Below are 144,179 nucleotides of genomic sequence, written 5' to 3'. Positions count from 1 at the left end.
TGCATTGTTCCAGTTAGTGCAGCTATGCTAGACTACATTGTTCCAGTTAGTGGAGCAATACTAGCCTACATTGTTCCAGTTAGTGTAGAAATGCTAGCCTGCTTTGTTCCAGTTAGTGTAGCAACGCTAGCCTGCATTGTTCCAGTTAGTGTAGCAATGCTGGCCTACATTGTTCCAGTTAGTGTAGCAATGCGAGCCTACATTGTTCCAGTTAGTGCAACAATGCTGGCCTACATTGTTCCAGTTAGTGCAGCAATGCTGGCCTACATTGTTCCAGTTAGTGCATCAATACGAGCCTGCATTGTTCCAGTTAGTGCAGCAATGCGAGCCTACATTGTTCCAGTTAGTGCATCAATACTAGCCTACATTGTATCAGTTAGTGTAGCAATGCGAGCCTACATTGTTCCAGTTAGTGCATCAATACTAGCCTACATTGTTGTAGTTAGTGTAGCAAATCTAGCGTACATTGTTCCAGTTAGTGCAGCAATACGAGCCTACATTGTTCCAGTTGGTGCAGCTATGCTAGCCTGCATTGTTCCAGTTAGTGCAGGTTTGCAATCCAGCATTGCTCCAGTTAGTGTAGCAATAATAGCCTGCATTGTTCCAGTTAGTGTAGCAAGACTAGCCTGCATTGTTCCAGTTAGTGTAGCAATACTAGGCTGCATTGATCAAGTTAGTGTAGCAATGCTAGCCTACATTCTTCCAGTTACTGCAGCTATGCTAGCCAGCATTGTTCCAGTTAGTGCAGCAATGCTAGCCTACATTCTTCCAGTTACTGCAGCTATGCTAGCCAGCATTGTTCCACTTAGTGTAGCAATACTGGGCTGCATTGATCCAGTTAGTGTCGCAATGCGAGCCAGCATTGTTCCAGTTAGTGTAGCAATACTAGCCTACATTGTTCCAGTTAGTGCAGCTATGCGAGCCTACATTGTTCCAGTTATTGTCGCAATAATAGTCTGCAGTGTTCCAGTTAGTGCAGCTATGCTAGCCTGCATTGTTCCAGTTAGTGTAGCAATACTAGCCAGCATTGTTCCAGTTAGTGTAGCAATACTAGCCTGCATTGTTCCAGTTAGTGTAGCAATAATAGCCTACATTGTTCCAATTAGTGTAGCAAAACTCGCCTGCATTGTTCCAGTTAGTGTTGCAATACTAGCCTACATTGTTCCAGTTAGTGTAGAAATGCTAGCCTGCTTTGTTCCAGTTAGTGTAGCAACGCTAGCCTGCATTGTTCCAGTTAGTGTAGCAATGCTGGCCTACATTGTTCCAGTTAGTGTAGCAATGCGAGCCTACATTGTTCCAGTTAGTGCAACAATGCTGGCCTACATTGTTCCAGTTAGTGCAGCAATGCTGGCCTACATTGTTCCAGTTAGTGCATCAATACGAGCCTGCATTGTTCCAGTTAGTGCAGCAATGCGAGCCTACATTGTTCCAGTTAGTGCATCAATACTAGCCTACATTGTATCAGTTAGTGTAGCAATGCGAGCCTACATTGTTCCAGTTAGTGCATCAATACTAGCCTACATTGTTGTAGTTAGTGTAGCAAATCTAGCGTACATTGTTCCAGTTAGTGCAGCAATACGAGCCTACATTGTTCCAGTTGGTGCAGCTCTGCTAGCCTGCATTGTTCCAGTTAGTGCAGGTTTGCAATCCAGCATTGCTCCAGTTAGTGTAGCAATAATAGCCTGCATTGTTCCAGTTAGTGTAGCAAGACGAGCCTGCATTGTTCCAGTTAGTGTAGCAATACTAGGCTGCATTGATCAAGTTAGTGTAGCAATGCTAGCCTACATTCTTCCAGTTACTGCAGCTATGCTAGCCAGCATTGTTCCAGTTAGTGCAGCAATGCTAGCCTACATTCTTCCAGTTACTGCAGCTATGCTAGCCAGCATTGTTCCAGTTAGTGTAGCAATACTGTGCTGCATTGATCCAGTTAGTGTCGCAATGCGAGCCAGCATTGTTCCAGTTAGTGTAGCAATACTAGCCTACATTGTTCCAGTTAGTGCAGCTATGCGAGCCTACATTGTTCCAGTTAGTGTCGCAATAATAGTCTGCAGTGTTCCAGTTAGTGCAGCTATGCTAGCCTGCATTGTTCCAGTTAGTGTAGCAATACTAGCCAGCATTGTTCCAGTTAGTGTATCAATACTAGCCTGCATTGTTCCAGTTAGTGTAGCAATAATAGCCTACATTGTTCCAATTAGTGTAGCAAAACTCGCCTGCATTGTTCCAGTTAGTGTTGCAATACTAGCCTGCATTGTTCCAGTTAGTGTAGCAATAATAGCCTGCGTTTTTCCAGTTAGTGCAACTATGCTGGCCAACATTGTTCCATTTAGTGTTGCAATACTAGCCTGCATTTTTCCAGTTAGTGTAGCAATACTAGCCTACATTGTTCCAGTTAGCGTAGCAATACTAGACCGCATTGTTCCAGTTAGTGCAGCTATACTTGCCTACATTGTTCCAGTTATTGTAGCAATACTAGCCTGCATTGTTCCAGTTAGTGTAGCAATGATAGCCTGCATTGTTCCTGTTAGCGTAGCAATACTAGCCGGCATTGTTCCAGTTAGTGCAGCTATACTAGCCTGCATTGTTGCAGTTAGTGTAGCAATGCTAGCCTACATTGTTCCAGTTAGTGTAGCAATACGAGCCTGCATTGTTCCTGTTAGTGTAGCAATACTAGCCAGCATTGTTCCAGTTAGTGTAGCAATACTAGCCTACATTGTTCCAGTTAGTGTAGCAATACTAGCCTACATTGTTTCAATTAGTGTAGCAATACTAGCCTGCATTGTTCCAGTTAGTGCAGCTATGCTTGCCTTCATTGTTGCAGTTAGTGTAGCAGTAATAGCCTGCATTGTTCCAGTTCGTGCTGCAATACTAGCCTACATTGTTCCAGTTAGTGTCGCAATACTAACCTGCATTGTTCCAGTTAGTGTAGCAATGCTAGCCTACATTGTTTCAGTTAGTGTAGCAATGCTAGCCTGCATTGTTCCAGTTAGTGCAGCTATGCTTGCCTTCATTGTTGCAGTTAGTGTAGCAGTAATAGCCTGCATTGTTCCAGTTCGTGCTGCAATACTAGCCTACATTGTTCCAGTTAGTGTCGCAATACTAACCTGCATTGTTCCAGTTAGTGTAGCAATGCTAGCCTACATTGTTTCAGTTAGTGTAGCAATGCTAGCCTGCATTGTTCCAGTTAGTGCAGCTATGCTTGCCTTCATTGTTGCAGTTAGTGTAGCAGTAATAGCCTGCATTGTTCCAGTTCGTGCTGCAATACTAGCCTGCATTGTTCCAGTTAGTGTCGCAAAACTAGCCTGCATTGTTCCAGTTAGTGCAGCAATACCAGCCTGCATTGTTCCAGTTAGTGTAGCAATACTAGCTTGCATTGTTCCAGTTAGTGCAGCTATGCTAGCCTACATTGTTCCAGTTAGTGCAGCAATACTAGCCTACATTGTTCCAGTTAGTGTCGCAATACTAGCCTCCATTGTTCCTGTTAGTGTAGCAGTGCTAGCCTTCATTTTTCCAGTTAGTGTAGCGATACTAGCTTGCATTGTTCCAGTTAGTGTAGCTATACTAGCCTGCATTGTTCCTGTTAGTGTAGCAATAATAGCCTGCATTGTTCCAGTTAGTGCAGCTATGCTGGCATACATTGTTCCAGTTAGTGCAGCTATGCTAGCCTACATTGTTCCACTTAGTGTAGCAATACTAGCCTACAATGTTCCAGTTAGTGTAGCAATACTAGCCAGCATTGTTCCAGTTAGTGTAGCAATACTAGACTACATTGTTCCAGTTAGTGTAGCAATACTAACCTGCATTGTTCCAGTTCGTGTAGCAATGCTAGCCTACATTGTTTCAGTTAGTGTAGCAATACTAGCCTGCATTGTTCCAGTTAGTGTAGCAATACTAACCTGCATTGTTCCAGTTAGTGCAGCTATGCTAGACTACATTGTTCCAGTTAGTGTAGCAATACTAGCCTGCATTGTTCCAGTTAGTGTAGCAATGCTGGCCTACATTGTTCCATTTAGTGTAGCAATACTAGCCTGCATTGTTCCAGTTAGTGTAGCAATACTAACCTGCATTGTTCCAGTTAGTGCAGCTATGCTAGACTACATTGTTCCAGTTAGTGTAGCAATACTAGCCTGCATTGTTCCAGTTAGTGTAGCAATGCTAGCCTGCATTGTTCCTGTTAGTGTAGCAATACTAGCCAGCATTGTTCCAGTTAGTGTAGCAATACTAGCCTGCATTGTTCCAGTTAGTGTAGCAATAATAGCCTACATTGTTCCAATTAGTGTAGCAAAACTCGCCTGCATTGTTCCAGTTAGTGTTGCAATACTAGCCTGCATTGTTCCAGTTCGTGTAGCAATAATAGCCTGCGTTGTTCCAGTTAGTGCAACTATGCTGGCCTACATTGTTCCATTTAGTGTTGCAATACTAGCCTACATTTTTCCAGTTAGTGTAGCAATACTAGCCTACATTGTTCCAGTTAGTGTAGCAATACTAGACCGCATTGTTCCAGTTAGTGCAGCTATACTTGCCTACATTGTTTCAGTTATTGTAGCAATACTAGCCTGCATTGTTCCAGTTAGTGTAGCAATGCGAGCCTACATTGTTCCTGTTAGTGTCGCAATACTAGCCTGCATTGTTCCAGTTACTGCAGCTATGCAAGCCTACATTGTTCCTGTTAGTGTCGCAATACTAGCCTGCATTGTTCCAGTTAGTGTAGCAATACCAGCCTGCATTGTTCCAGTTCGTGCAGCGATGCTAGCCCACATTGTTCCAGTTGGTGTTGCAATACTAGCCTGTATTCTTCCAGTTAGTGTCGCAATACTGGCCTGTATTCTTCCTGTTAGTGTCGCAATACTAGCCTGCATTGTTCCTATTTGTGTAGCAATACTAGCCTGCATTGTTCCAGTTAGTGCAGCTATGCTTGCCTACATTGTTCCAGTTAGTGTAGCAATACTAGCCTGCATTGTTCCAGTTCGTGCAGCAATACTAGCCTGCATTGGTCCAGTTAGTGCAGCTATGCTAGCCTTCATTGTTCCAGTTAGTGCAGCTATGCTAGCCTACATTGTTCCAGTTAGTGTAGCAATACGAGCCTGCATTGTTCCAGTTAGTGTAGCAATGCCAGCCTGCATTGTTCCAGTTAGTGTAGCAATACCAGAATGCATTGTTCCAGTTCGTGCAGCTATGTTAGCCTACATTGTTCCAGTTGCTTTTGCAATACTAGCCTGTATTCTTCCACTTAGTGTCGCAATACTGGCCTGCATTGTTCCAGTTAGTGTAGCAATACTAGCCTGCATTGTTCCTTATTGTGTAGCAATACTAGCCTGCATTGTTCCAGTTAGTGCAGCTATGCTAGCCTACATTGTTCCAGTTAGTGTAGCAATACTAGTCTGCACTGTACCAGTTAGTGTAGCAATGCCAGCCTGCATTGTTCCATTTTGTGCAGCAATACTAGCCTACATTGTTCCAGTTAGTGTGGCACAACTAGCCTGCATTGTTCCAGTTAGTGTAGCAATACTAGCCTGCATTGTTCCAGTTAGTGCAGCTATGCTAGCCTACATTGTTCCAGTTAGTGTAGCAATACTAGCCTGCATTGTTCCAGTTCGTGCAGCAATACTAGCCTGCATTGGTCCAGTTAGTGCAGCTATGCTAGCCTTCATTGTTCCAGTTAGTGCAGCTATGCTAGCCGACATTGTTCCAGTTAGTGTAGCAATACGAGCCTGCATTGTTCCAGTTAGTGTAGCAATGCCAGCCTGCATTGTTCCAGTTAGTGTAGCAATACAAGAATGCATTGTTCCAGTTCGTGCAGCTATGCTAGCCTACATTGTTCCAGGTGCTTTTGCAATACTAGCCTGTATTCTTCCAGTTAGTGTCGCAATACTGGCCTGCATTGTTCCAGTTAGTGTAGCAATACTAGCCTGCATTGTTCCTTATTGTGTAGCAATACTAGCCTGCATTTTTCCAGTTAGTGCAGCTATGCTTGCCTTCATTGTTGCAGTTAGTGTAGCAGTAATAGCCTGCATTGTTCCAGTTCGTGCTGCAATACTAGCCTACATTGTTCCAGTTAGTGTCGCAATACTAACCTGCATTGTTCCAGTTAGTGTAGCAATGCTAGCCTACATTGTTTCAGTTAGTGTAGCAATGCTAGCCTGCATTGTTCCAGTTAGTGCAGCTATGCTTGCCTTCATTGTTGCAGTTAGTGTAGCAGTAATAGCCTGCATTGTTCCAGTTCGTGCTGCAATACTAGCCTACATTGTTCCAGTTAGTGTCGCAATACTAACCTGCATTGTTCCAGTTAGTGTAGCAATGCTAGCCTACATTGTTTCAGTTAGTGTAGCAATGCTAGCCTGCATTGTTCCAGTTAGTGCAGCTATGCTTGCCTTCATTGTTGCAGTTAGTGTAGCAGTAATAGCCTGCATTGTTCCAGTTCGTGCTGCAATACTAGCCTGCATTGTTCCAGTTAGTGTCGCAAAACTAGCCTGCATTGTTCCAGTTAGTGCAGCAATACCAGCCTGCATTGTTCCAGTTAGTGTAGCAATACTAGCTTGCATTGTTCCAGTTAGTGCAGCTATGCTAGCCTACATTGTTCCAGTTAGTGCAGCAATACTAGCCTACATTGTTCCAGTTAGTGTCGCAATACTAGCCTCCATTGTTCCTGTTAGTGTAGCAGTGCTAGCCTTCATTTTTCCAGTTAGTGTAGCGATACTAGCTTGCATTGTTCCAGTTAGTGTAGCTATACTAGCCTGCATTGTTCCTGTTAGTGTAGCAATAATAGCCTGCATTGTTCCAGTTAGTGCAGCTATGCTGGCATACATTGTTCCAGTTAGTGCAGCTATGCTAGCCTACATTGTTCCACTTAGTGTAGCAATACTAGCCTACAATGTTCCAGTTAGTGTAGCAATACGAGCCTGCATTGTTCCAGTTCGTGTAGCAATGCTAGCCTACATTGTTTCAGTTAGTGTAGCAATACTAGCCTGCATTGTTCCAGTTAGTGTAGCAATACTAACCTGCATTGTTCCAGTTAGTGCAGCTATGCTAGACTACATTGTTCCAGTTAGTGTAGCAATACTAGCCTGCATTGTTCCAGTTAGTGTAGCAATGCTGGCCTACATTGTTCCATTTAGTGTAGCAATACTAGCCTGCATTGTTCCAGTTAGTGTAGCAATACTAACCTGCATTGTTCCAGTTAGTGCAGCTATGCTAGACTACATTGTTCCAGTTAGTGTAGCAATACTAGCCTGCATTGTTCCAGTTAGTGTAGCAATGCTAGCCTGCATTGTTCCTGTTAGTGTAGCAATACTAGCCAGCATTGTTCCAGTTAGTGTAGCAATACTAGCCTGCATTGTTCCAGTTAGTGTAGCAATAATAGCCTACATTGTTCCAATTAGTGTAGCAAAACTCGCCTGCATTGTTCCAGTTAGTGTTGCAATACTAGCCTGCATTGTTCCAGTTCGTGTAGCAATAATAGCCTGCGTTGTTCCAGTTAGTGCAACTATGCTGGCCTACATTGTTCCATTTAGTGTTGCAATACTAGCCTACATTTTTCCAGTTAGTGTAGCAATACTAGCCTACATTGTTCCAGTTAGTGTAGCAATACTAGACCGCATTGTTCCAGTTAGTGCAGCTATACTTGCCTACATTGTTTCAGTTATTGTAGCAATACTAGCCTGCATTGTTCCAGTTAGTGTAGCAATGCGAGCCTACATTGTTCCTGTTAGTGTCGCAATACTAGCCTGCATTGTTCCAGTTACTGCAGCTATGCAAGCCTACATTGTTCCTGTTAGTGTCGCAATACTAGCCTGCATTGTTCCAGTTAGTGTAGCAATACCAGCCTGCATTGTTCCAGTTCGTGCAGCGATGCTAGCCCACATTGTTCCAGTTGGTGTTGCAATACTAGCCTGTATTCTTCCAGTTAGTGTCGCAATACTGGCCTGTATTCTTCCTGTTAGTGTCGCAATACTAGCCTGCATTGTTCCTATTTGTGTAGCAATACTAGCCTGCATTGTTCCAGTTAGTGCAGCTATGCTTGCCTACATTGTTCCAGTTAGTGTAGCAATACTAGCCTGCATTGTTCCAGTTCGTGCAGCAATACTAGCCTGCATTGGTCCAGTTAGTGCAGCTATGCTAGCCTTCATTGTTCCAGTTAGTGCAGCTATGCTAGCCTACATTGTTCCAGTTAGTGTAGCAATACGAGCCTGCATTGTTCCAGTTAGTGTAGCAATGCCAGCCTGCATTGTTCCAGTTAGTGTAGCAATACCAGAATGCATTGTTCCAGTTCGTGCAGCTATGTTAGCCTACATTGTTCCAGTTGCTTTTGCAATACTAGCCTGTATTCTTCCACTTAGTGTCGCAATACTGGCCTGCATTGTTCCAGTTAGTGTAGCAATACTAGCCTGCATTGTTCCTTATTGTGTAGCAATACTAGCCTGCATTGTTCCAGTTAGTGCAGCTATGCTAGCCTACATTGTTCCAGTTAGTGTAGCAATACTAGTCTGCACTGTACCAGTTAGTGTAGCAATGCCAGCCTGCATTGTTCCATTTTGTGCAGCAATACTAGCCTACATTGTTCCAGTTAGTGTGGCACAACTAGCCTGCATTGTTCCAGTTAGTGTAGCAATACTAGCCTGCATTGTTCCAGTTAGTGCAGCTATGCTAGCCTACATTGTTCCAGTTAGTGTAGCAATACTAGCCTGCATTGTTCCAGTTCGTGCAGCAATACTAGCCTGCATTGGTCCAGTTAGTGCAGCTATGCTAGCCTTCATTGTTCCAGTTAGTGCAGCTATGCTAGCCGACATTGTTCCAGTTAGTGTAGCAATACGAGCCTGCATTGTTCCAGTTAGTGTAGCAATGCCAGCCTGCATTGTTCCAGTTAGTGTAGCAATACAAGAATGCATTGTTCCAGTTCGTGCAGCTATGCTAGCCTACATTGTTCCAGGTGCTTTTGCAATACTAGCCTGTATTCTTCCAGTTAGTGTCGCAATACTGGCCTGCATTGTTCCAGTTAGTGTAGCAATACTAGCCTGCATTGTTCCTTATTGTGTAGCAATACTAGCCTGCATTTTTCCAGTTAGTGCAGCTATGCTAGCCTACATTGTTCCAGTTAGTGTAGCAATGCTAGTCTGCACTGTTCCAGTTAGTGTAGCAATGCCAGCCTGCATTGTTCCATTTCGTGCAGCAATACTAGCCTACGTTGTTCCAGTTAGTGTAGCAATACTAGCCTGCATTGTTCCAGTTAGTGTAGCACAACTAGCCTGCATTGTTCCAGTTAGTGTAGCAATACTAGCCTGCATTGTTCCAGTTAGTGTAGCAATACTAGCCTGCATTGTTCCAGTTAGTGCAGCAGTACAAGTCTACATTGTTCCAGTTAGTGTAGCAATACTAGCCTACATTGTTCCAGTTAGTGCAGCAATACAAGCCTGCATTGTTCCAGTTAGTGCAGCAATACTAGCCTGCAGTGTTCCAGTTAGTGTAGCAATACTAGCCTACATTGTTCCAGTTAGTGCAGCAATACTAGCCTGCATTGTTCCAGTTAGTGCAGCAATACTAGCCTGCAGTGTTCCAGTTAGTGTATCAATACTAGCCTGCATTGTTCCAGTTAGTGCAGCAATACAAGCCGACATTGTTCCAGTTAGTGTAGCAATACTAGCCTGCATTGTTCCAGTTAGTGCAGCAATACAAGCCTACATTGTTCCAGTTAGTGTAGCAATGCTAGCCTACATTGCTCCAGTTAGTGTAGCAATACTAGCCTGCATTGTTCCAGTTAGTGCAGCAATACAAGCCTACATTGTTCCAGTTAGTGCAGCAATGCTCGCCTACATTGTTCCAGTTAGTGCAGCAATACTAGCCTGCATTGTTCCAGTTAGTGCAGCAATACAAGCCTACATTGTTCCAGTTAGTGCAGCAATGCTAGCCTGCATTGTTCCAGTTAGTGCAGCAATACTAGCCTGCATTGTTCCAGTTAGTGCAGCAATACAAGCCTACATTGTTCCAGTTAGTGCAGCAATACAAGCCTACATTGTTCCAGTTAGTGCAGCAATGCTAGCCTACATTGTTCCAGTTAGTGCAGCAATACTAGCCCACATTGTTCCAGTTAGTGCAGCAATACTAGCCTGCATTGTTCCAGTTAGTGTAGCAATACTAGCCTGCATTGTTCCAGTTAGTGCAGCTATGCTAGCCTACATTGTTCCAGTTAGTGCAGCTATGCTAGCCTACATTGTTCCTTAGTGTAGCAATACTAGCCTGCATTGTTCCAGTTAGTGTCGCAATACTAGCCTACATTGTTCCAGTTAGTGCAGCAATACTAGCCTGCATTGTTCCAGTTAGTGTAGCAATACCAGAATGCATTGTTCCAGTTCGTGCAGCTATGCTAGCCTACATTGTTCCTGTTGCTTTTGCAATACTAGCCTGTATTCTTCCAGTTAGTGTCGCAATACTCGCCTGCATTGTTCCAGTTAGTGTAGCAATACTAGCCTGCATTGTTCCTTATTGTGTAGCAATACTAGCCTGCATTGTTCCAGTTAGTGCAGCTATGCTAGCCGACATTGTTCCAGTTAGTGTAGCAATACTAGTCTGCACTGTTCCAGTTAGTGTAGCAATGCCAGCCTGCATTGTTCCATTTCGTGCAGCAATACTAGCCTACATTGTTCCAGTTGGTGTGGCACAACTAGCCTGCATTGTTCCAGTTAGAGTAGCAATACTAGCCTGCATTGTTCCAGTTAGTGTAGCAATACTAGCCTGCATTGTTCCAGTTAGTGTAGCAATACTAGCCTGCATTGTTCCAGTTAGTGTAGCACAACTAGCCTGCATTGTTCCAGTTAGAGTAGCAATACTAGCCTGCATTGTTCCAGTTAGTGTAGCAATACTAGCCTGCATTGTTCCAGTTAGTGCAGCAGTACAAGTCTACATTGTTCCAGTTAGTGTAGCACAACTAGCGTACATTGTTCCTGTTAGTGCAGCAATACGAGCCTGCATTGTTCCAGTTAGTGCAGCAATACTAGCCTGCATTGTTCCAGTTTGTGCAGCAATACTAGCCTGCATTGTTCCAGTTAGTGCAGCAACACTAGCCTGCATTGTTCCAGTTAGTGCAGCAATACAAGCCCACATTGTTCCAGTTAGTGTAGCAATGCTAGCCTGCATTGTTCCAGTTAGTGCAGCAATACAAGCCTACATTGTTCCAGTTAGTGTAGCAATGCTAGCCTACATTGTTCCAGTTAGTGTAGCAATACTAGCCTGCATTGTTCCAGTTAGTGCAGCAATACTAGCTTGCATTGTTCCAGTTAGTGTAGCAATACTAGCCCACATTGTTCCAGTTAGTGCAGCAATACTAGCCTGCATTGTTCCAGTTAGTGCAGCAATACTAGCCGACATTGTTCCAGTTAGTGCAGCAATACTAGCCTGCATTGTTCCAGTTCGTGTAGCAATACTAGCTTGCATTGTTCCAGTTAGTGTAGCAATACTAGCCCACATTGTTCCAGTTAGTGCAGCAATACTAGCCTGCATTGTTCCAGTTAGTGTAGCAATACTAGCCTGCATTGTTCCAGTTAGTGCAGCAATACTAGCTTGCATTGTTCCAGTTAGTGTAGCAATACTAGCCCACATTGTTCCAGTTAGTGCAGCAATACTAGCCTGCATTGTTCCAGTTAGTGCAGCAATACTAGCCGACATTGTTCCAGTTAGTGTAGCAATACTAGCCTGCATTATTCCTTAGTGTAGCAATACTAGCCTGCATTGTTCCAGTTAGTGTCGCAATACTAGCCGACATTGTTCCAGTTAGTGTCGCAATACTAGCCGACATTGTTCCAGTTAGTGCAGCAATACTAGCCTGCATTGTTCCAGTTCGTGTAGCAATACCAGAATGCATTGTTCCAGTTCGTGCAGCTATACTAGCCTGCATTGTTCCAGTTAGTGTAGCACAACTAGCCTGCATTGTTCCAGTTAGAGTAGCAATACAAGCCCACATTGTTCCAGTTAGTGTAGCAATGCTAGCCTGCATTGTTCCAGTTAGTGCAGCAATACAAGCCTACATTGTTCCAGTTAGTGTAGCAATGCTAGCCTACATTGTTCCAGTTAGTGTAGCAATACTAGCCTGCATTGTTCCAGTTAGTGCAGCAATACTAGCTTGCATTGTTCCAGTTAGTGTAGCAATACTAGCCCACATTGTTCCAGTTAGTGCAGCAATACTAGCCTGCATTGTTCCAGTTAGTGCAGCAATACAAGCCTGCATTGTTCCTTAGTGTAGCAATACTAGCCTGCATTGTTCCAGTTAGTGTCGCAATACTAGCCGACATTGTTCCAGTTAGTGCAGCAATACTAGCCTGCATTGTTCCAGTTCGTGTAGCAATACCAGAATGCATTGTTCCAGTTCGTGCAGCTATGCTAGCCTACACTGTTCCTGTTGCTTTTGCAATACTAGCCTGTATTCTTCCAGTTAGTGTCGCAATACTCGCCTGCATTGTTCCAGTTAGTGTAGCAATACTAGCCTGCATTGTTCCTTATTGTGTAGCAATACTAGCCTGCATTGTTCCAGTTAGTGCAGCTATGCTAGCCTCCATTGTTCCAGTTAGTGTAGCAATACTAGTCTGCACTGTTCCAGTTCGTGTAGCAATGCCAGCCTGCATTGTTCCATTTCGTGCAGCAATACTAGCCTACATTGTTCCAGTTGGTGTGGCACAACTAGCCTGCATTGTTCCAGTTAGTGTAGCAATACTAGCCTGCATTGTTCCAGTTAGTGTAGCAATACTAGCCTGCATTGTTCCAGTTAGTGCAGCAGTACAAGTCTACATTGTTCCAGTTAGTGTAGCAATACTAGCCTACATTGTTCCAGTTAGTGCAGCAATACTAGCCTGCATTGTTCCAGTTAGTGCAGCAATACTAGCCTGCATTGTTCCAGTTAGTGTAGCACAACTAGCGTACATTGTTCCAGTTAGTGCAGCAATACGAGCCTGCATTGTTCCAGTTAGTGTAGCAATGCTAGCCTGCATTGTTCCAGTTAGTGCAGCAATACAAGCCCACATTGTTCCAGTTAGTGCAGCAATACTAGCCTGCATTGTTCCAGTTAGTGCAGCAATACAAGCCTACATTGTTCCAGTTAGTGTAGCAATACTAGCCCACATTGTTCCAGTTAGTGCAGCAATACTAGCCTGCATTGTTCCAGTTAGTGTAGCAATACTAGCCTGCATTGTTCCAGTTAGTGCAGCAATACAAGCCTACATTGTTCCAGTTAGTGTAGCAATACGAGCCTGCATTGTTCCAGTTAGTGTAGCAATACTAGCCTGCATTGTTCCAGTTAGTGCAGCAATACAAGCCTACATTGTTCCAGTTAGTGTAGCAATACTAGCCCACATTGTTCCAGTTAGTGCAGCAATACTAGCCTGCATTGTTCCAGTTAGTGCAGCAATACAAGCCTGCATTGTTCCAGTTAGTGTAGCAATGCTAGCCTACATTGTTCCAGTTAGTGTAGCAATACAAGCCTGCATTGTTCCAGTTAGTGCAGCAATACAAGCCTACATTGTTCCAGTTAGTGTAGCAATGCCAGCCTGCATTGTTCCAGTTAGTGCAGCAATACTAGCCTGCATTGTTCCAGTTAGTGCAGCAATATAAGCCTACATTGTTCCAGTTAGTGTAGCAATACCAGCCTGCATTGTTCCAGTTAGTGCAGCAATACCAGCCTGCATTGTTCCAGTTAGTGTAGCAATACCAGCCTGCATTGTTCCAGTTAGTGCAGCAATACTAGCCTGCATTGTTCCAGTTAGTGCAGCAATACTAGCCTGCATTGTTCCAGTTAGTGCAGCAATACTAGCCTGCATTGTTCCAGTTAGTGCAGCAATATAAGCCTACATTGTTCCAGTTAGTGTAGCAATACCAGCCTGCATTGTTCCAGTTAGTGCAGCAATACTAGCCTGCATTGTTCCAGTTAGTGCAGCAATACTAGCCTGCATTGTTCCAGTTAGTGCAGCAATACTAGCCTGCATTGTTCCAGTTAGTGCAGCAATACTAGCCCACATTGTTCCAGTTAGTGCAGCAATACTAGCCTGCATTGTTCCAGTTAGTGCAGCAATACAAGCCTGCATTGTTCCAGTTCGTGTAGCAATGCTAGCCTACATTGTTCCAGTTAGTGTAGCAATACAAGCCTGCATTGTTCCAGTTAGTGCAGCAATACAAGCCTACATTGTTCCAGTTAGTGTAGCAATGCCAGCCTGCATTGTTCCAGTTAGTGCAGCAATACTAGCCTGCATTGTTCCAGTTAGTGCAGCAATATAAGCCTACATTGTTCCAGTTAGTGTAGCAATACCAGCCTGCATTGTTCCAGTTAGTGCAGCAATACTAGCCTGCATTGTTCCAGTTAGTGCAGCAATACTAGCCTGCATTGTTCCAGTTAGTGCAGCAATATAAGCCTACATTGTTCCAGTTAGTGTAGCAATACCAGCCTGCATTGTTCCAGTTAGTGCAGCAATACTAGCCTGCATTGTTCCAGTTAGTGCAGCAATACTAGCCTGCATTGTTCCAGTTAGTGCAGCAATATAAGCCTACATTGTTCCAGTTAGTGTAGCAATACAAGCCTGCATTGTTCCAGTTAGTGCAGCAATACAAGCCTACATTGTTCCAGTTAGTGTAGCAATGCCAGCCTGCATTGTTCCAGTTAGTGCAGCAATACTAGCCTGCATTGTTCCAGTTAGTGCAGCAATATAAGCCTACATTGTTCCAGTTAGTGTAGCAATACCAGCCTGCATTGTTCCAGTTAGTGCAGCAATACTAGCCTGCATTGTTCCAGTTAGTGCAGCAATACTAGCCTGCATTGTTCCAGTTAGTGCAGCAATACTAGCCTACATTGTTCCAGTTAGTGTAGCAATACCAGCCTGCATTGTTCCAGTTAGTGCAGCAATACTAGCCTGCATTGTTCCAGTTAGTGCAGCAATACTAGCCAGCATTGTTTTAGTTAGTGTCGCAATACTAGCCGACATTGTTCCTTAGTGTAGCAATACTAGCCTGCATTGTTCCAGTTAGTGTCGCAATACTAGCCTGCATTGTTCCAGTTAGTGTAGCAATACCAGCCTGCATTGTTCCAGTTCGTGCAGCTATGCTAGCCTGCATTGTTCCAGTTGGTGTTGCAATACTAGCCTGTATTCTTCCAGTTAGTGTCGCAATACTAGCCTGCATTGTTCCAGTTAGTGTAGCAATACTAGCCTGCATTGTTCCTATTTGTGTAGCAATGCTTGCCTGCATTGTTCCAGTTAGTGCAGCTGCTAGCCTACATTGTTCCAGTTAGTGTAGCAATACTAGACTGCATTGTTCAAGTTAGTGTAGCAATACTAGTCTGCATTGTTCCAGTTAGTGCAGCTATGCTAGCCTACATTGTTCCTTAGTGTAGCAATACTAGCCTGCATTGTTCCAGTTAGTGTCCCAATACTAGCCTGCATTGTTCCTATTTGTGTAGCAATGCTTGCCTGCATTGTTCCAGTTAGTGCAGCTGCTAGCCTACATTGTTCCAGTTAGTGTAGCAATACTAGACTGCATTGTTCAAGTTAGTGTAGCAATACTAGTCTGCATTGTTCCAGTTAGTGCAGCTATGCTAGCCTACATTGTTCCTTAGTGTAGCAATACTAGCCTGCATTGTTCCAGTTAGTGTCCCAATACTAGCCTGCATTGTTCCGGTTAGTGTAGCAATACTAGCCTGCATTGTTCCAGTTAGTGTCCCAATACTAGCCTGCATTGTTCCGGTTAGTGTAGCAATACCAGCCCACATTGTTCCAGTTGGTGTTGCAATACTAGCCTGTATTCTTCCAGTTAGTGTCGCAGTACTCGCCTGCATTGTTCCAGTTAGTGTAGCAATACTAGCCTGCATTGTTCCTATTTGTGTAGCAATGCTAGCCTACATTGTTCCAGTTAGTGTAGCAATACTAGCCTGTATTCTTCCAGTTAGTGTCGCAATACTGGCCTGTATTGTTCCAGTTAGTGTAGCAATACTAGCCTAAATTGTTCCAGTTAGTGCAGCAATACGAAACTACATTGTTCCAGTTAGCGTAGCAATACTAGCCTGCATTGTTCCAGTTAGAGCAGCTATGCTAGCCTTCATTGTTCCAGTTAGTGCAGCTATGCTAGCCTACATTGTTCCAGTTAGTGTAGCAATACTAGCCTACATTGTTCCAGTTAATGCAGCAATACGAGCCTACATTGTTCCAGTTCGTGCAGCTATGCTAGCCTACATTGTTCCAGTTAGTGTAGCAATACTAGCCTACATTGTTCCAGTTAGTGCAGCAATACGAGCCTACATTGTTCCAGTTCGTGCAGCTATGCTAGCCTACATTGTTCCAGTTAGTGTAGCAATACTAGCCTGCATTGTTCCAGTTAATGCAGCAATACGAGCCTACATTGTTCCAGTTCGTGCAGCTATGCTAGCCTTCATTGTTCCAGTTAGTGCAGCTATGCTAGCCTACATTGTTCCAGTTAGTGTAGCAATACTAGCCTGCATTGTTCCAATTAGAGGAGCAATACTAGCCTGCACGTTCCAATTAGTGGAGCAATGCGAGCCTACATTGTTCCAGTTAGTGCAGCAATGCTAGGATGCATTGCCAGGTTACAGGTAGTGCAGAAATGCTAGCCTGCATTGTTCCAGTTAGTGCAGCAATATGCTTGCCAGCATTGTTCCAGTTAGTGCAGCAATACTAGCCTGCATTGTTCCAGTTAGTGCAGCAATGCTAGCCAGCATTGTTCCAGTTACTGCGGCAGTGCTTGCCTGCATTGTTCCAGTTAGTGCAGCAATGCTCGTCTGCATTGTTCCAGTTAGTGCAGCAATGCTAGCCTGCATTGTTCCAGTTAGTGCAGCAATGCTAGCCAGCATCGGTCCAGTTAGTGCAGCAATGCTAGCCTGCATTACCAGGTTACAGTTGATGATGCAATGCTAGCCTGCATTGTTCCATTTAGTGCAGCAATGCTATACTCAATGTTTTGTTCCAGTTAGTTCAGCAATGCTAGCCTGCATTGTACCAGGTAGTGCAGCAATGTTAGCCAGCATTGTTCCAGTTAGTGAAGCAATGCTATCCAGCATTGTTCCAGTTAGTGCGGCAATGCTAGCCAGCATTGTTCCTGTTAATGCAGCATTGCTATACTGCAATGTTTTGTTCCAGTTAGTGCAGCAATATGCTTGCCTGCCTTATTCCAGTTATTGTAGCAATGTTGGCCTGCTTTGTTCCAGTTAGTGCAGCAATGCTACACACAATGTTTTGTTCCAGTAAGTGCAGCAATGCTAGGATGCATTGCCAGGTTACAGGTAGTGCAGAAATGCTAGCCTGCATTGTTCCAGTTAGCGCAGCAATGCTACACACAATGTTTTGTTCCAGGTAGTGCAGCAAAGCTAGCCTGCATTGTTCTAATTAATGTAGCCATGCTTGCCTGCATTTTTTCAGTTCGTGCAGCAATGCTAGCCAGCATTGTTCCAGTTAGTGCAGCAACGCTAGCCTGCATTGTTCCAGTTAGTGGAGCAATGCTAGCCAGCATTGTTCCATTTAGTGCAACAATGCTAGCCTGCATTTCCAGGTTACAGTTAGTGCAGCAATGCTAGCCTGCATTGTTCCAATTAGTGCAACAATGCTAGCCTGCATTTCCAGGTTACAGTAGTGCAGCAATGCTAGCCAGCATTTTTCCATTTAGTGCAACAATGCTAGCCTGCATTACCAGGTTACAGTTAGTGCAGCAATGCTAGCCTATATTGTTCCAATTAGTGCAGCGTTGCTATACTGCAATGTTTTGTTCCAGGTAGTGCAGCAATACTGGCCTGTATTGTTTTTTTCCAGTTCGTACAGAAATGCTGTCCTGCATTCTTCCAGTTTGTGCAGCAATGCTAGCCTGCATTGTTCCAGTTAGTGCAGCAATGCCAGCCTGCATTGTTCCAGTTAGTGCAGCAATGCTAGCCTGCATTGTTCCAGTTAGTACAGCAATGCTAGCCTGCATTGCCAGGTTCCAGTTTGTGCAGCAATACTAGCCTGCATTGTTCCAGTTAGTGCAGCAATGCCAGCCTGCATTGTTCCAGTTAGTGCAGCAATGCTAGCCTGCATTGCCAGGTTCCAGTTTGTGCAGCAATGCTATCCTGCATTGCTCCAGTTAGTGCAGCAATGCTAGCCTGCATTGTTCCAGTTAGTGCAGCAATGCGAGCCTGCATTGTTCCCATTAGTGCAGCAATGCTAGCCTGCATTTCCAGGTTACAGTTAGTGCAGCAATGCTAGCCTATATTGTTCCAATTAGTGCAGCGTTGCTATACTGCAATGTTTTGTTCCAGGTAGTGCAGCAATACTAGCCTGTATTGTTTTTTTCCAGTTCGTAAAGAAATGCTGTCCTGCATTCTTCCAGTTTGTGCAGCAATGCTAGCCTGCATTGTTCCAGTTAGTGCAGCAATGCCAGCCTGCATTGTTCCACTTAGTGCAGCAATGCTAGCCTGCATTGTTCCAGTTAGTACAGCAATGCTAGCCTGCATTGCCAGGTTCCAGTTTGTGCAGCAATGCTAGCCTGCATTGTTCCAGTTAGTGCAGCAATGCCAGCCTGCATTGTTCCAGTTAGTGCAGCAATGCTAGCCTGCATTGCCAGGTTCCAGTTTGTGCAGCAATGCTAGCCTGCATTGTTCCAGTTAGTGCAGCAATGCCAGCCTGCATTGTTCCAGTTAGTGCAGCAATGCGAGCCTGCATTGTTCCCATTAGTGCAGCAATGCTAGCCTGCATTGTTTCCAACCCTGAATTGGAATTATCCTAAACTCAGATGTCCTTGCACATTAATCACTGGAGGAATCAATGCCGGTTACCTTAGCACGTCAGTCACATATCAATTGCTCCAAAATTGGAATAGATTGTCAAGCTGCCGATTGGAGAATAGTGCCTTATGCCGGCTCGCGTCTGCAATTGTATCCCGACCCAAGCCCGTGAGAACCACAACCAACCCGAGCCCGACCTGGCCCAAGTACTTTGATTTTTAACAGTGCCCGACCCGACCATTGGAATGAAGTTGATTTCTATTAATGAGGTTGTGCTCCACCTTGGATGAAATAGCTCACTGCAGACTAGTGCAGAGTCCGTATGCACGTTTTCCGCCTTGATGTCCTGGCTGTCACTATGTCCCACCTGGCCCTACCTGAGCCCAAATGCTGGATCCGGAAGACCGACCCGACCCGAACCCGACACATGTCGTCGGGCCCAGTCGGGTTCGGCTCGGGTATCTATGCTCTAAATAGTGCCCTAAGAAAGTTTTGATTTTTAAAAATTTGCTCTTGGGTCATGGGCAATGCTTACAATACCCGATTTATTGTCCATAGCTGGGATGGAGGTCCCTTTCTGCCTTCCAAAACTATCTGGAATGTGAAAAAAACACAAAACATTCACAGAATTGTTACAGTGCAGAAGGAGTTCATTCGACCCATCGTGTCCACACTGGCTCTCTAAAAGAGCAACTCCCTCAGTTCCATTCTCCTGCCTTCTCCCTATAACCCTGCACATTCTTCCCTTTCATATAATTGTCTAATTCCCTTTTGAATGTTTCAGTTGCTGGTGTTTATTGGTGTCAGCTGTGGCTCAGTGGGTCACACTGGCAACTCTGACCAGAAGATAGTGAGTTCAAGTTTTCCTCCAGAGACTCAAGCACAAAGTTCAGGCTGATACTGTGAGTGTGGTACTGAGGGAGTGCTGCACTGTCAGACGGTCAGTACTGAGGGAGTGCTGCACTGTCAAAGGGTCAGTACTGAGGGAGTGCTGCACTGTCAAAGGGTCAGTACTGAGGGAGTGCTGCACTGTCAAAGGGGCAATACTGAGGGAGTGCTGCACTGTCAGAGGGGCAGTACTGAGGGAGTGCTGCACTGTCGGAGGGGCAATACTGAGGGTGCACTGCAATCAGAGAGGCTATATCAGAGGATTGTTGTGCCATCAGTGAGGCAGTGCTGCACCATCAGAGGGGCAGTACTGAGGAGCAGAGCACTGTTGAAGGGGCAATACTGAGGGTGCACTGCACGGACAGAGGGGCGGTACCAAGGGTTTGCTGTGCGTCTAGGGGCTGTACTGAGGGAGCACTGCACTACGAAAGGCAGGACTGAAGGTTTTTTTTAATGTAACTGCACTCCAGCCCAATAACAGAGTTTTAACTCTTTTATGGAGAGGTCAAATACAACAACAACCTGCTTTTATGTAGAGCTTTTAACATTGTAAAATGTCCCAAGGGACATCACAGGTGCACAAATCAAACAAATTTGATAACGAGCCACATAAGGAGATATTAGGACAGGTGAACAAAAGCTTGGTCAAAGAGGTAGGTTTCAAGGAGCATCTTAAAAGATGGAGAAATGGAGAGGCGGAGAGGTTTAAGGGGGGGAATATCAGAGCTCAGGACCCAGGCAGCTGAAGGCACGGCAGTCAATGGTGGAGTGATTAAAATTGGGGATATGTAAGAGGCCAGAATTGGAGGAACTCAGAATCATACACCAGGAAGGAGGCCATTCAGCCCATCGCGCCTGTGCTGGCTCTTTGAAAGAGCTATCCAATTAGTCCCAATCTCCTGCTCTTTCCCTACAGCCCTGTGACTTGTTATAAAAAGATCTTTATGATAGATTAAGACGATTGAACTTAAAATACCAACAGATAACCACTGTTAAGGTGGAGCTCTGTTTAAGGTGGCCATTCCTTTTAAGCTCACACAGTCACAAAAAGTAACTCAGCCTATCATCATTCAGAGTTCAATTGTAAGTTAGTGAGGGAATTTTGCTGAATGGAGAGTTAAAATTTGAAATATTATATATTGTCTTTGTTGTTATTAAGTTTTAGATAAATCACTCAGTTGAGGTAGATCAGCCATTATCTTGTTGAATGGCAGAGCAAGCTCAAAGGGCAAAATGGCCTGGTCCAGCTCTATTTCTTATATTTCCATGTTCTTTCTCCTCTGGGTCTGCAACTGTTTATGGTTTTTAAATATACATCCTTTTGCAGACTGACCTGCAGCTTTTATCCCAAATATTCTTTAGGTGGAGGATATACAGGGAGGGCAGTCTTTGCTCGAGTCGCTCTGAACAGGCTCCAGAAGCTGGCCGAGCGCGTCTACCCTGAGGCACAGTGTGGCTTTCGTGCAGAGAGATCGACTATTGACATGCTGTTCTCCCTTCGTCAGATACAGGAGAAATGCCGTGAACAACAGATGCCCCTCTACATTGCTTTCATTGATCTCACCAAAGCCTTTGACCTCGTCAGCAGACGTGGTCTCTTCAGACTACTAGAAAAGATCGGATGTCCACCAAAGCTACTAAGTATCATCACCTCATTCCATGACAATATGAAAGGCACAATTCAACATGGTGGCTCCTCATCAGAGCCCTTTCCTATCCTGAGTGGTGTGAAACAGGGCTGTGTTCTCGCACCCACACTTTTTGGGATTTTCTTCTCCCTGCTGCTTTCACATGCGTTCAAATCCTCTGAAGAAGGAATTTTCCTCCACACAAGATCAGGGGGCAGGTTGTTCAACCTTGCCCGTCTAAGAGCGAAGTCCAAAGTACGGAAAGTCCTCATCAGAGAACTCCTCTTTGCTGACGATGCTGCTTTAACATCTCACACTGAAGAATGCCTGCAGAGTCTCACCGACAGGTTTGCGTCTGCCTGCAATGAATTTGGCCTAACCATCAGCCTCAAGAAAACGAACATCATGGGGCAGGATGTCAGAAATGCTCCATCCATCAATATTGGCGACCACGCTCTGGAAGTGGTTCAAGAGTTCACCTACCTAGGCTCAACTATCACCAGTAACCTGTCTCTAGATGCAGAAATCAACAAGCGCATGGGTAAGGCTTCCACTGCTATGTCCAGACTGGCCAAGAGAGTGTGGGAAAATGGCGCACTGACACGGAACACAAAAGTCCGAGTGTATCAGGCCTGTGTCCTCAGTACCTTGCTCTACGGCAGCGAGGCCTGGACAACGTATGCCAGCCAAGAGCGACGTCTCAATTCATTCCATCTTCGCTGCCTTCGGAGAATACTTGGCATCAGGTGGCAGGACTATATCTCCAACACAGAAGTCCTTGAAGCGGCCAACACCCCCAGCTTATACACACTACTGAGTCAGCGGCGCTTGAGATGGCTTGGCCATGTGAGCCGCATGGAAGATGGCAGGATCCCCAAAGACACATTGTACAGCGAGCTCGCCACTGGTATCAGACCCACCGGCCGTCCATGTCTCCGTTATAAAGACGTCTGCAAACGCGACATGAAATCGTGTGACATTGATCACAAGTCGTGGGAGTCAGTTGCCAGCATTCGCCAGAGCTGGCGGGCAGCCATAAAGACAGGGCTAAATTGTGGCGAGTCGAAGAGACTTAGTAGTTGGCAGGAAAAAAGACAGAGGCGCAAGGGGAGAGCCAACTGTGCAACAGCCCCAACAAACAAATTTCTCTGCAGCACCTGTGGAAGAGCCTGTCACTCCAGAATTGGCCTTTATAGCCACTCCAGGCGCTGCTTCACAAACCACTGACCACCTCCAGGCGCGTATCCATTGTCTCTCGAGATAAGGAGGCCCAAAAGAAGGAGGATATACAGGGAGGGCAGTGTTGAAATCAAATGGGTTGAGGGGATGAAGCACTATGAAATTATGAATGGTTTAATGTAGAATTCACACACAGAGGGAACTGAATAGGACCACCTGTGGCTCAGTGGCATTCTTGCCAGTGGGTTGGAAGGTTGTGGGTTCAAGTCCTGCTTAAGAGACTTGGGCCTACAATCCAGGCTGGTAGCCCCAGTTCAGTACTAGGGAGTGCTGCACTGTCAGAGGGTCAGTACTGAGGGAGCGCAGCACTGTCGGAGGGTCAGTACTGAGGGAGCGCTGCACTGTCGGAGGGTCAGTACTGAGGGAGTGCTGAACCGTCGGAGGGTCAGTACTGAGGGAGTGCTGCACTGTCAGAGGGTCAGTACTGAGGGAGTGCTGCACTGTCAGAGGGTCAGTACTGAGGGAGCGCTGCACTGTCAGAGGATCAGTACTGAGGGAGCGCTTCACTCTCGGAGGGTCAGTATTGAGGGAGCGCTGCATTGTCAGAGGGTCAGTACTGAGGGAGTGCTGCACTGTCAGAGGGTCAGTACTGAGGGAGCGCTGCACTGTCAGAGGGTCAGTACTGAGGGAGCGCTGCACTGTCGGAGGGTCAGTATTGAGGGAGTGCTGCACTGTCGGAGGGTCAGTACTGAGGGAGTGCTGCACTGTCGGAGGGTCAGTACTGAGGGAGCGCTGCACTGTCGGAGGGTCAGTACTGAGGGAACGCTTCACTCTCGGAGGGTCAGTACTGAGGGAGTGCTGCACTGTCGGAGGGTCACTATATTTTTTAATATAGTGGGTACTGTTTTTTTTAAGGGAATCAAGGTCCTTAGTGTAAATAATCTAATTTTGGGGAAATTTAAGGGAGTAAATTAAGGGTAAGTCATGACAGGGCAGCTCGGCAACATGGAGTGCTCCTCCTCTGCAATGTGGGAAGTCAGGGACACTTCCAGTGTCCAGGGTGAACACGTGTGCAGGAAGTGTCTCCAGCTGCAGCTACTCGATATCCATGTTTCGGATCTGGAGCGGTGGCCGGTGACACTGTGGAGCATCCGCGAGGCTGAGATCATCGTGGATAGCACGTACAGGGAGGTGGTCAGACCACTGGTAAAGACTGCTCAGGCAGAAAGGGAATGGGTGACCACCAGGCAGAGTAGAAGAACTAGGCAGTTAGTGCAGGAGTCCCCTGGGTCCATCTCCCTCTCTAACAGATTTTCCACTTTGGATACTGTTGGGGGAGATAGCTTCTCAGGCAAATGCAGCAAGAGCCAAGTCTGTGGCACCACGGGTGGCTCAGCTGCACAGGAGGGGAGGAAAAGGAGTGGGAGCGCTATAGTGATAGGGGATTCTATCGTAAGGGGCACAGATAGGCGTTTCTGTAAATGTGACTCCAGGATGGTATGTTGCCTCCCTGGTGCTAGGGTCAAGGATGTCACAGAGCGGCTGCAGGACATTCTGAAGGAGGAGGGTGAACAGTCGGAGGTCGTGGTACACATTGGTACCAACGACATAGGTAGAAAGGGGGATGTGTTTCTGCAACAAGAATTTAGGGAGCTATGTAGCAGATTAAAAAGCAGGAACTCAAAGGTTGTAATCTCTAGATTGCTCCCGGTGCCACGTGAGAGTGAGTATAGGAATAGGAGGATAGAGCAGATGAATGGAGGAAATGAGGAGATGGTGCGGGAGGGAGGGCTTTAGTTTCCTGGATCACTGGAACTGTTTCTGGCAAAGGTGGGACCTGTACAAGTTGAACGTGTTGCACCTGAACCGGAACGGTACCAACATCCTTGCTGGGAGGTTTGCTGGTGCTGTTGGGGGGGTGTTTAAACTAATTTGGCAGGGGGATGGGATACAGAGTGGAGGTAGAGTAAGGAGTGATGCACAGTCAAATATAGAAGAGATACAGAGTTATTCTGGAAAGCACAAGTGAAAAATGCAAGGCTGGATTGCATTTATTTTAATGCAAGGAGCCTTACTAGTAAGGCAGATGAATTGAGGGCATTGATTAGCACATGGGATTTATGATTTAATTGCTATTACAGAGACATGGTTGAGGGAGGGGCAGGACTAGCAACTCAATATTCCAGGGTACAGAATCTTCAGGCATGACAGGGGAGGGGATAAAAGAGGAGGTGGCATTGCACTGTTGATCAAGGAGTCAATTACTGCAGTAAGGAGGGATGATATCTTAGAAGGTTCCTCAAATGAGGCCATATGGGTAGAACCTATAAACAAAAAGGGGGCAATCACTTGGCTGGGAGTGTACTACAGGTCTCCAAACAGTCAGGAAGAGATAGAGGAGCAGATATGTAGGCAAATCTCAGAGAGGTGTAAAAATAATAGGGTAATAATAGTAGGGGATTTCAACTTCCCTAACATCAACTGGGATCGTCTTAGTGGAAAAGGCTTAAAGGGGGCGGAATTCTTAAAATGCATCCAGGAGAGCTTTTTGAGCCAGTACGTAGAAAGTCCTGCAAGAGAAGGGGCAGTACTGGACCTAATCCTAGGGAATGAAGCTGGACAAGTGGTAGAAGTGTCAGTGGGGGAGCATTTTGGGGATAGTGACCATAACTCTGTAAGATTTAATCCACTTATGGAAAAGGACAAAGATGGACCGGAAATAAAGATACTGAATTGGGGGAGGACCGATTTCCATATGATAAAACAGGATCTGGACAAAGTCGACTGGGAGCAACTACTTGTAGGAAAGTCTACATCAGACCAGTGGGAGTCATTCAAAGAAGAAATAGTGAGAATTCAGAGCCAACATGTACCCGTTGAGGTGAAGGGTCGGACCAACAAGTCCAGGGAACGCTGGATGTCAAGGGATATAGAGGATTGGATCAGGAAAAAAAAAGGAGGCTTATGGCAGATTCGGAGCACTGAAAACAGCAGAGGCACTAGAGGAGTATAGAAAGTGTAGGGGGTACTTAAAAAAGTAATTAGGAGAGCGAAGAGGGGACATGAAAAAACACTGGCGGGCAAGATAAAGGAAAATCCCAAGGCGTTTTATAGATATATTGAGGGAAAGAGGATAACCAGGGAAAGAGTAGGGCCCATTTGGGACCAAAGTGGCAATCTGTGTGTGGAAATCCTCAGGCCCAGATGAGATGTATCCCAGGCTGCTATGTGAGGCAAGGGAGGAGATTGCAGGGGCTCTGACACAAATTTTCAAATCCTCTCTGGCCACAGAAGAGATACCAGAGGACTGGAGGACAGCGAATGTGGTACCTTTATTCAAGAACGGTGGCAAGGATACACCAGGTAATTATAGGCCAGTGAGTCTAACATTAGTGGTTGGGAAACTATTGGAAAAAATTCTGAGGGACTGGATTGATCTCCATTTGGAGATGCGGGGATTAATCAGGGATAGTCAGCATGACTTTGTCAGGGGGAGAACGTGTCCAACAAACTTGATTGAATTTTTTGAGGAGGTGACTAGATGTGTAGATGAGGGTAAAGCAGTAGATGTAGTATACATGGACTTCAGTAAGGCTTTTGACAAGGTCCCGTATGGGAGATTGGTTAAGAAGGTAAGAGCCCATGGGATCCAGGGCAACTTGGCAAATTGGATCCAAAATTGGCTTCGTGGCAGGAGGCAGAGGATGATGGTTGAGGGTTGTTTCTGCGAGTGGAAGCCTGTGACCAGTGGTGTACCACAGGGATCGGTGCTGGGACCCTTGCTGCTTGTAGTTTAATGGTTTAGATGTGAATATAGGAGGTATGATCAGTAAGTTCGCAGATGACACGAAAATTGGTGGTGTCATAAATAGTGAGGAGGAAAGCCTTAGATTACAGGATGATATAGATGGGCTGGTAAGATGGGCGGAGCAGTGGCAAATGGAATTTAATCCTGAGAAGAGTGGGGTGATGCATTTTGGGAGGACTAACAAGGCAAGGGAATATACAATGGATGGTAGGACCCTAGGAAATACAGAGGGTCAGAGGGACGGTGTACTTGTCCATAGATCACTGAAGGCAGCAGCATAGGTAGATAAGGTGGTTAGGAAGGCATATGGGATACTTGCCTTTATTAGCTGAAGCACAGAATATAAGAGCAGGGAGGTTATGATGGAGCTGTATAAAACGCTAGTTAGGCCACAGCTGGAGTACTGTGTACAGTTCTGGTCACCACACTATAGGAAGGATGTGATTACACTGGAGAGGGTGCAGAGGAGATTCACCAGAATGTTGCCTGGGCTGGAGCATTTCAGCTATGAAGAGAGACTGGATAGGCTCGGGTTGTTTTCCTTCAAGCAGAGAAGGCTGAGGGGGGATATGATTGAGGTATACAAAATTATGAGGGGCATTGATAGATTAGATAGGAAGAAACTTTTTCCCTTAGCGGAGGGTTCAATAACCAGGGGGCATAGATTTAAGCTCAGGGGCAGGAGGTTTAGGGGGGATTTGAGGAAGACGTTTTTCACCCAGAGGGTGTTTGCAATCTGGAACACACTGCCTGAAGGGGTGGTAGAGGCAGGAACCCTCACAACATTTAAGATGTATTTAGATGAGCACTTGAAACGCCATAGCATACAAGGCTACGGGCCAAGTGCTGTAAAATGGGATTAGAATAGGTAGGTGCATGATGGTCGGCACAGACATGATGGGCCGAAGGGCCTGTTTCTGTGCTGTATAACTCTATGACTCCAAGTCAGGCAGCATCAAGTCTGCTGGAAGGTCACACAGACCTGAAACATTAACTCTATTTCTCTCTCCACAGCTGCTGCCTGACCTGCTGAATGTCTCCAGCATTTCCTGTTTTTGTTTCAGATTTCTAGCATCCACAGCATTTCGCTGTTGTTTAAAAATATGATGGTTTATTGGGGCAATTCCAAATGGGCATCAGACAGAAAGTTTGTTGTCAAGTTAAAGAATAGGCATCAGAAAGCAGTTGGTTTCAATGAGTAACTTGGCAAGGCACAACGTCCCATGTCTTTCCTATCTAGCAACTGCAACTTTGCAGAAAGAAGTCTCCAAGGCACTGACTCCACTGGGCTGTCAGCAATAAGCCATTTCTTGCCAAGTAAATATCCATAATTGTCACTAACTTTTATAAATCACCGGTTAGGCCCCAGCTGCGGAATTGTATCCAATTCTGGGCACCACACTTTAGGAAAGATAGAAACATAGAAAATAGGAGCAGGAGTAGGCCATTCGACCCTTCGAGCCTGCTCCGCCATTCAACACGGTCATGGCTGATTGCCCAAACTCCGTACCCTGTTCCCGCTTTCTCCCCGTATCCCTTGATTCCTTTAGCCCTAAGAACTATATCTAACTCTTTCTTGAATATATTTAATGCTTTGGCCTCAACTGCTTTCTGTGGTAGAGAATTTCACAGGTTCACCACTCTCTGGTTGAAGAAATCCCTCCTCATCTCAGTCCTAAATGGCTTACCCTTATCCTTAGATTGTGACCCCCTGGTCCTGGACTCCCCCACCATCGGGAACATCCTTCCTGCATCTAGACTGTCCAGTCCTGTAAGAATGTTGTAGGTTTCTATAAGATCTCTCTCATTATTTTGTCAAGGCTTTAGAGGGGATGCAGAGGAGATTTACCTTAGAACAGAGAAGGTTAAGTTTTGGTACATGTGTTGAAAATGGTGAGAGGTTTTGATAGAGTAGATAGGGCGAAACTGTTTCCACTGGCAGGAGGGTCGATAAACAAAAGGCATGGATTTAAGATAATTTGCAAAAAAAAAAAATCCACAGGGGTGACAAGGAGAATTTTTTTTTTTTTAACTCAGTGAGTTGTTGTGATCTGGAATGCGCTGCCTGAAGGGGCAGTGGAAGAAGATTCAATAATAACTTTCAAAAGGGAATTGGATAAATACTTGAAAAGGAAACATTTGCAGGAATATGGGGAAGGAACAGGTGTGTGGGATTCATTGGGTAGCTCTTTCAAAGAACCAGCAACGGCACGATGGGGCCAAATGGCCTCCTTCTGTGCTGTAAGATTCTATATTCTTTGATATTCAAAATATTTCTGACTGCAAATTGAGAAAGGGCAGCTTTTATTTGTTCTTTGGATAAAGCTGTATACAACCTCTGTAATGCTTTCCATATTTACATTCTACAAAGATATTATATGAACACATCTTCCCAAAATAGTTAGTAATATTTGTGATTACTGCATTTAAGTTTTAAGTGCTGATTTTTTCTTTTTTTAAATAATCTCTTATACATTTATAAACACCAGCACAAACTAGTTTGTCTGAATGGCTAATTTCAGTGCTGTATATTTTATATAATTTCAGATGTGAGAATCTGATCTAATTTTCTGTTCCACTTGATCTTCGGAGCTATTGGTTTAAATGACAGAAATCAGAATTTTAATTATCTCTGCTGCTCTAAATTTGTGTCTTGTGGTAATTTTTTTTTTTTAAATAGGGAACTATTAATCCCGAACAGTTAATGGCAAACCAATCGGTGTGCACATGGAGCTGTACATGTGACTGTCTTAAACCCACGACCTTTACCATCTAGAAGGATGTGGGCAGCAGATGCATGGGAACACCACCACCTGCAAGTTCCCCTCCGAGTTACACACCATCCTGACTTGGAACTATATCGCCGTTCCTTCACTGTCGCTGGCTCAAAATCCTGGAACTCCCTTCCTAACAGCACTGTGGGTATACCTACCCCACATGGACCGCAGTGGTTCAAGAAGGCAGCTCACTACCACCTTCTCAAGGGCAACTAGTGATGGCCAATAAATTCCAGCCTTACTAGTGATGTCCATATCCCAAGAATGAATTTTTTAAAAACTCAGTTGTTTATATCATGTCCAATGCAAATTGGGCAGTGGGTCTTTTAGCCTTTTAATTTAAAAAAAAAAGTGGTTAAATGGTTTGAATTTTCATTCCTCACATTTGTCCTGTGGCCATTTAATACCACTTATACATTCAGGGTCAAACAGCGAACATTTTCACTACCCAGTGAAGATTCTATTACACCTAAAGCCATCATTTTCTCTTCCCCACCCCCAATATTAATATAAATTGTATATTCCTTTACATAATTTGCTCGGGGTGACATATTTCACCACAATGCCTGAAGGAATAGCTTGGCTGACATGTGTTTTTTATGAAGTATCAGACATTGATGTGGAAAGAAAATAATTTATTAGTGTTACATTACCTCTCTGGTCTTATTAAAGAAATCCACAATATTAACCACACTCCCACAGCTTAAATGTTATAACTTAACCATGACTGAAAATTGTAATCACAACTGCATCTGAAATGGATTTGGGAAGGTGATTTGCATCCCTCCTCCACACCATCATTTGTCTTTTCCTGCTTTTTGAATCAATCTGCAAATGATGGGTGCCAGTCTACCCGCTTCATAACTTCTCTGGAAACCAGTGCCAGGAGCCCCAGCTGAAATTTGCCATCTAATTTCCCCCATCTCTTTGAAAGAAAGACTTGCATTTATGTAGCACCTTTAACAACCACAGGGTTCCCCAAAGCCCTTTGCAATATATCACAGTGGTTAATAAAACAGTAGTCACTGTTGCAATGTAGGAAACGCAGCAGCCAATTTATGTGCACAGCAAGCTCCCACAAACAGCAAAGTGATGATGACCAAATAATCTGTTTTAATAATGTCAGCAAAGAGATAAATATTGGCCAGGATATCAGGTAGAGCTCTAAAATAAAAGCAAAATACTGCAGATGCTGAAAAACTGAAATAAAAACAGAAAGCACTGGAAATACTCAGCAGGTCTGGCGACATCTGCAGAGAGAGAAGCAGAGTTAACGTTTCAGGTCGGTGAGCCTTCATCAGAATTCTGATCAGTCAGCAACCTGAAATTGCAACACTATTTTTCTCTCCCAACAGATACTGCCAGACCTGCTGAGTATTTCCAGCTTTTTCTGCCTTTGTTTCAGATTTCCAGCATCTGCAGTATTTTGCTCTTGTAATTGCAGGTTTTTAGTTAGAGGTTTGGGGGAATATTTCTACTGATCAAGGTGATATGCTAGGTCAGTTGAAAGTTTCAAAACTGAGATTGAGATTTTTGTTAGGTAAGGATATTAAGTGTTACAGAGCCAGGTGCGTAGATGAAGTTAAGATGCAGATCAGCTATGAACTAATTATATGGCGGAACAGGCTCAAGGAGTTGAATGACTTCCTCTTGTTCCTATATAAGGGTTATCAAGGAATATTGAACAAAGGCATGTAAATAGAGCTAAGGTATAAATCAAAATAAAAGCAAAATACTGCGGATGCTGGAAATCTGAAACAAAAACAAGAAATGCTGGAATCACTCAGCAGGTCTGGCAGCATCTGTGGAAAGAGAAGCAGAGTTAACGTTTCGGGTCAGTGACCCTTCTTCGGAAGGTATAAATCATGTAGATTGGCAGAACAGGCCTGAGAAGCTGGACGGCCTCCTCCTATTTCAATGTTGACATTTGTTAGTGTTTAGTTTCCTGACACAGAGCACAAGCGTCAAGTACTCACAGGGAAGGTGCAACATAGGCTGGCTATGAAACGCCCTCTCTACCTTTCTTAACACATTTAATCCCCATTCTGTGAAGATTTCTTACTGATGTACTGTAACATTTCCACCTCTCATAGGTGCGCAGCAGCCTTTTCTGTTGAAATTGCCAATTTAACGTCAATTTTTCGAGCGTGTTGCTGATTTGTGTGTCAAAGCAACTGGGCGGCAAATCACCAGTTCACTAGTAGCATTAGGCTGATCAGAAGGAAGAAACTCATTTTCTGGATTAAAAGAAAAGAACCAGAGGGGAGATGATTTTTTTTTAAAACGCAGTGAGATAGGGGCGTGGAACGCCCTGCCTGCAACAGTAGTAGACTCGCCAACTTTAAGGGCATTTAAGTGGTCATTGGATAGACATATGGATGAAAATGGAATAGTGTAGGTCAGATGGTTTCACAGGTCGGCGCAACATCGAGGGCCAAAGGGCCTGTACTGCGCTGTAGTGTTCTTTCTTTCTTTTGGGCCTCCTTATCTCGAGAGACAATGGATACGCGCCTGGAGGTGGTCAGTGGTTTGTGAAGCAGCGCCTGGAGTGGCTATAAAGGCCAATTCTGGAGTGACAGGTTCTTCCACAGGTGCTGCAGAGAAATTTGTTTGTCGGGGCTGTTGCACAGTTGGCTCTCCCCTTGCGCCTCTGTCTTTTTTCCTGCCAACTACTAAGTCTCTTCGACTCGCCACAATTTAGCCCTGTCTTTATGGCTGCCCGCCAGCTCTGGCGAATGCTGGCAACTGACTCCCACGACTTGTGATCAATGTCACACGATTTCATGTCGCATTTGCAGACGTCTTTATAGTGGAGACATGGACGGCCGGTGGGTCTGATACCAGTGGCGAGCTCGCTGTACAATGTGTCTTTGGGGATCCTGCCATCTTCCATGCGGCTCACATGGCCAAGCCATCTCAAGCGCCGCTGACTCAGTAGTGTGTATAAGCTGGGGGTGTTGGCCACTTCAAGGACTTCTGTGTTGGAGATATAGTCCTGCCACCTGATGCCAAGTATTTTCCGAAGGCAGCGAAGATGGAATGAATTGAGACGTCGCTCTTGGCTGGCATACGTTGTCCAGGCCTCGCTGCCGTAGAGCAAGGTACTGAGGACACAGGCCTGATACACTCGGACTTTTGTGTTCCGTGTCAGTGCGCCATTTTCCCACACTCTCTTGGCCAGTCTGGACATAGCAGTGGAAGCCTTTCCCATGCGCTTGTTGATTTCTGCATCTAGAGACAGGTTACTGGTGATACAGTGTTCTAATGTTCTAAAAAGATGTTGTGATCAGGAACACACTGCATGAAAGGGTGGCAGAAGCAGATTTAGTAACAACTTTCAAAAGGGAATTGGATAAATACTGGAAAAGAATAAAATTCAAAGCGTGTAGTGCTTTGGGGAGTAAAATTAATTGAATAGATCTTTCAAAGAGCCAGCATAGGCACATCTTTCTGTGCTGTAAGATTTAATGAAATGTGATGCATTGAAATCCCACTGTGCATTATTAGCAAAGCAGTTTCATACACACAACTTCATTATTAATGTCACAGTACAATTTCAACTTCAATAAATACTGATTAACATGGGGGAGAAGGAAAGGAAAATCTGTATGATGGTTTGGAGCTTAGAAGGAACAAGGGTGAGAAAAGTTCGGCAGAGCATTCATTAGCCAGTACAGTACTGAGGGAGCGCTGCAGTAGGAGAGGGAAAGTGTGTGTGTGTGTGTATATATACACGACTTGGATCTTGGAAAACAGAGTAGAATTTCAAAATTTGCTGATAATACCAAACTTGGAGGAGTTGCAAACATTGAGAATGATATGAACCGCCTGCAACAGGACATAGATAGGCTAGCAGAATGGACAGATGGGTGACAGATGGAATTTAATACAGACAAGTGTGGCAGAAGGGTTAGGGTGAGGCAATACAGACTTAATGGCACAGTGCTAGAGTGTCGAGGAACAGAGGGACCTGGGGGTGCATGTGCATTGATCTTAGAATGTGGTAATACGGGGGTGGTTAGCTAAGCATATGAGATCCTGGGCTTCATAAATACAGGCATAGAGTACAAAAGCAGGTATGTTATGCTGAACGTTTATAAAGCTCTGGTTAGGCCCCAACTGGAGTATTGTGTCCAGTTCTGGTCACCACACTTTAGGAAAGATGTGAGGGTCCTTGAGAGGGTGCAAAGGAGATTTATCAGAATGGTTCCCATGATGGAGGATTTTAGTTACAAGGTTAGGTTGGAAAAGCTGGGGTTGTTCTCCCTGGAGCAGAGGAGATTTGATAGAGGTGCACAATATTATGGCAGATTTAGATAAGTTAGACATGGAAAAACTGTTCCCATTAACTGATGGTATAGGACTAGGGGACACAGATTGAAGGTTTTGGGTAAGAGATACAGGGGGAATGTGAGGAAGAACTTTTTCTGCAGTGAATGGTAATGGCCTGGAACTCGCTGCCCACGAGGGTGGTGGAAGCGGAGACACTCAATGATTTCAAAAGGAAATTGAATAGGCACTTGAAGGAAATAAACTTGCAGGGCTACTGGAGATTGAGCGGGGGAGTGGGACTGACTGGATTGCTTCACGGAGAGCTGGCATGGACTTGATGGGCTGAATGGCCTCCTATGCTGTAAATGACACTAAGTATTGAGGCAGCACTGCACTGTCAGAGGGGCAGTGCTGAGAACACCGTACTGTTGGGTCTGTACCAAAGGAGTGCTGTACTGTCGGAGGGGCAGTACTGAGGATGTGCTACATTGTCGGAGGGGCAATACTGAAAGAGCGCCACACTGTCATCCTTTGGATGAGATGTTAAAACGAAGCCCTGGCTGCTATCTGAGGTTGAAACGAAACATTCTATGGCACTATATCAAAGAGGAGCAGTGAAGTTCTCCACAGTGTCCTGGACAATATTTATTCCTTAAGCAAAATTGTTAAAGCAGTTGATCAGATTATCACACTGTTCCTTGTGGGAGCTTGCTGTGTGCAAATTGGCTGCTGCATTTCCAAGAGTGACTACATTTCAAAAGTACTTCCATTAGTTGTAAAGGACTATGCAGCGTCCTGAGGTCATGCAAGGTGCTAAAGAAGAGCAAATTCTTGCTAAGCACTTGTTGACTCTGAATATCTTGGCTATAACTGAATCTGAAGTAGATGCATTTATATAACAAACATTCCAGAGTCTTTTACTGGAGGAGGGGGAGGGGGAAGTACTAAACATCTACTCTGATCAGTGGGAATCATCTGCTGACGACACACTTCGTGCCTCAGCTGAACCAGTGAGCAGTCTGTTACAGAAACACACCATCTACTGGCTTAATGGGGAAGGGTCTGTAAACGCCCAACATCCATGAGAAACCCAAGAAATCTTACTCAACTGTTACACAGCGGATTTTAGGAAGTGTAACAACATCAGACTGCAAAACTCACATTTTTTCATAAACAGGATATGTTTAAACATTTTTAAAAATTGCACACAATTACCATTCAAAGAACAAAGAACAATACAGCACAGGAACAGGCCATTCAGCCCTCCAAGCCTGCGCTGATCTTGATGCCTGCCGAAACTAACACCTTCTGCACTTCCGGGGACCATATCCCTCTATTCGCTTCCGATTCATATTTTTGTCAAGATGTCTCTTAAACGTCTCTATCGTATCTGCTTCCACCACCTCCCCTGGCAGCAAGTTCCAGGCACTCACCACCCTCTGTGTAAAAAACTTGCCTCGCACATCCCCTCTAAACTTTGCCCCTCGCACCTTAAACCTATGTCCCCTAGTAACTGACTCTTCCACCCTGGGAAAAAGCTTCTGACTATCCACTCTGTCCATGCCGCTCATAACTTTGTAAACCTCTATCATGTCGCCCCTCAACCGCCGTCGTTCCAGTCAAAACAATCCGAGTTTATCCAACCTCTCCTCATAGCTAATGCCCTCCAGACCAGGTAACATCCTGGTAAACCTCCTCTGTACCCTCTCCAAAGCCTCCACGTCCTTCTGGTAGTGTGGCGACCAGAATTACATGCAATATTCTAAGTGTGGCCTAACTAAGGTTCTGTACAGCTGCAACATGACTTGCCAATTTTTATACTCTATGCCCCGACCGATGAAGGCAAGCATGCTGTATGCCTTCTTGACTACCTTATCTACCTGCGTTGCCACTTTAAGTGACCTGTACGCCCAGATCTCTCTACCTGTCAATACTCCTAAGGGTTCTGCCATTTACTGTGTACCTTCCACCTGCATTAGACCTTCCAAAATGCATTACCTCACATTTGTCCGGATTAAACTCCATCTGCCATTTCTCCGCCCAAGTCTCCAACCGATCTATATCCTGCTGTATCCTCTGACAATCCTCATCATTATCCGCAACTCCACCAACCTTTGTGTCGTCCGCAAACTTACTAATCAGACCAGCTACATTTTCCTCCAAATCATTTATATATAACTACAAAGAGCAAAGGTCCCAGCACTGATCCCTGCGGAACACCACTAGTCACATCCCTCCATTCAGAAAAACACCCATTCACTGTTACCCTCTGTCTTCTGTGACTGAGCCAGTTCTGTATCCATCTTGCCAACTCACCTCTGATCCCGTGTGACTTCACCTTTTGCACCAGTCTGCCATGCGGGACCTTGTCAAAGGCTTTATTAAAGTCCATATAGACAACATCCACCGCCCTTCCCTCATCAATCATCTTCGTCACTTCCTCAAAAAACTCAATCAAATTAGTAAGACACGACCTCCCCTTCACAAAACCATGCTGTCTCTCGCTAATAAGTTCGTTTGTTTCCAAATGGGAGCAAATCCTGTCCCGAATAATCCTCTCTAATAGTTTCCCTACCACTGACGTAAGGCTCACCGGCCTATAATTTCCTGGATTATCTTTACTACCCTTCTTAAACAAAGGAACAACATTGGCTATTCTCCAGTCCTCTAGGACCTCACCTGTAGCCAATGAGGATGCAAAGATTTCTGTCAAAGCCCCAGCAATTTCTTCCCTTGCCTCCCTCAGTATTCTAGGGTAGATCCCATCAGGCCCTGGGGACTTATCTACCTTAATGCTTTGCAAGACACCCAACACCTCCTCCTTTTTGATAATGAGATGACTGAGACTATCTGCACTCCCTTCCCTAGGCTCCCTTCCCTTGGCTTCACTAAGTTTAAAGTGGTTCAGTGGTTATCAGTTGAAAAACAATTGGAAATAAAAAGAAATGAATATCAGTATAAGTGACCTCAAGTGATCCCACAACCAACAGATCAGATCTAAGCTCTGCAGTCTTGCCACATCCAGTCATGAATGGTGGTGGACAATCAAACAACTCACAGGAGGACGAGGCTGCACAAATATCCCCATCCTCAACGATGGGAGAACCCAGCACATCAATGCAAAAGACAAGGCTGGAGCATTTCAGCCAGAAGTGCGGAGTGGATGATTAATCTCGGCCTCTTCCTGAGATCCCCAGCATCACAGATGCCAGTCTTCAGCCAGTCCGATTCACTCCATGTGATATCAAGAAATGGCTGAAAGCACTGGATACTGCAAAGGCTTTGGGCCCTGACAACATTCTAGCAATAGTACTGAAGACTTGTGCTTCAGAACTAGCAACGCACTTAGCCAAACTGTTCTAGTACATCTTTGACACTGGCATCAACCCAGCAATGTGGAAAATTGCCCAGTACGTCCTGTACACAAAAAGCAGGACAAATCCAACCCAGCCAATTAGCACCCCATCAGTCTACTCTCGATTATCAGCAAAGTGATGGAGGGGGTCATCAACAGTGCTATCAAACAGCACTTGCTCAGCAATAACCTGGAAACTGTCACTCAGTTTGGGTTCCACCAGGGCCACTCAGCTCCTGACTTTATTATAGCCTTTGTCCAAACATGGACAAAAGAGCTAAAATCCAGAGGTGAGGTGAGGTGAGAGTGACTGCCCTTGACATCAAGGCATTTGACACAGTATGGCATCAAGGTGCCATAACCAAACTGGAGTCAATGGGAAATAGGGGGAAAACTGGTTGGAGTTGAGGCCAAAACATTGTATGTTTTCAAGGAGTTAGATATAGCTCTTGGGTCTAAAGGGATCAAAGGGTATGGGGAGAAAGCGGGAACAAGTTACTAAGTTGGATGATCAGCCATGATCATAATGTATAGCAGAGCAGGCTCAAAGGGCCGAATGGCCTATTCCTGCTCCTATTTTCTATGTTTCTATGAGTTATACCTAACACAAAGGAAGATGGTTGTGGTTGTGAGAGGCCAATCATCTCAGTCCCAGGACATCACTGCAGGAGCTCCTCACGGTTGCGACCTTGGCTGAACTATCTTCAGTTGCTTCATCAATGATCTTCCCTCCATCGTAAGGTCAGAAGTGGGGATGTTCGATGATGATTGTACAATGTTCAGCATTGTTCGTGACTCCTCAGATACTGAAGCAGCCCGTATTCAGATGCAGGAAGACCTGGACACCATCCAGGATTGGGCTGATAAGTAGCAAGTAACATTCTCACAACACAAGTGCCAAGCAATGACCATCTCAAACAAGAGAGAATTTAACCATCTCCCCTTTTGATTAGATTAGATATACAGCACTGAAACAGGCCCTTTGGCCCACCGAGTCTGTGCCGAACATCAACCACCCATTTATACTAATCCTACACTAATCCCATATTCCTAGCAAACATCCCCACCTGTCCCTATATTTCCCTACCACCTACCTATACTAGTGACAATTTATAACGGCCAATTTACCTATCAACCTGCAAGTCTTTTGGCTTGTGGGAGGAAACCGGAGCACCCGGAGAAAACCCAAGCAGACACAGGGAGAACTTGCAAACTCCACACAGGCAGTACCCGGAATCGAACCCGGGTCCCTGGAGCTATGAGGCTGCGGTGCTAACCACTGCGCCACTGTGCCGCCTTGATTTCAATGGCATTACCATAGCTGAATCACACACTAAACAACATCCTGGGGCTTACCATTGACCAGAAACTGAACTGGGCTAGCCACAAAAATACTGTGGCTATAACAGCAGGATAGATGCTGGGAATTCTGCAGTGAGTAACTCACATCCTGACTCCCCAATGCCTGTCCACCATCTACAAGGCTCAAGTCAGGAGTGTGATGGAATACTCTCCACTTGTCTGGATGGGTACAGCTCCAACACTCAAGAAGCTCGACACCATTCAGCACAAAGCCACCTGCTTGTTTGGCATCCCATCCACCACCTTCAACATTCACTCCCTTCACCACTGGCACAGTGGCAGTAGTGTGTACCATCTATAAGATGCACTGCAGCAACTCAACAAAGGTCTTTTGACAGCACCTTTCAAACTCGCAACCTCTAGCACCTAGGAGGAGAAAGACAGCAGATACATGGGAACACCACCATCTACAAGTTCCCCTCCAAGCCACACACCAGCCTGACTTGGAACTATAATTGTCGTTCCTTCACTATCACTGAGTCAAAATCCTGGAACTCCCTTCCTAACAGCACTGTAGGTGTACCTATAGCTCAAGGACTGCAGCAGTTCAAGAAGGTGGCTCACCACCACCTTCTCAAGGGAAATTAGGGATTGGTAATAAATGCAGGCCTAGCCAGTGACACCCACATCCTATGAACGAATAAAAGAAAGTTGCAGGATTGTCCTAAAAGCTGAACTGGTTCAATAATGCCCTTTGGAGAAGGAAAGCTGCCACCTTTACCCAGTCTGCGCCTATATGTGACTCCAGACCCATACCAACGTGGTCAAATGCTAAATATTCTCTGAAATGGCCGAGCAAGTCAGGCATTTGTATCAAACCAACTACTAGCTGATGGTGAATGCTGCCCCCCCATCACCTTCAGGGCAGCTAAGGATGGACAAAAAATGCCAGCCTTGCCAACTGACGCCCACTTCCCACTGAATCATCGAATCATACATTATGAAAGGAGACTATACGGCCCATCATGTCTATGCCAGCTCTTTGAAAGAGCTATCCACTTCCTTGCTCTTTCCCCGTAGCCCTACAAAATTTTTCTTTTCAAGCATTTATCCAATTCCCTTTTGAAAGCTACTATTGAATCTGCTTCACCACCCTTGCAGGCAGTGCGTCCCAGATCACAACTTGTTCTGTAAAAAAAAAAAATTCTGTCTCCTACTGATTCTTTTGCCAATTCTCTTGAATCTTAGTCCTCTGGTTACCAACCTTCCTGCCACTGTAAACAGTTTCTCCTTATTTACTCTATTAAACCCCTCCATGATTGTGAACACCTAGATCAAATCTCCTCTTAACCTTCTCTGCTCGGAGGAGAAAAATCCCATCTTCTGCAGTCTCTCCAGATACCCGAAGACCATCATTCTTGGTGCCATGAGAATAAAAAGGGGTAAAAAAATTAAAATCACGTGCAGCCCAAAACTGGGCAATTACATTAGCATTAGTAACTAAAGCAACATTTTCCACCAAAAGGAGTTCCCAGTGCACAGAAGCTAATGTTAACAGTTTATACATTGTGACAGAACCAAGTAGCCACCAGCCACATGCTGTATACAAACAGTATCCTTAGCATTTATTTTTGGAGTTATGGAGCTGAGTTGTAGCCGCGGACTGCTATTTCCGACACTAAATGCCCAATTACCCCCATAATTGGAATAGGAAGAAGTCGTCTGTCTTGTTGAATTTTACTGAACCATCAAATCTCTGGTATGCTTTACAAAAAAGAAAAAAAAGCACGAAAACGCCATCAGCGTCGTAAACAAAAAACAAATGTGGTTTATAATTCAAACCAGAGGTGCGGTTTTACAATCCTCTCGGACTTGGATCCACTCTTGCACTGCGGCATACTTGAGAAGCCACACCTGCCTGTCCAGTTAGTCAAAGTTAAGATAAATCCCCAGAGAATTGGCTTCATTGGCTGTGAAGTTTTTTGAAACATCCTAATGTTGTGAAAGGTGCTATGCAAATACAAGTCCTTCCTTGTTTTCCATTAATCTCAGTATTTATAAGTCCTAAATGAATATATGCCTACCTTTTAAGTTTCAGTCTCTCTTTATCCATGGAACTACATTCTTTGATGTCCCTTGCTGGTTTGCCTTGCAGTGTTTACTCTATCCATTTCCTAGTGAAATGTTGCCTGTTGCTGATCAGTTGTCCTGTTTGATTACTTTTCTCCCCAGTCTTCTGAAATTGAACCTAACTATGCTATGCTTACTATTTCCCAATTGTTTTACTGCCACATCAGTTATTTGTCCCATGTCCATTGCAGAACTAAATCAAGCAATGCTTCCTTCCTTGTTGGACTGGAGACGTGCTCATCTAGGAAGCAGTGTTGTGTGTATTGTAAAAAGTATGTCTTACTATAACCTTTATTCCAACGTGCCTTCAGATGCCTTAGCCCCAAATTCTGGCATTCCCTCCCTAAAGCTCTCCAGCTCTCTCTCCTCTTTTAAGACCTTCCTTAAAACCCACCTCTTTGACCAAACTTTTTGCCACCTGTCCCAACATCTTTTCATATGGCTCAGTGTCACATTTTGTTTGATGACATTCCTGTGAAGAACCTTGGCATGTTTTACTGTGCTAAAGGTGCTACATCAACGTAAATTGTTGGTGTATTGTAGGATTTAAAAACATTGTAAGATAGCTAAAACCTCCCACTGTCATCTGAACACTTTCAGAAATTTTCAACCAACATGACCCTAAAATATCTGTGTCTCACCCAGTTCATACTATCTAAATTGTACTCTTTTTTTTTAAAAAAGTGAGCAGGGATAAAATTTACTTGACAAAAATAGTCCAAAAAATCTCTCACAACTGAAAGTATCAGACCTCTGATTAAATTATCCAACTATGGATGAAAGATTATTTCTGGAGATATCGGCTAAGCCCCTGGAGGCTCTCCAACTCATGCAAGGGCTGAGCTTTCTTTAAATTCATTCTGAGGTTTGAAAAGTTGTGATCATGTGGAGCCCATCAGAAATGCAAGGTCACTCTCGACATCGCTATGAATTGTCAGCTCCCCATTTCCTTGTTCCTTCTTCACAGTTCTCTGTCTCCTTCTGCGAGTGTATATGGAGGCAGGTCTGCCCACCTTTTCATCGGCCTGTTCAGGAGGCACAGGGGCACTTAGGGCAGATCGAAGACCAGTGTAAAACCTAGAATTCAAACAAAAATTAAAATGGTGAGGAGTGGGATTGATAAGACTATATAAAAGAGAATTTTTTTTTTTCTCACTGGCAGTAAAGAGCTCAGTTCTTTTGCCAATTATCCAGAAGGGAGAGGAGACTTTTTTTTAAGCAGTGAGTTATGATGATCTGGAACATGCTGCCTGGAATCAACCACAATTTGTAACCTCATGGCCTGGCAAATCCCACATTCCACCATTACCATCAAGCTGGGGGATCAACCCTGGTTCAATGAAGAGTGCAGGAGAGCATGCCAGGAGCAGCATCAGGCAGACCTAAAAATGAAGTGTCAACCTGGTGAAGTTACCACACAGGACGTTTTGCATGCTGAACAGTGGAAGCAGCATGCGACAGACAGAACTAAGCGATCCCACAACCAACGGATTAGATCTAAGCTCTGCAGTCCTGCCACATTCAGTCATGACTTGTGGTGGACAATTAAACAACTAACAGGAGGAGGCTCTACAAATATCCCCATCCTCAATGATGGGGAAGCCCAGCATATCAGTGCAAAAGACCACGATGAAGCATTTGCAACAATCTTCAGCCAGAAATGTCCCGTGGATGCTCCATCTCAGCCTCCTCCCAAGGACCCCAACATCACAGATGGCAGTCTTCAGCCATTCGATTCACTCCATGTGATATCAAGAAACAGCTGAAGGCACTGGATACTGCAAAGGCTATCCGCCCCGACAACATTCTGGCTATAGTACTGAAGACTTGTGCTCTAGAACTGGCCGCGCCCCTAGCAAAGCTGTTCTAGTACAGCTAGAACACTGGCATCTACTCGACAATGTGGAAAATTGCCCAGGTCTGTCCAGTTCACAAAAAGCAGGACAAATCCAACCCAGGCAACTATTGCAGTATTAGCCTACTCTCAATCATCAGCAAAATGATGGAAGGTGTCATCGACATTGTTATCAAGCGGCACTTGCTCAGCAAGAACCTGCTCACTGTCGCTTAGTTTGGGTTCTGCCAGTGCCACTCAGCTCCTGACCTCATTACAGCCTTGGTTCAAACATGGACAAAAGAGCTGAACTCAAGAGGTGAGGCGAGAGTGACTGCCCTTGACATCAAGGCAGGATTTGACCGAGTGTGGCATCAAGATGCCCGAGCAAAACTGGAGTCAATGGGAATCAGTGGGAAAACTCTCTGCTGGTTGGAGTCATACCTAGCACAAAGGAAGATGGTTGTGGTTGTTGGAGTTCAATCATCTCAGCTCTAGGACATCACTGCAGGAGTTCCTCAGGGTAGTGTCCTAGGCCCAACCATCTTCAGCTGCTTCATCAATGATCTTCCCTCCATCATAAGGTCAGAATTGGGGATGTTTGCTGATGCTTGCATAATGTTTAGCACCATTTACTACTCCTCAGATACTGAAGCAGTCCGTGTCCATATGCAGCAAGACCTGGACAATATCCACGCTTGGGCTGATAAATGTTAAGTTACATTCGCGCCACACAAGTGCCAGGCAATGACCATCTCAAACAAGAGAGAATCCAATCATCTCCCCTTGACATTCAACGGCATTACCATCGCTGAATCACCTACCATCAACTCCTGGGAGGGGTCACCATTGACCAGAAACTGAACAGGCCCAGACATATAAATACTGTAGCTACAAGAGCAGGGCAGACCTTGGGAATTCTGTGGAGAGTAACTCACCTCCTGTCTCCCAAAGCCACCATCCACAATGCACAAATCAGGAGTGTGATGGAATACTCTCCACTTGCCTGATGGGTGCAGCTCCAACAACACTCAAGAAGCTCGACACCAAAGGGGTGTTCCACAGGGCTCAGTGTTGGGTCCCTTGCTGTTTGTGGTATATATTAATGATTTGGACTTAAATGTGGGAGGCATGATTGGGAAATTTACAGATGACACAAAAATTGGCCATGCAATTGATAGTGAAGAGGATAGCTGTAGACTCCAGAATGGTATCAATGGTTTGGCTGAGTGGGCGGAAAAGGGGCAAATGGAATTTGATCCAGAAAATTTTGAGGGAATGCATTTGGGGAGGGTAAACAAAACAAGGAAATACACAATAAACGGGAGCGGTAGAAGAAGTGAGACACCTTGGAGTGCATGTCCATAGGTCCCTGAAAGTGGCAGGACAGGTAGATTGAATGGTGAAGAAGGCATAAGGCTGAGGTATAGAATACAAATATAGGGATGTAATGCTGGAACTGTATGAAACGCTGGTTAGGCCACAGCTGATGTATTGCGTACAGTTCCTCGCTCAATGTGGGAGCTCAGGGACATGGCTGATGACCCTGTCTCCTTCACGTGCAGGAAGTGTGTCCAGCTGCAGCTCTTGTTAGACCGCATGACGGCTCTCGAGCTGCGGATGGACTCACTTTGGAGCATGCGCGATGCTGAGGAGGTCGTGGATAGCACGTTTAGTGAATTGGTCACACCGCAGATTAGGATTGCTGAGGGAGAAAGGGAATGGGTGACCAAAAGGCAGAGAAAGAGCAGGAAGGCAGCGCAGGAGTCCCCTGCGGTCATCTCCCTCCAAAACAAGTATACCGTTTTGGATACTGTTGAGGGAGATGGCTCACCAGGGGAAGGCAGCAGTAGCCAGGTCCATGGCACCGTGGCTGGCTCTGCTGCTCAGAAGGGCGGGAAAAAGAGTGGAAGGGCTATAGTCGTAGGGGATTCGATTGTAAGGGGAGTAGACAGGCGGTTCTGTGGTCGAAAACGAGGCTCCCGAATGGTATGTTGCCTCCCAGGTGCACGGGTCAGGGATGTCTCAGATCGGCTGCAGAACATTCTAAAGGGGGAGGGTGAACAGCCAGTTGTCATTGTGCACATAGGCACTAATGATATAGGTAAAAAACGGGATGAGGTCCTACAAGCAGAGTTTAGGGAGTTAGGAGCCAAGTTAAAAAGTAGGACCTCAGAGGTAGTAATCTCAGGATTACTACCAGTGCCACGTGATAGTCAGAGTAAAAATGAAAGAATAGTCAGGATGAATGCGTGGCTTGAGAGATGGTGCAGGAAGGAGGGGTTCAGATTTTTGGGACATTGGGACCGGTTCTGGGGGAGGTGGGACTATTACAAATTGGACGGTCGACACCTGGGCCGGACTGGAACCAATGTCCTTGGAGGTGCTTTTGCTAACGCTGTTGGGGAGGGTTTAAACTAATGTGGCAGGGGGATGGGAACCAATTGAGGTCAGTTGACAGTGAGGAGGTAGTAACAAAAGCCTGTAAGAAACTAGATCATGAAGTCAGTGTGACTAAGGGGAAGAGCAGGCAGGGAGCAGATGATGAATATAAAGGGACTGGTGGTCTGAGGTGCATTTGTTTTAATGCAAGAAGTGTAGTTGGTAAGGCAGATGAACTTAGGGCTTGGATTAGTACCTGGGAGTATGATGTTATTGCTATTACTGAGACTTGGTTGAGGGAAGGGCATGATTGGCAACTAAATATCCCAGGATATCGATGCTTCAGGCGGGATAGAGAGGGAGGTAAAAGGGGTGGAGGAGTTGCATTACTGGTCAAAGAGGATATCACAGCTGTGCTGAAGGAGGGCACTATGGAGGACTCGAGCAGTGAGGCAATATGGACAGAACTCAGAAATAGGAAGGGTGCGGTAACAATGTTGGGGCTGTACTACAGGCCTCCCAACAGCGAGCGTGAGATAGAGGTACAAATATGTAAACAGATTATGGAAAGATGTAGGAGCAACAGGGTGGTGGTGATAGGAGATTTTAATTTTCCCAACATTGACTGGGATTCGCTTAATGTTAGAGGTCCAGATGGAGCAGAATTTGTAAGGAGCATCCAGGAGGGTTTTCTAGAGCAGTATGTAAATAGTCCAACTCGGGAAGGGGCCATACTGGACCTGGTGTTGGGGAATGAGCCCGGCCAGGTTGTTGAAGTTTCAGTAGGGGACTACTTTGGGAATAGTGATCACAATTCCGTAAGCTTTAAAATACTCATGGACAAAGACAAGAGTGGTCCTAAAGGAAGAGTGCTAAATTGGGGGAAGGCCAACTATACCAAAATTCGGCAGGAGCTGGGAAATGTAGATTGGGAGCAGCTGTTTGAAGGTAAATCCACATGTGATATGTGGGAGGCTTTTAAAGAGAGGTTGATTAGCGTGCAGGAGAGACATGTTCCTGTGAAAATGAGGGATAGAAATGGCAAGATTAGGGAACCATGGATGACAGGTGAAATTGTGAGACTAGCTAAGAGGAAAAAGGAAGCATACATAAGGTCTAGGCGGCTGATGAAAGACGAAGCTTTGAAAGAATATCGGGAATGTAGGACCAATCTGAAACGAGGAATTAAGAGGGCTAAAAGGGGTCATGAAATATCTTTAGCAAACAGGGTTAAGGAAAATCCCAAAGCCTTTTATTCATATATAAGGAGAAAGAGGGTAACTAGAGAAAGGATTGGCCCACTAAAGGACAAAGGAGGAATGTTATGCTTGGACTCAGAGAAAATGGGTGAGATTCTAAACGAGTACTTTGCATCGGTATTCACCGAGGAGAGGGACATGACGGATGTTGAGGTTAGGAACAGATGTTTGATTACTCTAGGTCAAGTCGGCATAAGGAGGGAGGAAGTGTTGGGTATTCTAAAGGGCATTAAGGTGGACAAGTCCCCAGGTCCGGATGGGATCTATCCCAGGTTACTGAGGGAAGCGAGAGAGGAAATAGCTGGGGCCTTAACAGATATCTTTGCAGCATCCTTAAACACGGGTGAGGTCCCGGAGGACTGGAGAATTGCTAATGTTGTCCCCTTGTTTAAGAAGGGTAGCAGGGATAATCCAGGAAATTATAGACCGGTGAGTCTGACGTCAGTGGTAGGGAAGCTGCTGGAGAAGATACTGAGGGATAGGATCTATTCCCATTTGGAAGAAAATGGGCTCATCAGTGATAGGCAACATGGTTTTGTGCAGGGAAGGTCATGTCTAACCAACTTAATAGAATTCTTTGAGGAAGTGACAAAGTTGATTGATGACGGAAGGGCTGTCGATGTCATATACATGGACTTCAGTAAGGCGTTTGATAAGGTTCCCCATGGCAGGCTGATGGAGAAAGTGAAGGCGCTTGGGGTCCAAGGTGTACTAGCTAGATGGATAAAGAACTGGCTGGGCAACAGGAGACAGAGAGTAGCAGTAGAAGGGAGTTTCTCAAAATGGAGACGTGTGACCAGTGGTGTTCCACAGGGATCCGTGCTGGGACCACTGTTGTTTGTGATATACATTAATGATTTGGAGGAAAGTATAGGTGGACTGATTAGCAAATTTGCAGACGACACTAAGATTGGTGGAGTAGCAGATAGTGAAGGGGACTGTCAGAGAATACAGCAGAATATAGATAGATTGGAGAGTTGGGCAGAGAAATGGCAGATGGAGTTCAATCAGGGCAAATGCGAGGTGATGCATTTTGGAAGATCCAATTCAAGAGTGAACTATACAGTAAATGGAAAAGTCCTGGGGAAAATTGATGTCCAGAGAGATTTGGGTGTTCAGGTCCACTGTTCCCTGAAGGTGGCAACGCAGGTCAATAGAGTGGTCAAGAAGGCATACGGCATGCTTTCCTTCATCGGACGGGGCATTGAGTACAAGAGTTGGCAGGTCATGTTACAGTTGTATAGGACTTTGGTTCGGCCACATTTGGAATACTGCGTACAGTTCTGGTCGCCACATTATCAAAAGGATGTGGATGCTTTGGAAAGGGTGCAGAGGAGGTTCACCAGGATGTTGCCTGGTATGGAGGGCGCTAGCTATGAAGAGAGGTTGAGTAGATTAGGATTATTTTCATTAGAAAGACGGAGGTTGAGGGGGGACCTGATTGAGGTGTACAAAATCATGAGAGGTATAGACAGGGTGGATAGCAAGAAGCTTTTTCCCAGAGTGGGGGTTTCAATTACTAGAGGACACGAGTTCAAAGTGAAAGGGGAAAAGTTTAGGGGGGATATGCGTGGAAAGTTCTTTACGCAGAGGGTGGTGGGCACCTGGAACGCATTGCCAGCGGAGGTGGTAGATGCGGGCACGATGGAGTCTTTTAAGATGTATCTAGACAGATACATGAATGGGCAGGAAGAAAAGAGATACAGAAGCTTAGAAAATAGGCGACATGTTTAGAGAGAGGATCTGGATCGGCGCAGGCTTGGAGGGTCGAAGGGCCTGTTCCTGTGCTGTAATTATCTTTGTTCTTTGTTCTAGTTCTGGTCACCACATTACAGGAAGTACATAATTGCTCTGGAGAGAGTACAGAGGAGATTTACAAGAATGTTGCCGGGGCTTGAAAGTAGCAGCTATAATTGGATCAGTTAGGGTTGCTTTCCTTGGAACAGAGGGGACTGAGGGGTCACTTAATTGAGGTATACAAAATTATGAGGGGCCTAGATAGAGTAGACAAGAAGGACCTGTTTCCCCCAGCGGAGAGGTCAATTACCGGGCGCACAGATTTAAAGTGATCGGTAGAAGGATTAGAGGGGACATGAGGAAAAACTCTTTCACCCAGAGGGTGGTAGGAGTCTGGAATTCACTGCCCGGATCAGTGGTGGAGGCAGAAACCCTCAACTCTTTTAAAAAAAGGTACCTGGACCTGAACCTGAAGTGCTGCAACCTGCAAAGCTACAGACCAGGTGCTGGAAAGTTGGATTAGATTGGGCGGCTAGTTTTTTCAGCCAGCGCAGACACGATGGGCTCAATGGCCTTCTTCTGTGCCGTAACTTTTCTATGATTCTATTCTATTCTACCATCCAGGGCAAAGCAGCCCGCTTGATTGGCTTCCCATCCACCATCTCCAACATTCACTCCCTCAACCACCAACACACAGTGGCAGCAGGATGTACTATCTACAAGATGCACTGCAGCAACTCACCAAGACTCCTACCTTCCAAACCTGCAACTACTTCCATCTATAAGAACAAATGCTGCAGATGCTTGGGAACACCATCACTTGCAAATTCCCCTCCAAGCCACACATCATCCTGACTTGGTACTATTATTGCTGTTCCTTCACTATTGCTGGAATTCCCTTCCTAACACTACTGCGGGTGTACTTACACCACATGGACTGCAGCAGATCAAGAAGGTGGCTCACAACCACCTTCTCAAGGGCAATTAGGGATGGGCAATAAATGCTGTCCTAACCTGTGACATCCACATCCTGTGGAAGAATGAAAAAAGGCAGTGGAAGCAAATTCAACAGTAACTTTCAAAAGGGAACTGGATAAATACTTGAAGGAAGAAAAATTTACAGGGCTATCGGGAAAGAGTTGGGGAATATGACTAATTGGATAGCTCTTTCAAAGAGTTGGCACTGGCACAATGGGCCAAATGGCCTCCTTCTATGTTGTTAAGTTTGTATAATTCAAATACTGAAAAACTCTGAAAGTACCTACAAAATTATGAGAGCAAATCAAAAGTTGAAAAACCCACTGGCTTAATCTTTGACATCCTGGAATACAAAATACAACGTTGCAGATTATTAAAATTTTCAGATATCATGCGGCTCATTGCTTTGGTGTCCAGTGTGATGTTAAGACTAACGTTTCCTCTAACGTCTGCTTGATGTACGCTGCCACCATGTTGCCCTACGCGGTCTCCAAGATTGACGGGTGGCCACCCATGCCCGCATCTTAAAGGGAATGTTGCTCGTGCATGGCCTGTTTGTTCCCTGCGCGGCATGTTCCCAATTGCTGCATGGCCACACATCCTTGCATCTTAGAGAGAACGTTGGTTAAGACAGGATTAAACTTCAACCACTGCCCTAATATCACAGGAAGGACAAAAAGTAACCATGAAGCTGTCAAATTCAACTCGTTCGCTAATGTCCTTTAGGGAAGAAAATCTGCTGCCCTTACCCAATCAGAGCCTACATGTGACTCCAGTCCCATGCCAGCATGGTTGACTCTTGCTCTCTGAAGTGGCCTAGCAAGATACTCAGTTGTACAAGGAAAACTAAGGATCGCGAATAAATGCTGGCCTTGCCAACGACACTCAATTCCAAGAATGAATAAAGAAAATGAAACCAAGGGTGGTAAAATCATAGGAACTTTCAAAAGGCAATTAGACATGTACTTGAAGAGGGATAATTTGCAGGGTTATGGAGAAAAAGAGGGGTGTGGGAGTAAATTGGATAGTCCTTTCAAACAGCTGGCACAGGCAGAACATACTGAAGGGCCTCCTGTGCTGTAAGATTCTGTGATTCTAAGACAATCTTAGTGAATCTGTTGATAACTTGCACAAGGTTGTTCAGGACAAGCAGTTTGCCACTCAGGTCAGGTCGTCTGCACGTCCCATAGCCTTAGGAATAGTGTATGGGACAGCCAGAAAATAAGAGAGAGAAATACTATTAACCAAAATAATTTATCAGTTTGATTAGAATCAAGTGCTGCACAAAAGTTGATAATGAAAACTCAAACATGTCAGCTCAGTGGGTAGCACTCTCACTAAGTCAGAATGTTGTGGGTTCAAGACCCACTCCAGAGACTTTAGTACAAAATACAGACTAACACTCAGTGCAGCATCGAGGGAGTGCTGCACTGACGGAGGGGTCCTCTTTCAGATGAGGCATTAAACCGAGGAGTCTCTGCTCTGTCAATTGGGCATAAATGATACCAAGGCACTATTTTGAAGAAAAGCAGGGGAGTTCTCCCTGGTGTCCAAGCTGATATTTATCCCTTAAACAAAATCACTAAAACAGATTATCTGGCCATTATCTTATTGAAGAAGACATAAAGAGTCTGCAAAGAGATACAGGATAGGTTAAGCGAGTGGGCAAAAATTTGGCAGATGGGAGTATAATGTGGCAAAATGTGAACTTGTCCACTTTGGATGTAAGATTAGAAAAGCAGTATATTATTTAAATGGAGAGAGATTGCAGAACTCTGCAGTACAAAGGGATCTGGGTGTCCTGATACATGATTCACAAAAAGTTAGTACAGCAAGTGCAGGTACAGCAAGTGATTAGGAAGGCAAATGGAATGTCATTATTTATTGCAAGGGGAATGCAATAGAAGCTGTGAAGAGGACATAAGGAAGCTACAAAGGGATATAGATAGGTTAAGCGAGTGGGCAGAGATCTAGCAAGTGGAGTGTAATGGGGAAAATGTAAAATTGTCTATTCTAATAGGGAAAAAAAAGCATATTATCGAAATGGTGAGAGTTTGCAGAGCTTTGAGATGCAGAGGGATCTGGATGTCCTAGTGCATGAATTGCAAAAGGTTAGTATGCAGGTTGTTCAACCTTGCCCGTCTAAGAGCGAAGTCCAAAGTACGGAAAGTCCTCATCAGAGAACTCCTCTTTGCTGACGATGCTGCTTTAACATCTCACACTGAAGAATGCCTGCAGAGTCTCATCGACAGGTTTGCGTCTGCCTGCAATGAATTTGGCCTAACCATCAGCCTCAAGAAAACGAACATCATGGGGCAGGATGTCAGAAATGCTCCATCCATCAATATTGGCGACCACGCTCTGGAAGTGGTTCAAGAGTTCACCTACCTAGGCTCAACTATCACCAGTAACCTGTCTCTAGATGCAGAAATCAACAAGCGCATGGGTAAGGCTTCCACTGCTATGTTCAGACTGGCCAAGAGAGTGTGGGAAAATGGCGCACTGACACGGAACACAAAAGTCCGAGTGTATCAGGCCTGTGTCCTCAGTACCTTGCTCTACGGCAGCGAGGCCTGGACAACGTATGCCAGCCAAGAGCGACGTCTCAATTCATTCCATCTTCGCTGCCTTCGGAGAATACTTGGCATCAGGTGGCAGGACTATATCTCCAACACAGAAGTCCTTGAAGCGGCCAACATCCCCAGCTTATACACACTACTGAGTCAGCGGCGCTTGAGATGGCTTGGCCATGTGAGCCGCATGGAAGATGGCAGGATCCCCAAAGACACATTGTACAGCGAGCTCGCCACTGGTATCAGACCCACCGGCCGTCCATGTCTCCGTTATAAAGACGTCTGCAAACGCGACATGAAATCGTGTGACATTGATCACAAGTCGTGGGAGTCAGTTGCCAGCATTCGCCAGAGCTGGCGGGCAGCCATAAAGACAGGGCTAAATTGTGGCGAGTCGAAGAGACTTAGTAGTTGGCAGGAAAAAAGACAGAGGCGCAAGGGGAGAGCCAACTGTGCAACAGCCCCAACAAACAAATTTCTCTGCAGCACCTGTGGAAGAGCCTGTCACTCCAGAATTGGCCTTTATAGCCACTCCAGGCGCTGCTTCACAAACCACTGACCACCTCCAGGCGCGTATCCATTGTCTCTCGAGATAAGGAGGCCCAAAAGAAGTATGCAGGTACAGCAAGTAATTAGGAAAGCTCATAGAATATCATTTATTGCGAGGAGAAATTAATACAAAAGTAGGGAGGTTATGCTTTGGTTATACATGGTATTGGTGAGACCACATCTGGAGTAGTGTGTACAGTATTGGTCTCCTTATTTAAGGAAGGATGTAAATACATTGGAAGCAGTTCAGAGAAGGTTTACTAGACTAATACCAGAATGGGTGGGTTGTCTTATGAGGAAAGGTTGGACAGGCTAGGCTTGTATCCGCTGGAATTTAGAAAAGAGGCGACTTGATTGAAACATATAAGGTTCTGAGGGGTCTTGATAGGGTGGATATGGATGGGATGTTTCCTCTTGCGGGAAAATCTAGACCTAGGGGTCACTGTTTAAAAATAAGGGGTCGCCCATTTAAGACAGAGATGAGGAGAAATTTTTCTCTCAGCAGAGTCTTTGAATATTTTTAAGGCAGAGGTAGACAGATTCTAGATAAGCAAGGGGGTGAAAGAGAATTGGGCGTAGGCGGGCATGTTTGTTTACAAACAAGGAATTGAGTTTACAATCAGATCAGCCATGCTCTTATTGAATGGCGGAGCAGGCTCGAGGGACCAAGTGGCCTACTCCTGCTCCTAATTCGTATGTTCGTATAAAAGTAGGGAAATTTTGCTACAATTGTACAGGGTGTTGGTGAGAGCATATCCAGAGTACTGCATACGGTTTTGGTCTCCTTACTTAAGAAAATATATAACTGCATTAGAAGCAGTTCAGAGAAGGTTGACTCAACTGATTCCTGGGATGAAGGGGTTATCTTATGAGGAAAGGTCGGACAGATTGGGCCTGTATCGACTGGAGTTTAGAAGAATCAGAGGTGATCTTATTGAAACATATAGACTTGACAGGGTGGATGCTGAGAGGATGCTTCGTCTCATGGGAGAGACCAGAACTAGGGGATACAATTTTCAAAATATGATGACTCCCATTTAAGACGGAGATGAAGAGAAATTTTTCTCTTCCCCAGAGAATGGTGGAAGCAGGGTCATTGAATATTTTTAAGGCTGAGTTGGACAGATTCTTGATTGGCAAGGGAGTCAAAGGTTATAGCTGGTAGACAGGAAAGTAGATGAGGCCACAATCAGATCAACCATGATCTTATCAAATGGGAGAGCAGGCTCGCGGGGCCGCATGGCCTACTCCTGCTCCTAATTTGTATGTTTCTTCAGATGCTGTTTGTGGAATCTTATAGTCTGCAAATTGGCAGTAACGTTTCCTACATTAGAACAATGACAACACTTAAAAGTATTTCAAAGATCCTATATAAATGCAAGTTCTTTTCTTTCTTGCAGGCTATCATTACAAGATTTTGACAATACTGTTAAATCCTAGTTGGATCTTGACTATTCTTTTGCTCTAGGAACAGGAGTAGACAATTCCGCCTCTGAAGCCTGCTTTACCAATCAGATCATGGCTGATCTGTAGATTTTCTCTATCTAGATGACTGGGGTGCCTGCAGAAGGTCCTAACTCGGAGCAGCGCCTCAGTAAGAAATAGATGTTGCACAAGCTGGGCATTGGCCAAATCTGTTATTCCTCCATCTTTAAAAACCCACAGCTCCAAGCTGGAACGAGAAATACAAATTTAAAAAAATGTAATCGCAGCATCTGTGCCGGCGCAGACATGATGGGCCAAATAGCCTCCTTCTGTGCTGCAACAATTCTGGAATTCTGTGAACTGCATTTCACAGTCAATCGTGAATACAAGTCGTGTTAAATGTTGCTTTGGAAACCAATGTGGACAATGTTTTCTGCTGTTAAATCATTTTAATTTTCCCCAAATAATCTGAAGAGAGCCAGGGCATGTTTAAGAAAACACCACAGCGCTATAGATGTTTTTTATTTAAATGGTGCTACCACAAACCCTCCATCTCCTTTAACGTACCCCTGCGGTTCCACCACATTCTCTCAAGCACTGAGATATGTTATCTGACTGGTTCTGAGGTGACATGTCAGAATGAGGATCCATGGCAACAAAGTAAGCAGCGTACTGTGGAATTGAAGAGTGACTTACTTTTTTTTTTGTTCGTTCATGGGATGTAGGCATCACTGGCAAGACCAGCATTTACCATTCATCCCTAACTGCCCTTGGGAAGGTGGTGGTGAGCTGCCTTACTGAACCACTGCAGTCGGTGAGGGTAGGTCTACTCAGTGCTGTTATAGGGAGTTCCAGCATTTTGACCCAGCCACAGTGAACAAATTGAAATATATTTCCAAGTCAGGATGCTGCGTGACTTCGAGGAGAACTTTCAGGTGGTGGTGTTCCCAGGTGACTCATGTCATTGTTATTCTAGGTGGTAGAGATTGTAGGTTTGGAGAGCATCTCTTACAACAGTCCTGCCACATCCAGTCGTGAATGGTGGTGGACAGTTAAACAACTAACTGGAGTAGGTGGCTCCACAAATATCCCCATCCTCAATGATGGGGGAGCCCAGCACATCAGTGCGAAAAATAAGGTTGAGGCATTTGCAACAACCTTCAGCCAGAAGTGCTGAGTAGATGATCCATCTCGACCTCCTCCTGAAGTCCCCAGCATTACAGATGCCAGACTTCAGCCAATTTGATTCACTCCGCGTGATATCAAGAAACGACTGAAGGCACTGGATACTGCAAAGGCTATGGGTCCTGACAATATTCTAGCAATAGTACAAAAGACCTGTGCTCCAGAACTTGCCCGCCCCTAGCCAAGTTGTTCCAGTACAGCTACAACACTGGCATCTACCCGGCAAAGTGGAAAATTGCCCAGGTATGTCTTGGACACAAAAAGCAGGACAAATCCAACCTGGGCAATTACCACCCCATAAGTCTACTCTCAATCATTAGTAAAGTGATAGAAGGTGTCATCAACAGTGCCATCAAGCAGCACTTGCTTAACAATAACCTGCTCAGTGACACTCAGTTTTGGTTCCGCCAGGGCCACTCAGCTCCTGACCTCATTACAGCCTTGCTTCAAATATGGACAAAAGAGCTGAACTCCAGAGGTGAGGCGAGAGTTACTGCCCTTGACATCAAGGCAGCATTTGACCGAGTATGGCATCAAGCAGCCCTAGCAAAACTGGAGTCAATGGGAATCAGGGGGAAAACTCTCCGCTGGTTGGAGTCATGCCTAGCGCAAAGGAAGATGGTTGTGGTTGTTGGAGATTAATCATCTCGGCTCCAGGACATCAGTGCAGGAGCTCCTCAGGGTAGTGTCCTAGGCCCAACCATCTTCAGCTGCTTCATCAATGAAGCTTCCTTCAACCAGTTGCATAGAAAATTAGGAAGTCAAAGTTAAAGAAGGTAGGAGTGCATGTTAGTGATGGGACTGATTGTTACCAGAAAGTAAAAGGTAGGGACAGAACGTGTGAACATCATATTGCACCAAGGAATCGTACAAGAGTAGGGAAATTTGATAATAGAACAAACTTAAAGGCTTTGTATCTGGGTGCACAAAGCATTCGGAATAAAATTAATGAGTTAACAGTGCAAATAGAGACGAATGGGTATGATTTAGTGGCGATTACTGAGATGTGGTTGCAGGGAAACCAGGTTTGGGAATTGAATATTCAAGTGTACTCAGCATTTTGGAAGGATAGGCAGGAAGGAAAAGGAGGTGGTGTAGCTTTGTTAGTGATGTTGATTGAGGGATCAATATCGGCAGGACACTGGGAAGAACTTCCCTGCTCTTCTTTGAAGTAGTGCCATGAGATTGTTTATGTCCACCTGACAGGACTGTTGGGGCCTTGGTTTATCGTGTCATTTGAATGACAGCACCTTCGACAGTGTGCTGCCCCCTCGCTATTGCCGCTCCCAACAGTGCAGTGCTTCCTCGGCACTGTCTCTCCCAACAGTGCAGCCAGAGCTCCCTCGGCATTGCCCCCCCTGACAGTGCAGCCAGAGCTCCCTCAGTACTGCCCCTCCTAACAGTGCAGCCAGAGCCCCCTCAGTACTACCCCTCCTGACAGTGCAGCCAGAGTTCCCTCAGTACTGCGCCTCCTGACAGTGCAGCCAGAGTTCCCTCAGTACCGCCTCGCCTCACAGTGCAGCCAGAGCTCCCTCAGTACTACCCCTCCTGACAGTGCAGCCAGAGCTCCCTCAGTACTGCGCCTCCTGACAGTGCAGCCAGAGTTCCCTCAGTACCACCTTGCCTCACAGTGCAGCCAGAACTCCCTCAGTACTGCCCCTCCTGACAATGCAGCCAGAGCTCCCTCGGTATTGCCCTTCCCGACAATGCAGCATATCTTCGGTACTGCCTCTCCCGACAGTGCAGCGCACCCTTGGTACTGCCTCTCCCGACAGTGCAGCGCACCCTTGGTACTGCCCCTTGCGACAGTGCAGCCAGAGTTCCCTCGGTACTGCTTCTCCCGACAGTGCAGCGCACCCTTGGTACTGCCTCTCACGACAGTGCAGCCAGAGCTCCCTCGGTACTGCCCCTCCCGACAATGCAGCGCACCCTCGGTACTGCCCTTCCCGACAATGCAGCGCACCCTTGGTACTGCCTCTCCCGACAGTGCAGCCAGAGCTCCCTCGGTACTGCCCTTCCCGACAGTGATGCGCAACTTCGGTACTGCCTCTCCCGACAGTGCAGCCAGAGCTCCCCCCGTACTGCCCATCCTGACAGTGTGGTGATCCCTCAGTACTGCAACTTCAGTCTGGATTATGCGCTCAAGACTTTGGAGCACAACTTGAACCCACGGCCTTCTAACTCCAAGGCAAGACTGCTGCTCACTGAACCATGGTTGGCATGAGTTAACTCATTCTCAGTGCTCAGATCGCTGAAAGAGATTTTACTGCCCTCAAATTGTGGTTCTACCTTTCTATCCGCTTTTGATTTTCCTCCATTTTTTGATTCGCCACTTGCACAAGGTAATCGATGTACTCTTCACTCACCAACACTGTCCCTCGATGGCACAAAGGAACCTCCAGGCAATGGGTACTACGTACGGCCTGGTGACCAGAAAAACAAATATTAACGCAGTTTTTGAGCCCCAAAGGAAGGGGCGTAAATATGGCATGTTCCCATTAAAGCACAGTCCTTGCCAATGCTAAATCCAGGTCCACTAGTCTCTTCCCAGGATACTTGAGAATAAACATGCATTTATAAAGTAAAAGCAAAATACTGGGGATGCTGGAACTCTGAAATAAAAACAGAAAAGTGCTGGAAAAACTCAGCAGGTCTGGCAGCATCTGTGGAGAGAGAAACAGAGTTAACGTTTCAGGTCAGTGACCCTTCTTCAGAACTGATGAAGAAGGGTCACTGACCTGAACCGTTAACTCTGCTTCTCTCTCCACAGATGCTGCCAGACCTAAGTTTTTCCAACATTTTCTGTTTTTATTATGTATTTATAAAGCCCTGTTCATTTCTGCCTTCTTTCACAGATCCCTGCTGTTTTCTAGTCACTGTCCCTCAGATGTTCATCGGATCTTAAGAGCTTTGAGACATTTCGGCGAAACATGACAAGCATTAAGAGAACAGTGAAGAAGACTGCCATTTGGCCATTGTCACTTATGGCAGTTCTACCTTTTCAAGTGCAACTATCTACTCCAATTCTATTCTCTCCACATTATTCCTTTAAAATATTTATCCCCTTTAAAAGACTGAACAGACTGGGGCTCTTTTGCCTAGAAAGAGAAGGCTGAGGGTGACCTGATGGAAGTCGTCAATGCAATGAAATGGGTAGATGTAGAGAAGATGCTCCCACTTGTGGGGAAGTCCGTAACTAGCGGCCTTAAATATAAGATGGCCACGAATAAAATACAATAAGGAAAGCAGGAGAGACTTCTTTCCCCAGACTGATTAAGATGTGGAACATGCTACCACATTTATGTAGCAGCTTGCATGACCACAGGACATCCGAAAGTATTTTCCAGCCAATTAAGTACTTTTGAAGTGTATTCACGGTTGTAGTGTAGGAATCGTGGCAGCTAATTTGCACAAGATCCCCCAAACACGAATGTGATAATGACCATATAATCAGTTTTAGTGATGTTGATTGACGAATAATTATTGGCCAGGCCACTGGGAAGAACTCCCCTGCTCTTCTTCAAATTAGTGCCATGGGATCTTTCACGTTCACCTGAGAGGGTCGACGAAATCTTGGTTTAACATTTCATCTGAAAGCTGACATCCCGTGCAGTGCAGCGTTCCCTCAGTGCAGCACTGGAGTATCAACTTTGGTTTCTGCGCTCAAATCCTGGAGTGGGACTTGAACTCATAACTCTCTGACTCACAGGTGTGAGTGCTACCCACTGAACCACAGATGATACCATGGAGTAGTTGAGGTGAATAGTATAGATGCATTTAAAGAAAGGCTAGATAAAAACATGAGGGAGAAAGGAATAAAAAGATATGGTAATAGGGTGAGGTGAAGAGGGGCGGGAGGAGGCACAAATGGAGCATAAACACCAGCATAGATCAGTTGAGCAGAATGGCCTGTTTCTGCATTATATGCAATTCTATGTGATATAGAAGACCCTAGATTTCTTTCCATTGGAAAGTAAGCTTTACCAAACACCTGGATGCATCTAAGTGATTTGACAGCAGGTCAAAGCAAGTATTTCTAGTCTTCCATACAGAACTGGTGAGGTTGTATCTGGAACGTCATGTATAGCTTTTTATATCATCTATTCTGGGGATGTGGGCATTGTTGGCAAGGCTGGCATTTGTTGCTCATCCCTAGTTACCCTGGGAAGATAATGGTGAGTCGTCTTCTTGAACCACTGGTAGCAGTTTTTGATACAATGAAGAGGCTTACCAGCCCACTGTAAAGGAAGGTTAAGCATCTACCATGTTGGTGTGGGACTGAGTTACATGTAGGCCCAGAGCAGGTAAGGACGGCAGGTTTTCACGATCAAAGTTACTCCTGACAACGCAAAGAATGCGCAGAGCGATTGCGGACGTCATCAATGTGTGCAAACATTTGCCAGCCTGCCAGTATGAATGTGTGCATGAGCACGGATGAAGTCACCATGCAATGACGTTGCAACCCCTCAATGGCTGTCTGCATTCACCCGAACAGTGCCCCGCTCCCTCCCGCCATTCTGGCCTCAATCGCTGCTCGATCACCACCACGTCACTGCCTTTCCCCAGCCACTCGCTCACCAAGCTTCCCCCCCCACCCCAACTACTCGCTCCTGCCCGACTAGCCGCTCTACCCATCGGCCACTGGCTTCAGGCCTCCACTCTACCATCCTCTTGGCCGTTCGCTCCCGCCCTTGAGGCTTTCTCTCCCCACCCCCAACCCCCACCAGTTGTTCGCTCCAGGCCTCACCAATGCTCTCCCCACTCCCCTGGGCCGATCGCTCTCCGCTTCCCCTCCCCCCCCCGACCTGGCTCTCCAGCCGCTTACTCACTCCCAGCTTCCCCCGCCTCTCTCCCTCCAGCCGCTAGCTCCAGGCCGCGCCGCTTCCCTCCTCTCGGCCACTCACTCCTATGTCGCCCTGTTAACCCTGGTTTCTTGCTTCTTCGGGTGGCGCAGTGGAAAATGATCAAACACGGGAGCTGAAAGGCAGGGAGCGAGCAAGTAGCCAGAGGGCGGGAGGAGGCAAGGAGCAGGGTGCAGTTGGCCGGGGGGAGGGGGACACTAGCGGGGTCTGGAGCAAGCGGCCGGAGGCGGTGGGGAGCAGCAAGACCAGAGTGAGTAGCTAAGGGAAGGCAGTGGGGAGCCAGCAGCGAGAAGACGGTCACAGGAGGAAGCGGCAAAGGGAGGGAGGAGGGGACTGCTGGGGATGGAGGTGGCTATGGCAACCATTGAGGGGATTTTAGAGTTGAATTTGTTTGTTGTGATAAATTGAGCAGTGCCATCTTTAATCCTGGCAACTGCCTGAAATGTCAGTGCTGTTTCAGTGGAAGAGGCTGCATTTGAACATGTGTTAGTACTGCGCCACCTAGTGGCTGCGTTGTCAGCAAATGCAGCCTTTCATTATTCCTTAAAAAGACAGTGAACCAGTTGGGTTTTTATACAATCCGACAGCTTGATGGTCACCTTTTACTGGCACCAACTTTTGATTTTCGATTACACTTTCTACTTTTAAAAAGGCATTGATAGAATACACTTTAAGCGGCCTGGGAAACGGGGGCGGGGGGCTGTGCGGAGGGAAATGAAACTAGCCTCAAAATTAGCAATCCTTGAGAGAACAGTTCTTCTCCTGCCCCATAGGTTAATGGATACATGGATCAGACTTTCAGCTAATTATCAGATAACATAAAAATGCCTGGTTGGTTGAGAAGGAGACTGCAGGTTTTTGGAAGAAGCTCAAAACTCAATAATATAATCGCATGCACTTCCTAGCAGTCAAGACTGCTTACATCTCCAGCGTGGATTCTCTCCATCCCTTCAAGATAACTTCAAGCTCCACTTTAGCTTTGGCTCACAAATAGGAACTACAGGCATATGTTCAGCTTTCTAATCCACACTGCACCATCCAGGTGTTATCTAGTCTTATTCAAGAGCCATTTCAATGAGTTGATGAAGGAAGTGTAAGCATTTGTTTTTTCTGGGAGGTTCAAATGGCTTCCTTCATCTTTATTTACCTTGTTATCTTTTAACAGCATTTAGATAAATGGAGATTCATGCATGTTAGTAGGGCCAACAGAATATATATGTCATTTGTAGATAATATTGAGAGGGAGAGAGAAAAAGATCTTGGTGTTATTGTGTACAGTTTGCAGGTGGTTCATTACTGATGTAGAGAAGTTATAGCTGAAGCTAACAGTATTGGGTTATATTAATAGAACTACTCAATATATATCAAACACCACCATTTTGGCACTGTACAAGTTGCTGGTCAAGACCACACCAGGAGTACTGTATGCAGTTTTGGTCTTCACAACTGATGGGTGATATAGTGGCCATGGAAAAGGTTCAGAGAAGAGCTACAAGAATGATTCCTAGCTTAAAGAATCTCAGTCACTCAGATAGGCTCAAGGACCTCAGTCTATTTATATGTAGAGCAGTGTACACTAAGAGGTGATCTGATAGAGGTCTATAAAATATTGAAAGGGTTGGATAGATTGACCTATTGATAATCCAGTTTAACAGGCTGGGAGGAGCAGGGGACTGGAGTTTAAACCATGTAAGAGTAGCAATAGGCTGAATACTGGCTGCATCCTCATTTCCCAGAGAGTAGTGAGCCTCTGAAATATGTTTCCAGCTGTATAGTGTCTGCTGACTCTCTGCATTGCCTTCAAGAGTGAGCTCGATCAGTACCTGACTGGGGCAGAGATCGCATCATATGGAAGGTAGGTGTCGTTAAGAAAAGGCCCTCGTGATCACCTGAGAAGGGTGATAGGAATTTTCCAGAGTATGTTTTCCTTTATTTGCCCAGAGGTTTTTCCTCTGGTTTTGCCTCTCCCATCAGATTACATGGCTATGAGATTGGAGGGGTCGGGGGTGCAGGACATTTAGATACGATGCCCTACCCATCATGAGTGTGAAGCGGGCTTTCAGACCATTTGGCCTCCTCCTGTCTGTTACCTGGGTACGGTGGCATAGCGGTGATGTTACTGGACTAATCATCCAGAGACACGAGTTCAAATCCCACCATGGCAGCTGAGGAATTTAAATTCAGTTAATTAAATAAATCTGGAATAAAAAAGCTAGCATAAAGTAATAGCGACCATGAACATTATCATTAAAAGTGAGGATGATATGCAACAGGACATAGGTAGTCTAGCAGAATGGCAGACGTGGCAGATGGAATTTAATACTGACAAGTGAGAGGTGATGCATTTTGGCAGAAGGGATAGTGTGAGGCAATATATACTTAATGGCGCAGATCTAAAGAGTGCAAATCATAGAACAGAATAGAAAGTATAAAGCACAGAAAGAGGCCACTTGGCCCATCGTGTCTGTGCCGGCTGAAAAACAATCCACCCATTCTAATCCCACCTTCCAGTATTTGATCCGTAGCCCTGGAGATTACGGCACTTGAGGTGCATATCCAGTCTCCTTCTGAATGAGTTGAGGGTCTCTGCCTCAACTACCCTTTCAGGCAGTGAGTTCCAGACCACCAACACCCTCTGGGTGAAGACATTTTTCCTCAACTACCCTCTAATTTTTCTACCAATCACTTTAAATCTATGCCCCCTCATCACTGACCTCTCTGCTAAGGTAAACAGATCCTTCACCTCCACTCTATCCAGGCCCCTCAAGATTTGGTACATTTCAATCAGATCTTCCCTCAGCCTTCTCTGTTAAGGAGAATAACCCCAGCCTATCCAATCTTTCCTCTTGCTGCATTTTTCCAGTCCTGGCAACATACTTGTAAATCTCCTCTGTACCCTCCTTCGTGCAATTACATCCTTTCTGTAATGAGGTGACCAGAACTGCACACAGTACTCAAGTTGTGGCCTAACCAATGATTTATACAGTTCCAGCATAACCTCCCTGCTCTTATATTCTATACCTCTGCTGATAAAGGAAAAGATTCTATATGCCTTCTTGACTACCTTATCGACCTGTCCTGCTACCTTCAGGGATCTGTGAACATTCACTCCAAGGTCCCTCACTTCCTCTGCACTTCTCAGTATTTTCCCATTAATCATGTATTCCTTTGCCTTATTTGACTTCCCAAGATGCATTACTTCACTCTTCTCCAGATTTAATTCCATTTGCCACTTTTCTGCCCATCTGACAAGATCATCAATATCTTCCTGCAGCCTACAGCAATCCTCCTCGCTGTCTACCACATGGCCAATCTTTGTCATCTGCAAATTTCTTGATCATGCCCCCCTACATTTATGTCCAAATCATTAATATATACCAGAAAAAGCAGGGGACCCAGCACTGAACCCTGTGGAATGCCACTGGAAACAGCCCTCATCTCAAAAACACCTGCCATCAATTACCCTTTGTTTCCTGCCACCGATCCAATTCTGTATCCCCCTTGCTGCATTTCCCTGGATCCCATGGGATTTTATTTTTTAAACCAGTCTGCCATGTGGGACCTCGTCAAAAGCCTTGCTAAAATTCATGCAGACCACATCAACTGCACTACCCTCATCTATCTTGTTACTTCTTCAAAAAATTCTATCAAGTTGGTCAAACAAGATCTTCCCTTAACAAATCCATACTGACTCTCCTTGATTAACCTGTGCCTTTCTAAGTGACAGTTTATCCTGTCCCTTAGAATAGTGTGCAGAAACAGAGGGACCTGCATGTGCATCGATCTTTGAAGGTGGCAGGTCATGTTGAGAGAGTGGTTAGCAAAACATATGGGATCTTGGGCTTCAGAAATAGAGGCACAGAGAACAAAAGCAGGGAGGTTATGCTGAACCATTATAAAGTTCTGTATAAGCTCCAACTGGAATATTGCATCCAGCTCTGGTCCCACTTTAGAAAGGATGTGAGGGTCCGAGAGAGGGTGCAGAGGAGATTTACCAGAATGGTTCCAGGGATGGGGGATTTTAGTTACAAGGTTAGGTTGGAGAAGCTGGGGTTGTTTTCCCTGGAGCAAAGGAGATTGAGAGGAGTTTTGATACAGGTGTACAAGATTATGACAGGCTTAGATAAGTTAGTCAAGGAAAAACTGTTCCCATTAACTGATGGTACAAGGACTTGGGGACACAGATTGAAGGTTTTGCGCAAGAGATGCGGAGTCAATGTGAGGAAGAATTTTTTTGTTTTACATAGTGAATGGTAATGACCTGGAACTCGCTGCCCACAAGGGTGCTGGAAGCAGAGACAATCAATGATTTCAAAAGGAAATTGGATGGGCACGAAGGAAATAAACTTGCTACGGGGATTGAGCAGGGGAGTGGGACTGACTGACTGGATTGCTCCGCAGAGAGCCGGCATGGACTCGATGGACCGAATGGCCTCCTTCTTTGGTGTAAATGACTCTATGACTAATGCCCTTTCGGAAAGGAAATCTGCTGCCCTAACCCCGTCTGGCCTATATGTGACTCTAGACCCTCATAATTACCTTTCTGAAATAGCATAACAAGCTACTCAGTTGTATTCAAAGCAGTTCATCACGACTGTGTCAAGGGCAATTAGGGATGGGCAATAAATGCTGCTTTCCCAGTGATGCCCACACCCCAAGAATGAATATAAAAAATGTATGTTGATAATACACTGCACAGCTGTTAGAAGTATTTTTAAGCATTGCTTCCCTCCGCCTCTCCTATATTTCTCCCTTCTATAATTGGGCCATTTTCAGACATAACTACATAACAGTCCAGGCTGTTCACTTCTGCTGGCAGTCTCCCCACCAATGACGAGCAAATGCTTACAGAGGCCTAGCTGACTGGTTGGCCATCCTGCCATCTAGTGGCCTGGCCAAGAACTGAACACCAGCTCTCAACCTTGTACAGGATAGCCAGAATGATGGTGATCAGTTCAGAAAGCTCCAACTGTGGCCTAATTCCTGCCTAGGCTTCAGATGTCAAGTCTCATTACATTGTGGTAATATTAATATCAACAAAGATAAGCAAATGAAACTCCTGCCTGCAATGTCATAATGGAGAAGTAGGTATTCCAGTGCCAGAGCTCCTGATACATATTTACAGAGACTACACTGCAATATTGGGGTTACTTTCTGTAACATACAGTTACACTATATTTCTGTACATTACAAATTACTACACTTCAAAAGTATTTAATTAGCTATAAAATGCTTTGGGGTGCCTGGAGATCAGGAAAGGCACAATATAAAAGTGTGCAAAGGTCTCCTGCTTTATGCAACAGCAACTGTAGGACAAAGAGTTCAGTTGCTCAATAAAAGCAGGAAAATTTATGTTCCAGTTTTGCTTTCTTGTCAGAAGCAGGATTACTTTTAGGTCACAAAATTTTTTTACAAACAGCAATGGTGCTGCAATGATCGCAGCTTATTTTGATAGTAAATCCCAAGGTTCAGGTTAACAGTGACGTTAATAAAAATGAAGAGTGGAGAGTTCAAAGGTTGGGATTGTTCTCTTTACAGTAGAGAAAGTAAAAAACAAATTTAAGAGGTGTTTAAAATTGAGTTAATCAGGAGGAACTGTTTCTAGTGGCAGGAGGGGTGACAACCAGAGGCCACAGATTTAAAGTCATTTGCAAAACTACCAGAGGTGACAGGCTTAAATTTTGTTTTAAAATGCAGCAACTTGTGATCTGGAATGCGCTGCCTGAAAGGGCAATAGAAGTAGATTCAACAAGGGTTTTCAAAAAGGAATTAAAAATATACTTAAAAAGGAATAATTTACCCAGATATGGTGAAGAGCAGGGAGAGTGGGACGCATTGTTTCAGAGAAAGGCACAGGAACAATGGACCAACTGGCCTCCTCCTGTGCTGTATCAGTCTATGAGCGTAATGGCTAAGAACCAGAGTTTTTAGGATCTATTACAGCATGACGGGTCGATTATTGGGACACGACCTCCCAGGGCTATACTTGGCCTACGGAAGGGAGCTGCAGTGGCTCAGAATTCAGTTGGAAGGCAGTGAAAGTTGCACGGTGCAGACAGCCTGCTGAATACATCATTCGATCACAGGGGGCACAGCCTGCTGATTACTGACATATGGAAACCATCAAGGGGAGACCAGTATTAGAATGGAATTCTAATAGTCATCCCGTGATTAACTTGCAGGCCTTCATCTGTAGAGAACGTGGTATAAAATTGAAATGTGCAAATAACTTTTAATGAAGTAATACAAGCAAAACCATTTTACCATCATTATTTTTCCTTTCTTGCCAACTGTGATCCCAGAGTTCCTGAAGCCAGAGTTTATAGCGACAGAGTGCTGTAACCCAAAACAGTAAGTCAGAAAAATAGTATGTGTTTATCTGCACAGATTGAAGTTAAAAATCAAAAATGTATCTCAGAATTGCAAATTAAACCTTGGCTCTTTAATTAAGAGAAGTTCCTTTGTAACATTTCAATATTCAATGCAGTAGTTTTACTTCAAGTCCTGATCAGAGAATTCCTCTAAGCTGATGATGCTGCGCTAGTTGCTCACATGGAAACTCAACTACAAAGACTCATGGACTGTCTCTCCCATGCCTGTAACTTGTTCTCCTTGACTATAAACGTTAAGAAAACCGTGGTCACGGGACAAGGTTTTGCATTTCCGCCCCTGATCACACTAAGTAACACCCCATCGGAAGTGGTTAGCAAATTCTGCTACTTGGGGTCCACGGTGACAGACAGTCTTGCCCCTTGATGCAGAGCTCAGTACACGTATGGGGAAAGCAGCTACCACCTTTGGTCGACTTGCGAAATGCGCATAGGATAACACCAGCTGACCCTTAGTACCTAGCTGATGTTTTAGAAGGCCTGTGTTCTCAGCACCTTGCTGTATAGCTGTGACACATGGGCGACTTACAGCTACTAGGAAAAGCAGCTCACTAATTTCCATCTTTGCTGTCTATAGTGCATTATGGGTATATCCTGGCAGGACAAAAATCACAAATGTGGCAGTCCTCTCAAAGGCAAAGCTCCCAAGCGTGTTGGTACGAATCAGAGGCAGCTTCAATGGATCGGACATATCTGCAGGATGGAAGACGGTCGCATACCCAAGGATGCTTGCAAGCATGACATGAAGGCCCTTAATGTCAATTATTGCACTGGGAGTCACTAGCTGGCGAAGGACGGAAATGGCAACACATCCTGTGGACTGGTGTGCACGACCATGATGACCAGTTGCAACAGCAGGTTGGCAAAAGGCACCAATGTCAAAACCAACAACTCACAGTGTCACTTGGCAGCTTCATGTGCAGCACTTGTGGCAGAACCTGCCTCTCAAGGATTGGCCTTCACAGTCATCAGCAAAGGTGCACCAAGAGAAGACACCCCACCTAAATGCGACCTGGGTTCAGTTCTGGGTACTGTCTTAGCAGAGTTTGCAAGTTCTCCCTATGACGGCGTGGGCTTCCGCCGGGTGCTCCAGTTTCCTCCCACAGCCAAAGACTTGCAGGTTGATAGGTAACTTGGCTATTGTAAATTGCCCTTAGTGTAGGTAAGTGGTAGGAGAATGGTGGGGATGTGATAGGGAATATGGGGTTAATGTAGGATTAGTATAAATGGGTGGTTGTTGGTTGGTACAGACTCAGTGGGCCAAAGGGCCTGTTTCAATAAATAAATGGGTTTGCTGCATGTCCATCATCTTTCGAAGGATGTCAACCAACCGTTTCCCTCTATTAGTCCTAGGATGCCAACCAGTTTTACATAGAATATACAGCACAGAAACAGGCCATACAGCCAACTGACCCATGCAGGAATTTCTGCTCCACACGAGCCTTCTCCGACCCCTCTTCCTGTAACCCCATCAACATATCCTTCTATTCCTTTCTTCCTCCTGTGTTTATACAATTTCCCCTCTTCTGCCCTACCAAATCCTTCAGTATTCCCTACACCTTAATAGATTACTCCTCAATCTTCTAAACTCAAGGGAATACAAGCAACACTTCCTCATAATTAAACGTCAAAGCCTCGGTATCATTCTAGTGAACCTGCGCTGCATCCCCCTCCAAGGCCAATATATCCCTCCTGAGATATTGTACCCAGAACTGAACGCACTGTCCAAATGTGGTCTGACTAAGGCTCTGTAAACTGAAATAAAAACAAGAAATGCTGGAAATATTCAGCAGATCTGGCAGCATCTGTGCAGAGAGAAGCAGAGTTAACGCTTCAGGTCAGTGACCCTTCTTCAGAACTGGCAAATATTAGAAATGTAAAAGGTTTTAAGCAAGTAAAGCGGGGAGTGGGGCAAGAGATAACAAAAGAGAAGGTATCGATAGGACAGGGTCACAGAAAATAACTGACCAGAAGGTCATGGAACAAAGGCAAACGGTATGTTAATGGTGTGCTGAAAGACAAAGCTTTAGAACAGAGAGTGTTTGAACTGACTGTAAAGCACAAAGCATTCCAAGCACAATATTTAAATTTAAAAAAACAGCGGGTAGGCACAGTAGAAACAAACTAACCAAACTAAAATAAAATAACCAAATAAAAAGGAAAAACAAACATAAAAAGTGGGGGCCCCCGTCATGCTCTAAAATTATTGAATTCAACGTTCAATCCAGCATGGGGTCCAGGGTGTACTAGCTAGATGGATAAAGAACTGGCTGGGCAACAGGAAACAGAGAGTAGCAGTAGAAGGGAGTTTCTCAAAATGGAGACGTGTGACCAGTGGTGTTCCACAGGGATCCGTGCTGGGACCACTGTTGTTTGTGATATACATTAATTATTTGGAGGAAAGTATAGGTGGTCTGATTAGCAAGTTTGCAGACGACACTAAGATTGGTGGAGTAGCAGATAGTGAAGGGGACTGTCAGAGAATACAGCAGAATATAGATAGATTGGAGAGTTGGGCAGAGAAATGGCAGATGGAATTCAATCAGGGCAAATGCGAGGTGATGCATTTTGGAAGATCCAATTCAAGAGTGAACTATACAGTAAATGGAAAAGTCCTGGGGAAAATTGATGTACAGAGAGATTTGGGTGTTCAGGTCCATTGTTCCCTGAAGGTGGCAATGCAGGTCAATAGAGTGGTCAAGAAGGCATACGGCATGCTTTCCTTCATCGGACGGGGTATTGAGTACAAGAGTTGGCAGGTCATGTTACAGTTGTATAAGACTTTGGTTCGGCCACATTTGGAATACTGCGTGCAGTTCTGGTCGCCACATTACCAAAAGGATGTAGATGCTTTGGAGAGGGTGCAGAGGAGGTTCACCAGGATGTTGCCTGGTATGGAGGGCGCTAGCTATGAAGAGAGGTTGAGTAGATTAGGATTATTTTCATTAGAAAGACGGAGGGTGAGGGGGGACCTGATTGAGGTGTACAAAATCATGAGAGGTATAGACAGGGTGGATAGCAAGAAGCTTTGTCCCCCAGAGTGGGGGATTCAATTACGAGGGGTCACGAGTTCAAAGTGAGAGGGGAAATGTTTAGGGGGGATATGCGTGGAAAGTTCTTTACGCAGAGGGTGGTGGGTGCCTGGAATGCGTTGCCAGCGGAGGTGGTAGACGCGGGCACGATAGCGTCTTTCAAGATGTATCTAGACAGATACATGAAAGGGCAGGAAGCAAAGAGATACAGACCCTTAGAAAATAGGCGACATGTTTAGCTAGAGGATCTGGGTCGGCGCAGGTTTGGAGGGCCGAAGGGCCTGTTCCTGTGCTGTAATTTTCTTTGTTCTTTGTTCAGGCTGTAGTGTGCCTAAATCGGTAAATGAGATGCTGTTCCTCAAGCTTGCGTTGATGTTCAATGGAACACTGCAGCAATCCCAGGACAGAGATGTGGGCATGAGGGCGGGGGGAGGGGGCGGGAAAAAGTGTTGAAATAGCCAGCAACCGGAAGCTTGGGGTCACGCTTACGGACTGAGCGGAGGTGTTCCACAAAGCGGTCACCCAATCTGCCTTTGGTCTCCCCATTGTAGAGGCGACCACATTGTGAGTAGCGAATACAGTATACTAAATTGAAAGAAGTACAAGTAAATCGCTGCTTCACCTGAAAGGAGTGTTTGGGGCCTTGGATAGTGAGGAGAGAGGAGGTAAGTGGGCAGGAATTACACTTCCTGCGATTGCAGGAGAAGGTGCTGTGGGAAGGGGACGAGCTGGTAGGGGGCAATGGAGGAGTGACGAGAATGTCGCAGAAAGAATGATCCCTTCGGAATGCTGACAGGGGGAGGGAGGGGAAGATGCATTTGGTACTGGCATCAGCCTGGATGTGGCGTAAGTGGCAGAGGATGATCCTTTGGATCTGGAGGCTGGTGGGGTGAAAAGTGAGGACAAGGGGAACCCTGTCGCGGTTCTGGGAGGGAGGGGAAGGGGTGAGGGTAGAGGTGCGGGAAATGGGCCGTACACGGTTGAGAGCCCTGTCAACCACAGTGGAAGGGAATCCTCGGTTGAGGAAAAAGGAAGATATATCAGAAGCGCTGTCGTGGAAGGTAGCATCATCAGAGCAGACGCGTCAGAGACGGAGAAACTGGGAGAATGGAATGGAGTCCTTACAGGAGGTAGGGTGTGAAGAAGTGTAGTCGAGGTAGCTGTGGGAGTCGGTGGCCTTACAATGAATATTAGTAGACAGCTGTCAACTGAAGCTTCACTTTCGTCCCATTGTATTCCATACCCCTTCAGATAAAGGGCAACTTTAAATTTAGCCTTTATGATTACTTTTTGTAAAAGCAAAAATATTGAGCTCAGCTAACTCAGCACTGACTGGGGGGCAGCAGGGGGTGGGTCAACCCATTAAGAGGTCAAGGCCAGCTCTCAATATCTGAAGTAAATGGCCGACTGACTCTTACCAGGAGTTGTGCATCCTCCATCTTCCTGCACTGGACATGGAGAACAAACGGTTCAAATTTAAACACTGCATTGTCCTGTGCTTTCTGCAGCCCGGCAATCTACAGGTGGATGGAGAAAAGAAGCTAGAGAAACAAAATGCACTAGTTCATACCAAAACAAAATAGTTAAACTTTCTCTTGGATACTTGTTACAATCCCATCTCACAAAATTTTGGACAGATATCCAGAGGACCCAGGGATGAAGAACTTCAGTTATGTGGAGAGATGGGAGAAGCTGGGATTGTTCTCCTTAGACCAGAGAAGGTTAAGAGGAAATTTATTATAGGTGTTCAAAATCATGAAGGGTTCTGATAGTTTCTCCTTATTTATGGTTTCCACTTGCAGAAAGATCGATGACCAGAAAACACAGATTTAAGGTGATTGGCAAAAGAACCAGAGGCGACATGAGGAAAAACCTTTGTTTACACAGAGTTATGATCTAGCTTGCACTGCCTGAAAAGGCAGTGGAAGCAGATTCAATAGTGACTTTCAAAAGATAACTGCATAAATAATTGAATGGGTCTATGGGGAAAGAGCAGGGAGTGGGACTACGGATTCATGTACGACACAGGAGGTCATTTGGCCCATTGAGTCCATGCCAGTTCTCCAACGAGCAATCCAGTCAGTCCCACTCCCCTGCTTGATCCCTGTAGCTCCGCAAGCTTATTTCTTTCAAGTGGCCATCCAACTTCCTTTTGAAGACATTGATTCTCTCCGCTTCCATCACCCTTGTGGTCAGCGAGCTCCAGATCATTACCAGCCGCTGCGTAAAATTCTTCCTCATATTCGCCCTGCCTCTCTTTGCCAAAACCTTCAATCGGTGTCCCCTAGTCCTTGCACCATCAGTTAATGGAACAGTTTTTCCTTGTCTAACTTATCTCGGCCTTCATAATCTTGCACACTTCTATTAAATCTCCCCTCTATTTCCTTTATTCTAAGGAGAACAAGACCACCTAACCTTGTAACTAAAATTCCCCATCTCTGAAACTATTCTGGTAAATCTCATCTGCACAGTCAAGGACCCACATGCTTCCTAAAGTATGGTGAACTTTGTCTGAACTGCTTCTAATTATATCATTTAAGGAAGGAGACCAAAACTGTACACAGTACTCCTCATCAATGCTTTGTACAACTGTAGCACAACTTCCTTACTTTTACTAACCGCTCTGGCAATATGTCCTGCCACTTTCAAAGATCAATGCACATACACCCCCAGGTTCCTCTGTTCCTGCACACTCTTTAGAACTGTGCCATTAAGTATATATTGCCACTCCCTATTTGTTCTGCCAAAATACATCACCTCGCACTTATCAGATACTAGCCTATCTATGTCCCGTTGTAGGCTGTTTATATCATCCTCACTGTTTGCCACACAAAATTTGGAAGCATTGTGATCTATGAGGAGGATAGTGATAAACTGCAAGAGGACATAGACAGGCTGGTGGAATGGGCGGGCATGTGACAGATGAAATTTAATGCAGAAAAGTGTGAAGTGAAGAATGAGGAGACACAATACAAAATAAAGGATACAATTCTAAAGGGGGTGCAGAAACAGAAGAACCTGCGGATAAATGTGCACGAATTGTTGAAGGTGGCAGGGCAGGTTGAGAAGCAGTTGGTAAGGCATAAGGGATACGCACTTTATAAATAGAGGTATAGAGTACAAAAGCAAGGAAATTATGGTAAACTTTGATAAAACACTGATTCAACCTCAAATGGAGTAATGTGTCCAATCCTGGGCAATGTACTTTAGGAAGGATGTGGAGGCATTCAAGAGTGTGGAGAAAAGTTTTGCGTGAATGGTTTCAGGGATGAGGGACTTCAGTTATGAGGATAGTTTGGAGAAGTTGGGGCTGTTCTCACAGAAGAGATGATTGAGGAGATTTTTTTTTTTTTTAAGAGGTGTTCAAAATCATGAGGGTTCTAGATAGAGTGAATAGGGAGAAACTGCTCCCATTGGCGGAAGGATCAAGAACCAAAGGACACTGATTTAAGGTGACTGGCAAAAGAACCAAAGACAACATGAGGAAAAACTTTTTTTTGTTACACAGCGAGTGGTTAGGATCTGGAAGGCACTGCCTGAGAGTGTGGTGAATGGCTTTCAAAAGAGAATGGATGATTATCTTGAGAAAGGATTTGCAGGGTTATGGGGAAAAGGCTGGGGGTGGTCTGACACAATGCGCCGAATGGCCTCCTCTGTGCTGTAAACATTCTATGAATTGGATAGGTCTTTCAAAGAGCTGGCACGGACATGACAGACCAAATGGTGTCCTTCTGTGCTGTATGACTCTACGATATTGGCTGCACTTTACAATGCAATGATTGTAAACAAGGATTCAGTAGACGAGATACAGAGAAATTATTTCTCCTGGTGGGCATAAAATCAAGATCAAGGGGTCGCAGTCGTAAAGTTGCAGATTTTTCTCCTTGCACGGAGCCACAGCGAGACATTGTGTGTATTAAAAAATCACATTACTTTTCAATCCAATACTGAGGAGATAATGCTGATTAAATTATATTTCTTAAAGGCACCCAACTGTCTAAAGTGAGCTAAACGTACGTATACTGCACTGGTGCTTGTTTGGAAAGGTACAGCAATATAGAATTAAAAACCGGGGATACTAAGATATGACATATTAACTGCGTGCAGACAGTTGAAGAGAATCCTTTGACAGACCAAGCTAGTGGGGGAAAGGGGAACAGAATATTGGTGTCTTACCACATCTTCTTTCTGACATTTCTGGTGAGTCACAAATAGCCAGGAGCAGTTCTGTTTCTGTACTTCAGTGTGATCAGAGCCCTAAATAAATTACAAGTACATTGGATATTATATGATTTACAGAATGAAGTCCATCAGAAAAAAAAGTTGGTACATTAAACAAGTAGTCTTCCAAGTCACTCACTGTCAAACAGTAAATGCCTGCAATGATTTTAGATAAAATAGTGAAAAGTGTGGCCTACAGTAGCTGACTCATAGCATTCTGGCGTCAACTTGGCTCAGTGGGGACATTCTTGCCCTCCAGGCAGAAAATTGTCAGCTTTTCCTTACCCTCCATGGCCTAGCACCACCACCCCAAACCCACCCCCCACCAACCCCCCCCACCCCCGACACCAGCCTCTTCCAGCCCTACACTGTTTCATAGGATCATAGGAAATAGAAAAATAGAAGTAGGCCAGTTGGTCCATCGAGCCTGCTCCGCCGTTCAAACAGATCATGGCTGATCATCTACCACTACGCCATTTTCCCCCGCTATCCAATATCCATTAATGTCGTCAGTCTTCAGAAATCTATCCATTTCTGTCTTGAACATGCTCAATGACTGAGCTTCAACATCCCTCTGGGGCAGAGAATTCCAAAGATTCACCACCCTCTGAATGAAGAAATTCCTCCTCATCTCAGTCTTAAATGGCCTACCCCTTGTTCTGAGACTATGTGCCCTGATTCTAGACTCACCAGTCAGGGCAAACATCCTATCTAAATCTGCCCTGTCCCCACTTCCTTCGCTCCACAAGTGGCAGCCGTGCCTTCAGTTGCCAGGGTTCTAAGATCTGGAAATCCTTCCTTAAAACCCTCTCTCTCTTTCCCCCCAACCCAACCATTAAAGACAGCTTAAACAAGTGTTTGGTCACCTGTCCTTATACCTCCTTACGTAGCATGGTATCAATCTTCTGTCTGATTACATTCCTGTGAAGCACCTTAGGACTAAGTTAAAGGCGTTTTATAAATGCAAATTCACATTGTTATTCTACACTTTTCACTTTTTAGTAATACATCCTCTGCACACTGCTTGCCCACGCACATTGCTTGACACTTTTATGAAGGTTGATGCCACCATACAGTGACATTGAGGATTGTGTAAGCCATATTCCGAGCATGGTAGGGAAGTGCTGAGCCCATCAGGATTGAATTGATGCATAATGTTCAAGAAGCCAGACACGAAATGAAATGCTTAGGAACATGTGCAAGAGAACTGTAAAAAGACTAAAAGTATATAAACATTTATGGCACAGAAACAGGCCATTCAGCCTAAATGGTCTATGCTGGTGTTTGTGTTCCACACACACTTCCTCCCACCCTGACAATATATCCTTCTATTCCTTTCTCCCTCATGTTTGTCCAGCTGTCGCTTAAATGCATCTCTGCTATTCACCTCAACCACTCCCTGTGGTAGTGAGTTCTACATTCTCACCACACTCTGGGTAAAGATGTTTCTCCTGAATTCCCTACTGGATTTATTAGTGATTATCAGTTTATCTCTATAGTCTTGGACTTCATCACAAGTGGGGACATCTTACCTACCCTATCAAATCCTTTCATAATTTTCAAGACCTCTATTAGGTCACCCTCAGCCTTCTTTTTTCTAGAGACAACAGCCCCAGCCTGTTCCATCTGTGCTGCAAGATACAGAAAAATGAAATTGGGTTTCCCAGAGCTCGAGATGTTGAAGAAACTTGAAGGCAGAGAAACTGCAAGAGAAAGCGGATTTAGGCAAACACATTTCTTCCATTTATAAACTCAAACAGTGAAATGCTTGTATGAGTAGGTGTGGACTCCTGAATGTGGACATAATGATTGCCTTTGAACAGCCAGAGAACAGCAGAGTCCTTTGATGTTGTCAATCACTTAAAAAATTCTCCACTGCCTCTCCTCCATAGTCCAACTGCATTTCTGGTTCCTTCCCAGATGGCAGATGTGGCTCAGTGGGCGGCACTCTCCTCAAACAGGAAGGTTGTGCGTTCAAGAAACAGGTACATAACGAAGGCTGATACGCCTAGTGATGCCTTGAGGAAGAGTTGCCATCTTTCAGACGAGACGTGAAATTGTGTCTGCTCTTACAGGTAGGCGTAAAGGATCCCAATACACCTTCTGAACACAATGAAAGGAGGTTTTTATTTTTATCCCTCAACCAACATCAGTAAGCATAGATTATCTGGTCATTTATCACATTATTGGTAATGGATATTGCTGTGTGCAAATTGGCTGTAATATTTCTTATATTACAGCACTGACTACACTTTGGGAAGTCGTGAAAGGCACTATATAAAGACAAACTTGTTCATTCTCCCATCTCTCTTCCAACCCCACACAATGCCTCCTAGATTACCCTCTCCTTCCAGAAAAAAGGGTTTCTAAAACTCAGGCAGAATACCTGCAGAAGACAAGAACGAACAACACTACTACTGTTGACAGCTGGAGAACAGATGCCACACTGCAACCTCACACCATCTGTGAGCATGCAGCAGGTGAGTCCTGAGCAACATTCAATCTCAAGGCACGAGTTCCAACCAAGCAACATTCAAACCAACTCATTTGACAGAATTGACTTCAGAATTGCAGAAGATTCGATATAAAAAGGTTTGAGAAAGCTCATGAAACCTGGGCCATCCTAAACAAAGCTCCCAGTGTCACACAAGCTGCAGTCGTCCTTCCCCTCACTCTTTCTCACTGTTCATCGCCTTCACTATCTTTTCCCCTAAATTTATTACCCTCTCTCTTGCTCCATTTATTGCTCCATTGCCTTAAACATCCTCCTTTCTCTCCATCCAAGTATTTCCCTTTGTATAACCTTGTTTCCATCAACAGGTATGGCCCCTACATCTCCCCCATATATATTCTCCCTTTGTGTTTCACCTTTCCTTCTACCCCACTTCTTTCCCTTCTCCATCTATCCCCTTCCTTCCGACTATCCCTTCTTCCCCATATATATCATCTCCACTTCTCTCATGTGTAACCCCTATTCCCTTGTCCTCTCTAACATTCCTCTTTCCGCCCCCCCCCCCCACCCCGCCAGGCACACCCCCTTCCCTCCACCTCTACGTAGGTGGCCTCCACCTCCAATGAACAGGAGTGCCGAACTGGACAACAGGAAACGTGAGCTTCACAAGACCAGAGCTGCAAGCACCTCTTCTGCACCAACAATGCACGTGTGCTCAAATTGGAGTAATTAGTCATCTTCAAACACATTGCACCTGGAACTTGAACTCTATAAATTCTAGTTGACGTCATGGTCATCTTTGACCACAAAGGACGAATACACATGCAGGTGGTATCAAGTGACTGTGTGTTGCCCTAATCCCCATTCCCAGGGTTTCACCCAGCTAGTGCCAATTGGCACTGTGACACCATAGCCAGCATGGGTCAACATTATGACAATGTGATGCTCAGTTTGGGTTCCGCCAGAGCCACTCAGCTCCTGAACTCATTACAGCCTTGGTCCAAACATGGACAAAAGAGCAAGAACTCCAGAGGTTAGGTGAGGTGAGAGTTACTGCCCTTGACATCAAGGCAACCTTTGACCAAGTATGGCATCAAGGAGCCCTAGCAAAACTGCAGTCAATGGGAATTAGGGGGAAAACTGGTTGGAGTCAGACCTATCAAAAAGGAAGATGGCTGTGGTTGTTGGAGGACAATCATCTCTATCCCAGGACATCAGTGCACGAGTTCCTCAGGGTAGCGTCCTAGGCCAAACCATCTTCAGTTGCTTCATCAATGACCTTCCCTCCATCATAAGGTCAGAAGCGGGGATGTTTGCTGATGATTGTACAATGTTCAGCATTCGCGACTCCACACATGACACAGCCCGCATTCAGATACAGTAAGACCTGGACAACATCCAGGCTTGGGCTGATAAGTAGCAAGTAACAATTGCGCAACACAAGTGCCAGGAAATGACCATCTCAAACGAGAGAGAATCTAACCATCTCCCCTTGATGTTCAATAGCATTACCATCGCTGAATCCCCCACTATCAACATCCTGGGAGTTACCATTGACAGAAACTGAACTGGACTAGCCACATAAATACTGTGGCAACAAGAAAAGGTCAGAAGCTGTGAATTCCCTGTGGCTAGTAACTCACCTCTTCTATCCCTAATGCCTGACCACCATCTACAAGGCACAAGTCAGGAGCATGGTGGAATACTCTCCACTTGCCTGGATGGGTGCAGCACCAACAACACTCAAGAGGCTCGATGCCATTCAGGACAAAGCAGCCCGCTTGATTGGCACCCCATCCATCATCCTCAACATTCACTCCCTCCACCACCAATGCACAGTGGCAGCAGTGTGTACCATCTAAAAGATGCACTGCAGCAACTCACCAAGGCTCCTTCACAGCACCATCCAAATCCACGACTCTACAACCTAGAAGGACAAGGGCAGCAAATGCATGGGAACACCACCACCTGCAAGTTCCTCTCCAAGTCACACACCATCCTGACTTGGAACTATATCGCCGTTCCTTCACTGTCGCTGGGTCAAAATCCTGGAACTCCCTTCCTAACAACACTGTGGCCCTACCCCACATGGATTGCAGCAGTTTAAGACGGCGGCTCACCACCACCTTCTCAAAGACAATTAGGGATGAGCAATAAATGCTGGGCTTGTCAGCGACGCACAGTCCCACGAATGAATAAAAAAATTATGAATGATGCATTGCACTAACAGCTGCTGTGACTATGGTGACGCCATGACCATATTCCGTCATCAGCAGTCACCGTGTCGTCACTGCCCGTTCATCATGTGACCACTGTCCCTTTCTCCCCCACTCCCCATCACTCTTCTTCCCCTTCCCCACCCCCCATCCCTCCTCTCCCCTCCCCCGTCACTCTTCTTCCCCGCCCCCTCCCCGTCACTTCATTCCCCTCCCCCAGCTCTCCTTCCCCACCTCATCCCCATCACTCTTCTTCCCCCTCCCTCCTTCACTCTCCTTCCCCCTCCCCCTTCCCATCACTCTCCTGCCCCACCCCCTCCTCCCGTCACTCTCCTGCCCCACCCCCTCCTCCCATCTCTCCTGCCCCATCCCCTCAATCCCTCTTCTTTTTCCCCTCACCCCGTCACTCTTTTCCCCCTCTCCCCGTCACTCTCCCTTCCCTCCCCTCCACTCTTCTTCCCCCCCGTCACGCTTCTTCCCCATCCCCTCCCCGTCACTTCTTTCCCTCCCACTCATCCTGCCCCCCCATCACCCCTCCCTCCCCTCCCCTCAATCCCTCTTCTTTCCCCCCTCCCCGTCACTCCTCTTTCCCCCCACCCCCTCCTTCCCCGTAATCCCTCCCCCCCTCCGTCATTCCTCTCCCCATCATCCATCTCCCCTCCCTCCATCAACCCCCTCCCCCCCCTACCCCCATCCCCGATCACCCCCATCCCCGATCACCCCCATCCACCCTGTCCCACCCCCATCAACCCCCATACCCCACCCCCATCAACCTCCTCCCCAACCCCCATAAACCCCCCCTTAACCCCATCAGCCCCTCCTTACCCCCCCCATCAACCCCCCTCCCCAATATCGTCACCCCTCTTCCCCACTTCCCCCTCTTTTGCTCACCCCCAGCAGCAGCACTCGGCCTGAGCAGGAGCTGGTGCTGCAGTAACGTTCCGAGCGGTTCACACACTCCACCAGGCCGCTGATGGCTGTGTCGACGCGGCCTTTGCGGCTCAGGTCAGTCCCGGGCTGCAGTCGCTGCTCCTTGCGCATGCGGAAAGTGTCCATCCCAGGCCGCGGTTGCCGGGGAGACGGCACGCGCCCGTTAACGGCCGCAGCGCGAGCCCCGGGGACGGTGGCCGATGGCTGCCGAAGCACGAACACGGGCACTGGGCGGAGCGCGACCGCCACTTCCGGCACCGACTTTCATCCTGAAAGGTCGCAGGTTCGGAGCTGTTCATTCTGGTCAGTTTCATCTTTTCCTTTTTAATTTCATTTATCGCACCGACCGTGGATCGGCGGGTCTGGTTCGGCTGTTAAAGTTAGCTGTGCTGCTTTTATTGCAAAGGTGCAATTATCTCCTTTCAACCGTTGCATTTGAACCAAATTGCTTCGCAATCCCCTGTAGTTTATGCAAGCACACAGTCACAGAGCCACATTTTTTAATATTTTAAACAAATGCGTTTGTTTCCAATTGTTTTAATCGTTAGAGTTTTAATAGAGTAAAAAAGGAGAAACTGTTTCCAGTAACCAGGGGTGCACACATTGAAGGTTAATGAAGAACCAATGAGGGGATTTTGTTTTTTACACAGTGAGTTGTTGCTGCCTGAAAGGGCAGTGGAAGCAGATTCAATAATAACTTTCAAAAGAGAATTGGATAAATACTTGGAAAGGAAAAATTTGCAGGACTATGGGGAAAGAGCAGGGGAGCGGGACTAATTGGATAGTTCTTTCAAAGAGCCGGCACAGGTACGATGGGCCGAACGGCCTCCTTTGCTGTAACAGTCTACGATTCAAAGACAATATTAGTGAATCTCTGGAGAACTTGCACAAGGTTGTCCTGCAGAAGCAGTTTGTCACTCGGGGCAGGACGTCTGCATGTCCCATCGCCTAAGGAATACTATGTGGGGCAGCAAGAAAATAAGAGAAATTTCATTCATCAAACCGTTTCAATTTGATTATAATCTTAACCTAGAATTTATAGTGTTTAAAAAAAATTTCATAATGAAAACTCAAATGTGTCAGCCATGGCTCAGTAGCTAACACTCTGACCAAGTCAGAATGTTGTGCATTGAAGTCCTACTTCAGAATGACAAAAAGAGCAAATTGCATTTATATAGTGCCTCAGTACTGTCCCTCTGACGGTGCAGCGCTCCCTCAGTACTGACCCTCTGACGGTGCAGCGCTCCCTCAGTACTGACCCTCTGACGGTGCAGCGCTCCCTCAGTACTGACCCTCTGTCGGTGCAGCGCTCCCTCAGTACTGCCCCTCTGTCGGTGCAGCACTCCTCAGTACTGACCCTCCAACGGTGCAGCACTCCCTCAGTACTGCCCCTCCGACGGTGCAGCACTCCCTCAGTACTGCCCCTCCGACGGTGCAGCACTCCCTCAGTACTGCCCCTCCGACGGTGCAGCACTCCCTCAGTACTGCCCCTCCGACGGTGCAGCACTCCTCAGTACTGACCCTCCGACGGTGCAGCGCTCCCTCAGTACTGACCCTCTGACGGTGCAGCGCTCCCTCAGTACTGACCCTCTGACGGTGCAGCGCTCCCTCAGTACTGACCCTCTGACGGTGCAGCGCTCCCTCAGTACTGACCCTCTGACGGTGCAGCGCTCCCTCAGTACTGACCCTCTGACGGTGCAGCGCTCCCTCAGTACTGACCCTCTGACGGTGCAGCGCTCCCTCAGTACTGACCCTCTGACGGTGCAGCGCTCCCTCAGTACTGACCCTCTGACGGTGCAGCGCTCCCTCAGTACTGACCCTCTGACGGTGCAGCGCTCCCTCAGTACTGACCCTCTGACGGTGCAGCGCTCCCTCAGTACTGACCCTCTGACGGTGCAGCGCTCCCTCAGTACTGACCCTCTGACGGTGCAGCGCTCCCTCAGTACTGACCCTCTGACGGTGCAGCGCTCCCTCAGTACTGACCCTCTGACGGTGCAGCGCTCCCTCAGTACTGACCCTCTGACGGTGCAGCGCTCCCTCAGTACTGACCCTCTGACGGTGCAGCGCTCCCTCAGTACTGACCCTCTGACGGTGCAGCGCTCCCTCAGTACTGACCCTCTGACGGTGCAGCGCTCCCTCAGTACTGACCCTCTGACGGTGCAGCGCTCCCTCAGTACTGACCCTCTGACGGTGCAGCGCTCCCTCAGTACTGACCCTCTGACGGTGCAGCGCTCCCTCAGTACTGACCCTCTGACGGTGCAGCGCTCCCTCAGTACTGACCCTCTGACGGTGCAGCGCTCCCTCAGTACTGACCCTCTGACGGTGCAGCGCTCCCTCAGTACTGACCCTCTGACGGTGCAGCGCTCCCTCAGTACTGACCCTCTGACGGTGCAGCGCTCCCTCAGTACTGACCCTCTGACGGTGCAGCGCTCCCTCAGTACTGACCCTCTGACGGTGCAGCGCTCCCTCAGTACTGACCCTCTGACGGTGCAGCGCTCCCTCAGTACTGACCCTCTGACGGTGCAGCGCTCCCTCAGTACTGACCCTCTGACGGTGCAGCGCTCCCTCAGTACTGACCCTCTGACGGTGCAGCGCTCCCTCAGTACTGACCCTCTGACGGTGCAGCGCTCCCTCAGTACTGACCCTCTGACGGTGCAGCGCTCCCTCAGTACTGACCCTCTGACGGTGCAGCGCTCCCTCAGTACTGACCCTCTGACGGTGCAGCGCTCCCTCAGTACTGACCCTCTGACGGTGCAGCGCTCCCTCAGTACTGACCCTCTGACGGTGCAGCGCTCCCTCAGTACTGACCCTCTGACGGTGCAGCGCTCCCTCAGTACTGACCCTCTGACGGTGCAGCGCTCCCTCAGTACTGACCCTCTGACGGTGCAGCGCTCCCTCAGTACTGACCCTCTGACGGTGCAGCGCTCCCTCAGTACTGACCCTCTGACGGTGCAGCGCTCCCTCAGTACTGACCCTCTGTCGGTGCAGCGCTCCCTCAGTACTGCCCCTCCGTCGGTGCAGCACTCCTCAGTACTGCCCCTCCGACGGTGCAGCACTCCTCAGTACTGCCCCTCCGACGGTGCAGCACTCCCTCAGTACTGCCCCTCCGACGGTGCAGCACTCCCTCAGTACTGCCCCTCCGACGGTGCAGCACCCCCTCAGTACTGCCCCTCCGACGGTGCAGCACTCCCTCAGTACTGCCCCTCCGACGGTGCAGCACTCCCTCAGTACTGCCCCTCCGACGGTGCAGCACTCCCTCAGTACTGCCCCTCCGACGGTGCAGCACTCCCTCAGTACTGACGCTCTGACGGTGCAGCGCTCCCTCAGTACAGACCCTCTGACTGGACGTTCAGCCTGTTTTATGTGTTGTGGACTCTGCTGTGGGATTTGAACCCATGACTGTGGCTCGAGCTGGATGAGATCCCAGCTGACACTGGTAGCCTGCCTGCAAATGTAGTTCATGGCCCTTCCCTCTAGAGACCAGGTACACTTTGCTCTGCTTTGGACTCTGTAAGTTTTCAAGAAGAAAGTTTTCCAAAAAAACTTTCTCTCTGCTCCTCAGGGGCAAGGGCATAAAACTCCAGGCCATTAACCTAAACTTGCATCTTATTGAAAAGGATAGGACTGGTCCTCAGGTTGAAGTCCTAAATTGGGGGAAGGCTAATTTTGATGGCATCAGACAGGAACCCTCCAAAGTTGAATGGGAGAGGCTGTTTACAGGTAAAGGGACGTCTGGCAAGTGGGAGGCTTTTAAAGGTGAGATAGGAAGAGTTCAGAGCTGGCATGTTCCTGTTAGATGGAAGGGCAAAGCTGGCAAGTTTAGGGAACCTTGGTTGACGAGGGATATTGAGGGTCTGGTCAGGACAAAGAAGGAGGCATATGTCAGGTATAAGCAGCTAGGATCGAGTGAGTCCCTCGAGGAGTATGGGGGATGTAGGACTACACTTAAGAAGGAAATTAGGAGGGCGAAAAGGGGCCATGAGATTTCCCTGGCAGTGAAGATAAAGGAGAATCCTAAAAGATTCTATGTATATTCAGAGTAAAAGGGTAGCCAGGGAGAGAGTAGGTCCCCTTAAGGATCAGTGTGGCAATCTATGTGTGGAGCCACGGGAAATGGGCGAGGTCTTAAATGAGTATTTCTCGTCCGTATTTACCGTGGAGAAGGTCATGGAAGCTAGTGAGTTCAAGGGAGGGAACACCGATATCCTGGAGCATATCAACATTACAAAGGAGGAGGTATTGGAGGTTTTGAAGCGCATTAAGGTGGATAAATCCCCAGGGCCTGACCAGGTGTCTCCTAGGATGCTATGAGAAGCAAGGGAGGAGATTGCTGGGGCCCTGGCAGAGATTTTTGAATCATCGTTAGCCACGGGTGAGGTACCGGAAGACTGGAGGATAGCTAATGTTGTGCCTTTATTTAAGAAGGGCAGCAGGGATAAGCCAGGGAACTACAGGCCGGTGAGCCTTACTTCAGTGGTGGGAAAGTTATTGGAAGGGATTCTGAGAGACAGGATTTATATGCATCTGGAAAGGCATGGTCTGATTAGGGATAGTCAGCATGGTTTTGTGCGTGGGAAATCATGTCTCACAAATTTGATTTAGTTTTTCGAGGAGGTGACCAAGAGGATTGACGAGGGCAGGGCGATGGACGTTGTCTACATGGACTTTAGCAAGGCCTTTGACAAGGTTCTGCATGGTAGGCTGGTCCAGAAGGTTTGGACACATGGGATCCAGGGTGAGCTAGCAAATTGGATACAAAATTGGCTTGGTGATAGGAGGCAGAGGGTGGTAGTGGAGGGTTGTTTTTCAGATTGGAGGCCGGTGACCGATGGTGTGCCGCAGGGATTGGTGCTGGGCCCTCTGTTGTTTGTTATATATATTCATGACTTGGATGTGAATGTAAGGGGCATGATTAGTAAGTTTGCAGATGACACCAAAATTGGTGGTATAGTGGACAGTGAAGAAGATTGTCTAAGGTTACAACAGGATATAGATAAACTGGGAAAGTGGGCAAGGGATTGGCAAATGGAATTTAACGCAGACAAGTTTGAAGTGATGCATTTTGGGAAGTTAAACCGGGGCAGGACATATACAGTGAATGGCAGGGCCCTGGGGAGTGCTGTTGAGCAGAGAGACCTTGGGGTGCAAGTACATAGTTCCCTGAAAGTGGCAACACAGGTGGACAGGGTGGTGAAGAAGGCGTATGACATGCTTGCCTTCATCGGCCGAGGCATTGAGTACAAGAGTTGGGAGGTCATGTTACAGTTGTACATAACATTGGTTAGGCCGCATTTGGAGTACTGTGTGCAGTTCTGGTGGCCGCACGACAGGAAAGATGTGATTAAGCTAGAGAGGGTGCAGAAAAGATTCACAAGGATGTTGCCAGGTTTGGAGGGCTTGAGTTATAAAGAGAGATTGGATAGGCTGGGTCTGTTTTCCCTGGAGCGAAGGAGGCTGAGAGGGGACATGATAGAGGTATATAAAATTATGAGAGGCATAGATAGGGTAGATAGCCAGAATTTGTTTCTCATGGTAGGGGTGACTAAAACTAGAGGGCATAGATTTAAGGTGAGAGGGAGGAAGTTTAAAGGGGATCAAAGGGGTAAATTTTTCACACCAAGAATGGTGAGTATCTGGAATGAGCTGCCTGAGGAGGTGGTGGAGGCAGAAACAGTAGCGACATTTAAGAGGCATCTGGACAGGTATTTGAATGAGCAAGGCATAGAAGGATATGGAATTAATGCAGGCAGGTGGGATTAGTATAGATGGACATTATGGTTGGCATGGACACGGTGGGCCGAAGGGCCTGTTTCTATGCTGTACGACTATGACTCTAATGTTAAAAATTCTAACCTGTTGTATTGGAGAAAGTGACCCTTTGACGGCTCAAAACAGTACATTCAGACTTGGACCCTCAAACTGTCAGATATTAATCAGGTAATAAGGGCAAAATACTGCAGGTGCTGGAACCCTGAAATGAGAACAGAAAGTGCTGGAAATACTCAGCAGGTCTGCCAACATCTGTGGACAGAGAAATAGAGTTAATGTGTCAGGTCAGTGACCTTTCATCAGAACTGGCAAAGGTTAGAAATGTGAAAGGGTTTGGGAGGGGTGGGGTGGGGGGGGTGGGGAGAAGAACAAAGGGGAGGTCTGTGTTAGGACGGTTGGCTGGAGAGATTAAATGACAAAGATGTTGTGGAAAAACGGCGAATGGAGTGCTAAATCGTTGTAGTAAAAGACAAAGCATTTATCCGGAGAGATATTCATCAGGCTTTGTGTTTCAAACTGCATCAATTGCTTTTGCTGTCTCTGTTCCATGCCTGATTTGCCAAATGCAATGCTGATCTTCATCACTTTACGCTGATCAGCCCCCTCAGTTTTTTATTGTACTGATAAAAATAAAAAAGCTGATCTAAAGATATCAGCATCTTGCATATTGGTGATTGGAAGACTACAGATTTTGCCTGGGACCTGTGTTTAAAAACAACGCCTCGTGACTGAATGGGTGTCTGCTGCCTGAGTGAATCTGCAACAATTGAGATTGAGTTTGAGTATTCTCCACCTGTCTCTCAAAATACAGTCTACTGCTATTCATTTGAAGTTTTTTTCTCTGCTATGCAAAAAGTTGAATTAATCAAACAAATTTGAATTCCTACGCCTGCAACGTATAGATGGATGCACCAGATATTTGAAAAAAGAAATGACTTGCATTTCTCAGCACTTTCATGATCTCAGCACATTCCAAACTGCTTTCATAGAATAGAATCATAAAATGGTTACAGCACAAAATGAGGCCCTTCAGCCTGTCCATGGCAGCTCTCTGCAAGGAGCAACTCCACTAGTCCCACTCCCCTGTAGCCCTGCAATTTTTTTTTTCTCTTCAGATAATTATCGCAGAGAGATTTGCTAGTGCTATTGGGGAGGGTTTAAACTAAATTATCAGAGGGTTGGGAACCTAAGAGGGAGCCCAGATTGGAGGCAAGCAAAACTGGCAAGTAGAGAAATACTAAGTGAAATTGGAAGGCAGATGAGATGAAGGCAAACATCAAATAGGATCGGAATGCGGAATAATGTTAAGACAAAGTTCAGGGCACTCTATCTGAATGCACGCATCATTTGCAACGAGCTGGACGATTTGAAAGCACAAATAGAGGAAAATGCGTATGATTTAATTGCCATTACGGAGACATGTTTAGAGGGTGACCAGGACTGGGAACTGAATATTCAGAGATTCGTCATTTAGGAGGGATAAGCGGAGGGGAAAAGGAGGTGGGGTAGCACTGTTAGTAAGGGACAAGATCAGTACATTAGTGAGAGAGGATTTTAGATCGAAGGAGCAAGATGTAGAATCAGTTTGGGTGGAACTAAGAAACAGCAAGGGGCAGGACTCATTGGTGGGAGTTGTTTACAGGCCACAAAACTGTAGTGATAATGTTGGGCACGGTATAGAGCAGGAAATTAGAGCTGCATGTAGCGTGGGCAATACAGTAATAATGGCTGGCTTCAATTTACATATAGATTGGGCAAACCTAATTAGCACTAATGCTGTAGAGGATGAATTCCTGGAATGTTACGAGATGGGTTTCTGGAGCAGTATGTTGAAGAACCAACTAGTTGAAGAATCAGTCTATTTTAGATTTGGTATTATGCAATGAGAAAGGGCTAATTAGTAACCTTGCTGTAAAGGAGCCGTTGGGAAATAGTGAATAGTGACCACAGTATGATAGAATTCCACATTAAGTTTGAAAGTGATATAGTTCATTCTGAAACGACAGTCTTAAATCTGAACAATGAAGGTATGAGGGGCAATTTGGCGATAGTGGATTGGGAAAATACATTGAAAGATTTGACAGTAGACAGGCAATGCCTAGTATATAAAGAAGTATTACATGGTTCACAACAAACATAAATTCCTCTGAGACACAAAAACCCAACAGGAAAGGTGAATCAACTGTGACTAACAAAAGAAGTTAAGGTTTGCATTAAGTCAAAGGAAGTGGCTTGTAAGGTCGTCAGAAAAAGTGGTAAACCCAAGGATTGGGAGCAATTTAGAGTCCAACAAAGGCAGACCAAGAAACTGATAAAGAAAGGGAAAAGAGATTATGAATGTAAGCTAGCTAGAAACTTAATGGCGGACTGTAAAAGCTTCTTTAGGTATTTGAAAAGGAAACGATTAGCAAGGACGAATGTGGGCCCATTGCCGGTGGAGTCAGGAGAGTTTGTGGTGGAGAATGAGGAAAAGGCGGAGAGACTAAACAATTACTTTGTGTCTGTCTTCACAGAGGAAGACCCAGAAATCTCCCAGAAATACTAGGGAACCAAGGGGCTTGTAAAAATGAGGAACTGAAAGAAATTAGTATCAATAGAGAGGTAGTACTCAAAAAAATTAATTGGATTAAAAGTTGATAAATCCCTGGACCAGAGGAGCTACATCCCTGAGTATTGAAGGAGGTGGCTATAGAGATAATTGATGGATTGGTGATTATCTTTCAAAATTCTATAGATTCTGGTAGGATTCCTGCAAACTGGAAAGTAGCTAATGTAACCTCACTATTTAAGAAGGGAGCAAGAGAGAAAACTGAGAACTACAGATCTGTTAGTTTGACGTCAGTAGTAGGGAAAATGTTGCGATCTGTTCTAATGGATGAGATGACTGGATGCATGGAAAATATTGATATGATTGGGCAGAGTCAACATGGATTTGTGAAAGGGAAATCATGTTTGACAAACCTGTTGGAGTTTTTTGAGGATGTTACTTGTAGCATAGATAAAGGAGAACCAGTTGTCATGCTAAGAATGAGGCACATTAATTTCGCCACATGGACATTAAATTTCAAATTGTTGCTGGGAAAAGAAGGCCTGTTATAAGGACTGCCAGACCTTGGCTGAAAAAAAGGACATTTGCATATTAACAGACAGTACTTGGAAAAAAACAAAGCAGCCATTCCCTGACATTCAAACCACAATGGACTTTTGATCACCAGACGTTGAAGGTGGGGGAGCTCGCATTCCAGGTTGACTGCTAAGATGGCTGAATGCACAAACGGACATAGTCAAACCAGCTAGTCACATGACTAACCTGCTGGGCGACCTGAGTTTTTTTTGAACTTGTACAAACAGTTTGGACAGAAAGCAGAATGCTCCTGGACTGAAGCAGACCTCCTCTCCTGTCTGTCTGCTCCCATCTCTTTCTTACAGAACTCCAAAACCCACTGAAGACACATGAACCACAAAAGAGAAAAGTCTCCTACATTGAACAAGGTTTAAGAAGAATACTGGGCCCCAACGAAAAGCAAGATCTACCTACGATCAAGGACTCTACAGCGAGCTCAAAGAACAGTAACAAAAAACCCTCTTCAGAGATTGCCTCAAACTTTTCCACTTTATTTTTCTTCTCTTTTATGTCCCTATTTGCATGTGTGTATCGCGTATGCATGCTAGCATAGGCGTTAACCAAATTAGAGTTTAAGTTTAATAAATTTCAGTCTTCTTTAAACCTAAGAAAACCTGTGTGTGTGCTGGTTTCTTTGCCTTATAATTGGAAAGCAGTGAACAAGGATTCACCAAGGGGGAGCTAAAAACATGGTGTGTTTAAAATTAAACCCTGTTGCGGTAAGACCAGGTGAAGGCTAAAAGGGAATCCTAGACCTCTTTCTCACCTGGTCATAACACAGTGGATGTGGTGTATTTGGATTTTCAGAAGGCTTTTGATAAGGTCCCACACAGGAGGTTAGTAAACAAAATTAGAGCACAGGGGATTGGGAATAATATACTGCAATGGGTTAAGAATTGGTTAACAGACAGAAAGCAGAGAGTAGGAATAAATGGGTCATACTCAGAATGGCAGGCTGTTACTAGTGGGGTACCACAAGGATCAGTGTTTGGGCCACAGCTGTTTACAATCTATAGAAGTGATTTTGATATGGGGACCAATTGTAATATTTCCAAATTTGCTGATGACATGAAACTAGGAGGGAATCTAAGTTGTGAAGAGGATGCAAGGTGGCTTCAAGGGAATTTGGACAGGCTAAGTGAATGGGCAAGAACATGGCAGATGGGATATAATGTGAATAAGTGTGAAGTGATTCACTTTGGTAGAAAACACAGAAAGGCAGAGTATTTTGTAAATGGTGAGAGGTTGGGAAGTGTTGATGTTCAAAGAGACCTGGGTGTCCTTGTTCATGAGCCATTAAAAAAGCTAGTATGCAGGTGCAGCAAGCAATTAAGGCAAATGGCCTTCATTGCAAGGGGATTTGAGTACAGAAATAAAGATGTATTGCTTCAATTTTATAAAGCCTTGTTGAGCCCCACCTGGAGTATTGTGTACAGTTTTGGTCTCCTTATCTAAGGAAGAATATCCTTGCCATAGAGGGAGTGCAACGGAGGCTCACCAGACTGATTCCTGGGATGGCGGGATTGTCTAATGAGGAGAGATTGAGGAAAATGGGCCTGTATTCTCTAGAGTTTTGAAGAATGAGAGGTGATCTCATAGAAACTTACAAAGTTCTTACAAGGTAGATGTGGATAGGATGTTTCCTCTGGCTGGTGAGTGAAGAAAAAAGGGATACAGTCTCAGAGTAAGGGGCAGGCCATTTAAAACTGAGATGAGGGGGAACGTCTTTACACGGAGGGTGATGAATCTGTGGAATTCTCTACCCGAGAGGGCTATGGAAGCTTAATCATTGAGCATGTTCAAGACAGAAATAGATGTTTTTCTGAATATAAATGACATCAAGGGATATGGGATAGCGGGGAAAAATAGCTTGGAGGTAGATGATCAGGCGTGATCTGTTTGAATGGTGGAGCAGGCTCAACAAGCCGAATGGCCGCCTCCTGCTCCTATTTCCTATGATCCAATTCTCTTTTGAAAGTCATGATTGAATCTGCCTCCACCAAACCCTCGGGCAGGGCATTCCAGATCTGAAGCACTCACTGTAAAGAAAAAGTCATCATGTTGCTGTTGCTTCTTTTGCCAATCACCTTAAATTGGTTAAACACAATTTTCTCTTAACAAATCCATACTGGCTTTCCTTAATTGATCCACATTTGTCCAAGTGACTGTTAATATTGTCCCGAATTATCGTTTCCAAAAGCTTTCCAGCCACTGAGGTTAAACTGACTGGCCTGGTAGTTGCTAGGCTTATCCTTACACCCTTTTTTGAACAAGGAGGTAGCATTTGCAGTTCTCCGGTCCTCTGGCACCACTGCCTCCTGCCCCACCGAATCTAAGGGGGAATTGGAAGATTATGGCCAGTGTCTCTGCAATTTCCTCCCTTCCCTCAGTATCCTTGGATGCATCTCATCCAGTCCTGGTGACTTATCAACTTGAAGTACAGCCAGCCTCGAATACCTCCTCTTTATCAATTTTTAGCCCATCCAGTGTCTCAACTACCTCCTCTTTTACTATTACTTGGGTCGCATCTTCTTCCTTGGTAAAGACAGATGCAAAGTACTTATTTAGTACCTCAGCCATACCCCCGTCTCCATGAGTAAGCCCCGTTTCTAGTCCTTAATCGGCCCCGCTCCTCTTACCACCTTTTTACTATTTATATGCCTGTAAAAGACTTTTGGATTCCCTTTTATCACAGAATCACAGAATTGTTATGGTGCAGATGGAGGCCATTCAGCCCATCGTGTCTTAACCGGCTCTTCGAATGAGCAATTCACCTAGTGCTACTTCCCCGCCTTCTCCCCATAACCCTGCACATTCTTTCTTTTCATATAACAGTTTAATTCCCTTTTGAATGCTTCATTTGAACTTGCCTCCACTCAGCACATTCCAGACCTTAACCACTCGCTGCGTGAAAAAGTTTTTCCTCATGTCACTTTTGCTTCTTCCACCATTACTTTAAATCTGTGCCCTCTCGTTCGTGATCCTTTCATGAGTGGCAGCAGTTTCTCCCTGTCCAGACTCCTCATTAGTTTGAATACCTCTCAAAATCTCCTCTCAACCTTCTCTAAAGAAAAACAGTCCTAACTTCTCCAATCTGTCTTCATGACTTTTATTCATTCATAGGATGTGGGCATCGCTGACTAGGACAGTATTTATTGCCCATCCCTAATTGCCCTTGAGAAGGTGGTGGTGAGCTGCCTTCTTGAACCGCTGCAGTCCAGGTGGGGTAGATACACCCACAGTGCTGATAGGAAGGGAGTTCCAGGAATTTGACCCAGTGACAGTGAAGGAACGGCGATATAGTTCCAAGTCAGGATGGTGTGTGACTTGGAGGGGAACTTGCAGGTAATGGTGTTCCCATGCATCTGCTGACCTTGTGCTTCTAGGTGGTAGAGGTCGTGGGTTTGGAAGGTGCTGTCTAAGGAGCCTTGGTGCATTGCTACAGTGCATCTTGCAGATGGTACACACTGCTGCCACTGTGCGTCGGTGGTGGAGGGAGTGAATGCTTGTGAATGGGATGCCAATCAAGTGGGCTGCTTTGTCCTGGGTGGTGTCGAGCTTCTTGAGTGTTGTTAGAGCTGCACTCTTCCAGGCAAGTGGAGAGTATTCCATCACACTCCTGACTTGTGCCTTGTAGATGGTGGACAGGCTTTGGGGAGTCAGGAGTTGAGTTACTCGCCACAGCATTCCTAGCCTCTGACCTGCTCTTGTAGCCATGGTATTTATATGGCTATTCCAGTTCAGTTTCTGGTCAATGGCAACCCCCAGGATGTTGATATTGGGGGATTCAGCAATGGTAATGCCATTGAATGTCAAAGGGAGATGGTTAGATTCTGTCTTGTTTGAGATATTCACACCACACAAGTGCCAGGCAATGACTGTTACTTGCCACTTATCAGCCCAAGCCTGGATATTATCCAGGTCTTCCTGCATTTCCACACGGACTGCTTAAGAATGAGGTACATCAATTTTGTCACGAACATTGAGTTTCAACTTGTTGGAGTGAGGAAATGACTTGTTAAACAGATCAGCCGTGGCTGGAAAAGACATTTACATACTAACAGACATCGAAAGTGAGGAAGTGCATTCCAGGGCCTGCTAAGGAGGATACAATCCACAAGGCCCAGGACTGGTCAGACCAGCTGGTCATATGACTACCTGGCTGTTCTAGGGTTTTCTTTTGCACTGGCCACAGAGTGTTGAAGGCAGAGTGTCAGTTTGCTCCTGGACTGAGAAGATCTCTCTCCTGTCTGCTCCCATCTCTTTCTCACAAGCCTCTGAATCCACCAAAGACACATGAACCCCGAGAGAGAAAAGTCTCCGACAGCGAACAAGGTTTAAGAAGAATACTGGGCCCCAATGAAAAGCAAGATCTACCTACTATCAAGGACTACAGTGTGCTTGAAGAACTGTAACAACAACTCTTCAGATATTGCCTCAAACTTTTCCACTTTATTTTTTTCTCTTTTTTGTCTCTATTTGCACGTGTGTATCGCATATGCATGCTAACGTGGGCGCGTCGTGCATCCGTAGACGTTAATCGAATTAGAGTTCAAATTTAATAAATTTGAACTTTTCTTCAAAAAATCTGAGAAAGCCTGTTTGTGCTGGGCTTTGCCTTTATAATTGGAAAGCAGTGAACAAGGATCCACCAAGGGGGAGCTAAAAATCATGGTGTTTTTAAAATTAAACCCTGTTACGGTAAGGCCAGGTGAAGGCTGAAAGGGAACCCAAGACCTCTTTCTCACCTGGTCATAACAATGGTAATGGTAGAGTGGGGGATGCGCCAAGCCATGAGGTTACAGATTGTGGTCGAGTACAATTCTGCTGCTGCTGATGGCCCACAGCACATCATGGATGCCCAGTTTTGAGTTGCTAGATCTGTTCAAAGTCTATCCCATTTAGCACGGTGATAGTGCCACACAACACGATGGAAGGTATCCTCAATATGACGATGCAACTTTGTCTCCACAAGGACTGTGCGGTGGTCATTCCTACCAATACTGTCATGGACAGCTGCATCTGCGACAGGCAGATTGGTGAGGACGAGGTCAAGTATGTTTTTCCCTCTTGCTTCCCTCACCACCTATCGCAGAGCCAGTCGAGCAGCTATGTCCTTTAGGACTCAGTCAGCTCGATCAGTAATGGTGCTACCAGGGCACTCTTGGTGATAGACATTGAAGTCCCCCACCCAGAGTACATTCTGTGCCCTTGCCACCCTCAGCGCTTCCTCCAAGTGGTGTTCAACATGGAGGAGTACTGATTCATCAGCTGCGGGGGCGGGTGGCGTTAGCTGGTAATCAACAGGAGGTTTCCTTGCCCATGTTTGACCTGATGCCATGAGACGTCATGGAGTCCAGAGTTGATGTTGAGGACTCCCAGGGCAATTCCCTCCCAACTGCAGGCTTGGAGGGCCGAATGGCCTGTTCCTGTGCTGTACTGTTCTTTGTATACCACTGTGCTGCCACCTCTGCTGGGTCTATCCTTCCTGTGGGACAGGACATACCTAGGGATGGTGATGGCAATGTCTGGGCCATTGTAAGATATGATTCCGTGAGTATGACCATGTCAGGCTGCTGCTCCCAACTTTGGCACAAGCCCCCAGATGTTAGTAAGGAGGACTTTGCAGGGTTGATAGAGCTGGATTTGTCGATGCCGGGTGGTCCGTCCTGTTTCATTTCTTATTGACTTTGTAGCGGTTTGATACAACTGAGTGGCTTGCTAGGCCATCTAGGGCTAATTAATAATCTTGTTGTAAAAGAACCTTTAGGGATGAGTGACCCTAATATGATAGGATTTTGTGTTATGTTTGAAAGTGAGGTAGTTCAATCTGAAGCCAGGGTGTTAAATTTGAACAAAGGAAATTATGAAGATAAGAGGGGCAAATTGGCTGAGGTGGATTGGGAAAATACATTAAAAGGTATGACAGTACATAGGCAATGGATAGTCTTTAAAGAAATATTACATAGTTTACAGCAACTATACATTTCATCAAGGCAGAAAAAACCCCAAAAGTAAAGTTAGTCAACCGTGGCTAACAAAGGAAGTTAAGGATTGTATTAGGTTAAAAGAAAAGGCCTGTAATATTGCCAGAAATATTAGTAAACCTGAAGATTGGGAGGATTTTCGAATACAGCAAAGTAGGACGAAAAAACGGTGAATAAAGGAAGAATAGAGTATGAATGTAAGCTAGCAACAAATATAAAAGACTTTAAAAGCTTCTATAGGTATGTAAAAAGGAAATGTTTGGCAAAGACAAATGTGGGTCCATTACAGGCAGAGTCAGGAGAATTTGTAATGGGGAATAGAGAAATGGCAGAGAAGCTAAATGATTACTTTGTGCCTGTCTTCACTCAGGAAAATACAAGAAATCTCCCAGAATTAGAGATCCAAGGGATTAGGGAGAATGAGGAATTGAAGGAAATTAGCCTTAGTAAGAAGGTTGTATTGGAGAAATTAATGGGGCTGAAGGTTGATAAGTCCCCAGGACCTGATATTCTACATCCCAGAGTGTTGAAAGAGGTAGCTGTGGAGATAGTGGATGTATTGGTGTTCATCTTCCAAAATTCTGTAGATTCTGGAGCGGTTCCTGCAGATTAGATGGTCACAAATGTCACCCCACTATTTAAGAAGGGAGGGAGGGAGAGAGAAAACGGGGAATTACAGACCTGTAGCCTTACATCAGTCGTTGGGAAAATGCTAGAATCTATTCCAATGGATGTGATAAAAGGACACTTGGATAATAATGATCTGATTGGGCTCAGTCAACATGGATTTATGAATGGGAAATCGTGTTTGATGAACCTGTTGGAGTTTTTTGAGGATGATACGAAAAGAATTGATAAAGGGGAGTTGGTGGAAGCGGTGTACTTGGATTTTCAGAAGGCTTGATAAGTCCCCCCACAGGAGGTTGGTTCGCAAAATTAAAGCACATGTGATAGGAAGTAATATACTGGCATGGATTTAAGGATTGGTTAACAGGCAAAAAGCAGAGACTAGGAACAAACGGGTCATTCTCGCATTGGCAGGCTGTGACTAGTGGGGTACTGCATGATCAGGCCCCAGCTGTTCACAATACATATCAATGATTTGGATGTGGGGACCAAAGATAATATTTCCAAGTTCACGGATGACACAAAACTAGGTGGGAATGTGTGTTGAGGAAGATGCAAAGCGGCTTCAAGGGGATGGCAGGACGTATGAAGTGAAATAGGGTTGATTAGGCTTGTATTCGTTAGAGTTCAGAAGAATGAGGGGATCGCATAGAAACCTACAAAATTCTAACAGGACTGGACAGACTAGTTGCAGGAAGGATGTTCCCGATGGCGGGGGAGTCCAGGACCAGAGGTTATAGTCTAATTTAAGGGGTAAGCCATTTAGAACTGATATGAGGAGGGTTTTCTTCACCCAGAGAGTGGTGAACCTGTGGAATTCTTGACAACAGAAAGCAATTGAGGGCCAAATCATTAAATATATTCAAGAAAGAGTTAGATATAGTTCTTGGGGCTAAAGGGATCAAGGGATACGGGGAGAAAGCGGGAACAGGGTACTGAGTTTGGATGATCAGCCATGATCATATTGAATGGCTGTGCAGGCTCAAAGGGCCGAATAGCCTACTCCTGCTCTTATTTTTCTGTTTCTGTTTGGGCAAGAACTTGGCAGATGGAATATAATGTGGAAAAATGTGAGGTTATCCACTTTGGTAGGGGGAATAGATGTGCAGAGTATTTCTTAAATGGTAAGAGATTAAAAAGTGTAGATGTACAAAGGGACCTGGGTGTCCTTGTCAATAAGTCACTGAAAGCTAACTTGCAGGTGCAGTAAGCAATTAGGAAGGCTAATGGTATGTTAACCTTTATTGCAAGATGATTTGAGTACAGGAGTAGTGAAGACTTTCTTCAATTGTATAGAACCTTGGTTAGACCGCACCTGGAGTACTGGGTGCAGTTTTGGTCCCCTTACCTTAGGAAGGATATTATTGCCATAGAGGGAGTGCAATGAAAGTTCACCCAGACTTGTTCCTGGGATGGCGGAACTGTCCTATGAAGAGAAATTGGGGAAACGGGACCTGTATTAGAGTCATAGCGTTATACAGCACAGAAACAGGCCCTTTGGCCCATCGTGTCCGTTCCTGCCGTACAGCACCCAACTATTCTGATCCCATATTCCAGCACTTGGACTGTAGCCTTGTATGAGATTAGATTAGATTAGAGATACAGCACTGAAACAGGCCCTTCGGCCCACCGATTCTGTGCCGAACATCAACCACCCATTTACACTAATCCTACACTAATCCCATATTCCTACCAAACATCCCCACCTGTCCCTATATTTCCCTACCACCTACCTACACTAGTGACAATTTATAATGGCCAATTTACCTATCAACCTGCAAGTCTTTTTTGGCTTGTGGGAGGAAACCGGAGCACCTGGAGAAAACCCACGCAGACACAGGGAGAACTTGCAAACTCCACACAGGCAGTACCTGGAATCGAACCCGGGTCCCTGGAGCTGTGAGGCTGCGGTGCTAACCACTGCGCCACTGTGCCGCCCTATGCTATGGCATTTCAAGTGCTCATCTAAATACTTCTTAAATGTAGTGAGGGTTCCTGCCTCCACCACCTCTTCAGGCAGTGTGTTCCAGATTCCAACCATCCTCTGGGTGAAAAAAGTCTTCCTCAAATCCCCCAAAACCTCCTGCCCCTTAGCTTAAATCTATGCCCCCTGGTTCTTGACTCCTCTGCTAAGGGAAAACATTTCTTCCTATCTAACCTATCAATGCCCCTCATAATCTTGTACACCTCAATCATGTCCCCCTCCGCCTTCTCTGCTCCAAGGAAAAAACCCTAGCCTTTTCAGTCTCTTTTCATAGCTGAAATGCTCCAGCCCAGGCAACGTCCTGGTGAATCTCCTCTGCACCCTTTCCAGTGCAGTCACGTCCTTCCTATAGTGTGGTGACCAGAACTGTACACAGTACTCCAGCTGTGGCCTAACTAGTGTTTTATATAGCTCCATCATAACCTCCCTGCTTTTATGTTCTATCCCTCGGCTAATAAAGGCAAGTATCCCATGTGCCTTCCTAACCACCTTATCTACCTGTGCTGCTGCTTTCAGTGACCTATGGACAAGTACACCAAGGTCCTTCTGACCCTCTCTACTTCCTAGGGTCCTACCATCCATTGTGTATTCCCTTGCCTTGTTAGTCCTCCCAAAATGCATTACCTCAGACTTTTCAGGATTAAATTCCATTTGCCACTGCTCCGCCCATCTTACCAGCCCATCTATATCTCCCTGTAATCTAAGGATTTCCTCCTCACTCTTTACAACACCACCAATTTTCGTGTCATCTGCGAACTTACTGATCATACCTCCTATATTCACGTCTAAATCATTAATGTACGCTACAAACAGCAAGGGTCCCAGCACCGATCCCTGTGGTACACCACTGGTCGCAGGCTTCCAATCGCAAAAACAACCCTCGACCATTATCCTCTGCCTCCTGCCACTAAACCAATTTTGGATCCAATTTGCCAAATTGCCCTGGATCCCATGGGCTCTTACCTTCTTAACCAATCTCCCATGCGGGACCTTATCAAAAGCCTTACTGAAATCCATGTATACTACATCTACTGCGTTACCCTCATCTACACATCTAGTCACCTCCTCAAAAAATTCCATCAAGTTAGTTAGACATGATCTCCTCTTGACAAAGCCATGGTGACTATCCCTGATTAATCCCTGCCTCTCCAAGTGGAGATTAATCCTGTCCCTCAGAATTCTTTCCAATATTTTCCCAACCACTGATGTTAGACTCACCAGCCTGTAATTACCTGGTTTATCCATACCACCCTTCTTGAATAACGGTACCACATTTGCTGTCTTCCAGTCCTCTGGTACCTCTCCTGTGGCCAGAGAGGATTTGAAAATTTGTGTCAAAGCCCCTGCTATCTCCTCCCTTGCCTCACATAACAGCCTGGGATATGTCTCATCTGGGCCTGAGGATTTGTCCACTTTTAAGCCAGCTAAAACAGCTAATATTTCCTCCCTTTCAGTGCTAATATGTTCAAGTATATTACAATCCCCCTCCCTGATCTCTACACCTACATCGTCCTTCTCCATAGTGAACACAGATGAAAAGTAATCATTTAAAACCTCACCGATGTCCTCCGGCTCCACACAAAGATTGCCACGATGGTCCCTAATGGGCCCTACTCTTTCCCTGGTTATCCTCTTGCCCTTAATATACTTATAAAACGCCTTGGGATTTTCCTTTATCTTGCCCGCCAGTGTTTTTTCATGTCCCCTCTTCGCTCTCCTAATTACTTTTTTAAGTACCCCCTACACTTTCTATACTCCTCTAGTGACTCCGCTATTTTCAGCGCTTGGGATCTGCCGTAAGCCTCCTTTTCTTTCCTGATCCAATCCTCTATATCCCTTGACATCCAGGGTTCCCTGGACTTGTTGGTCCTTCCCTTCACCTTAACGGGTACACGTTGGCTCTGAACTGTCACAATTTCCTCTTTGAATGACTCCCACTGATGTGATGTAGACTTCCTACAAGTAGCTGCTCCCAGTCCACTTTGGCCAGATTCTGTTTTATCACATTGGAATCAGTCTTCCCCCAATTCAGTACTTTTATTTCTGGTCCATCTTTGTCCTTTTCTATAACTGGATTAAATCTTAGAGTTATGGTCACTATCCCTGAAATGCTCCCCCACTGACACTCCTACCACTTGACTGGCTTCATTCCCTAGGATTAGGTCCAGTACTGATCCTTCTCTTGTAAGACTTTCTACATACTGGCTCAAAAAGCTCTCCTGTATGCATTTTAAGAATTCCGCCCCTTTTATGCCTTTTGCACTAAGACTATCCCAGTTAATATTGGAGAAGTTGAAATCCCCTACTATTATTACCCTATTATTTTTACACCTCTCTGAGATTTGCCTACATATCATCTGCTCTATCTCTTCCTGACTGTTTGGAGGCCTGTAGTACACACCCAGCCAAGTGATTGCCCTCTTTTTGTTTTTAAGTTCTACCCAAATGGCCTCATTTGAGGAACCTTCTAAGATGTCATCCCTCCTTACTGCAGTAATTAACTCCTTGATTAACAGTGCGATGCCACCTCCTCTTTTATTCCCTCCCCTGTCGCGCCTGAAGATTCTATACCCAGGAATATTGAGCTGCCAGTCCTGTCCCTCCCTCAACCATGTCTCTGTGATTGCAATAATATCATAATCCCATGTTCTAATCAACGCCCTCAATTCATCTGCCTTACTAGTTAGACTCCTTGCATTGAAATAGATGCAATCCAATCTTCCGTTTTTCCCTTGTGCCTTACCAGGTCTATATTTGCTCTGCCTTCCAGGCAGACTCACTTTTTGTTCTATATTACCCCCGACTGTACCTCCACTCTGTATCCCATCTGTATTCTCTAGAGTTTCGAAGAATGAGAGGTGATCTCATTGAAACCTACAAAATACTTAAAGGGATAGACAGAGTAGATGCAGGTAAGATGTTTCCCCTGGTTGGGGAGTCTCGAACCAGGGGACATAATTTCAAAATAAGGGGGGAAGCCACTTAGGACAGAGATGAGGAGAAATTTCTTTACTCAGAGGGTTGTGAATCTTTGGAATTCTCTATCCTAGAGGGCTGTGGAAGCTCAGTCATTGCGTATGTTTAAAGCAGAGATTGACAGATTTCTAAATACAAATGCCATAAGTGTGGGAAAAAAGCATTGAAGTGGATGATCAGCCATGATCATACTGAATGGCAGGGCAGGCTCGATGGGCTGAACAGGCTCGATGGGATGAATGGCCTACTCCTATGTTCCTATCTCAGAGGCCAGTAAGAGTCAACCACATTGCTCTGGGTCTGGTGTCACATGTAGGCCAGACCAGGTAAGGACAGCAGATTTCCTTCCCTGAAGGACATTAGTGAACCAGATTTTTTTTTTTTTTTTGCAACAATCGACATTAGTTTCATGGCCATCAGTGGACTAGCTTTTCATTCCAGATTTATTAATTGAATTTAAATTCTACCTTCTGCTGTGGTGGAATTCAAACCCATGTCCCCAGAGCAATACCCTGGCTCTCTGGGTTACTAGTCCAGTGACAATGCCACTACGCCACCGCCTCCCCTACTCCTATTTATGTTCTTAGCAGGGCATTCCTTTCTGGTATCCTGGTCAATATTCACTCCTCAACAAACATCACAATAACAGATCTTAATCACATTGCTGTTTTTGAGAGCTAGTTCTGCACAAATTAATTGCCCAGTTTCTAAAAGTACTTTATTAACTGAATCTGGAATGGATCTGGCCCAGGAAAATTGGCATCAAAGATTGGCAGGCAAAACTTTTTTTTTTGAGTAAGGTTTATTTTAACTAGTGAACTGTATTGATGGATTGTAGGATTTATTAGTACTAGTAAGGTTTTATTAATAATTCTAAGCTGTAGTATTGCTAATGTTTTTTTTAAGCAGTAACAAAGGGTCAACTAATAAATAAAGGAATGGCAGGGGTGCTTCAACCTCGAGAGTGCACCGCCTATGCTATGTGGGAGCTCCAGGATACTTCCCGTATCCTGAAGAATCATTTGTGCAGGAAGTGTTGTCAATTGCAGCAGCTTGAGCTCCAGGTTTTGGAACTTGAGTGACAGTTGGCAACACTGCGGTGCATTCATGAGGATGAGAGCTACGTGGATAGAACGTTTATAGATGTGGTCAGTCCACAGTTTGAGTATGCAGGGAGAGGGGGAATGAGTGTCCACCAGACAGTCAAAAAGAATCAGGCAGGTAGTGCAGTAGATCCCTGAGTGCATCTCACTCTCCAACAGTTTTTCAGTTCTGAATACTGAGGAAAGTGATGCTTCACCTGGGGAGTGCAGCCAGAGCCAAGTCCATGGCACCACGGATGGCTCAGCTGCACGGGGGGTGGTGGGTACAGAGAAGACTGGAAGAGCCATAGTGATAAGTGATTCAAAAGTCAGGGGAACAGACGGGCATTTCTGTGGCCGCAGACGTGAATCCAGGATGATGTGTTATCTCCCTGGTGCTGGGCGGAAGGATGTCACTGAGCAGCTGCAGAGCATCCTGAAAGGGGAGGGTAAACAACCAGCAGTCGTGGTCCACATCAGAACCAACGACGTAGGTAGAAATAGGGATGTGGTCTCGCAGTCAGTATTTAGGGAGCTAGGTAAGAAATTAGCAAAGCAGGACCTCAAAGGCAGTAATCTCCGGATTATTCCCAGTGCCACACACAAGTGAATATTGAAATAGAAGGATAAAACAGATGAATGCGCAGCTGGAAAGATGGTGCAGGAGAGAGGGTTTTAGATTCTGGGACATTGGGACCGGCTCTGGGGAGATCGGACCTGTACGGGCCGGATGGTATGCATCTGAACAGAGCCGGGACTGAGTTCCTTGCAGGACGTTTTGCTAGTGCTGTTTGGGAGGGTTTAAACTAGTTCGGCAGGGAGATGGGGACCTGAGGGTAGACTCAGTTGGGACAAAATCAGAAATTAAAATGGAAGGCAGAAAGTTATGGATGAGTCTAGAAGACAAAGGTTAGAAAATAAGAAAAGTTTGGCAGTGCTCAAGGGTATCTATTTCAATGCAAGGAGTATAGCAGATAAAACAGATGAGCTGAGGGCACAGGTAGACATGTGGCAGTATGATATAGCTATTACAGAAACATGGCTTAAGGAGGGACAGAATGGCAGTTCAAAGTTCCTGGTTACAGGGTTTTCAGACGCGATAAGGAGGGGGAGTGGCAATTTTGGTCAAGGAAATTATTACAACTGTGAGGAGGGATGATATGTTGGAAGGTTCATCAAATGAGGCCATATGGATTGAGCGCAGGAACAAAAAAAGGGCAATCACACTGCTGGAAGTGTACTATAGACCCCCAAATGGTCAGAGGGAGATAGAAGAGCAGATATGTAGGCAAATCTCTGAGAAGTGCAAGAACAATAGGGCAGTAATAGTCGTGATTTCAACTTGTTTCTTTGGCCTCTTTATGTCGAGAGACAATGGGTAAGCGCCTGGAGGTGGTCAGTGGTGTGTGGAGCAGCGCCTGGAGTGGCTATAAAGGCCAATTTTAGAGTGACAGGCTCTTCCACAGGTGCTGCAGAAAAATTTGATTGTTGGGGCTGTTACTCAGTTGGCTCTCCCCTTGCGCCTCTGTCTTTTTTCCTGCCAACTGCTAAGTCTCTTCGACTCGCCACACTTTAGCCCCGCCTTTATGGCTGTCCGCCAGCTCTGGTGAACGCTGGTAACCGACTCCCACGACTTGTGATCAATGCCACAGGATTTCATGTCGCGTTTTCAGACGTCTTTAAAGCGGAGACATGGATGGCCGATGGGTCTGATACCAGTGGCGAGCTCGCTGAAAAATGTGTCTTTGGGGATCCTGCCATCTTCCATGCGGCTCACATGGCCAAGCCATCTCAAGCGCCGCTGACTCAGTAGTGTGTATAAGCTGGGGATGTTGGCCGCCTCGAGGACTTCTGTGTTGGAGATACGGTCCTGCCACCTGATGCCAAGTATTCTCCGGAGGCAGCGAAGATGGAATGAATTGAGACGTCGCTCTTGGCTGACATACGTTGTCCAGGCCTCGCTGCCATAGAGCAAGGTACTGAGGATACAGGCCTGATACACTTGGACTTTTGTGTTCCGTGTCAGTGCGCCATTTTCCCACACTCTCTTGGCCAGTCTGGACATAGCAGTGGAAGCCTTTCCCATGCGCTTGTCGATTTCTGCATCGAGAGACAGGTTACTGGTGATAGTTGAGCCTAGGTAGGTGAACTCTTGAACCACTTCCAGAGCGTGGTCGCCAATATTGATGGATGGAGCATTTCCCATGCCCCATGATGTTTGTTTTCTTGAGGCTGATGGTTAGGCTAAATTCATTGCAGGCAGCCGCAAACCTGTCGATGAGTCTCTGCAGATACTCTTCAGTGTGAGATGTTAATGCAGCATTGTCAGCCGAGGAGTTCCCTGATGAGGACTTTCCGTACTTTGGACTTCGCTCTTAGACGGGCAAGGTTGAACAACCTGCCCCCTGATCTTGTGTGGAGGAAAATTCCTTCTTCCGAGGACTTGAACGCATGTGAAAGCAGTAGGGAAAAGAAAATCCCAAAAAGTGTGGGTGCGAGAACACAGCCCTGTTACACGCCACTCAGGATAGGAAAGGGGTCTGATGAGGAGCCACCATGTTGAATTGTGCCTTTCATATTGTCATGGAATGAGGTGGTGATACTTAGTAGCTTTGGTGGGCTTTCAACTACTCCAGTATTAACTGGGATAGTTTGAGCGTGAAAGGAATTGAGGAAGCAGAATTTTTGAGGTGCATTCAGGAGAACCTTCTTGCCCAGCGTGTAGCAAGTCCAACAAGAGAGGACGCAGGTTTAGACTTGGTTTTAGGAAATGAAGATGGGCAGGTGGAAGGGGTGGCAGTGGGAGAGCATTTTGATGGTAGTGATGATAATTCAGTCAGTTTTAACATTATTATGGAAAAGGACGGAGATAGAACAGGAGTTAGAGTTCTCAATTGGGGCAAGGCCAATTTCACTAAACTGAGGAGTGATTTAGCGAATGTGGACTGGAAACAGCTACTTGTAGGTAAATCAGTATCAGGACAGTGGGAGGCATTCAAAGGGGTGATTCATGGGGTTCAGAGTAAACATGTTCTCACAAAGAAAAAGGGTGAGGCGGCCAAATCTAGAGCCCCATGTATGTCAAGGAGCCTAATGGGTAAGATAAGGCAGAAAAGAACAGTACAGCACAGGAACAGGCCATTCGGCCCTCCAAGCCTGCGCCGATCTTGATGCCTGCCTAAACTAAAACCTTCTGCACTTCCGGGGACCGTATTCCTCTATTCCCATCCTATTCATGTATTTGTCAAGATGCCTCTTAAACATCGCTATCATATCTGCTTCCACCACCTCCCCCGGCAGCAAGTTCCAGGCACTCACCACCCTCTGTGTAAAGAACTTGCCTCGCACATCCCCTCTAAACATTGCCCCTCTCACCTTAAACCTATGTCCCCTAGTAACTGACTCTTCCACCCTGGGAAAAAGCTTCTGACTATCCACTCTGTCCATGCCGCTCATAACTTTGTAAACCTCTATCATGTCGCCCCTCCACCTCCGTCGTTCCAGTGAAAACAATCCGAGTTTATCCAACCTCTCCTCATAGCTAATGCCCTCCAGACCAGGCAACATCCTGGTAAACCTCTTCTGTACCCTCTCCAAAGCCTCCACGTCCTTCGGGTAGTGTGGCGACCAGAATTGCATGCAATATTCTAAGTGTGGCCTAACTAAAGTTCTGTACAGCTGCAGCATGACTTGTCAATTTTTATACTCTCTGCCCCGACCGATGAAGGCAAGCATGCTGTATGCCTTCTTGACTACCTTATCTACCTGCGTTGCCACTTTCAGTGACCTGTGGACCTGTACACCCAGATCTCTCTACCTGTCAATACTCCTAAGGGTTCTGCCATTTACTGTATACCTCCCATCTGCATTAGACCTTCCAAAATGCATTACCTCACATTTGTCCGGATTAAACTCCATCTGCCATTTCTCCGCCCAAGTCTCGAACCAATCGATATCCTGCTGTATCCTCTGACAATCCTCATCAATATCCGCAACTCCACCAACCTTTGTGTCGTCCGCAAACTTACTAATCAGACCAGCTACATTTTCCTCAATCATTTATATATACTACAAAGAGCAAAGGTCCCAGCACTGATCCCTGCGGAACACCACTAGTTACATCCCTCCATTCAGAAAAGCACCCTTCCACTGCTACCCTCTGTCTTCTATGACAGAGCCAGTTCTGTATCCATCTTGCCAGCTCACCTCTGATCCCGTGTGACTTCACCTTTTGTACCAGTCTGCCATGAGGGACCTTGTCAAAGGCTTCACTGAAGTCCATATAGATAACATCCACTGCCCTTCCTTCATCAATCATCTTTGTCACTTCCTCAAAAAACTCAATCAAATTAGTAAGAAAGCTTATGTCCAACATCAAGAACTCAATACTACAGAAAGCCGAGAGGAGTGTAGAAAGTGGAGGGTGAAATCAAAAAGGAAATTTGGAAAGCAAAGAGAGGGCATGAAAGAATATTGGCAAGCAAAATCAAAGTGAACCCAAAGATGTTTTATCATTGCATTAAGAGTAAGAGGATAAGTAAGGAGAGAGTAGGGCCCATAAAAGACCAAAAAGGTAACCTATGTGCAGGGGCGGAAGATGTTGGTATGGTTTTTAATGAATACTTTGCGTCTGTCTTCACAAAAGAGGGGGAAATTCCAATCTTGTGGTTAAGGGGGAGGAGTGTGAAGTATTGGATATGATAAACATAGGAAGAGGGGAAGTATTAATGGAATTAGCATCCTTGAAAGTTAATAAATCACCAGGGCCAGATGAAATGTACGTGAGGCAGTTAAAAGAAGCAAGAGAGCAAATAGCAGAAGGTCTGATCATCATTTTCCAGTCCTCACTGGATACAGGTGTGCTGCCGGAGGATTGGAGAACTGCTAACGTTGTACCTCTGCTTAAAAAGGGAGCGAAGGATAGACTGAATAATTACAGGCCAGGCAGTCTAACCTCAGTAGTGGGCAAATTATTGGAATCTATTCTGAGACACAGGATAAACTGTCACTTAGAAAGGCACAGGTTAATCAAGTAAAATAAAAGCAAAATACTGCCAATGCTGGAAATTGGAAATAAAAACAAGAAATGCTGGAAATACTCAGCAGGTCTGGCAGCATCTGTGGAGAGAGAAGCAGAGTTAAAGTTTCAGGTCAGTGACCCTTCTTCAGAACTGACAAATATTAGAAATGTAAAAGGTTTTAAGCAAGTAAAGCTGGGGGTGGGGCAAGAGATAACAAAAGAGAAGGTGTTGATAGGACAAGGTCACAGAGAATAACTGACCAGAAGGTCATGGAACAAAGGCAAATGGTATGTTAATGGTTTGCTGAAAGACAAAGTGTTAGTACAGAGAGGGTGTGAATTGACTGTCAAGTACAAAGCACTCCAAGCACAAACATTAAAATTTTAAAAAAACAGCAACAGTGGTAGGCACAGTAGAAACAAACTAAACACGCTAAAAAACCTAAAATAAAATAACCAAAGAAGAAAGAGAAAACGTTAATCAAGGATCGTCAGTATGGATTTGTTAAGGGAAGATCTTGTTTGACCAACTTGATAGAATTTTTTGAAGAAGTAACAAGGAAGATAGATGAGGGTAGTGCAGTTGATGTGGTCTGCATGGATTTTAGCAAGGCTTTTGACAAGGTCCCACATGGCAGACTGATTTAAAAAAAAAAATCCCATGGGATCCAGGGAAATGCAGCAAGGTGGATACAAAATTGGCTCAGTGGCAAGAAACAAAGGGTAATTGTTGACAGATGCTTTAGCGACTGGAGGGTTGTTTCCAGTGGCGTTCTGCAGGGCTCAGTACTGGGTCCCCTGCTTTTTGTGTTACATATTAATGATTTGGACATAATGTAGGGGGCATGATCAAGATGTTTGCAGACGACACAAAGATTGGCCATGTGGTAGACAGCGAGGAGGATAGCTGTTGGCTCCAGGAAGATATTGATGGTCTGGTCAGATGGGCAGAAAAGTGGCAAATGGAATTCAACCTGGAGAAGTATGATGTGATGCATTTGGGGAGGTCAAACAAGGCAAAGGAATACAAGATTAATGGGAAAATACTGAAAAGTATAGAGGAAGTGAGGGACCTTGGAGTGAATGTCCACAGATCCCTGAAGGTAGCAGGACAGGTCGATAAGGTGGTTAAGAAGGCATATGGAATCCTTTCCTTTATTAGCTGGGGTATAGAATATAGGAGCAGAGAGGTTATGCTGGAACTGTATAAATCTTTATTTCGGCCACAACTTGAGTACTGTGTGCAGTTCTGGTCACCGAATTACAGAAAGGATGTAATTGCACTCGGGAGGGTACAGAGGAGATTTACGAGGATGTTGCCAGGAGTGGAAAAATGCAGCAAGAGGAAAGATTGGATAGGCTGGGGTTATTCTCCTTAACAGAGAAGGCTGAGGGGAGATCTGATTGAAATGTACAAAATCTTGAGGGGCCTGGATAGAGTGGAGGTGAAGGGTCTATTCACCTTAGCAGAGATGTCAGTGACGAGGGGGCATAGATTTAAAGTGATTGGTAGAAAAATTAGAGGGGAGATGAGGAAAATCATTTTCACCCAGAGGGTGGTGGCGATCTGGAACTCGCTGCCTGAAAGGGTAGTTGAGGCAGAGACATTCAACTCAATCAAAAAGAGTCTGGATATGCACCTCAAGTGCTGTAATCTCCAGGTTACGGACCAAATGCTGGAAGGTGGGATTAGAATAGGTGGATCGTTTTTCGGCCGGCACAGACATGATGGGCCAGGTGGCCTCTTTCTGTGCCTTAAACTTTCTATGATTGTTTGAAAACTGTAACTGGACAATGGGCCGCCTTTGAAGAGGAGATGGTTTGGGTGCAGTCAAGGTACATTCCCACAAGGGGGAAAAGGTAGGGCAAACAAATCCAGAGCTCTCTGAATGACGAAAAAGTAGAGAACAAGATGAAGCAAGAGAAGGGTGCATACTACAGATGTCAGGTGAATAATACAATTGAGAACCAGACTGAATATAAAAGGTTCAGCGGGGAAGTGAAAAAACAGACAGCAAAGACAGTGTATGAGAAGAGACTAGCAGCTGTACTGAACCCTAAAAGAGCTTACCTGACAGTTCTGCAGCTGATGAGAATGATAAGATAGAAAATGGGCCCACTAAGCACACCACCAAAGAAAATACTGTTACCAGATTGCTTGTATTTCTTTTGTAAGATATGTGTTGAGGACTTGTATTTGAATTATGGACTCTGATACATCTGGAATCTTGAAGAGATTGCTGAACTTTGTTTTTTTTAAAAAGAAGTCGCTAGAAAGTTCATGGATTTGGCTGGTAAACAGGTCTTCCTGGAAGGCACCTACTTGTGGGTAATCACCCAGCAGGGGTTGTTTTTGAGTTGGGGAGATGTTTACAAATAAGTGACAGGACAAAATTTATAGATATCTGAAGGCTTGACTTCTGGAAGGTTTTAGTTTCAGTTTGAACTGTTGCAACAGACTGTTGGGTTTTGCCTGCCTCAAGAAAAACAGCTTAGCTCTCTCTCTTGAAAACAAATCCTGCACCCAGTATGTCAGATTCCTATTTCCTCCTGTATTTGAAGGAACCCAGCATGTTTGAAAGAATTTTGCATATCCAGTGTGTGGGAACTGAAAGCTTGTTGCTGCATTCCTGCTGCAAGACCTATTTGGAGCCATTGAAGCTGCATCTCTCGGAAAGCCTACCCAAACTGATCTTCAACATCACCTGGAAAACACTGCTCAAGGAAGATCCTAGCGACAGCTGCCTATACGCATTTGGAACGCCTAACCAAAACAAAGGACATCTTTCCATGCCGCCTTTTCAGCCTGTTTTTTTCCTTCGATTTTCTTTGTAACAGCTATAAACAAAAATGCAGCAAGATCTGGACAATATCCAGGCTTGGGCTGATAGGTGGCAAGTAACATTCGCGCCCCACAAGTGTTAGGCAGTGACTACCTCAAATAAGAGAAAATCTAACCATCTCCCCTTGACATTCAATGGCATTACCATTGATGAATTCCCCCACTATCAACATCCTAGGGGTTACCATTGACCAGAAACTGAACTGGAGTAGCCATATAAATACCTATGGCTACAAGAGCAGGTCAGAGGCTAGGAATCCTGTGGTGAGTAACTCACCTCCTGACTCCCCAAAGCTTGTCCACCACCTACAAGGCACAAGGCAGGAGTGTGATGGAATACTCTCCACTTGTCTGGATGGGTGCAGCTCCAACAACACTCAAAAAGCTCGACACCATCCAGTACAAAGCAGCCCACTTGATTGGCACCCCATCCACAAACATGCACTCCTTTCACCACCAACGCACAATGGCAGCAGTGTGTACCATCTATAAGATGCACTGCAGTAATGCACCAAGGATCCTTCGACAGCGCCTTCCAAACTCGCGACCTCTACCACCTAGAAGCACAAGGGCAGCAGTTGCATGGGAACACCACCACCTGCAAGTTCCCCTCCAAGCCATACACCATCTTGACTTGGAACTATATCACCGTTCCTTCACTGTCGCTGTGTCAAAATCCTGGAACTCCCTTCCTAACAGCACTGTGGGTGTATCTACCCCACCTGGACTGCAGCGATTCAAGAAGGTGGCTCACCACCACCTTCTCAAGGGCAATTAGGGATGGGCAATAAATGCTGTCTTAGCCAGCGATGCCCACATCCCATGATTGAATAAACAAAAAAGGTGTAGACCTTTCGAAATATTGTTGTGGGATCTTTTCTGTCCCCCTGAGAGGAGACACGGGTCCTCAGTTTAACATCACTTCCAAAAGATGGCACCTCCGACAGTGCAGCATTCCCTTGCCACTGCACTGAACTGGGAGTGTCAGCCTAGATTGTGTGGTCTTGACTGGCACTTGAACCCACAACCTTCTGACTCAAAGGTAAGATTTCTACCCACTGAGCCATGGTAGACACGTTGAATTTTTGTGAAATTTTGCAGGGGTTGAGAGGAGTATGGGAAGGTTTAAATGCAGTAACTATTTTTAATCTTAGATCACCATGGCTTCTGGAAGATCAGTTGCACCCCTCATGCGGGCTGTGCGAATTTCTGAGTTTGGTGGGCCAGCAGTCCTCAAGCTACAATCGGACATTCCTGTACCTAATCCAAGCGAAAATCAGGTAAAATGCATAATTCTACTCTGTACCATATGTTAGAGGGGCCTGATGCTACAGTAGAACAGTGCTACTTTCAACTCTAGGGCCAAGGTTCAAATTCAGATTAGATTGATCAGCTCAAATTAGATTTGGGTTTGCGAAGTGGCAAGCAAACACGCAGTTTGTTCCAGTTTCTGTTGGTTGAAAGGATCTTAAGCGAATGAAGTTTGGCCAGTGTCAACCCAACTCTTGAAGTGCAGAACAGCCCATATGTAAAAACTTGGTTAGACCACACTTGGAGTACTGTGCTCTGTTCTGGTCTCCATATTCCAGGAAGGATGTGGATATACTGGAGAAAGTACAAAAGAGATTCACATAGATGATAGCAGAACTAAGGTTATATTTATCAGAAAAGACTAAATGGGCTGGGGCTCTTTTCTTTACAAAAGAGAAGGCTGTTGGGTAACCTGATTGAGGGTGCTAAGATTATTGACAGGGTAGATGCAGGGAAGGTGTTTCTACCTGTGGCGGTGTTTAAAACTAGGGACCATAAATTTACCAGAATGCTTCCAGGGATGGAGGATATTAGTTACAATGTTGGGTTGGAAAAGCTGGAGTTGTTCTCCTTAGAACAAAGGAGATTGAGGGGAAACTTAATAGAAGTGTACAAGATTATGACATGATAAGTTAGATCAGGAAAAACTGTTCCCATTATAAACAATACAAGGACTAAGTGACACAGATTGAAAGTTTTGGGCAAAAGATGCAGGGGTAATATGAGGAAGCATTTCTTTACGCAGTGGATGGTAATGACCTGGAACTCTGTGCCCACAAGGGTAGTGGAAGCAAAGACGATCGATTACTTCAAGAGGAAGTTGGATGTCTACCTGAGAGAAATAGATTTGCAGGGCCATGGGGGACTGATGTATGAGGAGAGATTGAGTCCGTTAGAATTATATTCGCTGGAGTTCAGAAGAGTGAGGGGGGATCTCGTAGAAACCTATAAAATTCTAACAGGAATTGACAGAGTAGATGCAGGAAGGATGTTCCCGATGGTGGAGGAGTCCAGAACCGGGGGTCATAGTCTAAGGATACAGGGTCAACCTTTCAGGACTAAGATGAGGAGAAATTTCTTCACCCAGAGAGTGGTGAACCTGTGGAATTCGCTACCACAGAAAGCAGTTGAGGCCAAAACATTGTATGTTTTCAAGAAGGAGTTAGATATAGCTCTTGGGGCGAAAGGGATCAAAGGATATGGGGGGAAAGCGGGAACAGGTTACTGAGTTGGATGATCAGCCATGATCATAATGAATGGCGGAGCAGGCTGAATGGCCTACTCCTGCTCCTGTTTTCTATGTTTCTATGAACCAGGGAATGGGACTGACTGCATAGCTCTGTGGAGAGCAGTATGGACTCTAGGCTGAATGGCCTCATTCTGTGCCGTAAATGACTCTTTGATAATCACTAATAAATCCAATAGGGAATTCACGAGAAACCTTTTTATCCAGAGAGTGGTGAGAACGTGGAACTTGCAACGATAGGGAGTGTTTGAGGCAAATTGAAACATTTAAGGGAAAGCTGGATAAATACATGCCAGAGAAATCAATAGAAAGATATACTGAAAGGGTGAGATGAAGTAGTGTGGGGAGAGGCTCGTGTGGAGTATAAACACTGGTATGGGCCAGTTCGGCGAATGGCCTGTTTCGGTGTTACATAGAAACATAGAAAATAGGAGCAGGAGGAGGCCATTCAGCCCTTCAGCCTGCTCCGCCATTCATTATGATCATGGCTGATCATCCAACTCAGTAACCTGTTCCCGCTTTCCCCCCATGTCCTTTGATCCCTTTTGCCCCAAGAGCTAAATCTAACTCCTCCTTGAAAACAAACAATATTTTGGCCTCAATTGCTTTCTGTGGTAGCGAATTCCACAGGCTCACCACTCTCTGGGTGAAGAAATTTCTCCTCATCTCAGTCCCGAAAGGTTTACCCTGTATCCTTAGACTATGACCCCTGGTTCTGGACTCCCCCACCATCGGGAACATCCTTCCTGCATCTACCCTGTCAAGTCCTGTTAGACTTTTATAGGTTTCTATGAGATCCCCTCCTCACTCGTCTGAACTCCAGCGAATATAATCCTAACCGACTCAATCTCTTCTCATACGTCAGTCCCACCATCTCAGGAATCAGTCTGGTAAACCTTCACTGCATTCCCTCTATAGCAAGAACATCCTTCATCAGATAAGGAGACCAAAACTGCACACAATATTCCAGGTGTGGCCTCACCAAGGCCCTGTATAATTGCAGCAAGACGTCCCTGCTTCTGTAGTTGAATCCTCTCGCTATGAAGGCCAACATACCATTTGCCTTTTTTACCACCTGTTGCACCTGCATGCTTTCCTTCAGCAACTGCTGTACGAGAAGACCCAGGTCTCGTTGCGTATTCCCCTCTCTCAGTTTATAGCCGTTCAGATAATCTGCCTTCCTGTTTTTGCTACCAAAGTGGATAACCTCACATTTATCCACATTATACTGCATCTGCCATGCATTTGCCCATTCACTTAACTTGTCCAAATCACCCTGAAGCCTCTCTGCATCCTCCTCACAACTCGCCCTCCCACCCAGTTTTGTGTCATCTGAAAATTTGGAGATATTACGTTTAGTTCCCTCATCTAAATCATTAATATATATTGTGAATAGCGGGGGTCCGAGCACAGATCCCTTCTGTACTCCACCAGTCACTGCCTGCCATTCGGAAAAAGACCCGTTTATTCCTACTCTTTGTTTCCCGTCTGTCAACCAATTTTCTATCCATTGCAGTACACTACCCCCAATCCCATGTGCTTTAATGTTACACGCTAATCTCTTATGTGGCACTTTGTCGAAAGCCTTCTGAAAGTCCAAATACGCCACATCCACTGGCTGCTCCTCATCAACTCTACTAGTTACATTCTCAAAGAATTCTAGTAGATTTGTCAATCATGATTTCCCTTTTGTAAATCCATGCTGACTCTGTCCGATTCTCCCACTGTTCTCCAAGTGCTCTGCTATAAAATCTTTGATAATGGACTCTCGAACCCCACTACTGACGTCAGGCTGGCTGGTCTATAATTCCTTGTTTGGTCTCTACCTCCCTTTTTAAATAGTGGGGTTACATTAGCTACCCTCCAATCTGTAGGAACTGTTTCAGAGTCTATAGAATCTTGGAAGATGACCACCAGTGCATCCACTATTTCTAGGGCCACTTCCTTAAGTACTCTGGGATGTAGATTAGCAGGCCCTGGGGATTTATCGGCCTTCAATCCCATCAATTTCCCCAACACCATTTCTCTACTAATACTGATTTCTTTCAGTTCCTCTCTCTCACTAAGCCCTGTGTTCCCCAACATTTCTAGTATGATATTTGTGTCCTCCTTTGTGAAGACAGAACCAAAGTATGCATTTAGTTGGTCAGCCATTTCTTTGTTCCCCATAATAAATTCCCCTGTTTCTGACTGTAAGGGACCTACATTTGTCTTCACCAATCTTTTTTCTCTTCACATACCTATAGAAACTTTTACAGACAGTTTTTATGTTCCCTGCAAGCTTACTCTTGTACTCTATTTTCCCCTTCTTAATCAATCCCTTGGCCCTCCTTTGCTGAACTCTAAACTGCTCCAAATCCTCAGGTCTGTTGTTTTTTCTGGTGAATTTGTATGCCTCTTGGATCTAATACTATCTCTCATTTCCCTTGTAAGCCATGGTTTGGCTGCCTTGCCCATTTTACTTTTGCGCCAGACAGGAATAAACAATTGTTGCATTTCATCCATGTGCTCTTTGAATGTATGCCATTGCCGATCAACCGTCATCCCTTTAAGTAACGTTTCCCAATGCATCATAGCCAACTCGCGCCTCATACCTTCGTAGTTTCCTTTATTAAGATTCAAATTCTGTATGTAAATTCTGTATTATTCAATCTAATTTGTATTAAATTGAGTCAGTCATTCAGATTACCAAAACACTCCTTTCAGGTGAAGCAGCGATTTACTTGTACTTCTTTCAATGTAGTATACTGTATTCGCTGCTCACAATGTGGTCTCCTCTACATTGGGGAGACCAAACGCAGACTGGGTGACCGCTTTGCGGAACACCTCCGCTCAGTCCGCAAGCAGGACCCTGAGCTTCCGGTTGCTTGCCATTTCAACACTCCCCCCTGCTCTCATGCTCACATCTCTGTCCTGGGCTTGCTGCAGTGTTCCAGTGAACATCAACGCAAGCTCGAGGAACAGCATCTCATTTTCCGATTAGGCACACTACAGGCTGCCGGATTGAACATTGAGTTCAATAATTTCACAGCATGATGGGCCCCCCATTTTACTTTTATTTTTAGTTATTTTTTTACATTTTTTACAATTTTTTTTCTTTTGTTTATTTCATTTCATCTTAGTTTGTTCAGTTTGCTTACCCACTGTTTTTTTTTTTCATGTTTGTACTTGCTGCTGCTCAATCTTCAGTTCGTTGACACCCTATCTGTACTAATGCTTTGTCTTTCAACACACTATTAACATATTGTTTGCCTTTGCTCCATGACCTCTTGGTCAGCTATGTGGCCTTGTCCTATCTACACCTTCTCCTTTGTTATCTCTTGCCCCACCCCCGGCTCACTTGCTTATAACCTTTGACATTTCTAATATTTGCTGGTTCCGAAGAAGGGTCACTGACCCGAAATGTTAACTCTTCTTCTCTTTCCACAGAAGCTGCCAGACCTGCTGAGTGGTTCCAGCATTTCTTGTTTTTATTTCAGATTTCCAGCATCCGCCGTATTTTGCTTTTATTATTCAGAATATCTGAATGGGTGGTGAGAAGAAAGGATTGCTGGGACTTTTGAGGTTGGCGGAAATAGGGAGGCAATTTTGCTTTGTATCCAGACCATGCTCCATGAGGTGGAAATACATGATCCTGACAGCACATGCCAAGATGGAATTATTTCATTCCTCATTACCCCCTGTGATGGGCATTAAAAAACTCCTTTATCTCTTTAAGTATTAGTGATGCTAGCAATGTACAAGAGAGTCTTTGCTTTACAAGGCAGTGGTTTCGTGCTGAGATTATAACTTTGTTGAATTTCGAAGCATTTAATTACTAAATCTGCAGAGTACAGACTCGATTCTCAGCCTAGAGCCACAGTGCAAGAATCTATTGGTCTTAACAACAAACTTATGGATTTGGTTAGTCACGGGAAAAGAACTAATTTAAATCCTGAGGGGACTTGACAAGGTGGATGTTGAAAGGATGTTTCCACTTGTGGGAGAGACTAAAACTAGGGGTGCAATTTAAAAATAAGGGGTCTTGCATTTAAGGCAGAGATGAGGAGAAATTTTTTCTCTGAGGGTCATGAATCTATGCAACTCTCTTCCTTGGTGAGCAGTGGAGGCAGGGCCATTGAATGTTTTTAAAGCAGACGTAGACAGGGAGTCAAAGGGTATCGGGGGTAGGCAGGAAAGTGGAGTTGAGTCCACAAACAGATCAGCCATGATCTTATAGAATGGCGGAGCAGGCTCGAGGGGCCGAATAGCTCCTGGTACGTATGTTCAGCCGTGAACTTATTGGATGATGGAGCAGGCTTGAGAGGTCCTGCGGCCTACTCCTGCTCCTATTTCTTCTGTTCTTATCCTACCTGATCTGAAGGTGCACTGCAGACGATGCAGTAAAATGGTTGGAGAAAGCCTGACCCAAAGTTGCGGGCAACAGCATAACCAACAAGCCCCGAGTCCTAATAGTTTGTGGCTGATAGCCAACTGGCTAAGAAATCACTTGACTTCCTATTCCTTTTGTGCCTTTTCTATTTGTCTCTTATTCTCAAGAGTGAATCGTTACTGTGCAGATGGAGGCCATTTGGCCTGTTGTGTCCATGCTGGCTCTCAGCAAGAGCAACTCGCCTAGTCCCATTCCCCTGCCTTTTCCCAGTAGCACTGCAAATTTTTTCTCTTCAAATGATTATCCAGTTCTCTTTTGAAGGCCTCAATTGAATCTGCCTCTACCAAACGCTCAAGCAGCGCACTCCAGATCCTAACCACTCGCTGTGTAAAAAAAGTTTTTCCTCATGTCACCTTGTCTTCTTTTGCCAATCACCTTAAACTGGTGTCCTCTGGTTCTCGCTCCTTCACCAATGGGATCAGTTTCTCTCTATCTACTCTGTCCAGACCCCTCATGATTTTGAACACCTCTATCAAATCTCCTCTTAATCTTCTCTTCTCTAAGGAGAATAGCCCCAGCTTCTCCAACCTATCCACGTTACTGAAGTTCCTCATCCCTGGAACCATTCTCAAGAATCTTTTCTACACCTCTAATGCCTTAACATCCTTCCGAAGGTGTGGTGCCCAGAACTGGACACAATACTCCAGTTGAGGCCGAAACAGTGTTTTACACAGGTTTATCATAACTTCCTTGTTTATGTACTCGATGCTCCTATTTGTAATTCCCAGGATACCAATGCTCTGTTAACTGCTTTCTCAACCTGCCCTGCAACCTTCAGTGATTTGTAGACATAAATACCCCCAGGCCCTTCTGCTCCTTCAGCCCCTTTAGAATTGTGTCCTTTAATTTATATTGCCTCTCCTCGTTTTTCCTATCAAAATAAATCCATTTACACTTTTCTGCATTAAATTTCATCTGCCACTTGTTCACCAGTAATAAAATATAAACAATTTGGAAGGAACTTTCGAAAAGGAATTGGATGTAGACTTATCATAGAATCATAGAGAGATACAGCACTGAAACAGGCCCTTCGGCCCACCGAGTCTGTGCTGACCAACAACCACCCATTTTAAACCATTAATCCCATATTCCCATACATCCCCAACTTCCCTCAATTCTCCTACCACCTATCTATACTAGGGGCAATTTACAATGGCCGATTTACCTATCAACCTGCAAGTCTTTGGCTGTGGGAGGAAACCGGAGCACCCGGCGGAAACCCACGCGGTCACAGGGAGAACTTGCAAACTCCACTCAGGCAGTACCCAGAACCGAACCCGGGTCACTGGAGCTGTGAGGCTGCGGTGCTAACCACTGCGCCACCGCTTGAAAAGAAATTTGCAGGGCCATGGAGAAAGGGCGGTGGGGGGCTATGGAACCAATTGCTTTGTTCTGTTGAATAGCCAAAAGAGGTACGAGAGGCTGAGTGGCTTTCTTCCATGTTGTGATTTATATGCTGAGCATATAAATTTCTGCACAGTCTGGATCTCTACTTGTTGGTTTATGGGGCTGAATTAGAATGGCCTGTTGTGGACTGCGGCCAACAGAATTTCTAACCTAATCTTTATGAAGACTAAGGATGTTCTTTGCCGCCTTAGGTTCTAATCAGAGTCCATGCTTGCGGTGTAAATCCAGTTGAAACGTACATCCGTTCCGGATCCTATGCTAGGAAGCCATCTTTGCCCTGGACACCTGGAAATGATGTAGCAGGAGTCGTGCAACAAGTGGGACAAAATGTCAATAAATTTAAGGTAATTTGTTATATTATGTGATTGTCTTAAAATGGCTCCCCATCTGAAAAATTGTTTGCAGCCTGTTTTGTGGCAAATGTTTTGTTTCTCTTAACAACTCTTAACTCACCATAACTTGTTTATACCTTTAATACCTTTAATGTATTAAAGCATCCCAAAGTGCTTCATAGGAGCACAATCAGAAAAAAATTGACACCGAGCCGCATAAGGAGATATTAGGACAGGTGACCCAAAAGCTTGATCAAAAATGTAGGTCTTAAGGAGCATCTTAAAGGAAGAAAGGGAATTCCATAGATTAGGACTTTGGCAGCTGAAGGCACAGATGTCAATGGTGGAGCAGTGCAAATTGGGGATGCTCAACAAGCCAGAATTGGAGGAACATGTAGATCTTGGAGGGTTGTAGGATTGGAGGAGGGATGAAGGAGGTTACAGAAATAGGGAGGGCAAGGCCATGAATTGAAAACAAGAATGAGAATTTTAAAAATTGAGGCATTGCTGGATTGGGAACCAATGTAGGGCAGCGAACACAGAGGGTGATGGGTGAACAGGACTTCGTTTGAGTTAGGAAACGGGCAGCAGAGGAGGAGAGAGAGGTTGCAGGTTGAGAGGTTTAGGGCCTAGATGGCCGAAAGCACATCTGCCAATGGTGGGGCAGAGGAATTCGGGAATGTGCAAGAGGCCAGAGTGGAGGAACGCAGAGTTCTCAGAGGGTTGTAGGGCTGGAGGAAGAAACAGGGAAGGATGAGACAGTGGAGGGATTTGAACAAAAGGAAGAGAATTTTAGATAAGATCAAAGTCTTGCCAGGGCTTGATACTGTTCCCATCTGTGGGGAGCTTTATTTGCCTTCATTCTTGCACTCTTAGACAGAAACACGGGCCCAACCTCCCCATTTCCTACATCTTCAGGTTTTTGCAACCCAAACTTGATGTCATGGTTTACCACCTCTATTATCCTACTTTTTCTACTTCCAAAAAGGCCTTGCCTCTTCACTTTTTTTATTTTGTTCATGGGATGTGGACGTTGTTGGTATTTATGCCCATCCCTAATTGTCCTTGAGAAGGTGGTGAGCCGCCTTCTTGAACCGCCACATTCCATCTGGTGTGGGTACACCCACTGTGCTATTAGGGAGTTCCAGGATTTTGACCCAGCGACAGAGAAGGAACACTGATATAGTTCCAAGTCAGGATGGTGCGTGACCTTTAGGGGAACTTGCAGGTGGTGGTATTCCCATGCATCTGCTGTCCTTGTCCTTCTAGATGGTAGAGTTTACAGGTTTGGAAGGTATTGTTGAAGGAGTCTTGGCGAGTTACAGCAGTGTATCTTGTATACTGCTTATCTGACATCCAGTACTGGATGAGCAGAAATTTCCTACAATTAAATATTGGGAAGACTGAAGCCATTGTTTTAAGTCCCTGTGCCAAACTTAGTTCCCTAGCTACCAACTCTATCCTTCTCCCGGGCAACCGTCTGAGTTTAAACCACTAAAATAAAAGCAAAATACTGTGGATGCTGGAAATCTGAAATAAGAACAGAAAGTGCTGGAAATACTCAGCAGGTCTGGCAGCATCTGTGAAGAGAGAAACAGAGTTAATGTTTCAGTTCTGTGACCTTTCATCAGAGCTGAAACGTTAACTCTGTTTCTCTCTCCACAGATGCTGCCAGACCTGCTGTGTGTTTCCAGAACTTACTGTTTTTATTTTATTTTAAACCAGACTGTTCTCAACCTTGGTGTCATATCTGAACCCGAGATGAGCTTCCAATCACATATTCGTGTCATCACTAAGATTGCCTACTTCAACCTCTGTAACATCACCCAACTTCACCCAATCTCAGCTCATCTGCTGCTGAATCCCTCAATCATGCCTTTGTTACCTCTCAGCTTGAGTATTTCAATGCACTGCTGGCTGGTCTCCCACATTTTAACCTCCGTGAACTTGGTGTCATTCCAAAACTCAGCTGCCCATATTTTAACTTGCACCAAGTGCCATTCAACTATAACCCCTGTGCTCGCTGACCTATATTGGCTCCTGGTCAAGCAACATAATATTTTAAAATTCTTATCCTTGTTTTTAAATCCCTCCATGGCCTCACTCCTCCATATCTCTGTAATCTCCAGCTCCTCAACCCTCCAAGAAACCTGTATCTAATTCTGGCCTCTTGAGCATCCCCGATTTTAATTGCTCCACCATTGGTGGCTCCGCCTTCAGTTGTCTGAGTCCCAAGCACTGGAATTCCTGTCCTACACCTTTCCACCTCACTTTCCTCCTTTAAGACTCTCTTTAAAACCTACCTCTTTGACTAAGCAGATGGTCAACTGACCTAATATCTCCTTTGGTGGCTCGGTGTCATATTTTCTTTTATAATGCTCATGTGAAGTGCCTTGGGATGCTTTATTACATTTAAGGTGCGTTAGCAATACAAGTTGCTGTAGATGATAGATTCTGCTGCTACTGTGTGCTGGTGTTGGAGCGAATCAGTGTTTAAGGTGGTGGATGGGGTGCCAATCAAGTGGGCTGCTTTATCCAGGATGGTGTTGAGCTTCTTGAGTGTTGTTGGAGTTGCACTCATCCAGGCAAGTATTCCATCACACTCCTGACTTGTGCCTTGTGGACAGGCTTTGGGGAGTCAGGAGGTGAGTTATGTGCCACAGAATTCCCAACCTCTGATCTGCTCTTGTAGCCACAGTATTTATATGGCTGGATCAGTTAAATTTCTGGTCAATGGTAACCCCCAGGATGTTGATGATGGGGGATTCAGTAATGGCAATGTCATTGAATGTTAAGGGGAGATGGTTGGATTTTCTCTAGTTGAGATGGTCATTGCCTGGCACTTCTGTGGCACGAATGTTACTTGCCACTTATGAGCCCAAGCCTAAATGTTATCCAGGATTTGTTGCATGCGGAAAGGGACTGCTTCAGTATCTGAGGAGTTGCAAGTGCAATCGTCAGCGAACATCCCCACTTCTGACCTTATGATGGAGGGAAGGTCATTGATGAAGCAGCTAAAGAAAGTTGGGCCTAGGACACTACTTGGAAGAACTCCTACAGCAATGTCCTGGGACTGAGATGATTGGCCTCCAACAACCACAACCTTTGTGCCAGGTATGATTCCAGCCAGTGGGGATTTTACCCCTTGGTTCCTTTTGACCATGATTTTACTCGAGCTGCTTGATGCCACACTCTGTCAAATGCTGCCATTGGTGTCAAGGGCAGTCACTCTCATCTCATTTCTGGAATTGAACTCTTTTGACCTTGTTTGAACCAAAGCTGTAACGGGGTCAGGAGCCAAATGGCCCTGGCAGAACTCAAACTGAGCATCAGTGAGCAGGTTATTACTGAGTAAATGCTGCTTGATAGCACTGTCGACAACACGCTGCATTACTTTGCTCATGAGTGAGAGTAGACTAATGGGGTGGTAATTGGCTGGATTGGATTTGTCCTGCTATTTGTGGACAGGATGTACCTGGACAATTTTCCACATTGTTGGGTAGATGCCAGTGTTGTAACAGTACTGGACCAGCTTGGCAGGGACCCAACTAGTTCAGGAGCACATCTGCAGTACTACAGCCGGGATGTTGTCAGGGCCCATAGCCTTTGCTTTTCACATGGAGTGAATTGAATTGGCTGTAGACCAGATTCGGTGATGCTGGGGACCTCAGGAGGAGACTGAGATGGATCATCCACTCAGCACTTCTGGCTGAGGATGTTTGCAAATGTTTCAGCCTTGTCTTTTGCACTGACGTGCTGGGCTCTCCCGTCATTGAGGATGGGGCTGTTTATGGAGCCTCCTCTTCTGATTAATTGTCCCCCACCATTCATGACTGGATGTGACAGGACTGCAGAGCTTTGATCTGATCCATTGGTTGGGGGATCACTTAGCCCTGTCTATAGCATGCTGCTTCTGCTGTTGAACATGCATTTAGTCCTGTGTTGTAACTTCACCTGGTTGGCACCTCATTTTTAGGAAATGAACCAGGTGCTGCTCCTGGCATGCTCTCCTGCACTCTTTGTTGAACCAGGGCTGGTGCCCTGGCTTGATGATGGTGGTAGAGTGAGGGATATGCCAGGCCATGAGGTTACAGATGGTGGTTGAATTCAATTCTGCTGTTGCTGATGGCCCACAGTTCCTTATGGTTGCCCAGTTTTGGGCTGTTAGATCTGTTCTGAATGTGTCCCATTTAGCATGGTGGTAATGCCACACAACATGATGGAAGGTGTCCTCAGTGTGAAGACAGGGCTTCGTCTCTACAAGGACTGTATATTGGTCACTCCTATCAGTACTATCATGGACAGATGCATCTGTGTGAGGTAGATTGGCGAAGACGAGGTTAATTAGGTGTTTCCCTCTTATTGGTTCTCTCAGTACTTGCCACAGGCCCAGTCTGGAAGCTGTGTCCTTCAGGACTCACCAGCTCAGTCAGTAATGGTGCCACGGACCCACTCTTGGTGATGGAAGTTGACGTCTCCACCCAGAGTATGTTCTGTGTCCATGCTACCCTCACTCCTACTTCAAGTGGTTTTCAATATGGAGGAGTACAGACTCATCAGGTGAGGGAGAGTGGTAAGTAGTATACAGCAGGATGTTTTCCCCTCCTGTGTTTGATCTGATGCCATGAGACAGGCAATGTAGAGGACTCCCAGGGCCACTCCCTCCTGAGTGTAGATCACTGTGCCACCACCTCTGGTGGGACAGGACATATCCAGGGATGGTGATGGAGGAGTCTGGTATGATTCGGTGAGTATGACTATGTCAGGCTATTACTTGACTAGTCTGTGGGACAGCTCTCCCAATTTTGGCACACGACCCCAGATGTTAATGAGGAGGTCTTTGTAGAGTCATCTGCGCAGGGTGTGCCTGTTCCCTTTCCAGTGCCGGGTGGTCCATCTGGTTTTATTCTTCTTTGACTTTTCTTTAGTGGTTTTGATACAACTGAGTGGCTTGCTCGGCCATTTCAGAGGGCAGTTACGAGTTAACCACATTGTTATGGGTCTGGAGTCTCTTGTAGGCCAGATCGGGTGAGGATGGCATATTTCCTTTCCTGAAGGACATCAGTGAACTTGATGGGTTTTGTTGATAATCCAGTAGTTTCATGATCATCATGACTGAGACTAGCTTTTTATTCCAAATTTATTAATTAATTGAATTTAAATTTCCCCAGTTGCCCTGGTGGGATTTGAACTTGTGCCTCTGGAACATTAGTCCTGGCCACTGCATTACTGGTTCAGTAACATCACCACAATGCTACCTTCACGTTGGTTAAATAAAAACACATCTGACGCAATAAAAAATGAGTTACCTAATGTATTCCATACAAGATCAGATCGCTGGAAGCTCTTTATAATACGATCCTCCAGGTTCATGTGTTTTGTGTGTTCTGTTGTAATGAGGTTTATTACAGCAATTGATATAATGTGAAAAGATAATATGCTGCATACAGGGAATCGAGACTAATTAGAGTTTTAGGTGAATCAGGGTTAAAGAAAAGTGGATAATTGGATCAGGGTATGTAAATGTAATTTAGTCCCTATTTTCTGTCCCTATTTTTAAATAATGCTTCTAAATTCATATTCTAGTTAATAGTTACATCACAAAACTTGAGGCAAGTTAGGAAGCAGAGTTGGTTGGAGCATTGGATTTCTTGTAAAGGATCAGAAGCTGGGAGACACAAAACTGGGGTACTTCAGCACCACCACTGACAGGAGGATGTTATTATAGTATGACAAGTTTACATAGGCAGTTTCCATTATAAAGGTCAACAGAGGAATTTATAGTGGAAAAAGGTTGACGGGTAGTGTGTGTAGTATACTATAAAATAATGTATTGTTATGCTCTAGATTCAGTAAATTTTAAACATTTTGAACAGATTTAAAATGAAATATCTTGTCAATAAATCTGTCCTTCTTGCTCCGAGAAAGGGGACCGTGTTTTTACAAGTGGAACCATCACTGGTGGATATGCAGAGTATACAGTCGCTTCAGATGACAGCGTTTACCCCTTACCAGATAATCTTAGCTACAAGGAAGGATCGGCTATCGGAACTCCTTACTTCACTGCATATCGAGCGCTCTTGCACAAGTAAGACACCCATAACTCTAAAACAACATAAGAAATAGGAGCTGGAGTAGGTACTTTAACCTTTCGAGACTGCTCCATCATTCAAGAAGATCATGATTGATCTACCTCAACTCCATCTTCCTGCACTACCCCCATATCCCTTAATTCCCTTCATACCCCAAAAAATCTATTGACCTCTGATTTGAATATACTTAACCGACTGAGCATCCACAGCTGTCTGGAGTAGAGAATTCCAAAGATTCACAACCCTTTTAATGAAGAAATTTCTCCTCAACTCATTCCTAAATGGCTGACCCCTTATTCTGAGGCTGTGACCTCATGTTTTAGATGCCCCAGCCAGGGGAAACATTTTCTCAGCATCTACCCTGTCAAGTCCCTTAAGAATTTTATGTTTCAATGAGATCACCTCCCATTCGTCTAAACTTCAGGGAACCTGGGCCTTGTCTACTCCAATCTCTCCTTATAGGACAATCCCCTCATCCCAGGAGCCTGTCTAGTGAACATTTCTTGCCCTCCCTGTCAGGCAAGTATGTCCTTTCTTAGGTAAGGGGACCAGAACTGCACACATTACTCCAGGTGTGGCCTCACGAATGCCCTATAATAATATCGACTGTAATTTATTTTACCATGAAAGATGTCACAGCATTGTAGGAGATGCATTGCCTTTACCTGTTGATGTATACCTATACATCAGACTCTTGTTGGTTCCAATGTCTGTATCATTTATGGCCAGTGAACAATATGTAGTGCAGCAGCATAAAGAAAATTAGGCCCCTACGTTGTCTGGTAGTCAACAAAAAAAGAATGTTACCAGGTTACAAAGCCCTACTTGAGATGGACAGTGACATTTATAAACATATAAAATTGACAAGCAACAAAAGATTGCTGGACCATCAAGCCAGCCCCACACCTTATGATGACTGGAGCATCATGACTGGACTGTTCCTACCCCTCACAGTCATGTACACTCCTGAGGTAATAGAACAGAGAAAATCCCAGGGCCAATAAGAGAAAAAAAATACCCTGGAATATTCCCCTCCAACTCATTCAGGTGATGAATCCAGTCCAGGAGATGATGGCACATATTAATGATAATTGATAATTATGAAACATTTTGCCTATAAATACTGCAAAATTAACCATTACTGAATCAGCCAGAAGTTCATAATGAGTGCTGTCACTGTGTAGCCCAGGCATAGTAAGCTCTGTGACTGGAACTTCAAATTCTGAAGTAAACAATATGCAGTCCATTTACGTCTTTGATTATTCCGCTGTATGTGTTCCATCAAATGAAATGAACAAAGAGGATTTGACAAGTGATTTGGGAGATTAAGAACATGGGAACCAGAGGAGGCCGTTCAGTCCCTTGAACCTTTTTTGCCATTCAGTTTGATCATGGGCTGATCTGTATCATCTCCATTTATTGGCCTTGATTCTGTAATCCATAGTACCATTGACAACAAAAAATCTATCAATCTCAGTTTTGAAACTTTTAATTGACTCCCAGCCTCAACAGCTTTTTTGGGAGGTGATTTCCATTGCCCTTTGTGTGAAGTGCTTCCTGACATCACCCTTGAATGGCCTAGTTCTAATTATAAGGTTTTGCCCCCTTGTTCCCGCACTGGAAGAAATAGTTTCTATCTACCCTATCGTATCCTTTTTTTTATTCGTTCCTGGGATGTGGGCATCGCTGGCTAGGCCAGCATTTATTGCCCATGCCTAATTGCCCTTGAGAAGGTGGTGGTGAGCTGCCTTCTTGAACTGCTGCAGTCCATGTGTGGTAGGTACATCTACAGTGCTGTTGGGAAGGAAGTTCCAGGATTTTGATCCAATGACAGTGAAGGAATGGCGATATAGTTCCAAGTCAGGATGGTGTGTGGCTTGGAGGGGAACTTACAGGTGGTGGTGTTTCCATGCATTTGCTGCCCTTGTCCTTCTAGGTGGTAGAGGTCGCAGGTTTGGAAGGTGCTGTCGAAGGAGCCTTGGTGTGTTGCTGTAGTGCATCTTGTAGATGGTACACACTGCTAATCATGCTAACCATCTCAATTACGTCAACACTGAATTTTCTGTACTCAAGGGAATACAAACCTAAATTCTGTAGATTTCCACACTTGCCTGGTGCAGTTGGATTTGCTGTCTGGTTCCCATAGTTTTGGCAGAAGTCACCCCAAAGATAGTGCAAGTGCTGGCATCTAAATAGTGACCAATCACCAGCTTCAGTTCCAGTTGTGGAGACATACCAAATGAACACTCTCTCATTGGGACTCCTTTCTGTTTTAGAGCCCGTGTGAGGGCGGCAGAGACTGTTCTGATTCATGGAGCGAGCGGAGGGGTAAGCTGCATCGGCTTAAGCCCACGAGTTCTGGGGAAAATCATATTTTTGCTGTAACTTTTTATAACAAACGATGTCACTACCGGTTGCCGACCTTTTCCTCGCTAAGCTCCAGCTCTCTGGAATTCTCTCCCTAAATTGGGTTGCCCTGCTATCAGCCTCCCTGAATTCCAGAGTCCATCTCTTTGATATCCTCTTCCTCCTTCCCCCAGTTCCTCCTTTATCCTGTTGGTACCTCAGAGAGAGTAAGGTTCCATTCACTATGGTCTGAATTTTATATTCCCTCCGCCGAAATTGGCGGGTGGGCGAGTGGGCCGCATGTCATGGAGCCGCCGTTATCCTAAGCACAGTGGCTCATTTAAATATTTAAATAATTTAAATAGAAAGGTCAGACCGTCCCCCCCGGATGATGTGGAGGCGGCAGGCTGTCCGTCCCAGGCAATGGCATCAGCTGCTGGCGCCACAGTGGCGCAGTGGTTAGCACCGCAGCCTCACAGCTCCAGCGACCTGGGTTCAATTCTGGGTACTGCCTGTGCGGAGTTTGCAAGTTCTCCCTGTGACCGCGTGGGTTTTCGCCGGGTGCTCCGGTTTCCTCCCACAGCCAAAAGACTTGCAGGTTGATGGGTAAATTGGCTATTATAAATTGCCCCTAGTATAGGTAGGTGGTAGGGGAATATAGGGAAGGTGGGGATGTGGTAGGAATATGGGATTAGTGTAGGATCAGTATAAATGGGTGGTTGATGGTAGGCACAGACTCGGTGGGCCGAAGGGCCTGTTTCAGTGCTGTATCTCTAAATAAATACATTTTTAAAAGGCTTTGAGCCCTACCGTTACATTTAAATATCTAAAGCTAAAGTGAATTAAAAAAAAATGAAATACATTTATTTTGCCCCTCTCCCACGTCCTAATAACAATTAAATTGATTACTTGCCCTCTTCCCCTCCCTCCAAAATGCTTACCTTGTCCACCTGACCTTCCCCGCCTCCCCCCCCCACCCCAAAGTGCATAAACTTTAACCTTAAACCCTTCCCACCATCCCCTACACCAATGATGTTACTTTTCCCCCTTCACACACCCCCCCCCCCCCCCCCCCCCCCACCGCACTGAGAAGATTACCTCCTCCCTCATCCCCACAGGTGCTCCGTCTCGTTTCCCCGGACAGGGATCCAAAGGCGTGGGAGTGTCGGCCAGTGGCAGGAAGATTGCAGCGGGACAGAAGGCGGCATAAATATGATTAATGCATTCATTTCCATTTAATTAAATATGTAAATGGGGGGGACCCATTGCTGAGCGGCGGGGGTGCCGCCACAAGGCCTTGCCGTCGCCGGTAATATCAGGCCAGGGCCAACACGCAACAGTGCGTGTTGGCCCTCTCCCGGAGGCATTTTCCAGCAGCACCTCCCCCAAGCTATCTAATTACTCCCATTGTATTTCATATTGTATGTGTTTATGTTTGAAGTCACCCTGTGCGATATTGGTGTCAAACAAGTTGCTATGAAATTTCCTTTTTTTGTTACTTTTTCTCATGAAGGTGATGAGCTGCTTTGTTAAAATCGATGGTACAATCCCGTTGTATTAATAGTGCACAGCGCAATCTCGGTGTTGCTTTTCGTGACTCGAATCCACGTGCAAAAAAAAATCTCAATCAGAAATGCAGTCTGGAAAAAAATTGTAATTGGAATTTGGATTTCTGTGCTTATTTGCTTGCAGCAGTTGGAGAGCAGAGGTATTGTGTTTGGCTGGAGCAGGCTGTCTCATGAAACTGAGAAGCTGCCTCCATGAAAGGTAATGCATAATTATTGTGCTGACTTTCAGGTTGGGATCGCAGCCTGTCAGATTGCCAGAGCCTACGGCCTGAAGGTGCTCGGTACAGCCGGGACTCAGGAAGGACTCAGTCTGGTTCAAAAGAACGGAGCTGACAAGACTTTCAATCACAGGGAGACTGGCTACATTGATAAGATCAAGGTACAGACCCAGCACTTCGAAATCTCCATTGGTCATGCATTCATTTATATTTACATTTCCTAAGGCTTCGTGGTTTCAAAACGACGAGTTAGCCGACTGAATAAAGACTCCGTGTTGCTGGCCGTCCTGTCAGTCTTGTTTCTGGCTCCTGGCAAACAGGATTAAAAGGATGGTGTTGCTCACATGTCTGATCCTGGCCAGGGCATTTCAAGTAATCAACAACTGTGTAAAAAGAAAGAACTTCCATTTATGCAGCACATTTCATGACCTCAAGACATCCGAAAGCACTTTACAGTCAGTGAAGTACTTTTAGAAGTGTAGTCACTATTTGTAATATAGGCAATTTACGCACAGCACACTTTCACAAACAGCAATGTGATAAATAAGCAGGTAATCTGTTTAAATTATGTTGGTTGAGGGATAAATATTGGCCCCAGGACACAAGGAAGAACTCCCTGCTATTCTTCGAAATAATGCTCTGGAATCCTTTACATCCACCTGAGAAGGCAGAAATGGCTTTGGTTTAATGTCTCATCCAAAAGACTGCACCTCTGACAATGCAGGGCTGCTTCAGTACTGACCCTCTGACAGTGTAGGGCTCCCTCAATACTGCACTGAGAGTGTCAGCCAAGACTTTGCATTCAAGTTCCTGAACTGGGGCATGAACCCACAACCTTCTGACTCAGAAGTGAGTGCTACCCACTGAGCCACCTATCTCCAGAAAGGTCAGTAAGTACCTTGAAGAATGATCTGGAGGACAGCTGTTATGGACCAATGAGGATTACAGAAATATTAATAGCTTAGTCTATTTGAGTTTTCTCCAGATACGTTAGGGAAGGAACTTAAAGTTGGGGATGTTGGGAGGGGGGGGAAGAAGCCATGTAGAACAATGGGCCGAATGGGTTGAAAGGCTTTTTCTTGCTCTTGACTTTCTTACGCTTGCTGACAAGGTCACTGTCTTTCCCTCATCAGGTTCTCTCCCCTGCGCTCTTCAATACTGTCACAATCACATCTCCTCTCAAAGAACAAACTCCATCCTCTCTCCAACTACCTCTCGGGCTGCAACTTCCTTTTCTTCTCCTGTCCATTTTGGATAATTCCTGGCCTCCGGAGGAATGCACTGAGGTCAGACAATCAGCAGACAGGGAGGACTGGGTTTGTGTAGTGCAAACAATCATTCATGACTGAAAAGATGGACTGTGACCATAAAAGCATTTACGGTGAACGATCTCCCACTGCACAGTTTAGGTCAAAGTCTGAGTTTCTTCATTACTTTGTTTAGCAAATATTTGTTGCTGCTTCAAATCCATTAAGTTGATTATTAACCTGAGTCATAAAGTTTTGTGAGTTCAAGTCTCAGTCCAGAGACTAGAGCAGAAAATCTAAGTTGACACTCCAATGAGGGAGTGCTGCACTGTCAGATGTGTTGTCTTTCAGATGAGACATTATGCTCTCTAAGGTGAATGCAAAAGATCCCATTGCACTATTTTGAAGAAAAGCGGGGGAGTTCTCCCCAGTTTCCTGGCCAATATTTATCCCACAAACAACATCACTAAAACAGTTTGTGAGGTAATTATCTCATTACTATTTGTGGTATCTTGCTGCGCACAAATTGACTCGCATTTCCTACATTACAACAGTGACTACACTTCAAAGGTACTGTCTTGGCTGTGAAGCACTTTGGGACATCCTGAGGTTGTGAAGGGTGCTATAGAAATGCAAGTTTGTTTGTTCTTTTGATCATTAGACTTCATTATTCATACACAACTTTGGTTTTGCTAAGTTGACCAAGTAGTTTATCGAAGCAATTCAGTTTTGAGTAAGAATGGAAAAAGGAGAGTCACTCCAAATATTAATCAACATAAAAATATTTTAATTCAGTTGGTTAGATAATTGCACCTTGATTAGTATGATTATTTATGTGTATCTAATTATTAGCCTGCACTTTTTCTGTGAAGGAATATACAAGAGGTCGAGGAATAAATGTGATCATAGAAATGTTGTCCAATGTGAATCTGAGCAATGATCTGCAACTCCTTTCAAATGGTGGACGAGTGATTGTAAGTACGAGGTTATCGAACAGCGTAATCGCATAGTAACTGATTAAATTGGTGCTGTAATTGATCTATTTATTGACCATAGAAACAAGAATCGGCCATTCAGCCCCTCAAGGCTGCTACATATACCCACATCTCCATCTAATCCACCATTCAATTGGATCATAGCTGATCCTAATTCCACTTACCTGCCTTGATTCCGTAACCCTTAATACCCTTCCCCAGCAAAAATCTGTTGATCTTAGTTTTGAAAATTTTAATTGACCCTAAGCATCCAAACCTTTTTGGGGGAGAGGGCTCCATATTTCCACAAGCGTTTGTGTGAAGATGTGATTCCTGACATCACCCCTGAACAGTCTAGCTCTAATTTTAAGGTTATGCCCCTTGTTCTGGACTCCCCCGACCAGAGGAAATGGTTCCTCTCAGAAAATGCTGGAAACGCTTAACAGGTCAGACCACGTCTGTGGAGAGAAATAAAACAGTTAATGTTTCAGTTCGATAAGTTTTCTTCAGAACTGACAAAAGGTCATCAAACCTGAAATGTTAACTCTATTTCCATCATCTCCACTGATGGAATCTACATCAGGTTACTCACAGGTGGAAAACTGGACACACAATAAATAAAAATAGAAAATACTGGAAACACTCAGCAGATGTAGCAGCATCTGTGGAGAGAGAAACAGAGTTAACGTGTCAGGCCAATGACCTTTAATCAGAACTGGAAAAAGTTAACAAATATAAGTTTAAAGCAAGTATGGAGGCAAGAAAAGGGGAAGGAGAAAAGAACAAGGCAAATCGTGTTTAACTAACTTGATTTTTTAGATGAGGTAATGAAGAAGGTTGAAGAGGGTGATGTGTATATGGAAATCCAAACAGAATTTGATAAAATGCCTGATAATGGACTTGCCAGCAAAGCTAAAGCCCATGGTATAAAAGGGAGAGTGACAGCATGGATACAAAGTTGGCTGAGTGATAGGAAACAGAGAGGAGTGGTGAACGGTTGTTTTTCAGACTGGAGGAAGGTATATAATGGGTTACTTTTATTTTATTTAGCGAATGCAAATCCTTGGAGCCAAGTGATAGCCTCTTCATTTGCTGAGTTTAAGATGATTAGTCTGCCACTTAGTCTGTAGAGGGGACACTCCTTGGTAATGTGAAACATTGTGTGTCTCCACAAATGCATAAGGAGTTGTACTGAGGCCCTAGCAGTAGAGGTTGGCTGCGCAGGGGCCCTGGCTTGTCCTGAACCTGTTTAGCAAGGATCACTCTCACCGCGGTAGCCATTCAACAGATGGGATTTGTCATAAGGAACTTGTTGGTGACTTTGCGTGTTTCCCATTCCTTGATCCAAAGGATGTCTGCTGGTAGATCTTTCTCGGTAAAGTTGCTCCATATGGGGCGCCAAGATGGAAGGGGGGGCAATAGCTGGTTTGAACATATCATTACGGAGTGGTAAGTGAGTTGGGGTACTAGGACCACTACATTTCTTGATATATGCTAATGTCCTAGACTTGGGTGCATGGGGCACAATTTCAAAATTTGCAGACGCCATAAAACTTGGAAGTATTGTGAACCGTGAGGAGGATAGTAGTAGACTTCAAGAGGATATAAACAAGCTGGTGGAATGAGTAGACACCTGGCAGATGAAATTTAATGCAGAGAAATGTAAAATCTTACATTTTGGTTGGGAGAACAAGGAGAGGCAATATAAATTAACGGGTACAATACTAAAGGAGGTGCAGGAAAAGAGAGACCTGAGAGTCTGTGTGCACAAATCCATTGAGGGTGGCAGGACAGGTTGGGAAAGTGTTTTAAAAGGTATACAGGATCCTGGGTTTTATAGAGGCATAGAGCAAGGAAGTTAGAATGAACCTTCACAAATCACTGGTTCAGCCTCGACTGGAGTATTCTGTCCAATTCTGGGCATCAGACTTTAGGAAGGATATTAAGGCATTGGAGAGGTAAAGAAAATATTCATGTGAATGGTTCCAGGGATGAGAGACTTCAGTTATGTGGATAGACTGGAGAGCTGGGCTGTTCCCCTTAGAGAAGAGGAGATTTGATAGAGGTGCTCAGAATCATGAGGGATCTGGACAGCATAGATAGGGAGAACCTGTTCCCATTGGTGGAAGGTTTGAGAACCTGAGGGCAATGCTTTAAGGTGATTGGCAAAAGAATCAACGCTGACCTGAGGAAAACCTTTTTTTAACACAGCAAGTGGTTAGGATCTGGAATGCATTGCCTGAGAGTGTGGTGGAGGCAGATTCAATCATAGCTTTCAAAAAAGAATTGGATAAGCACCTGAAGAGAGAAAATGTGCAATGCTACAGGTTAAGGGCAGCAGTGTCGGACTAGCTGAATTGCTTTTGTAGAGAGCTGTCATGAACACAATGGGCCGAATGGCCGCCTGTGCTGTAACCATTCTATGAATCTAACAAAATGGAAGATCTTTGATTGGGTGGAAGAGAGGAGAGATTAAATGACAAAAGGGAAGATGGTGCAAGGCAAAAGGAGGTGGTAATGGGACAAGTGGAGAAACAAAAGATGTATCAAAAGGAGGTGTAAATGGGATAAGCAGAATTATTACCAACAGCTGCCCCCCCCTTAAAAACAAAAAAAATGGATGCAAGGTTATCATCATAAATTGTTGAACTCTGTTGAGGTTGGAAGACTGGAAAGTGCTTAATTGAAAGATGACGTGCTGTTCCTCAAGCTTTGACTGAGCTTCATTGGAAATGCAGGAGGCCAAGGCCAAAGTGGGAATGGAGCGAGGAATTAAAATAACAGCAAAATACTGCAGATGCTGGAAATCTGAAATAAAAACAAGAAATGCTGGAATCACTCAGCAGGTCTGGCAACATCTGTGGAAAGAGAAGCAGAGTTAACGTTTCGGGTCAGTGACCCTTCTTCGGAACTTCTTAGGAATTAAAATGACTGGCGACTGAAAGCTCATTAACTCTTTCTCTCTCCACAAATGCTGCAGACCTGCTGAATATTTCCAGCACTTTCTATTTTTATTTCAGGTTTCCAGCATTCGCAGTATTTTGCTTTTGAAATAGGGTAGATCGAGAGAAACTATTAAATCCTTTTAATCAATTTAAGCACCTTAATTAGATTACCCCTCAATCTTCTATACTTAAGGGAATACAAGCCTTGCCTATGCACCCTTTCTTCATAAATCATTTTGGTGAATCTGTGCTTCACCTCCTCCAAGGCCAGTACATCCTTGCTGAGGTGCTGTGCCCAGAAGTGAACGTAGTTTGAAGTAAGATGTATGATTTGCACTGCAGTTACAGCTGCTTTTTTCTGCAGATTGTAGGCTGCAGAGGTTGCATTGAGATAAATCCCAGGGACACCATGGCTAACGAGTCCAGCATCATTGGGATTGCATTGAGTACTGCAACTAAGGTAAGAAGGACACTTTTCAAATGATTGCTTTACGGATCAGAGGGTAGAGTTGTCACACTGACTCGTAATGCACCTGTAACTCATTTCTCTCTGCGGCACAGTGTTGCAGTGGTTAGCACCGCAGCCTCACAGCTCAAGGGACCCGGGTTCAATTCTGGGTACTGCCTGTGACCGCGTGGGTTTTAGCCGGGTGCTCCGGTTTCCTCCCACAGCCAAAGACTTGCAGGTGATAGGTAAATTGGCCATTGTAAATTGCCCCTAGTGTAGGTAGGTGGTAGTGAATATGGGACTACTGTAGGGTTAGTATAAATGGGTGGTTGTTGGTCGGCACAGACTCGGTGGGCCGAAGGGCCTGTTTCAGTGCTGTATCTCTAAATATAAATATATAAAAATATTGTTACAATGCAATGTTAACCAAACAATTTACACCTTCATCAAAACAGCAGAGAAGAATTTGCTGTAAGAGTGTTAACGCATAGGAACAATTAGAATTTCTACCATCCCACGTGTTTAAACAACCATCGCAGACATTTGTCCTTCTTAAATTTATTTCCTTGACATTTATCCTCTCCCCAACAACTACAAGTTAATTAGGAGCAGAGCACAAGGTTTATCAAATTCCAGTCTGGTACTACATGTGTTACTTAACCCTGTGCTCACTGACCTACATTGGTTCCCGGTCTGGCAACACCTCAGTTTTAAAATTCTCATCCTTGTTTTCAAATTGTGTGACAGTCATGGCGCAGTAGGCAAAACTGTCACCTCTGAGTCAGAATGTTGTGGGTTCAAGGCCCACTCCATATGCTTGAGCACAAAAATCTAGGAAGAGCTACTGTCAAATGGGCAGTACTGAAGGAATGCTGCACTCTTGGAGGTGCTATCTTTCAGATTAGATGATAAGCCAAGGTCCTGTCTGCACTCTCAGGTGGACGTAAAACATCCCACAGGCAGGGGAGTTATGTCCGGTGTCCTGGCCAATGTTTATCCCTCAGTCAACATCACAAAAACCGATTATCTGGTCATTATCACATTGCTGTTTGTGGGAGTTTGCTGTGTGCAAATTGACTGCTGCATTTTCTATATTACAATAGTGATTACACCTCTGAAGTACTTTATTGGCTGTAAAGCACTTGGGGCGTCTTGAGTCTAAGACATAGTCTAAGGATACAGGGTAAACCTTTCAGGACTGAGATGAGGAGAAATTTCTTCACCCAGAGAGTGGTGAGCCTGTGGAATTTGCTACCACAGAAAGCAGTTGAGGCCAAAACATTGTATGTTTTCAAGAAGGAGTTAGATATAGCTCTTGGGTCTAAAGGGATCAAAGGATATGGGGCGAAAGCGGGAACAGGTTACTGAGTTGGATGATCAGCCATGATCGTGATGAATGGCGTAGCAGGTTCGAAGGGCCGAATGGTCTACTCCTGCTCCTATTTTCTATGTTTCTATGAGTCACAGAGTTATACAACACAGAAACAGGCCCTTCGGCCCATCGTGTCTGTGCCAGCCATCAAGCACCTAACTATTCTAATCCCATTTTCTGGCGCTTGACCCGTAGCCTTGTATGCGAATGGCATTTCAAGTGCTCATCTAAATACTTCTTAAATGTTGTGAGGGTTCCTGCTTCTACCACCCCTTCAGGCAGTGCGTTCCAGATTCCAACCACCCTCTGGGTGAAAAAATGTTTCCTCAAATCCCCCCTAAACCTCCTGCCCCTTACCTTAAATCTATCCCCCTGATTATTGACCCCTCCGCTAATGGAAAACGTTTCTTCCTATCTAACCTATCAATGCCCCTCATAATTTTGAATACCTCAATCAGGTCCCCCCTCAGCCTTTTCTGCTCTAAGGAAAATAACCCCAGCCTTTCCAGTCTCTTCACAGCTGAAATGCTCCAGCTCAGGCAACATCCTGGTGAATCTCCTCTGCACCGTCTCCAGTGCAATCACATCCTTCCTATAGTGTGGTGCCCAGAACTGTATACAGTACTCCAGCTGTGGCCTAACTAGCGTTTTATACAGCTCCATCATAACCTCCCTGCTCTTATATTCTATGCCTCAGCTAATAAAGGCACGTATCCCATATGCCTTCCTAACCACCTTATCTACCTGTGCTGCTGCTTTCAGTGATCTATGGACAAGTACACCAAGGTCCCTCTGACCCTCTGTACTTCCTAGGGTCCTACCATCCATTGTATATTCCCTTGCCTTGTTAGTCCTCCCAAAATGTATCACCTCACACTTCTCAGGATTAAATTTCATTTGCCACTGCTCCGCCCATCTTACCAGCCCATCTATATCGTCCTGTAATCTAAGGCTTTCCTCCTCACTATTTACGACACCACCAATTTTCATGTCATCTGCGAACTTACTAATCATACCTGTTATATTCACGTCTAAATCATTAATGCACACTACAAATAGCAAGGGTCCCAGCACCGGTCCCTGCGGTACACCATTGGTCACAGGCTTCTACTCGCAAAAACAACCCTCGGCCATTACCCTCTGCCTCCTGCCACTAAGCCAATTTTGGATCCAAGTTGCCAAATTGCCCTGGATCCCATGGGCAATTCCTTCTTAACCAATCTCCCATGCGGGACCTTATCCTGTGAAGCACCTTGGGACATTTTACTATGTTAAAGGCGCAATGTAAATGCAAGTTTTTGCTGCACATAGGGTCTTTAAAAACCTCGGATGTCCCAAACTGCTTTCATGATGAACAAATGGCAAATTCTTTGAGTCTTTCTGTCTGTTGCAGGAGGATCGGTTAGAGACAGCAGCTGCACTCCTTGCAGGAATGGAAGTGGGTTGGCTGAGGCCAGTGGTGGGGCCAGAATACCCATTGGAGAAGGTGGCTCAGTCTCACGAGGACATCATTAAGGGATCTGGAGCGATGGGAAAGATGATACTTGCAATGTGATCCGCCTGTCCTGCAGGAAGAGCATCGCAGCCCAGCGAGCTTCAGATCACCCCTGTAGAAACCAAAAGAGGATCTTTTAATATTCCCAAGTACCGGGATATGGTTTTTTGGGGGTGGAGGGGGGGTGGGGGGGAGGTGTGGAGTGTGAGTTGTGTTTAAGCACGCCCATTCTCTCATCACATGACCTGATTGCATCTGCATTTTGCACTTAATTCAGGCAAAAGAATGAATGATAATGATGTTTGATGATTTAAGCCTTGTTACTCTGGCCATCATTGTAGGGAGCGGGATTGATGGACCTGCGGTCTTTTCCTGCTCCATCAATTTTGTGTGTTCATTATACTGACTGTGCCTAAATTCAGAAAACAACAGTCAGAAGACAAAAGGGGAATTACCTAGCAAGCCACTCAGTTGTCAAGGTCAATTAGGGATGGGCAACGAATACTGGCCTTGCCAGCGATACCACATCCCATGAAAGCATTAAAAAAAATTGCTGTGGCTTCTGACTGCAGTTTAAACACTGCTAAAAACTTCCTCCTCTCCCGTTATTTAAATGCATTTATTTTCACCTCTTAGCGCCTCATTAAAATGGCAGGGGGGCAATTCCTAATGAGTGCAGGCAGGTGTTGGCACAGTAAATGCCCTGACATCAATTCCGACATCAACACATTCTCAGTCAAGCACAGAAGATGCCTGCCAAAACTTGGTTAAATTAACATTTGTGCTCGAAGCCCCTGAATACATCCCACTTGGTGGCTATTACATGTGTGTGTGGACAGGTGGTCTGATTTACATTGTTACAGGGATTAGTCCCAGCACCATCATGTTTATATACACAGACTCGTATGTCAGATGGCCCACTTGCCTTGTGACAGGTTCAAGATTGGAATGTATTGACATCTGAATAGAGAGGACTGTGAGATCCAGTACAGATGTTCAAAATAATAGTGTTTTGATAAATAAGAGAGAAATTGTTTCCAGTGGTAGGAGGGTCAGTAATCAGAGATTACAGATTTAAGTTAATTGACAAAAGAACCAGAGGCAAGATGAGAATTTTGTTTTATGCAACATGTTGTTAAGATCGGAATGCTCTGCCTGAAAGGGCGGTGGAAGCAGATTCAATAATAACTTTCAAAAGGAAGTAGGATAAATACTTGAAAAGGAAAAAAAAATGCAGGACTGTGGGGAAAGAGCAGGGGAGTGGGACTAATTAGATAGCTCTTTCAAAGAGCCAGCACAGGTATGATGGGCCAAATGGCCTCCTCCTATGTTGTAAGATTCTATACTGTGATAAAGACACTACATGCACTGTGAAGAAATGTGTTACTGCCAAGGTTACTGAGACAAAGGGGAGCAAGTGAGAGCCACTGGTTGTGTGTTGATGCTAATGTGCTTTTGTTACTGTATCACCCAGTATACTCATGCACACGTTCATCAGTCTCCCCCTATTGGTGTCTCCATCACTCTCTGTTCAGTCTCACATTTATCAATCTCCCCCTATTGGTGTCTCCATCACTCTCTGTTCAGTCTCACATTTATCAATCTCCCCCTATTGGTGTCTTATCACTCTCTGTTCAGTCTCACATTTATCAATCTCCCCCTATTGATGTCTCTATCACTCTCTGTTCAGTCTCACATTTATCAATCTCCCCCTATTGATGTCTCTATCACTCTCTGTTCAGTCTCACATTTATCAATCTCCCCCTATTGGTGTCTTATCACTCTCTGCTCAGTCTCACATTTATCAATCTCCCCCTATTGGTGTCTTATCACTCTCTGTTCAGTCTCACATTTATCAATCTCCCCCTATTGGTGTCTTATCACTCTCTGTTCAGTCTCACATTTATCAATCTCCCCCTATTGGTGTCTCTATCACTCTCTGTTCAGTCTCACATTTATCAATCTCCCCCTATTGATGTCTCTATCACTCTCTGTTCAGTCTCACATTTATCAATCTCCCCCTATTGATGGCTCTGTCACTCTCTGTTCAGTCTCACATTCATCAGTCTCCCCCTATTGATGTCTCTGTCACTCTCTGCTCAGTCTCACATTTATCAATCTCCCCCTATTGGTGTCTCTGTCACTCTCTGTTCAGTCTCACATTTATCAATCTCCCCCTATTGGTGTCTTATCACTCTCTGTTCAGTCTCACATTTATCAATCTCCCCCTATTGGTGTCTCTATCACTCTCTGTTCAGTCTCACATTTATCAATCTCCCCCTATTGGTGTCTCTATCACTCTCTGTTCAGTCTCACATTCATCAGTCTCCCCCTATTGATGTCCCTGTCACTCTCTGTTCAGTCTCACATTTATCAATCTCCCCCTATTGATGTCTCTGTCACTCTCTGTTCAGTCTCACATTTATCAGTCTCCCCCTATTGGTGTCTCTATCACTCTCTGTTCTGTCTCACATTTATCAATCTCCCCCTATTGGTGTCTTATCACTCTCTGCTCAGTCTCACATTTATCAATCTCCCCCTATTGGTGTCTTATCACTCTCTGTTCAGTCTCACATTTATCAATCTCCCCCTATTGGTGTCTCTATCACTCTCTGTTCAGTCTGACATTCATCAGTCTCCCCCTATTGGTGTCTCTATCACTCTCTGTTCTGTCTCACATTTATCAGTCTCCCCCTATTGATGTCTCTGTCACTCTCTGTTCAGTCTCACATTCATCAGTCTCCCCCTATTGATGTCTCTGTCACTCTCTGTTCAGTCTCACATTTATCAGTCTCCCCCTATTGATGTCTCTGTCACTCTCTGTTCAGTCTCACATTCATCAGTCTCCCCCTATTGATGTCTCTGTCACTCTCTGTTCAGTCTCACATTCATCAGTCTCCCCCTATTGATGTCTCTGTCACTCTCTGTTCAGTCTCACATTTATCAGTCTCCCCCTATTGATGTCTCTGTCACTCTCTGTTCAGTCTCACATTTATCAATCTCCTATTGGTGTCTCTATCACTCTCTGTTCAGTCTGACATTCATCAGTCTCCCCCTATTGGTGTCTCTATCACTCTCTGTTCTGTCTCACATTTATCAGTCTCCCCCTATTGATGTCTCTGTCACTCTCTGTTCAGTCTCACATTCATCAGTCTCCCCCTATTGATGTCTCTGTCACTCTCTGTTCAGTCTCACATTTATCAGTCTCCCCCTATTGATGTCTCTGTCACTCTCTGTTCAGTCTCACATTCATCAGTCTCCCCCTATTGATGTCTCTGTCACTCTCTGTTCAGTCTCACATTCATCAGTCTCCCCCTATTGATGTCTCTGTCACTCTCTGTTCAGTCTCACATTTATCAATCTCCTATTGGTGTCTCTATCACTCTCTGTTCAGTCTCACATTCATCAGTCTCCCCCTATTGATGTCTCTGTCACTCTCTGTTCAGTCTCACATTTATCAGTCTCCCCCTATTGATGTCTCTGTCACTCTCTGTTCAGTCTCACATTTATCAGTCTCCCCCTATTGATGTCTCTGTCACTCTCTGTTCAGTCTCACATTCATCAGTCTCCCCCTATTGATGTCTCTGTCACTCTCTGTTCAGTCTCACATTTATCAATCTCCTATTGGTGTCTCTATCACTCTCTGTTCAGTCTCACATTTATCAGTCTCCCCCTATTGATGTCTCTGTCACTCTCTGTTCAGTCTCACATTCATCAGTCTCCCCCTATTGATGTCTCTGTCACTCTCTGTTCAGTCTCACATTTATCAATCTCCCCCTATTGATGTCTCTGTCACTCTCTGCTCAGTCTCACATTTATCAATCTCCCCCTATTGGTGTCTCTGTCACTCTCTGCTCAGTCTCACATTTATCAATCTCCCCCTATTGGTGTCTCTGTCACTCTCTGTTCAGTCTCACATTTATCAATCTCCCCCTATTGGTGTCTCTATCACTCTCTGCTCAGTCTCACATTTATCAATCTCCCCCTATTGGTGTCTCTATCACTCTCTGTTCAGTCTCACATTTATCAATCTCCCCCTATTGGTGTCTCTGTCACTCTCTGCTCAGTCTCACATTTATCAATCTCCCCCTATTGGTGTCTCTATCACTCTCTGTTCAGTCTCACATTTATCAATCTCCCCCTATTGGTGTCTCTATCACTCTCTGCTCAGTCTCACATTTATCAATCTCCCCCTATTGGTGTCTCTGTCACTCTCTGCTCAGTCTCACATTCATCAAGCTCCCTGTTTTGGTGTCTTTATCACTCTCTGTACTCACACAGCTTTTTCTATCCCCAGACTTCAGCTGGTCTCCCACTCCCTTCTCTGGGGAACCTGGTCCTTGCCTCTATAAACTGGTGTTGCTGTGGCACAATCAAATGGGGTCTTTTATGCAGGTTACCTTATTTGCGAATTTATGGGATTGAATGGCTCTTTGTGAATGATTCGCAATGTCTTGGTTAATGTCTTAATAAAAATATAAATTGTAAAATTTCTGCTGTGCTTACTGTGTGGGCGTTTAGTACATGTGGAGCATGGAACAACACAATGACTTAGGAAGATAGGAACAGGAGTAGGCCATTCAGCCCCTCGAGCCTGTCCCGCCATTCAATGAGATCATGGCTGATCCGCGGCCTAACTCCATATACCTGCCTTTGGCCCATAACCCTTAATATCTTTGCATAACAAACATCTTTCTATCTCAGATTTAAAATTAACAACTGTTCTAGCTTCAACTGCTGTTTGTGGGAGAGAGTTCCAAACCTCTACCACCCTTTGCGTGAAGAAGTGCTTCCTAACATCTCTCCTGAACGGTCTGCTCCTAATTTTTAGACTATGTCCCCTAGTTTTAGAATCTCCAACCAGTGGAAATAGTTTATCATTATCTAGTCTGTCTTTTCCTGTTAATATCTTGCAGACTTCAATCAGATCACCCCTTAACCTTCTAAATTCTAGCGAAAACAGGCCTAATTTGTGTAATCTCTCCTCGTAACTTAACCCCTGTAGTCCAGGTATCATTCTTGTAAACCTACGTTGCATTCCCTCCAAGGCCAATATATCCTTCCTAAGGTGTGGTGCCCAGAACTGCTCACAGTACTCCAAGTGGGGTCTAACCAGGGTTTTGTACAGCTGCAGCATAACCTCTGTGTCTTTATACTCCAATCCTCTAGATATAAAGGCGAGCATTCCATTAGCCTTATTGATTATTTTCTGCACTTGCTAGTGGCATTTTAAAGATCTATGCACCTGAACCCCAGGTCTCTTTGGACAACCACTGTACTTAACCTCTTCCCATTTAGAAAGTACCCTGCTCTATCCTCTTTTGGTCCAAAATGGATAACCTCACACTTGCCCGCATTGAAATCCATCTGCCACAGTTTTGTCCACTCACCTAGTCTGTCAATATCTCTTTGCAATTTTATGCTATCATCTAGACTGTCAACAATGCCGCCTAACTTTGTATCATCAGCAAATTTGGATATATGACTTACTATGCCATCATCCAAGTCGTTAATGAATAATTGAGGCCCCAACACAGATCCCTGTGGGACACCACTAGTTACATCCTGCCAATCGGAGTACTTACCCATTATCCCCACTCTCTGTCGCCTACCACTCAACCAACTTTCTAACCATGTCAATAATTTGCCCTCAACTCCATGGGCTTCTACCTTAGTAAACAGTCTCTTATGTGGGACTTTATCAAATGCCTTCTGGAAGTCCATATAAATAACATCCATAGACATTCCCCTGTCCACTACCTTAGTCACCTCTTCAAAAAATTCAATGAGATTTGTCAGGCATGACCTTCCCGTCATGAATCCATGCTGGCTATCCCTGATTAACTGAAATTTTTCTAGGTGTTCAGTCACCCTATCCTTGATTATAGACTCCAGCAACTTGCCCACCACAGATGTCAGGCTAACAGGTCTGTGATTTCCTTGGTTCCCCCTTTCACCCTTCTTAAAAAGTGGGGTGACATGTGCAACTTTCCAATCCAGAGGGACCACTCCTGAATCTAGGGAATTCTGAAAGACTATAGTTAGGGCATCTACAATGTGCTCCCCTACTTCCTTTGACACCCTTGGATGGAAACAGTCAGGTCCTGGGGATTTCTCACTCTTCAGTTCCATTAATTTCCTTGTTACTGATGATTTACTTACGTTAATTGTGTTAAGTCCCTGTCCCCTATCGGCTATTAATTTTTTCGGGACTTCTGGCAAGTTATCCTCCTTTTCAACTGTAAATACTGAGGCAAAGTAATTGTTCAACATGTCTGCCATTTCCCCATTATCGATGACAATATCTCCATTTTCAGCTTTTAGTGGGCCTACATTGCTCTTGACCACCCGTTTTCCCTTTATGTAACTATAAAATTTCTTCTTATTGATTTTGATGTCCCTTACAAGTTTCCTTTCATAATCTCTTTTAGTAGCTCTTATAAGCTGCATTGTGACCCTTTGCTGGTCTTTGTATCGATCCCATTCGGCCGGATCTGTGCTGCATTCTGCGTTTTTGTAAGCCATTTCTTTTTTTATGCTATCCCGTTTCCTCCTATTCACTTTATCCAATGAATAGAAGAAGGAAAACAGCAGAAACAGAATGCATCAAAGAACAAAGAACAGTACAGCACAGGAACAGGCCATTCGGCCCTCCAAGCCTGCGCCAATCTTGATGCTTGCCGAAACTAAAACCTTCTGCACTTCCGGGGTCCGTATCCCTCTATTCCCATCCTATTCATGTATTTGTCAAGATGCCTCTTAAACGTCTCTATGGTACCTGCTTCCACCACCTCCCCTGGCAACAAGTTCCAGGCACTCGCCACCCTCTGTGTAAAGAACTTGCCTCGCACATCCCCTCTAAACTTTGCCCCTCTCACCTTAAACCTATGTCCCCTAGTAACTGACTCTTCCACCCTGGGAAAAAGCTTCTGACTATCCACTCTGTCCATGCCACTTATAACTTTGTAAAGCTCTATCATGTCGCCCCTCCACCTCCGTCGTTCCAGTGAAAACAATCCGAGTTTATCCAACCTCTCCTCATAGCTAATGCCCTCCAGACCAGGCAACATCCTGGTAAACCTCTTCTGTACCCTCTCCAAAGCCTCCATGTCCTTCTGGTAATGTGGCGACCAGAATTGCACACAATATTCTAAGTGTGGCCTAACTAAAGTTCTGTACAGCTGCAACATGACTTGCCAATTTTTATACTCTATGACTCGACCGATGAAGGCAAGCATGCCGTATGCCTTCTTGACTACCTTATCCACCTGCGTTGCCACTTTGTGACCTGTGGACCTGTACGCCCAGATCTCTCTGCCTGTCAATACTCCTAAGGGTTCTGCTATTTACTGTATACTTCCCACCTTAATTAGACCTTCCAAAATGCATTACCTCACATTTGTCCGGATTAAACTCCATCTGCCATTTCTCCGCCCAAGTCTCCAAACGATCTATATCCTGCTGTATCCTCTGACAATCCTCATCACTGTCTGCAACTCCACCAACCTTTGTGTCGTCCGCAAACTTACTAATCAGACCAGCTACATTTTCCTCCAAATCATTTATATATACTACAAACAGCAAATGTCCCAGCACTGATCCCTGCGGAACACCACTAGTCACAGCCCTCCATTCAGAAAAGCACCCTTCCACTGCTATCCTCTGTCTTCTATGACCGAGCCAGTTCTGTATCTATCTTGCCAGCCCACCTCTCTTCCCATGTGACTTCACCTTTTGTATCAGTCTGCCATGAGGGACCTTGTCAAAGGCTTCACTGAAGTCCATATAGATAACATCCACTGCCCTTCCTTCATCAATCATCTTTGTCACTTCCTCAAAAAACTCAATCAAATTAGTGAGACACCACCTCCCCTTCACAAAACCATGCTGCCTCTCGCTAATAAGTCCATTTGTTTCCAAATGGGAGTAAGTCCTGTCCCGAAGAATCCTCTCTAATAGTTTCCCTACCACTGACGTAAGGCTCACCGGCCTATAATTTCCTGGATTATCCTTGCTACCCTTCTTAAACAAAGGAACAACATTGGCTATTCTCCAGTCCTCTGGGATCTCACCTGTAGCTAATGAGGATGCAAAGATTTCTGTCAAGGCTCCAGCAATTTCTTCCCTTGCCTCCCTCAGTATTCTGGGGTAGATCGCATCAGGCCCTGGGGACTTATCTACCTTAATGCTTTGCAAGACACCCAACACCACCTCCTTTTTGATAATGAGATGACTGAGACTATCTACACTCCCTTCCCCAGGCTCATCATCCACAAAGTCCTTCTCCTTGGTGAATACTGATGCAAAGTACTCATTTGGTACCTCGCCCATTTCCTCTGGCTCCACACATAGATTCCCATCTCTGTCCTTGAGTGGGCCAACCCTTTCCCTGGTTACCCTCTTGCTCTTTATATACGTATAAAAAGCCTTGGGATTTTCCTTAATCCTGTTTGCCAATGACTTCTCATAACCCCTTTTAGCCCTCCTGACTCCTTGCTGAAGTTCCCTCCTACTGTCTTTATATTCCTCAAGGAATTCGTCTTTTCCTAGCCTTCCAGCCCTTACGAATGCTTCCTTTTTCTTTTTGACGAGGCTCACAATATCCTGCGTTATCCAAGGTTCCCGAAACTTACCAAACTTGTCTTTCTTCCTCACAGGAACATGCTGGTCCTGGATTCTAATCAACTGATGTTTGAAAGAGTCCCACATGTCAGATGTTGATTTACCCTCAAACAGCCGCGTCCCAATCTAAATTCTTCAGTTCCTGCCTAATATTGTTATAATTAGCCTTTCCCCAATTTAGCACCTTCACCCGAGGACTACTCTTATCCTTATCCACAAGTACCTTAAAACTTATGGAATTATGGTCACTGTTCCTGAAACTTTTACTGAAACTTCGACCACCTGGCTGGGCTTATTCCCCAATATCAGGTCCAGTACGGCCCCATCCCTAGTTGGACCATCTACGTATTGTTTCGAGAAGCCCTCCTGGATGCTCCTTACAAATTCTGCCCCATCCAAGCCCCTAGCACTAAGTGAGTCCCAGTCAATATAGGGGAAGTTAAAATCACCCACCACTCCAACCCTGTTACCTTTACATCTTTCCAAAATCTGTTGACATATCTGCACCTCTACCTCCCGCTGGCTGTTGGGAGGCCTGTAGTAAACCCCCAACATTGTGACTGCACCCTTCCTATTCCTGAACTCCACCCATATTGCCTCGCTGCATGACCCCTCCGAGGTGTCCT

The 144,179-nt window shown here is 45.2% G+C and overlaps 2 protein-coding genes across 3 annotated transcripts; one reads left to right on the top strand and one right to left on the bottom strand.

Annotated features, from left to right (window-relative positions):
* Window positions 1–39,479: 39,479 nt before the first annotated feature.
* Window positions 39,480–78,336, bottom strand: tyw3 (tRNA-yW synthesizing protein 3 homolog (S. cerevisiae)). Of its 2 annotated transcripts, XM_068036573.1 has the most exons (6): window positions 78,049–78,330; window positions 72,445–72,525; window positions 69,687–69,785; window positions 65,112–65,183; window positions 56,275–56,408; window positions 39,480–41,140 (listed from the first exon to the last, which is right to left on the bottom strand). In XM_068036573.1, the coding sequence occupies exons 1-6, from the start codon at window positions 78,211–78,213 to the stop codon at window positions 40,945–40,947; spliced, it is 747 nt and encodes a 248-aa protein (XP_067892674.1). In that variant the 5' UTR covers window positions 78,214–78,330; the 3' UTR covers window positions 39,480–40,944. The 2 variants fall into 2 exon arrangements, with proteins under 2 accessions (XP_067892674.1, XP_067892675.1); XM_068036574.1 differs by lacking the exon at window positions 69,687–69,785 and having other exon boundaries at window positions 78,049–78,336.
* cryz (crystallin, zeta (quinone reductase)) lies at window positions 78,227–139,421 on the top strand. Its single transcript, XM_068036572.1, has 9 exons — window positions 78,227–78,390; window positions 108,653–108,778; window positions 116,086–116,238; window positions 122,151–122,314; window positions 124,595–124,646; window positions 126,462–126,611; window positions 128,570–128,671; window positions 131,981–132,076; window positions 134,830–139,421. The coding sequence occupies exons 2-9, from the start codon at window positions 108,659–108,661 to the stop codon at window positions 134,989–134,991; spliced, it is 999 nt and encodes a 332-aa protein (XP_067892673.1). The 5' UTR covers window positions 78,227–78,390; window positions 108,653–108,658; the 3' UTR covers window positions 134,992–139,421.
* Window positions 139,422–144,179: the final 4,758 nt, after the last annotated feature.

This window comes from Heterodontus francisci, chromosome 8 (genome assembly GCF_036365525.1).
Source record: "Heterodontus francisci isolate sHetFra1 chromosome 8, sHetFra1.hap1, whole genome shotgun sequence".
In the NCBI taxonomy this organism is placed as follows: Eukaryota; Metazoa; Chordata; class Chondrichthyes; order Heterodontiformes; family Heterodontidae; genus Heterodontus; species Heterodontus francisci.
This window is presented reverse-complemented; position numbering and strand designations above follow the sequence as displayed.

Bases quoted from the DNA above. Each gene is read 5' to 3' on its own strand.
- cryz (XM_068036572.1), top strand. From the start codon at position 108,659: ATGGCTTCTGGAAGATCAGTTGCACCCCTCATGCGGGCTGTGCGAATT. The intron at 122,315-124,594 runs GTAAGACACCCA...TTTCTGTTTTAG, and splicing joins TATCGAGCGCTCTTGCACAA to AGCCCGTGTGAGGGCGGCAG. The intron at 126,612-128,569 runs GTACAGACCCAG...TTTTCTGTGAAG, and splicing joins GCTACATTGATAAGATCAAG to GAATATACAAGAGGTCGAGG.
- tyw3 (XM_068036573.1), bottom strand. From the start codon at position 78,213: ATGGACACTTTCCGCATGCGCAAGGAGCAGCGACTGCAGCCCGGGACT. The intron at 69,786-72,444 runs GTAAGACACCAA...ATCCACCTGTAG, and splicing joins AATGTCAGAAAGAAGATGTG to ATTGCCGGGCTGCAGAAAGC. The intron at 65,184-69,686 runs GTAAGAGTCAGT...TTTGGGTTACAG, and splicing joins TGGAGGATGCACAACTCCTG to CACTCTGTCGCTATAAACTC.